This window comes from Nuphar pumila, chromosome 12 (genome assembly GCF_984573655.1).
Source record: "Nuphar pumila chromosome 12, dmNupPumi1.hap1.1, whole genome shotgun sequence".
In the NCBI taxonomy this organism is placed as follows: Eukaryota; Viridiplantae; Streptophyta; class Magnoliopsida; order Nymphaeales; family Nymphaeaceae; genus Nuphar; species Nuphar pumila.
The window spans coordinates 107760635-107904813 of NC_143260.1; the positions used below are offsets into that span (position 1 = coordinate 107760635).

At 38.4% G+C, this 144179-nt stretch overlaps 1 protein-coding gene across 1 annotated transcript; it reads left to right on the forward strand.

The window, feature by feature from the left end:
* Positions 1-25554: 25554 nt before the first annotated feature.
* Positions 25555-113023, forward strand: RUS5 (root UVB sensitive protein (Protein of unknown function, DUF647)). Its single transcript, XM_089982077.1, has 15 exons — positions 25555-26051; positions 27680-27730; positions 43733-43884; positions 46989-47089; positions 48205-48263; positions 88853-88899; positions 88982-89060; positions 89147-89219; positions 93989-94078; positions 109419-109478; positions 109581-109694; positions 111361-111421; positions 111553-111671; positions 112240-112338; positions 112699-113023. Exons 1-15 carry the CDS (start codon positions 25807-25809, stop codon positions 112927-112929), a joined length of 1581 nt encoding a protein of 526 aa, XP_089838203.1. The 5' UTR covers positions 25555-25806; the 3' UTR covers positions 112930-113023.
* Positions 113024-144179: the final 31156 nt, after the last annotated feature.

A 144179-nucleotide genomic window follows, 5' to 3' on the forward strand; every position in this document is an offset into this window, starting at 1 on the left:
CTTCTGAGTATCAAAAAATAGTTAGCACGATTTGTTCTTATGAAGGCCTAACATTTCAACGATATGTACTTATGAAGGCTAAATTTCTACAACGACTTGTACATTTGAAGCATGAACGATTTATACATTTAAATCAGTAGTGATTTGTACATTCGATGCAGCAACTATTTATATATTTGAAACATTACCGATTTAATGAAACTACCATGATTTGTACTTAAGTTTGATAAATCGTACAACAATGTTTATGTATGAAGCCAAACGTTACAACAATATGTACTTATGAAGGTTGTGATTTATACAACGATTTGTAAGTTTGAAGGAACAACGATTTATACATTTAAAGCACTAGCAATGTGTATTTATGAAGTTACCTCGATTTGTACTTAAATTTGCTAAATCTTATAACGATGTTTACTTATGAAGCCAAATATTGCAACAATTTGTAATGTTGGTGATTGTTTAACGAGTGAGATAATTTGTTTTATTATATACTTGGGGAGACAGTTGTAACATATAATGATGCGGTTAAATTTATGTGTTGCGCAGGTTAGCAATGTCTAAAGCTCGTCAGACAAGAAATCTCCTGTCGTTCTATGGGATGATTATTAGAGAAGTTATCCGCAAATCCATCTATATGAGCGTTATGAAAGGTACCAAAATATAATAAAGATTGAGAATGATAAAGATTGGGACAAAGCATTGGAATTATATTATGATGATGATTATCCATCAGATATTGAGGCTAAAGAGCAAAGGAAGAATGAGGAAGAACTAAAGATGATGAAGAAGAAGGATAACGAAGAGAAGGAAAAGCAAAGAAAGAAGGAGGAGGAGAATGAAAAGGCAAATGAAGGAGGAGGAGAGGGAAAGGCAAAAAAAAAGAATAAGGGAGAGGAGGAGGAGAGGGAAAGTCAATTAAAGAAGAAGGAGGAGGAGGAAGGGAAGGAAAGGCAAAGGAAGGAGAAAGAGGACAAGGAAGATAAGGAAAGAGAAAGGAAGAAGCATGAGGAGGAAGAGAAGGAAAGGGAAAGGAAAAAGTAGGAGGAGGAAGAGAAGAAAAGGAAAAGGAAAAAGCAAGAGGAGGATGAGAAGGAGATAGAAAGGAAGGAAGGAAGAAATTGAAAAGCAGAGGAGGGAGACGAATGAGCGAAGGAGGAAAGAAGTAGAAAAGCAGAGGAAGGCAACAGAGCAACAAGAAAGGCAGAAGATGGAGGGAGGGGATGAAGAGAAGAAAAGTGTGACCAAGGTACGCAAATCGATCATGTCTGTCATGATTTACTGTGATAGGTATTAATGTGATAGCGATTACTATGTATAACGATTAATGTGATAGCGATTACTGTGAATGATTTACTGTAATAGGTATTATTATGTATAGCGATTATTGTGATAGCGATTACTATGTATAGCGATTATTGTGATAACGATTATTGTGAACGATTTACTGTTATAGGTATGATTTTGTATAGCGATTAATATGATAACGATTACTATGTATAGTGATTATTGTGATAGCGTGTGTGCAACAATTATTATTTATAGCGATTACTATGTACAGTGACGTGTAAAAGTACAAATGAGACTAATTTACAATTGATACGAATAATATGACATTTTGTGTTATAGGGAGGTCAGAAGAGAAGTAGACCACCAGATGAAAAGTTCAGAGGGCGATGTCAATGACCTGTAGTTCTACCGTGGTATGGATAGTTGAGTGAATATCAGACGGATCGATTACAAAATATGTATTTCGGCAGCCATTTGGACCAGAATTATTTTGAAATATGCAGAAACACCATGACCCACCTAGTAAATAAGTGGAATCATAAGACAAACACATTCCAGTTTGATTCTTTTGAGATCACCATGACCCTAGAAGATGTGGCACGGATTACGGGTCTTAAGTACCATGAAAGTGTTGTCCTATTACGGGATTCAAACTATAATGCAAGGTACAAGTGCACGACCCTTCTAGGAATGTCGATGGAGGACTGGGTTAATGTATTTCTGGTGGAAGCAATTCCACATCGATGAAAGTTTCGTCTTTTCGTAATAAATGGGAAGGTCGATCCGCTATATGTGCATCTAAAAGAGCTGACCAAGAGTAGTGCAACTTCTTTATTTTTTTGGACTTACTTTATTTTCTGATTTGTCTGGTTTGAGAATAAGTTACCTGTGGCTGCAATTCTTAGAAGACTTTGATGAAGTCGACAACTATACATGGGGTGTTGTTATGTCCTCACACTTGTACAATCAACTTTACTGTGCGACTAAGGGTACAAAAACCATCGTAGGATTTTGGCCATTTGTCTAGGTAATTATTTATTACATATTTAGTAGTTGTAGACTAAGATCGTTGAAGGTTATAGTCTTACTAATATATTGATTTTATAGGTGTGAGAGCATATTGCCACGTTGTGGCCTCAGTGTGGCTCTGCGATTTGTGGTTTTCCAAAGATCGGTCAGTGGGCTAGAATAAATGTCAAGAAGGATAATTCTAAGTTCATTTTAGATGGTCTGTAATTAAATGAGGTAAATGGTTTAAAATCATTTACAATCGTTTCAACATTTATCATTCATTAGTATAAATCGTTGAAATGTTTAGCATTCTTAAGTAATCATCACTGCAGAATTTTGTCTTCGTTAGTATAAATAGTTATCGCTTTAGCATTTAACTTTCAGTATTGTAAATCGTTGTAATCGTTTGCATTCTTAAATAATGATCATTGCAGGATTTTATATTTCTTAGTACAAATCCTTATCGCTTAAGCATTTAACTTTTAGTACTGTAAATCGTTATAATCGTTTGCATTTTTAAGCAATAATCGTTGCAGGATTTTGTATTTTTTAGTACAAATTGTTATCGCTTTAGTATTTAACTTTTAGTACTGTAAATCGTTGTAATCATTTACATTCTTAAGTAATGATCATTGCAGGATTTTATATTCCTTAGTACAAATCGTTATCCCTTAAGCATTTAACTTTCATTAGTGTAAGTCGTTGTAATAGTTAGCATTCTTAAGTAATGATCATTGCAGGGTTTTGTATTTCTTAGTACAAATCGTTATCGCTTTAGCATTTAACTTTTATTAGTGTAAATCATTGTAATTGTTTACATTCTGAAGTAATGATCGTTACAAATTTTTGTATTCCTTAGTACAAATCGTTATCCTTTGAGCATTTAACTTTCGTTAGTGTAAGTCGTTGTAATTGTTAGCATTCTTAGTAATAGTTAGCACTCGTTATTATAAATAATTTTAATATTTAGCATCCATTAGCATGAATAATTGTCTATGCCTAAACTATAATCTCCAATGTAAAGGTTGTGTGGAAACCGTATAGAGATGAGGAGGACGATGACCAAGAGGTTGTTGCTGAGGTTGCGAGACAGTATGTCTGCGATATTTGGCTGTTTAGCAATTATGAAGTCGAGTTGCAGCATGGTAGTCGAGTTCTCCTACATTCTGGCTTGGGACAGTCTACCCCAAAAAAACCTATGTAAGTGAGAAGGAAGATGAATAGTAGTGGGGCCAAGAATGTGAATTGGCATGAACGTTACAGGGAACAATTGGATAGCTGGAACAAAGAAGGTATTCATGCCATAGCGTATGATTATAAAGAACGATAATATGATCTCAACTATTTATAAAAATTTTGGGAACCATGCGTCAAAATCTTCACATTGAGAATATTGGGAACCTATGCCCCACTCATGTCCCCAATCATGTCGCATCCCAGCATAGAAAACATGTTCATCGTCTCCCTCCGACTACAACAACGATTACCTCAGTTGCAGTACACGTTGAGGAGCGAACACAATTCACAAAAAAGAAGGTAGTCTCCACCATAAGGTTAGAGATGTTGGAGAGGAAGAATAAGTACTTACGAAAGCAGATGAGGAATTTGGGAAGACAAATGCGGTCACAATATGATACATTGGTACGGATGATGACAAATGTTTATAATAAGATCGAGGGAACCAAGAGGCCACCGAGGATAAAGAGTTCACCAAGAAAAAGAAAGAGATGATTTGTATGTCATAGTCCATCTAAGTCGTCAAGTGCTACTGAATAAACAATAGCAATTCTTTTTATCCCGATAATTATTTATTGTAATTCTATATTTTTTGTTGTAATTCTATAATTCTTTTTTGTAGCGTGACATTCTTTAATTGTTTAATTCTTTTTTTAATAAGTGTAACACACAAGTGCCACTAAACAGATCGTTGTAATGTTCGGCCTTCATAAATAAAAGTGATCGTGATTTATTTTTTATAAGAGATCGTGATTGGCTTGCAACTAGTTATATAAGAGATCTCGATTTGTGTTTTCTAGAAGGTGTTCTATCACGATCTGTATAGCCATCCCACCTAAGCCCATCAAATAATCGAACCAAATCTGTTTGAATATCCTATTGCGATTTTCCTTTATGAGCTTTATCCTAGTGAACAATACGTTTCATCGCAATTTACATAATGACATTTAAAAATGGCAGAAAAAATTAAAGAAGTTGACATGATGTTTATACTTAGTAAAGAACAAATCAAGTTAACTTCAATGATACAAACGTCATTTTGTAAATCGCTCTGGGACAATATCTGGTATAATGATTCAGATACAATATATGTATAATGATTTATCTTATCGAGATTTACACAATGACTGATAAAAAGCGAAAAGTAGAATGAAAAAATAAATTGACACGATGTTTATTGGTGAAGTCCAAATCTAGGTAACTTGATAAATACAAAATTGAGTTAACTTCAACGATACATTACAACCACATTCATTTACATGAGTATTTAGTTACAATACATCATGACCAATGGTTTGGCTTAGATACAATACATGACCATCATCATTAAAGAAAACAGACATCATCATCATCATCATCATCATCATCAACCCCTTGTCCAAATAGTGATGTGCGTCAAAACAGACATCATCAACATCAGCATCAGCATCAGCACCTTCAGTTTACTGAGTGGCCTTCGCTAGTCACTAGGAACGATAGAAGGAAAATATATCTACCAATGGAGGTCATTATCTCTTTGCAAGTTTTTTTCGTCATGAAGTATATCGAAGATTAGACAGATATTTTTCCAACTACAAAGTGTGGTTTGCGAATAATGGAGGGTCTGACAGTAGGAATAGATCAAATAGATGGTCATCAACATCCTCCTGTCTATCATGCAGAATATTTGTGCTTGCTCTGCTATGATAGCAAAGATTGAGGATGATTATGGTCGTTATATTTTGTGTAAGCTTTGATATACTTCACGACAAATATGCCACAATCATATGTGTCATGAATATATCAATGTATCCACAGAAGATAACCACTATAATCATCATCAAAGATTATACAGATTTTTCCTCATGACATGAAACAACTACAGTATCAACATCAAACCCCATCCATCAAGCACAAGTAGAAGGAACACAGAAGAACAAAGAAAAAATAAATATAGAAGAAAGAAAAAGAAGGAAAAGAAGAAGAAGAAGACAAAGGCAGATGAGAAAAAAGAAGAAGAAGAAGTTGCGTTGCTGCAGAAAAGAGGGAGATAGGTTAAATAGATTAGGGTTTTAGACCTGAACAATGGGTCGGGTCACTCCCCCACCTAAACTCATCACACAAATTGAGACATTGTTCAGACTAGATAAAGTAAAAATAGAGGTAACTTCATAAATACAAATAGATTTACAAATTGCCACGATGTTTATTGGTAAACTACAAATCTAGGTAACTTAATAAATACAAATCGACTTACAATCAAAATACTTTAAGTTTCATAATTTAACACTATGTGTCTTATTGTGATTTGTTGTTACGAGCTTTGTCAATGTGAACAATATGTCCTATCACGATTTACACAATGACTGATTCATATATGGTAGAAAAGAAAAATAATAAACAAATCGAGATGATGTTCAGACTAGATAAAGTAAAATCAAGGTAACTTCATAAATACAAATTGTTTTATAACTTGATACTGATTTAAGTAATAGTTGTGAATCGATTTATGCTATCGTGATTTACGTTGATGAGCTTTGTCTATGTGAACGATTTATCCTATCGCGATTTACACAATTACAGATTCATAAAATGCAGGAAAGAAAAATAATAAACAAATCGATATGATGTTTAGACTTAGTAAACTACAAATTGAGACTTAGTTGCAAATCAATTTCACTATAATGATAAGTGCTATGGCGATTTGCTTGATACGTCCTATCGCGTTAACTAGTTATGTAAACGGCAGATGAAATGACATTTTTTCATTTAATTAATGCGCAATGCAATTAATTTGTGCACGGTTTTTTAAAACAGGCGGTAGGTGAAATGACGGTTCCTTTATATATGACATGTTCGTGAATCGAACATATAACTTGTTTCGTCGTAAAGGGGGTATCGATGTCGAGGAAGGAGACGACGATAGCTACACAACAAGCGATGGCGATGAAAGAGACAACGACAACTACACGACAAGTGATAGTGATGAAGGAGACAACCACAGCTACACGACCAGTGATAGCGATTCAGGCGTATATTGTCTAAATCTCGTAATGAGTTTCTTCAATATTTGCCTCTTTTATGGCGTATATTCGATTTATGTTGTGTACTATAGAAAGGAATTTCAATATCGTTTATTAAATATTCTACTCATGTCAGTGGAACATCTACAAAAAAAGGTGCCCAAAAACTTTGCAAAGAGCTCTAAGAGAACATCAATCGGTTGCAAGATGAATTTTCAGAAGAGAACACTATCAGTAATTTTGTACGTATGAAACTACTATTAGTTATATATTTATGTATGCCATAGGTATGTATGTTTACAAGTTCATATTTGTTGCAAACAAACTATATCCGATTTCGCCATGTATATTAAAAGCAATGCAACAAGCAATACTAGACGCATCGTCACCCCTTATTTCGTGGTATATTGATTCTCTTATTTTTTTATTTTCTTTTTTGATTTACTCTTGTTGCTTCGTGTTTTAACCTTACTATTATCATTGTTTCGTTCAACAGACTTACATTCGTCGAAAGCCATACTCTATTGGATTTCAAGATGCACTACCATGTTGGGGTAACAATGATCACTGCAAAGACTTTTGGTCAAGTGAAAAGGTAAGTGAAGAAACTTCTTGTCCAAGGTTTAGGCCTAACAGTCCTAAGACGATTTATACTATCGATTTGTAAGATATTGTATCAATTTGCATATATTGATTCCTACACTCTGGCAAACTGTTGAGCATTGGGTCTTATACATGATGGATTTACGGGAAAAATAACTATGGTGCTACAACTCATTGCAATTTCACACTGGTGTACAACGCAACATTATGCATTTGATAACTTTCTATCTATAAGTGTATTGTATCTTGTAACGGTGGCCCAGAATTTACTTGATTCTGCATTAACCACTAGTGGGATTCGTCAAAGACATTTTGGGTGTCGATATTGGCAATTGAAGCTTGTGTTGTGCACAATATGCTCCTTTACAAAATAATGGCATCGATTGTGGCGTATTTGTAATGAAGTATATTGAAGCAATATACAATAAACAAGAACCTAATTTCGACGTTGTATGCTCTACACTTAAACATGTTTTATTATCCTCTATTATTGGGGACTCAATTTATATATTGGTGTGACATTACCTTTTTGTTGCAGAATGATATACCTAGATTCTGCACAGAACTATGCCAAAAATTGATGGAGTTTCTAATTACGGATGAGAAAAAAACTCAACTGACAAGATTACTTGCAAGGCAACGAATGACGCGACCCCCCAGGAGTAATATGATGTACAAAGATTTCTAACAGATTTTATAGACTGTGTATACAAAATTTGGTAAGACTGTATACAAATTATGTAAATCTTTCTGGGTTGAACTAAAATTTCAATTTTACTAAACACGCTAATAAGTTGGACTCTTATTTATAGCAAAGGCAAATCATTGTCTCTGACATAGACATCATTTTGCAAATAGTATTTCTCCTATCGTGATTTGCTTTTGTGGACTTTGTCTATATGAACAAATCGATGTAATGTTCGCCTTTCGTTAATGAAAAATGTAAAAGCGATTAGCGTTGTGTACTATTAACAAATCACCGTAATATTCACCATTCATAAATGAAAATCATAAAAGTGATTATTGTTGTGTACAATGAACAAAACATTTTAAAATTCACCCTTCGTAAATGAAAATCCTAAAAGTGATTAGCGTTGTGTACAATGAACAAATTGTTGTAATGTTTGCCCTTTGCAAATGAAAATCTTAAAAGTGATTATCGTTGTGTATAGTGAACAAAGCGTTGTAATGTTCGCCCTTCGTAAATAAAAATCCTAAAAGCGATTAGCGTTGTGTATAGTGAACAAATCGTTGTAATGTTCACCCTTCGCAAATAAAAATCCTAAAAGCGAATAGGATTAGCGATGTGTACAATGAACAAATTGGTGTACTCTTTGCCATTTGTTAATGAAAATCATAAAAGCGATTAACGTTGTGTATTGTTAACAAATCATTGTAATGTTCACCCCTCGTAAATGAAAATCGTAAAAGTGATTACCGTTGTGAACAAAGTGATTGCTTTTACGGTCTTCCCGTCGCGATTTGCATAAATATTATGTCGTATCTTTTTCTTATATTAGGCACGTGTACCTCTTCTTTTTCTTATGTCGTTCTGTTTTTTTATCTTACTTATTTATTATTCTTCTTATGTGTGAAACGATTTGTACCATCGCGATTTACACAATGACTGATAAAAAGCTGAAATGATTTGCACAAACATTGTTAAAAGGCTAGAAAACTTTTGTCTTGTCGCGATTTGCTTTTACGAGATTTGTCTATGTCAACGATATGTTATATAGCGATTTACATAATGACTGATAAAAGATGAAAAAGAGGAAGAAAAAATGAATCGCCATGATGTTTATTGGTAAACTATAAATCAATTTACAACTTGATACCAGTTTAAGTAACCGTTGCAAATCAATTTCACTATAACAATTTGTACAGCCATGGATATAAAGCGAAAAAGATTTGTATCACGATTTACACAATGACTGATAAACGTCTTAAAAGAGGAAGAAAAATGAATCGACACGATGTTTATTGGTAAACTACAAATCGATTTACAACTTGACACTGTTTTAATAACAGTTGCAAATCGATTTCATTGTTATTAGGCCACAACGTTGGAGGTCGCAGTAACTTCATAACTATAAATCGACGTGATTTAGGTTTTAGGGTTTAGGGTTTAGGGTTTAGGTTTTAGGGTTTAGGGTTCAGGGTTTTGGGTATAGGGTTTAGGGTTTAGGGTTTAGGATTTAGGTTTAGCGTTTTAGGGTTTAGGGTTTAGGTTGTAGGGTTTAGGGTTTAGGGTTTAGGGTTTAGGGTTTTAGGGTTTAGGATTTAGTTTGTAGGGTTTAGGGTTTGCGTTTTAGGGTTTAGGATTTAGGTTGTAGGGTTTAGGATTTAGGGCTTAGGGTTTAGTGTTTAGGTTTAGGGTTTAGATAACAATAGATTTGTATTTATAATAATATTTTTGGTAAATGAATATGGTTGTAAATAACGTCGATTTGTATTTAAGAAGCTACTGCGACAACAATATATCTTTGTTTGTCTCTGTGAATGATATTGATATATAATATCGTGATTGACGTGCTTTGTGTTTTAGGTTGATGGGTTTTTGGTTTAGGGATTGGGGTTTAGGGTTTATGTCGATGAGCTTTGTCAATGTGAATGATATATCCTATTGTAATTTACACAATGACTCAATAATAAAAGGCGGAAAACTAAAACAATAAAAAAATCAAGACGATGTTTATAATAGATAAAGTAAAAATCACGATTACTTCTTAAATACAAATTGATTTATAACTTGATACAGATTTAAGTCACAGTTGTAAATCAATTTTGCTGCAACGATTTGTCCTATCGCGATTTGCTTTAACGAGCTTTGTCTAAGTTAATGATTTTCATATCGTGATTTACACAATGACTGCTAAAAGACGAAAAAAAGAATGAAAAAATAAATCGACATGATACGTGCTATCGCGATTTGATTGACACATCCTATTGCGTTGACTAGTTTTATAAAAGACGGTATGAAATGACATTTTTTTATTTAATTGGCAGTATATGAAATGATTGATATGTCCTATCGGTATTTTTTGAAAATTGGCGGTATGCGAAACGATGTTTCCTTTATATATGAATGACACATTACACAAGTTCGAGACGGTGTCGCTTCGCTTTGCTTTGTGAACAAGAAACAAACAAACTGACGGTTCCTTTATAAATGATGTGTTCGTGAATCAAACATATAACATGCTTCGTCGCAAAGGAGGTATTGATATCGAGGAAGTAGACGAAGAAGGAGAAGACGACAACTACACGACCAGCGATGGCGAATTAGGCATATATTGTCTAAACCACGTGTCAATTTTTTTCAAAATTTGTCTCTTTTATGGCGTATATTTGATTTGTGTTGTGTACTGTAGAACGAAAATTCAATATCGTTTCTTGAATATTCTGCTAATGTCAGTGGAATATCCAAAAAAATTGGTGCCCAAAAACTCAGCAAAGAGCTCCAAGATAACATGAAACGGCTACAAAACGAATTCGCAAAAGGAAACACTATCAATAATTTTGTACATATGAAACCGCTATCAGTTATATATTATGTATGGCACGGGTATGTATGTTTACAAGTTCATATTTGTTGCAAACAGACTATATTCGATTTTGTCATGTATATTCAAAGCAATGTAACAACCAATACTAGACACATCGTCACCCCTTATTTCATGGTATATCGTTTCTCTTATATATTTATTTTCTTTTTTGATTTACTCTTTTAGCTTTGTGTTTTAACCTTACTATTATCACTATTTCGTTCAACAGAGTTTCATCCGCCGATTGTCATACTTCATTGGATTTCAAGATGAACTAACATACTAGGGTAACGATGATCATTGCGGAGACTTTTGGTCAAGTAAAAAGGTAAGTGAAGAAACCTCTTGTCCAAGGTTTAGGCATAACGGTCCTAACATGATTTGCACTATCGATTTGCAGATATTTATTCCTACACTCTGACAAATTGCTCAACATTGGGTCTTATACATGATGGATTTACGGGAAAAACAACTATGGTGCTACAACTCATTGGACTTACACACTGGTGTACATCGTGACAATTTGCATTTGGTAAGTTTCCATCTATAAGGGTATCATATCATGTACGGTGACCATGAATTTACTTTCTTCTGCATTAACCACAGGTGGGATTTGTCAAAGACATTTTGGGCTTCGACATTGGCGAGTGGACGTTTCGCTCAGCACATGATGCTCCTTTACAAAATAATGGCATCGATTGTGGACTCAATTTATATATTGGTGTCACATTATATTTTTGTTGCAGGATGATATACCTGAATTCTGCATAGAACTATGCAAAAAAATTGGCAGAGTTTCTAATTACGAAAGAGAAAAAAACTCAACCAACAAGAATACCTAGAAGGCAACGAACGACGCGACCCCCCTAGGAGTAATATGACGTGCATCGACTTCTAACAGATTTTATAGATTGTACAACCAAATTTTGTATAAAAATTTTGTAAGACTATGCATACAAATTATGTAAATCTCTCTTGGTTGAAATAAATAAAAAATCAATTTTACTAAACACGCTAATAAGTTGAACTGTTATGTGTAGTAAAGGCAAATCGTTGTTATGTTTGCCTTTTATAAATGAAAATCATAAAAACGATTATCGTTGTGTACAGTAAAAATGAGATATTTTCTTTAACGTGACATTCTATAAGGGTATAAATCTATTTTAATTAGTGTAGCACACAAATGTCACTGAACAAATCATTGTAATAAACGGCCTTTATAAATTAAAATCGAACAAGCGTTTATAAAAGGCTGAAACGATTTGCACAAACATTCATAAACGGTGATCACGATTTGCATAAACATCGACTGTGCACTTTTACCATGATTTGTACTCATGCACAGTGCAATTTTCATCCAGTTATGGCTGACATAGACGTTATTGTGTAAATCATTATACCATCGTGATTTACACAATGACGTCTGTCTTTTAGAGAATGAGCTTTGTCTAAGTGAATGATACATACCGTCGTGATTTATACAATAACGTATGAAGGTTGTGTGCTATCACGATTTGCTTTTATGGGCTATGTCTATGTCAACGATATTTCCTAATCGCTTTTACGGGTGATTGGGGTTGATGGTATAAGGATTTTGGGTTTTACTTCAATGATACAAAACAAGTTAAATTTTTAAATACAAATCGATTTCGTTCGCAAATACAAACAAAGACATATCGTTATTGTTGTAACTTTGTAACTACAAATCCACATAATTTACATGATTTACAACTACATTCATATACAAAAAATATTAGTATTTAGTTATAATATCTATGAGAGAACATTTTCATCAAACGCATATCTATCTTTTAGAGACTCCCATTTTTACAGAAGAGATCACCAAAACATCTGTATTGTTCATCGTCGCGTCCTTCTATGCTGCAAAGTGATTCTATGTGCACCTTAGGATACATCCTCTCCAAGAAAATGAGATCATTAGTAATGGCAGCCCACTGTACCATTTTTCTCAGACTGAGGCTGATTCTTAAAAAGTCTAGCACTGGTGCACTCTTGACAATATGCTTCACAACTTAAGCTCGGGCACTGTCCCCTTGAAGGAGCCGAGGGGCTACATGATAAATCGCTTTTACGTATTTATCATAAAGTATATCGAAGATTAGGTAGATATTTTTTCAACTATGAAGTATGATTTGCAAACAATGTTGGGTTTGGTAGAAGGAATAGATCAAATAGATGAACATCAATATCACCCCCATGTCTATCATGCAGATAACCACCATAATCATCATCAAAGATTATACAAATCTTTCTTCATGGCATGAAACAACTACATTATCAGCATCAAACCCCATCTATCAAGCACAGGTAGAAGGAACACAGAAGAAAAAAATACAAGAAGAAGAAGAAGAAAGAGAAGAAGAAGATGAAGGAGAAAAAAGAAGAATAAGTTGTGCTGCCGCAGAAAAGAAAGAGGAAGAGAGGTTAAATAGATTAGGGTTTTAGACCTGGACAACGGGTTGGGTAGGGTTTTATATATAGATCTATATTAGGATTTTACATTTTGCAAGGTTTTACGCACGTGTACAAAAATTGACATGATGTTTAGACTTAGTAAAGTACAAATCGATTTAAGTAACAGTTGCAAAAACATTATGAGTAAATCACTATATTACATATCGATATTGTTCACATAGACAAACAAAGACATATCGCTGTCACGGTTACTTCATAAATACAATTAGACGTCCCGTTAATTACCTATTGGCGATGATATCAGTTTTTTTTATAATGTTGGTCATGTATTTTATCTAAGCCAAACCATTGTGGCCAGGTAAAAAAGACTAGGTTTTTTCGTAAATGATTGTGGTTGTAAATCACATCGATTTGTAGTTTTAAAGTTACCGCGACAATGATATGTCTTTGTTAGTCTTTGTGAAAAAAATTTATTTGTATTTATGAAGTTACCGTGAGAACAATATGTCTTTGTTAGAGTTTGTGAAAAAATTGATTTATATTTATAAAGTTACCTTGATTTGTATCGTTGAATTATTCTCGATTTGTTCTTTACTAAGTCTATACATCGTGTGACTTTTTTTATTGTTTTTCTTTTCGGCCATTTATTAATCAGTCATTTCGGTCATTGGTCATGATGTATTGTAAATAGATAATAATATGTAAGAAGCTACCGCGACAACGATATATCTTTGTTTGTCTGTGAATGATATCAATATATAATATAACAATTTACTCATAAATTTGCAATTGTTATTAAAATATTGTTTCTGTATAAAATGTAAATCGGTATTACGTTGTAAATCACTTCAAATTTACCTTGATTTTTTCTGTTGAATTTCACGTTGATTTGTAGATAAGACAACGATTTGTCTGTGCATCTTTATCGCGATTTGTACTCATGCACATTGTGATTTCCATCCAGTTGTACAAATTGTTATACACATGACAAAATATATTACAAAAATCGATACAGAAATGCCACATAATAACTTAAAAAATGATATTAACAAACAAAACAATATCTCACAAATCGGTATTATGTTACTACAACAGTGATTTGCGATTTACGATACATTGCATATACTGAGTGAATGGACAATACTGGATGGTGTAGACGCTCTCCCATACAATATGGACGATACAATATATGTATAACGATTTGTATATGTGAAGGCTAGATAAGACAACGATTTTCACTAATTGTATAAGCACTGAGCAACGACAATTTACCTACGGTATCAAAATTATAACTTTGTAGGCTAGATGAGATAACGATTTATACATGTGAATGATACATATTGCAACGATTTATACATATGAAAGATATATTATTAAAGAGAGTTCACATGTGATTCTTTTGTTCCATAGCTTTTTGGATGAAGCCATTTTCATGAACGGTGATCCACAAAATTATTAACAATTCAATTTTTGTGGCTCATGATTCATGAAAATGGCTTCATCCAAAAACTCTTTCTTAATAAAACCATTCAGTGTATAAGCATATTCACCTCCCGTTTTGATAAACTCTTAACAAATCTTACAATGTAGAAATTGGATCATGCAAAGAGGCATGATAACTAACTTTATGGTAAGACTTAAATAGAATTCACATGAGATTTCTGTGTTCCATAGCTCGCTTTCAAATTGATCTGAGCCTATCATGAAACAGAATAATATAAGACACTATATTAAGTTTCACAAGAAATGCAAACATTCTCTCAACATTGATTATATACCAAAAGACTTGTAAAACTAAAGTTATCATTCCAGAAAAACCTGATCGAGAGGACTGAAGGTTACAACGATGGAAATTACGTCTGCAGGGTATTACTGTATGTTGGAAATTACACAAGTTAGATATTGATAAGTTGCACGTAATACAATTTACATGGGAAGCAATATAATGTATTACATACATGTTCATTGAATGACTTGGTTGCTTTTACTTAGAGGTTAGTTGTTTCTTAGACCTTTTCTTGTCAACCAATTCTAGTGCACCCTTTGTCCTTCGGCGGCTGCGATCAGATACAGGTTTTCTTTTGATACCCTTGGCTAGGTGAGTTTTTTTATCATAATCTACAACGTTCACTCTTGACTTATTGAAGATGATGTTTATGCTTTGGCGCAACTTCTCATGAGTGTCAAGGAAAGCTTTATTTTTACCTCCGTTGTTCACTCTCATTTTCTTGGATTGGTCTTCATGAGCTGCAATGAACTGATGGTGAATTAACTACACGTTTTCAAGTAATTCTCTTGACGCTTTTCTCATGCATACAAAGGTTTTTTCACTTTTCGATGCCAAATCTACAACATGCATAAATGACCTACACAATTGTTGGTAATTGGAGGCTATGTGTAACTTCTCATAAACACCAGATGAACTGACATTATCTGTATCCAGCAGTTCAATCTTTGCTTGTCTCTTTCATCTTCACATTAAATATGACTCATGTATTTCTTATATCTTCTCTTGATTAAGTGCCTTTAATGCATGACGACATAAAATACCTTTGAATTCATACTTTTTGCACGTACATTCAACTGCTTAGTTGTCAACATTGTACGTGACATGTGCTTCTTGCCTTTTCTGATGCTCTTCGCCGTCCCATATAATATGGTATTTGTACATATTCTCAGTTTGAATGCATCCTTCTATGTTGTAATTCATGACCTGTATAACCTCCTTCTTAATACATTCAAATACAGTTAGTGTATAACATGCACTTGAGTTACTTTACGATGTGACTGTGAACACACAAATTTGTTCAAAATATTATAAAAATTCATTTTTGCCCCTGGCCCCCATTTCTGAATAATTGAGTCAATTTTAATCAAAATTTCAGTTTATTTCTCGAATTTTACTGGAATCAAATCCATTTTCTATATCTAACTCAATTTCAGATCCGGATCCAGTATCAAAATCCAATTCTGAGCCCTGTTATCCAATTTTCAAAACAAAATTATAAAAATACAAAAATAATGTTTGAATGGCTCAGACAGTCCATCCGATATCCATTTGGATCCATTGTTCTATATTCCTCAATTCGAGTTCCAAAACTTGAATATTTCATTAAAACCTTGAATCCAAACCCGTTTTTTAAAGAAATTTCCAAAGTTTAACCCCGAATTCTCATAAAATCCCTTTCTTGTAAATATTTTAAAATTTTATAAAAATAGTTTAAAATCCCTTATTTTCCCATAGTTTTAGAGTTTTTATTTCAAAAACACAAAAAATATAAGAAAAAGGAACAAAAAAATAAAAATAGAAAAGAAAAATACGAAAAGAATGGTGCAAAAGCCCCTTTTGAGAATTGTCTTTTTATTAAAACCACTTTTCAGAAAACTTTTGAAAGGAGCCTTTCTTTTAAAAATTTTTAAAACCTCGTAGACCCGATTTGCAAAATTCCTAGCGGCCTCTTGTTATAAAAGAGAGACCGCAAAGAGGGTATCGATCATCTGTCTTCACCCCTCCCCTTTCGCGCTTCCTCTAATCCATTTCCACCCCTCTATTTGCATATTCTTGATTCTTCTTCTCCTCTTCTTCTTCTTCCTATTTCTTTTTTTTTTTTTGGGGGGGGGGGGGGGTCTTCCCCATCAACTGAAGAAGGTCGATCCTACAGTTGAAGCCCCCACTCGATTGCCTTCAAACTTCAGAGCTCTAGCAGAATCGCAAGCTTCATCCGATCTTCCTCTTTGGTTTCCCGTTTTCTCCCCATCGCCTGCTCTTCCTCTTTCGGGTCCTCTATGATCGACCAAAGGATCTTTAGTTCCAGCAACACAAGTGAGCCAGGTAAGAAGTGCTCCCTCTGATCCTGATTTTCCTTTTGATCCTCTCGCTTTGTCCCAACAGACGCACACCCTGTAAATCCAATTTGCATATAGTAAATCGGTTTACACAGTGAAATAGCAATGGAACATGCGTGTTCCAACATTTTCTCTTCCTTTTTCTTTACAATCTAATTTTGGATTTTTTGTTTTGTTTTAAGCACTTGTTATACCATCTCCTGCTAAATCCAATAATATTTCATCATTTTTCTCTTATTTGTAATGCATTTTATCATCTGATGGACGATGTTAGCCTCCGTTCTTCATTGATTTTGTTCATACCTAGTTGATAGCTTTACAATCTTATGTGTTTCACTGTGAATGTAAGCCTGATGGGGGTATCTCATTAGAACAATCTGCTTTCTTATTTGTTTTTCTCGTCACATTCTCCCATTAATCTGTTTTATAGGTTGATTTTATTTGTCGATCTTGATTGTTATATTTCTCCCATTATCTGGCTTCAGTTATGTGATTATTTATATCTCATTTTCTATCTCATTTATTTTGGGCCCAATCGTTATCGCAAGAGTCATTTATTTTGATGGATGCCCTCCTATAATGGGCTTGTTACCATTTTATCAATGATCACATTACAGCTTCATACAACATTAGTTCTCTTATTTTGGCAATCATATTGTTTTCCTGCCTCAATGTATATTGATTTTGAAGTGCACATCGGATCTCGAATTTCCTGTAAAAGGAGAAGAGATCAGTATGAACTCCTGTTCATTACTGCATTCTATTCATTTGGTTCCATGTTTATTGATGGATTTAGTCATCTATGTTATGTTATTAGAATTATTCACTCTTGCCTAGCATTAGAGATCTTTTGTTTCATCGATTGATCCCATTCACTAATTTCTTTGTTTAGCATTGGCGTGATCATCTGCAATATCTTGCTTCCTCTGTTTGCCATCATGTTGTTATTTCTCCTTGAATTCTTGTTTGAATCAATTACATTCACCCCTCTTTGTGATTGTGGAAGCAATGTTGTCACCACAAAGTCACCATGGAACGTACCTGAATTTTCTTGAATATCCCTGTTATTGAGGGGGAAATACATTGAGAATGGTCATTCTCTGATAAACCTAGGAAGGCTTTTTAGGAAGCTCTGGTTATTGCCATATTACAGTGGCCATGGTCGACACAAATCAAGGAAGCAAGTGATGAAGAAATTTAAGAGGCTTGAAAAGGTCATACTGTATGAATCCTCATGCTATGGATTCAAAGTAAGGGATGTATTTAATCTATTGCGAAATTCTTTATTTCCACTGGAAAGTTTCTTCTTTGGTGGCCTGCTATGGATTAGATATGCCATGAAAAAAGTTATGGCCCCATATGTGTCATCTGGGGTCTATTAGGCAGTTGAAGGCACCACGATCAGTGGTGACGGCAAATCTGAACATCCAATGCATTGAACCTCTGTTGCCAATGTCAGCTGATGGTTGTTGATGAAGCCATTTTGCAGAGACTGGTCTGCTATTGATAAGAGCACATGTCCTCACTGCATTCATATACCAGGTTATAAATGTTATATCTGTATATTCAGTTCATCATAGATGTTTTCCTGGTAAGATCTGTAATGGCTTCTACTGTATTTATTGGCGCATTAGATATCATGCCTTTAATTAGTATGCTCATAGTTACTTCTCATTTCAGCACCCTGTTCACATATGCATACCCACCTACCATTGCGACTCCCTCCATTCACCTACCGCAATGCTTAGCATTGCTGTAATGTTCATTCATTTACAGCAATGCTTAAGCATTGTTGTAACATTTCATTAAACTACAACAATGCCTAGCATTGTTGTAGCACTCCATGCACGTCTTTTTCCATTTTCATTACCTTTCAAATAGCAGCATTGTGATATCATTACAATCACATTCTTTTTTTTTTTGCAGCACATTACACCATCACTCACTGAACTCTCCACTGTTACACTTCCTTTATCATTGTCATACCATTAGCCACACCTCACCTATATACCACATATAGGATTCTCCCTGTGTTACAACCCATAGCAGCTAGAACCCATTTCCTGTGTAAATTTACCCACTCCCACAGCACTCACTTGCCCTCTTACATACAACACTAGCACTTTCATTGCACATCTCCACTTTCAACTCCTACAGACCTGTTAGTGTGTATTGCATTTTATTTCTTACCCATTTACCCCTCTCCTTGCACAATGTTGTACCTACAGCAGGATCACTCCATCCATATACACTGACCGACAAACCCTTCATAGTCATACCCACACATACCTCACATCCAGCACACACCCCTGTTGTATCACCTATTACTTACATTCAAGCACTTCATTATTGCATCTACAGTAGTAGCACCCGGTCCCAACTCCATCTTCAAATTTCTCTCAGCTGCAACCATGTGCACGCTAGCAGCCACACCCCCAGCACCATCCTCACCATCTCCTGTGCTTGCTGCCAGCGACTCCAATCTTCATAGCCACACTCTGCATCTTCACTGGTCCTTGCTGCCAACACTCTTCACAACATGTTGCATGTTGTCCACTTGATTTGCACTCACTTATTTTATGCAAGAGTCATTATTCACCTGCACCTAAACTCATTTATATACCATTTGTTGTATCCAATCACAACACCATCCTCTAGCCCATCTACCTTCATTTCCCAACATAACATTGAACACTGCATCTTCAGTACCCATATGCATTTAGCCCCTGCACTCATGTATCCCATGTTGCTGTATATTTTTCATCATGACTCAAATCTATATACATGTTAATGCATTCCATGTTCACACAGATCTGTGTCTTTTGTATCTTCATGCACATTTTCAACAATATAAATATGACACTTAATGCATTATCTAGGCATGATCATATACATTCTTCACTTAGATTAGGCCCAACATATATCAGCATCTTTCCACCAAACTTATGCATAGTATCATGCATGCATTCTCTCATTAGTTTATATATGACACATAGGTGTCATATTTGCATTTTGCAATCGATTTATGCATAAAGCTTAGGTATTACCTGTGCATTTTTTTTAGCTCATGTATTGTAGTTAGGTAATATAGATGCATCTCCTCATTGGTTCGTGCATTATACTTAGACACCATCATATGCACTATAATTCTAATGAAATCTCTTAGTTTCTTTTCCCATTTTGTATTTTGCTTCTTGATAACTCTGTTTTTGCAAGAAATGTATGGAAAATGTTATTTCCTTTCTTAGCTTAGAAATTGTAATTTCAATTTCAGAATTGTAATAACTAAATATTAATGAGAACCTTACATTTCCAGTTTTAGATTAGAATGTATGAGCATGTAGATATCACAAATTGCTTGTTTCATATTATTTTCTTCCTATTTCTCAAAAGTCCACAATGGTGAAACACGAATGACACGTGCACCATTCTAATAAAAGGTAATTAATCTTAAGCAAATGATTCACATTGATGCCCATAGTCAAAATGTGGACAATGCTTAGGATTTTTATCTTTTATGAAATAACATTGGATCCACACTTGGGTGCCTTTCAAAAATCATCATATTTTCTAGAAATTTTCTTTCTTTATCAGAGTTTGACTTGTAAATTAACTTTAAATATATTTTCATGGCCATAATCAGAATATATTGAAAGTTAATTTCATTTCAAACTCTATAAAGGCACCACAATGTATTTTATTCTTTATTTGAATTTAAATACAAATTATTTTATAATACATTTATGACCAGTCATGAATGTATTGTATCTTCAATCTTATTTCAATTCTTCTAAAGAATGAAATATGTTTTTCAAAATTCTTTTAAAGCATTCGTCATTTATGACAGAATTGCATTTTTTTCATATTATTTAAAAAATTCAAGTGATTTTGAGATAAATCTTCAAATATTTTTCTCATTTCTCAAATCAATTTTCAATTCTTATCTCTAAATTCAAATTCATCTTTCTATTTCCAATCTTATCTTATTTTCAAAGTTCGGATTTCAAAATCCCAATTTCCAAGTTCAATCCAACTTTGAAATTTCAAATTCATTTCTAGATTCAAAATTCAATTTCCAATTCAAATCATTTTTCAAAGTTCAATTCAACTTTGAAAATTCAAATTCATTTTTAGATTCAAAATTCAATTTCTAATTCAAAATCAAATTTCAAAGTTCAATTCAACTTTAAAATTCTAAATTCATTTTAAGGATTCAAATTCAATTCAATATTTTAGATCAAATTTCAAAGCTCAATTCAACTTTGGAATTCCAAGTTCATCTCCTGATTTCAAAAATCAAGTTTTATTCTCTGTTCTTCACTTCAAATTCCCAAATCTCCAAGTTCTATCTAAGATTGAGTCTTGATTCTCAATCCAATTCATTCATCCAAAATCAAAGTTTTGAGATTGATTCTGAATTTCAAAAATTTAGTTTTCTCTAAATTCAAGGTAGATTTCAGGATTAATTCAAGATTTCTCAAATCTAATTCTAAATTCAATTCCCCTTTCTATTTCTATTTCTTAAATCCATTCCTATTTTCAAATTGTCATATGGATTCTTTAAATCCAGTTCTATTTTCGAATTCCATTTTGGATTTTTTAAGTCCAATTCTATTTTCAAATCCCATTTGAATTTCTTAAATCCAATTCTATTTTCAAATTCTATCTGGATTTCTCAAATCCAATTCCATCTTCTAAATCCCATCTGGATTTCTCAGATCCGATCCATCTTTAAAATCCCATATGGATTTCCAAGATCTATTTTTCAAATTCCATCTGGATTTCTCAAATCTGATTCCATCTTCTAATTCCATCCAGATTTCTCAGATCCAATTCCATTTTCAGATTGCATTTGGATTTCTCAAATCTAGTTCAATCTCTAAATCTCACCTTGATCTTTAATTCCAAATTCAAATCCCAAACTCTATTTTTGAAATTCACTTTTCAAATCTAGTTCCCAAGTCTAAATTCAATTCCTGTTTCAGATTCTGAATTCGAAACTCAATATCAAAGATCCCTTTTTAAAATCAATTTTTGAGAATCAAAATTCAAAGTTCATTTTGACTTTGGAGTTTCGTTTTTACTTCAAATTCTATCTCAGTTACAATTCTCCTTTTCTCTTCGTTTCTTTAATTCAAGATCTATTTTTTTCAAATCTCTGATTATTCAAAGACTTAGAACTTCAAGTCTGTTCTTCCAGATCTATTTCAAGTTCTAAGTTAGAGTCAAAATCTAACTTTTCCAAATCAATTTTCAAAACCACTTCTTCAAAATATTTCTAAACTTATTTCAAAATCACTTGGATAATCCCAAAAGTTCTAAAATTATTCTTCTCGAAAGCATACATCTTTGCATTTGCATTGCACAAGCACGATTCTTTGTGTATTTTAGACTTAGAATAAATTCTTAGATATTTTTTAGGCAAAGCAAAATGCATAAGTTCGATCCTTGGTTCGGTTACCCCTAGTAAAGGCGCGAGGAATGGTCAAACCTCGTACCGACGAGCGAATCCCGTCTCTCCATTTTCCCACAAATTTTAAAAAATGGAGGCGAGTAATTTCAAAATATTCTCAAAATTAAGGTCAAGTGAGACCTTTGCAAAAGAGTTTCCCTCTTCTTTCTTTTTTTTTCTCTTATCTCTTCTTTTCTATCTTTTATCCTCTTTAAAAAGAGAATAAAGGCTAGAAAGGAAAATAGAAGAAAAAGATAAAAAAGAATCGAAAGGAAAATTTTTGCAATGATCACAGCGACCTTAACATACGAGTCATACAACAACAACAACAATAACTACGCATTCATCCAAAAACAATTGGGGTCGGCGATATGAACCAAAAAAGAAAATCATTCTGAGTCCTCCACTTGAATCCTTCTCCTCCAATCATTTTTATCCAATGCCATTTCCTCGGTGAGGTTCAAAGCATTCATATCCTTTCCTATCATCTCCATCCAAGTCTTCTTAGGCCTACACGTGTCATTATAAAATGAAAATATTTAACTTTTTTTTTAAAATTAAATCTTAGAAATATAAAAAAATACTAATTGTATCGACGTCCCTTTTGAATTGCCTTTGGGCCGATACGATCTGATTGACCAATTCAGGTCGATTCTGACAGCATTGATCCGGCCTTATTCTAGACACGCTTGTTACCCAATCAGATGTCGGAGTTGGAGTTGGATTTGTATAAAAATACCAATACCGAAACTGGATCCTATTCAATGTTGTCAGTATCGGTATCATCCCTGAATCGTTTGACCAATGATTCAGCTATATCGGCTGATACTGATGCTCAAGTGAGCCGTTCTATATCGACCAAAAAACACATTATGTGACAATCAGAATGTGACACGTGATAATACCATTAAAATAATATTAAAAAAAAATAATGTTTAGTATTCTTTACATTTATTAAAAAATGGCAATCTCGAGTCATAAACGAAGTCATAAATCATGGTTATGGTCACTGATTAAAGTACAAACTACATATTTTTCATTCGGAAGTCTTCTTAACACTATTCTCGTTGGACATCCACATCTTGAATCTGACTTGCTCCTTATTGAATTTTCACTTGACTTCTTCCAACCTTCCTTAGAATAAACATGTTTTTCTCACCACGACACCCTGCGCATTTTTTGACCAAGAATACATTATAACACTGAAGCCAAATTTTAAGGCATAATCATTGTAAAATTTATATGTAGCTTTCTCATTATTAAACTGCATTCCTTCTACGGAAACAGAGTCAAGTGTACTATTATGTGCATTCATAGTGCCTACACCTTTATCAAGTGTAGTGTTACGATCGTCTACCTTATTATCGAATTCCATTTCTTCAGCTGGAATATTTAAGTCAAGAGTGAATCCAATGCCTTCACCCTTCTTATCATGTGTATCATTAGTGCACATGTTCAATTCTTCAGGTGTGTCACTAGTATAAATGTTCACTTCTCCATAGCTTTCCAATGAATGAGATAGATCATCTTCATTACAACCAGATGATTATATGCTCACCATTGTTATAAGCAAGATATCAATTTGTGTTAGCCAGCGCACACGTTTACTACGATTTATTCAAGATGCATATAACAACAGATACTGATAAAGTTAAGCAAGTCAAAGAAATGATTGAATGAATCACAATATAAAAGCAACAATGATTCGTTATTTGCTTATATTATGCATTGAGTTATTATTTACCATGCCAATAAAAGAAATGATTTGTCGTATATGTGTGTTGATGATAGCGATTCACATGACAACGATTTAATTATATCTACGACATTATGAAGCGATTTTAATAGAAATCGCTAAACGAGCAACAATTTGAATATGAAAATCGCCACCGCAAGTGCACAACATTGTATTTTCGCACACACATGTTTTAAAATTCTTTCTACAAATATATTACAAATCGATACTAGAAAATGCATACTATATTACAAATCGATATACATATCGCATAATATATTACAAATCAATATGGCAATTCAACATAATAGCTTATAAATCGACACTATAAAACATATAATATCTTACACATTCATATACATATCGCAAAATATATTACAAATCGATATGAAAATTCAACATAATATCTTACAAATCGATATTAACAAATAAAACAATATCTCACAAATCGGTAGTATGTTACTACAACTGTGATTTGCGATACATTGTATATACTGAGTGAATGAACGATACCAAATGGGATAGAAGCTCTTCCTCACATTTGTAAACAAGCATTCTTGTCAACAGGTCCCAACATCTTACAAATATCGTTAAGTTTTCAACAATTGAAAGGACAAGATCCACCTAAAATAACAAAACAACACTTTAATGACACTCATGATGACATATGTTCTTCAACAATAGCATGATGACATGGAAATGTACTCACGATGCCTTAATGACACTTGTTGAAATGTTTGCACGTCATTGCTTTATTTCATACTGCCTAACGACAACGAAAAAGAAGAGAAGACTGCAAAAATAGATGGCCGACAAATGCCCCTATGACGCCCACCAATGATCAAACCTGTCGATCGCGAACCCGACAATGTTTTGTATCACATGGCAGGAACGAGAATGCATCAATGTGTTGTAACACAAGCTAAAAAACAAGGCAGAAACCTAAACTCCATACAACGACAAAGGCTGCTCCGGTGGCAACAAACGATGACAAAGGGTGCGCCGTCAAAGGGAGATCCTGTTACAGCAGATGGTGCAAAAGTTTACTGCTTAGGGTAAAAATGAAACATTTAGACTTTGAAGAGTTAACATCATTCTCGACTTTTTGGATGAAAGGCATTTTTGTCCTTTTTTTTGAACAGTCATTTTCCTTTTTTTTGAATAGAGGACAATTTTTTTTTTTTGAACCATCGTTTCATGGCGAGAATAGCAAGAAAAGGTACTTAAGTCTTTGCAACTGCCGACACACGGGAATACGAGCCCCACGTGCTTATATAAGTGGTGCTCATTCGGACCCCAAACACACTCCAATCTTTCGGGGAGAACACACAACACCCTCTCGCATCCAAGGCGCTACCTGATCCTCTCTCTTTGTTATTGGGATACCTATCCAATCTTGGGCGGATGAGGATGAGGGCGCGGGCTAGGCCCAGGCCGACGCATGTGATCCCCCATTGGCACGGAAGAGGGCCGGGTCGGTCAGTGAGCCTGGGCGCGGCCGGACTCGAACGCGATATAAGGAAGAGGAGGAGGAGGGGGAAGAAGCAGAGGAGAGGAATAAGATAATGGGAAGAAGCTGCATGTGGTGAATATCGGTGGGTGGCTGCTGGCGCGCCTCTCATCTTTTGCACTAGTTAGCAATTGGCAATGTTTCTTAACGTTAGGCATTGGGCGGTTCCTTCAACCTTTTCTCGGGATTGTTGCTGCACCACCACTGGCTCTGCCGCTTCAACAAATCCAATATGTCCGGCAGTGTTCTGTGTGGACCGCAGAGCCAACGGCGGCAAGAAGAAGGAGAAGAAGAAGCACCTGTCGTCAATTTGCTCCCGTCGAGGACACTCAGAACATCGTACGGAGGACAATGAAGATATGGACGGAGGGCAAAGTCCGAGGTATCAATTTTCATGCTCACTCCCTTCCCATGATTATGGTTTCGTGCTTTCTTCTTCTTCTTCTTCTTGTTAGTGGCCTTTCTCGTCCGCATTGCTAAAAACCGCTCAGAGTTTGATCTTTTTATGCAATGGTATCCTCACGGTTTTCTCTTTTATGTTTTTTGGGGTGGAACCATTTATTTTGCTGGTTTGTGACGTGATTCTTGTTGAGCCATGCGTAGCCCTGCGCCTGTGCCTTGAGATTCTTCCCCTGAGAACATACATTTGCTCGTACTCTACTTTTATGAAACTTTCCCTTTCGTCGTAGCTCGTGAGGATTGGTCGTCCTCCTTATTAACCATTTAAAGATGCTCAGCAGGTGGAGAAATGGTGGAACGAAATGTTGCTTCTAAGACGAATTACACTGTGTGCAGCATTAAAATAAGTAGAAAAATCGTAAAAGCGGCACTTTCATCTGCTAATACCAGCAAAAGTTCGAGGCGGATGGATTTTCAGTGCAATGGGCGGTATTGTCAGTTCTCTATTACAAACAGAACAAACTTCGTTTTTTTTTCCTTAATCGTGTATCTAGCATAAAAATTTGTATGCCAAGTCCTCCCTATTTTTTTCGCTATCCCATCATTTCAATGGTGTTGGCCTGGTATGAGGAGTTACGGGAAAAAATATCACGCTTGTTGAAGATCATCAAGAAAGTAATTGCACCACCTCGTCAAGTGAAGCTATGTGGGGGACTTCGTTTGTTGCTTAAGAAAACTGAGCTTACCAATCTATTCGGCTATTGGGAACGCATGCTGAGGAAAAGAAAACAGGAGATAGAGAGTCAAGAAATTTTAGGAATACCTTGGGGTTTCAGTATATATATGTTATAATACAGCAGAACAACCCCTTTTTAGATAAAAATTTCAGGCCAAAGTGGTCAAAGTCCAAACATGAAACAGAAGGGAACCCGTGATATGTGGTGATCTCATCAATTTCTTGAATCATATAATTCATGCATACCTAGCTTGATTCACAGCTACATCATGTGGTTCAGTTATGGTGTACCGCTTGATTGTGCCCTTATGAAAATGTACACTACCATACCAGAAAATACGATACACCACTCCAGCTTATCACTGCCACCATAGTTACAGAATTTGTTGTTTCCTACAAAGACAGCAGATCCATTTTTGGTAAGAAATTGATGCTAGATTGTTAGTGGTGGTGAGGCATTTAGAAAGACAAATTTTCATATAATATGAAATGATTTTTGCCAACACTTTTTCCTTTTATAGTTAGACAATTGTTTAAAAAAAAGGAAGCCCATCTTTTTTTGTCTTTGTACACCTTCTCCTCCATTCTTGCTTTTGTTGCTATTGCTTCTTACAGTCAGAATTTGAGAAGCTTGTTCCAGAATGTTAACTTAGGAGTCCATGCAAAATGATCTGCTCTGTTTGTTATACTAAAGATTCTAACAAGATACAGAACTATGGACAACTCTTATGTATTTCTTTTGATTTCTTCTGGTATTGTACATGTATCCATTATATCTTTTTTATTGCTGGTGTTCTACACACTTTCCGTTTTTCTATGCTAAATTTGATTTGTTATTTCAAATTATGATGGTGCTTTATCCTGTTTCATTCCAGGTCAAAGGGCATTTTGGTAGTGGAAAGATGTAGCAATGGTATCATAAAAAGGTACAAAATTATGCTCTAGCAGCTCTACTTCCATTCTAGATGAAAATGGCTGTTACGAACCCCATGGAGGATGGCTCATGTGAAGGAGGAGCCTTGTAACGCCCCAAAATTTCAAACTTATAAACCTTTCTTAAAAGTTCAAAAGACTGAAAATTTCTTTTTATTTTCAAAAGAGTTTTGTTTGACAAATCAGCGAAAACGATTTTCTTTGAATAAGAAAGATGAAAGGCAAGTTGACAACCTGTAAAAATTAAAGTGTATACAAATACCTGACAAGGGTATTTTTGTCCTTTTATTTAGAATAGTCCACTAGGGACTAAAATGTAATTTTTATTTTTCTGTTCACTCTTTACTTTTTCTATTTTTTTTTGTCTGTACATGTCAGCCTTTTTTACTGTTGGGAGACAATCCAACTAAACGTTGGACTGCCTCCCAACGGTCATAAAAATGACTGTTGGAAGGCAGTCCAACGTCTGCTGGACTGCCTCCCATTCATTTCAAAAGCATTTTTGTGTGTTTATAAAACTCTCCTTTGGCTTTAAGCCTTGTGCTATTTTTGTGAGTGATTTTTCGGTATCACCTTCGTGAGATTGTTATTGGTCCATTAGTGACCATTTTATATTCGTGCACTTGTGTAGCCTTTCATTGGCGTTGTAATAGTGCACTCTTGTTTGATTACATGGTATCAAAGCGAGGTCTTTGAAAAGGCTTCCTTAGTAATCCTTTATGTTGTTGTGCCCTTCACGCTTGTGCTAGCCGCTCCTCTATTCAAATTTTTGCAATTCATTATGGGAGAAAGAGATGTCACCTCCGTCATCACATACAAGCTAAACGAGAACAACTATCTAATGTGTGCGACGACAATGGAGAATCACATCAAAGGCAAAAAGCTACGTGGCTTTGTTAGTGGTTCTACGAGTGAACCCCAACTCAAGTTGACTAGAAGGGAAGGAGATCAAGTCAAATTGTTGTCTGAAGAAGAAAAGGAAAAGGCTTTACAAGAATATCAAGATAAGTTGGAAGATTGGGAAGCAACACTCAAATTCTCTCATGGTTCATGAATACCATGGAATTTAAGATTGCCACCAACATTATCAAGTTCAAGAAAGCATGTAATGCATGGATCTTCTTAAAGAACTCCTTCATTCAAAAGGATATGGCTAGACTATATTACCTCCAAGACAAGGTACATAATGCTAAACAAGGAGACAAAAGTGTGAGAGATTTTTATGGGATTTTATCTCCCATTTGGGATGAATTAGCTATGGTAGAACCTAAATGGGAAGGTTCGGCTATTGAAATGAGAAAAGCTCAAATAGAAAGAGAAAATCTTTTTTTCTTTCCTTTATGGCCTTCAGCCGGAATTTGAACAAGTTAGGTCCTCTTTACTTCATAGGACCTCAATTCCTTCTATAAGTGATGCTCTTGCGCAAATTTGCCAAGAGGAAACAAGACTTTGCATGCACAAGTCAAATGATGAGGTTCTTGCCATGGCAAGACCTGAAAACTTTGTAAAAACATATAAACCCTCTCATTTTGAACGAAAAATCAATGGACAAGGACATCATGGGGGATATAAGGGAGGATACAAGGGCAAAATCATATGTCATCATTGTAAGGAACCGGGACACATAAGATCGGATTGCCCCAAATTCAACAAAGTAGTCGCTCTAAGTGAAGAAACTCAAGATATCAAGAAAGAAGGCAATTTCAATGATTTGACAATTGCCCAAATAGTGGAGGCCGTTTCAAATATCCTTAAGGCTACTACTTCCACATCGGGTGCCGCCATCTCTTCATCTTCTTCTTCAGGTAAGTCCAATTGAATTTTGAATTCGGGAGCATCTTTTCATATGACATATAATGAATCCCTTTTATCCGATTGCACCAATTCATACTTTTCATGTGTGTCAACCGCCGATGGCACTTCTTTAAAAGTCAAAAGCATCGGAAATCTTAAAGACACTTCAATTTTTTTTTGTTCCAAACGTAAGGGTCATTCCAAAATTAGATTTAAACGTTTTTTCAATTTCTTAAATTTCCGATGATGGGTGTAAAGTCTTCTTCTCATCTAAGACATGTTGGGTGCAGGAACTCCAGTCAGGGAAGCTGATTGGGTAAGACCATAGAAGAGGAGATCTCTATTATATGGACTTTTTATGTTTACTAAAAAACTTTGTTTGTAATCATGTCAAAGACATGGATTTAGATCTTTGGCATAAAAGATTAGGACATTCAAGTATATCCAAATTATCTCAGTTTCCATTTTTGGGAAAATTTTGTAAAGATAAAGATTTTGTATGTGAAGATTGCATACTTGGTAAAATGAAAATGATACCTTTTGGATCAAGAACTTCCTCATCTAGTGAAATCTTTGAATTGGTGCGCTTGGATGTGTAGGGTCCCGCTCCTGTTATGTCAAAAGGGGGGTATTCATATTATGTTACATTCATAGATGATTTCAGTAGACATACTTGGATTTTCTTCCTTAAACTCAAATCAAAAGCTTTTTTGTGTTTTAAAAATTTTCATAACCTTGTTATAAACCAATTTAAAACAAATATTAAAGTCTTTCGCTCTGACTCAGGGGAAGAGTTTCTCTCAAATGAATTTTAATCATATCTAAAAACTCATGGAATTTTACACCAACGATCTTGTCCAAGGACTCCTCAACAAAATGAAATTTCCGAAAGAAAGCATAGTCACATTATTGAGACTGCTAGAACTCTTCTTATCTCAAAGAATATTCCAAAACAATTTTGGGCCGAAGTTGCGCTTACCGCAGTATACCTAATAAATAAAATGCCTTCTCAAGTTTTGGAAAATAACTCTCCAATTGAAAAACTTTTAAAATCTCTCTTGATTTGAAAAGGCTAAGAGTATTTAGATGCAAGTGTTTTGTGCTTCTTGAAAAATATAACAAACTCTCTCCCAAAGCCATAAAATGTGTCTTTCTTGGATATGCCGAGAATAAAAAAGGCTATCGAGCTATGATCAAACAAATGATAAACTTTATGTGTCCAGAAATGTCACTTTTCTTGAAAAAGAAAACAAATTTGATTTTGAAAAACCCAAGGAAGAAACTGAGTATGCCTTTTCATTTGATTTACTACCTAAATCAAATAATTAAATTGTTAATGACGTTGAAAATGTCGAATCTATTAATAACTCTAGTGAAGATAGAGAACCATGCCAAAATCTCTTACAATATTCTAGACATAGTATTGGGGAGCATCCGTGTGCCTTAGAAAGATATAATCAATTAACAAATATCGAGGAAACTAGTGTTAGGAGATCTGAACGAATCCATAGGCCTCCAAATAGATTTGTATAATATGAATCTTTTACTCCAAATTATAGAGCTTATCTTCTAGTTGTCCATGCATATCATGAACCATCTAACTACAATGAAGCTAAAAACATAGATGAGTGGGTAGAAGCCATGCAGATAGAGTTAGATGCTCTACATAAAGCCCATACCTGGACTATTCAACCTCTTCTCATGGGTAAGAAGACTATAGGGTGTAGATGGGTCTTTAAAATCAAAACAAAAAGTGATGGGTCCCTAGAAAGGTATAAAGTACGATTAGTTGAAAAATGATACTTCCAAGAATATGAAATAGATTATGAGGAGACATTTGCTCCAGTAGCTCGTATGACCACAGTTAGGACTTTAGTTGCAGTAGCGTCCATTAGAAAATAACCCATTTATCAATTAGATGTTAAAAATGCATTCCTGAATGAAAATTTAACTGAAGAAGTGTACATGGATCCTTCTCTCGGTTTGACTATTGAAAAGGGCATGGTTCTTCGACTTCAAAAGGCTTTGTATGAGCTTAAGCAAGCTCCTAAAGCATGGTATGATCAGTTTAGTAATACCATATTGAAATTTGGTTTTAAATCCTGCTACACTGACACTGCTTTGTTTATAAGATCTACAGGTACCTCTCTTATTCTTCTTCTTTTGTATGTTGATGACATGATCATTACTGACAATGATCAAAAGGAAATTGAAGAAATTAAAGTTATGCTTAAAAAATCTTTTGATATGACTGATCTTGGTTTTTTGAGATATTTCCTAGGCATTGAAGTGGCTTACTCGCCAAGGGGATACATTTTATCTCAAATCAAGTTTGCAGCAGACATTGTTGCACGTTCGGGAATCACCGATACAAAGTGTGCGAATACACCTGAGATGATAAATGCAAAAATGAGCGCTGAAGATGGAGTACTATTAGATGATCTAACACCTTATAGACAACTTATCGGATCACTAATGTACCTTTCTATTTCTAGACTTGATATTGTGCATGCTGTACACAATGTCAGCTAGTTTCAACATGCGCCCACATCAGTTCACATGAGTGTCGTGTTAAGAATAGTTTGATACATCCAGAAAACTATTTATGAAGGGCTATTCCTATCATCTTCCTCATCTTTAAATCTTATTGCTTATACTGATTCTGACTGGGTAGGAGATCCCAATAACCGTTATTCAACAACTGGTTTTTGTGTTTTTTTAGGTGATTCTCTCATTTCTTGGCGATACAAGAAACAACAAAAGGTGTCTTTATCCTCCACTGAAGCTGAGTATAGGGCAATGGATATAACAACCACTGAAGTTGTGTGGATGCGAGCATTACTCTTAGATATGAGAGTTGATATTTCAGAGCCTTCAAAATTATGCTGCGACAATAAAAGTTCCATATACATTGCCAACAATCATACCTTTCATGAGCGAACAAAACACATATTGAGATGGATTGTCACTATGTTCATGAAGAATATTTGAAGGGGGACTATTACATTGTCGTATGTTCAATCTGAATTTCAGATTGCAGACTTCTTCACCAAAGCTCTTCCTTTGCCTAGATTTTTGTATCTTCTTAGCAAACTTTCAGTGATTTCACCGTAAGTTTGAGGGGAAGTGTAAAAATTAAAGTGTATACAAATACCTGACAAGGGTATTTTTGTCCTTTTATTTAGAACAGTCCACTAGGGACTAAAATGTAATTTTTATTTTCTGTTCACTTTTTACTTTTTCTATTTTTTGTTTTGTTTTTGTCTGTACATGTCAGCCTTTTTGACTGTTGGGAGACGGTCCAACTAGACGTTGGACCGCCTCCCAACGGTCATAAAAATGACTGTTGGAAGGCAGTCCAACGTCTGCTGGACTGCCTCCCATTCATTAGGTGAGGCTCTATAAATAGAGCCTTACCTCTACCTCTCTCTTGTATGCTATGCTTTTCAAAAGCATTTTTGTGTGTTTATAAAACTCTCCTTTGGCTTTAAGCCTTGTGCTATTTTGTGAGGTATCACCTTCGTCAAATTGTTATTGGTTCATTAGTGACCATTTTATATTTGTGCTCTTGTGTAGCCTTTCATTGGCGCTGTAATAGTGCACTCTTGTTTGATTACACAACCTTGGGCGCGTTAGCGTAAAAATCCACATTTTCACATAGAAGTAACTTGCAAACATTTTAATAAGCCATTGCATTCAAAATAAGATCTGATTGTACAAAATTTGGTTTTCTTGAGGAAAACCCTTGCCAAAAACCCAAAAGTACAGGATGCGAGTTGACAGTAAAACAGTGGGATCTCGAACCATCTTGCAATCGCAACATTGTCTGTCTCACAACCTATTCGTCACCTGTGCTCATAAAATCAGTTAGTTTTATGAAAAATTGGTAGGTGCACAAAAAAGGACAATATGGAACAAAATTAAGTGTATGCATTTAATTATATCATGTTCAACTGTTTATACAAGTGAGAAACTATATAAGCAGTTCATCAACATAAGTAAAACACAACAATTAGCATAAGCAACAATTAACACATAGTAAACAACAAACGAGAAGTGAACAGGATAATTTTTGTTTTTATACTTAGCTGGTCTGTGGGTACTTGCAAAACATGAATCGTAGAAACAACTGCGACTAGTTCGGGGGTCCATTATGCCATGTATTTTCAAATACCCCGAATAGCTGTTAAAGATGGCATGTTATGGTTCTGGATTTACATTCGGTCCAGATCCATAAGTTTCTATTTTGCACATGTGAATATACTTGTATTTTGTATTTACAATCAGGGACATTATCGTCCATAGTATTTTTGTAAAACACTGTATATTAACACTGCTTCTCTAGGTCACGATATTGACCTATTCTGTGCAGCAACCGCCAGTCTTTCTCTTCCCCTTTCTCTGTTGAAGGTTGATGTGGCTGGAAATACAAAGTCTGTCATGGTATCAGAGCAAGGTTGAATCGATCCACGCTCACTAAGGTTGGCTTCGTATGACTTCTCTCCCTTCTTCTGTTCATCCTTTTCATTTTCCTCTTTTCCCTTCTGGTTCACGTCAGATCTGAATTTCAGATCTGGGCTTTTTCATATTCTCTCGTATTCAGATCTGTATTTAAGACCTGCATCCAGTCTAAGACAAATCTGATCATATCAGATCTCATATTGTCTTCTTTTCTGATCTATACTTAAATCACATCAAACCTCTAATCGTTTTTCCTACCCTAATCCTTTTCTTGTTCACACAAAACCAGATCACGTCAAACTGATCTGTTCTCTCTTCTACCCTCTAATCGTTCTTCTATTCTCTGATCTTTCTTAATCGGCCAAATACCATATCTGTATTTTTTTCTTGTTCTTCTTGTTCTCTCTTCTATTGCCTTAATAGACCAAATACCTTTCTTCTAAAAATAGTTTCGTTAAGTATACCTTTCTTCTAACACTATTTTTGTTATTCTCCTAATCTCTTAATTTTTTTTCAGACTACTGTATTTCACAACAGAAGTCCTGCATCTCATTGCTGTTGTGTTGATAATTTTATTTTATTTTTTTTACAAAATACGTCATATCTTTGGAATCTTGTAATCCATTGTTCTGAAATACCGGGTGTCATAAAGACCTGTGCTGTGGTTCTGGTACATAACCAGAACTGATTTTCCAAAAAAAAAAGGCACGGGATCCACCCTCCAACCACATCGAAAAGTTTGCAATCCAAAATCGAAAAATATGGATTTGTCCTCTACTTATTCTGGTCTTTCCTCTAGCTTTCTGAGTCAACTTGTATTTGAAAAACTCAACCATTCAAATTTTTTGACTTGGAAAAGACAAATAATTCCCTTCATACGAAGCTAAGATCTTTTTGGGCATCTAGATGGATCAACTCCAACCCCGCTTCAATTTATCACGCAGGAAATACAGGATGATAAAGGGGTTGTTTCATCTCGGATTATTCAAAATCCTGACTTCACAGCTTGGATGAAAAGAGACCAAGAACTAGTGACATGCATCACTTCTACTTTGTCACAGGAAATACTGATTGCAATTCTAGATGATTGTTCAGCCGCTGAACTATGAAATATGTTGGCTCAAACTTATTCTCAAATGTCAAAAGCAAAAGTTTTATATCTCAAGCGAGAATTTTAGTCATTAAAGAAGGGAACCTTGTTTGTTATGGAATATCTGAACAAGGTAAAAAGCATCACAGATCAATTGGCTCTTGTTGGATGTGCGATCTCAGAGAGAGATAAGGTACAAGTTTTAAGTGGATTGGGAGCAGACTATTATGTTCTTGTCACATCCCTCACATGCTTGCCTGTTTTACCCAGTTTTGAAGATTTACAGGCTAAACTTTTACATTATGAGATTAGTTTGAAGAACCTTTCTGATGATGGTGGTGGGCAACTTGACTCACAAAATGTTTTGGCTACTGGGCTGGTTTATGGACAAGGTCGTGGTGGAGGAAATAAGTTATAACCATCGCGGAGGTAGAGCTCGAGGACGATATGGTGGACAAGGGGGACGTGGATTGCTTCCTACCCCAAACCTGCCTCTTAATTCTCATGCAGGAAATCCAAGAAATATTCCCACATGCTTCATCTATCAAAAAAGGGGGCACATTAAAGCAGATTGTTTGTTCAACCCTCAGAACAAAGGCAAGAATTCTATTATTCAGTAAAAAAGGCAGCCTGATGGAAGTAAATCTAGTGGAGATGATGTGCAACAACTTTTATTGGCAGCTCTTTCAAAGATGACAATAACACAAAATGACCAGGGAGTATGGTATATAGACTCTGGGGCAACCACCCATGATGCAGGTAAACTCTTGAACTTATCTCCTTATTTCGATAATGGCAGTATTGTCACTGGAGAAGGAACTCATCATTCTATTTCTCACACTGGGAATGCCATAATACCCTTCTTAAATTCATCCATTAAATTGTCCAATGTTCTACTTGCTCCTAATATAAAAAAGAACATTATTTCTGTTTCCAAACTTGTTGATGATACATATTTCGAATTTACTCCCTCTTCTGTGTATGTCAAGGACCTTCAAACGAAGGAGACGTTCGTTAAAGGGGAGTGACGAGGAAATATGTATATCTTCAAGGAAGATCTTTTTGTTCGTATTTCTGTTCCTGTCGTCTTGAAGCCTTCGTTGGAGTCCGATGAATCCTCTACTAAATGTCTTCTTAGTATGTCTAAATGTAATAAGTCAAATATTTGGCATAGTCGACTTGGTCACTATAGTTCCTCCTTTATTGAAAAGCTTATAAGAGATGATCTTGTCTCCTCATCTAGTTTGAGTCCTATTTTTGATAATAAGAAATATACAAGTTGTCAGTTGTGCAAGAGTTATGTTCTTCCTTTCAATTCAATTAATAAAAGAGCTTCAAAACCTTTTGAGATTATCTATTCTGATGTATGGGGTCCTGCACCTACCTGCTCTTTTTTGGGTAGTCGATACTATGTTGTTTTAATTGATAGTTATTCTCGTTATACCTGGATATACTTCATGAAACATAAATCTGAAGTTCTTCAATTGTTCAGAACGTTTCATGCCTTTGTCAAAACTCAATTTTCATCAAATATTATGAATTTTCAGTGTGATGGGGGAGGTGAGTACACTTGAAATGACTTTATTGCTTTTCTTCGAAACAATGGAATAAGTCGCAGAGTTTCCTGTTCGCACATACTGCAACAGAACGGTGTGGCTGAACGGAAACACCGCCACATTGTTGAGAGTGCGATGAGCATATTGCATGACAGTCATATTCCTATTGAGTTATGGACAAAAGCTTTTCACTATGCGGTTTATATTATAAATCGTTTGCCGATGGTCATTTTAGCAAATAAATCACCTTATTATACTCTTTTTGGAGAACACCCAGATTATGATAATTTACGAGTTTTTGGCTGTGTTTGCTATGTGCATATCGACAAATCATTAAGAAATAAGTTTCAGGATAAAGCCTCAAAGTGTAGAATTGTAGGATATGCGGATGATTATACGGGATATCGTTGCTACGAGCCTCTGTCCAAGCGTGTTAAGATCTCTAGAAATGTGGTTTTTGATGAGCAAAATTTTGAAGATGGGCATTCTTTAAAAAATACGTGTCATGATGTTGAAGTTTATTCTCCATGGTTGAATATTGAGTTGTTCGCTAACATCAACGGAGAGTGTTCATTTGCTTGCAGTGTTGCTCCCATGCCTATTCTTGCACCAGATGAAACCTCTTGCACAACTCAAATCGAGGTTGACAATTTGCCACCCAAGGAGGTTGAGAAGTTTTCAGGACCAGTCTATACGAGAAGAGCAACAAAAAATGTTTTCACCATTTCTGATGTGATTGTTGATGAACTTGAAAATCATTCCTCTATTAGGAGATCAGAAAGAATTTGACACCCAATTCAGAGATGGGTCAGTTATGATAATTTCATTCTGGATTTTCAGTTATTTTTGTCACAGGTTGAAAAGGAAGATGAACCTACTACCTTCTATCAGGCAGTCAAGTCACACAAGTGGATAGAGGCAATGAATGATGAAATGGAAGCGTTACATGAATGTCAAACATGAGAAGTTGTTCCCAGACCCAATGATAGAAACATTGTGGGATCTAAGTGGGTTTATAAGATCAAGTATAAACCTAATGGGAGCATTAAACGACATAAAGCAAGACTTGTTGCACGTGGTTTCACTCAAGAATATGGACAAGTTTATGATGAGACTTTTAGTCCTGTGGTCAAGATGAGGACAATTCGTATCATACTATCTCTAGCCGTCCATCACAAATGGACATTGAGCCAGATGGATGTAAAAAATGCTTTCCTTCATGGGGCTCTTAAAGAAGTTTATATGGAACAACCACCTGGATATGCAGAAGGAGATCCTAAGACGTATGTCTGCAAATTAAAGAGAGTCCTTTATGGTTTAAAACAAGCATCACGATCGAGGTTTGATAGCTTTTCTCTCAAAGTTCAAATCTTGGTTTTCGCAGATGCACTCTTGATCACTCACTCTTTATCTTCAGGGACGAGCATGCAATCACATTCTTATTGATTTATGTAGATGACATCATTATCACGGGCAACTCTTGCAGTCATATCTAGGAAGTCAAGGAATTCTTGAGTCAGAATTTTAAAATGAAGGATCTTGGAGAACTGAGGTACTTCCTTGGTATAGAAGTTGACAGGAAAGACAATGTGTTGACCCTAACACAACATAAATATACTCTTGACTTGTTAAGTAGAGTAGGGCTGAAAGATTGCAAGCCTTTAGCTACTCCGAGCATTTTACAACAAAAGTTGAGTTCTCATGATGGAGACTTATATGATGATCCCACCAGATACCGAAGTATAGTTGGAATGCTCCAGTACCTTACCTTCACTAGACCTGACATTGTCTATTCTGTAAATCAAGTGTCTCAATTTATGCATGAACCTCGAACTGGGCACATGGATGCAGTTAAACGAATATTGAGATACTTAAAGGGTACGGTAGGAGATGAACTTGTTTACAAGAGGAATCTTATGGATAATGGGGCTCATAAAATCTTTATCTATACATATGCGGATTGGGCAGGAGATCCAGATGAGAGAAGGTCAGTTTCAGGCTATTGTATATTTCTTGGCAGCAACATTGTGTCTTGGAGTAGTAGAAAAGAGAAGGTTGTTGCCAGATCTGGTACTAAGGCTGAATATCGCTCCATGGCAACAGCTACAACAGAAGCTACGTGGGTTAGACATTTGCTAACAGAACTGGGAGAACCTATCTCGACATCATTATTATTGTGTGACAATCAAAGTGCGATAAATATTTCTTTTAATCCCATTGATCACAATCGTACTAAACATATTGAGATAGATCAACATTTTGTCAGGCAAAAGGTTGAAGAGAAAGAAATTGAGCCATACTATGTTGGCACTGAAGATAAGTGGCTGATATGTTTACAAAAGGGCTGACCAAATATAATTTTTGGTTTTTAAAAGGCAAGTTGTCTATGATTCAAGATCATGCACAACTTGAGGGAGGCTGTTAAAGATGGCGTGTTATGTTAAAGATGGCGTGTTGTGGTTCTGGATTTACATTCGGTCCGGATCCATACTTTAGTTTCTATTTTGCACATGTGAATATACTTGTATTTTGTATTTACAATCAGGGACATTATCGTCCATAGTATTTTTGTAAAACACTGTATATTAACACAACTCTAGGTTACGATATTGACCTATTCTGTGCAGCAACCGCCTGTCTTTCTCTTCACCTTTCTCTGCTGAAGGTTGACATGGCTGGAAATACAAAATCTTTCAATAGCTAGTTGAATCCGCTCTTAAAGTGACGGTCAGTGACCGAAAGAGGATTCTCCAAAGGCATACGTAGACAACGGATGCATCCTACTTCTACAGAAGTCTGTGGGATCTACCACCTAAGATAGTCTCTAGTAGTCCCGTCCCCTAACTTCGATAACTGTGGATACCGACTCATTGCCCGAGGGAACAACCTGTCCATCAGAGTTTTTGTACCGTCCCATCCTCTCTCTTGACAGGAAACATGTCAAATGAATACTTCAGGTTTTATTTAACTGAAGACTCATTCTGCAATCTCTTGTCTGTTCAACCTAACTCGAGCATCTTGTCGGTGAAGACGAGTTATCACTATTTATGTGATTACAACATTGTGCCATTAGCACGATTCGAGGTCACATGACCGTCTTATCCGGTCATCGTAGTATTGACATGGCCCGCATGTCTATGAGTACGTTACGACGAAAGGGGTATAAGTTTCACAAAAAAGAAACCCCAATACAGAGTTTCGCAAAGATACAATGTAATGCAGAAACTCCTTTGACAAGTTTCATCATTCGAAATTGATATACAACACTTGTGCTATTTGCACGCTATGAGATTGCCAATAATCTCTCGTTCGTTTATCATAGTATCCGTATGTAGCCCATGACTTGATACTAGTTTCAATAAACAGGATATGGGTTTTCTCAAAAGAATCCCGCCCAAACATATGTTCGTACCAATAAACCGGGGTTATCCAAGTCGTATCGGATACACAAACAGAGGTAGTAAAAACCTCTCGCCCAAATACGTCATTTCGGGAGACTGGGTTGCAAATTTGCAACGGCAGAGACTTCCAAAATCCAACTCATCATGGCTACGCATTTGGAACACGAATTCGCTTTAGGAATCCCTTTTTTATAAAAACCAGAATGCATAAGTGCAGTTTGTGTTATTTTGTAACGAACGAGCGAAATAGATTACACTCAAATCTTAAACTTACACATGTGTAAGTTAGCATGAAGATGCGAGCCCGAGCACGAAGCAGTGCGACAACAAGGTGCCAACAATCCTTAAAGTGGGAAGATGCGCATTGGGTGCAAGAATGTGTAAGCGGTGCGTGAAGTATAAAACTGTACCTCGGCTAAATAAAATGTGCCAGCAATAGAGGCATAAGCAAGTAAATGCACAAAGCAATGCATGAGGTACGAAATCGTACTTTGGCTAAACAAATGCGTAAGCAGGTAAATACAGAAAAGCAAAAAAAAGCTTATGACTAAAGCGCGATGACGAAAGTAAATGACAAACAACGATGCTTGATACGTGAAACCACATATCAAGCCAAATAAATGCTTAAAGGAAATCAACCTGTGCAGTAAAGCGTGATGACGAAAAGTAAATGATAGAAAATGATGCTTGATACGTGAAACTGTGTATCAAGCCAAATAAATACGCAAAGGAAATCAGCCTGGGCACTATAGGATGATGGCAAAAAGTAAATGACAGAAAGCGATGCTTGATACGCAAAACCGCGTATCAAGCCAAATAAAAGCATGAGGAAAATCAGCCTGTGCACTAAAGCACAACGGCGAAAAGTAAATGACAGAAAATAATGCGAACAAGGATCGTAAAACTACGCCTTTGAGTTTAAAAGTGTACTACTGTATATATACATATATATTTAATTGTTTAATTTGCATTTTAACTGTTTTAACTTACTTCGGTTCGTCCAAAGTCCATTGTGCAACTTTCCCCTACCTTGGGGAGTCTCGGAGTTGCGTTTGCCTTCGTGTGTAACTAACGAAGGGCTCGGGCCGCGGGGCATGAGCATGATTTGTCATGCAAGCTGCGAAAGAGCAAAGCATGAATATATATAACACGCTCGAAAGATAAAACAAGAGAGGCAGGTGGGCTCGACAGTCGAACAGGGTCCAACCCTGCCGCCAATGGCCAAAGGTGAAGGGTGGGCTCGACTGATGAGCCGAACCCGACCTCGGGCCCAAACAAGAGTAGGGAGGGGCTCAACCCCTCCCTTTTCGTAAAAAGGGAAGCAGAGAGACAAGGAGAGGGCTCAACCCCTCCCTTGCGAAAAGGAGAAATAGGGAGGGGGCCGAGCCCCTTCCCCGTAACCCATATAAGGAGACAGGGAGGGGGCTCAACCCCTCTCTGGCGAAATAGGAAAACAGGGAGGGGGCTCGGCCCCTCCCTGGCGAAAAAGGAAAAAGGGAGGGGGTTGAGCCCCTCCCTTGCATTCTCGTTTAACAGGGAGACAGGGAGGGGGCTGAGCCCCTCCCTCGCATTTTGAGAAGTCTGGGAGAGGGCTCGGCCCCTCCACTGCAAAAGGAGAAAGGACCGGGGCAGGGGCTTTGCCCCTGCTGACCAACCTGTTGCAGACGGCAGGGGGGCGTCGCCCATGCCGTCTTACTGGAAAAGAGAAAAGGGGAACAAAGAAGAAAAAGAAGAAAAAGAAGAAAAAGAAGAAAAAGAAGAAGAAGAAAACAATGAGGAAAGAGAGGGTGTTTCCTGGAAAAAGGGGTCGCCGGACGGGGGGCTGAGGTTGCCGGCGTCAGCGTCGACAGACGAGCGAGAGAGGGGGTCGGGCGAGGGTGAGAGGGGAGCAGAGAGAGAGAATGAGGGAGAGAGCACGGGGAGAGAGGGTCGTGAGGTCAGAGGGGAGATGAGAGAGGCTGAGAGGGAGAGCTGTGGAAGAGGGGGCTTTTCCAATGAAAAGCCCTACCTCCCCTTCACGCTTTAAATAAGCACGGGGGGAGGGGTTTAACGAGTTTGGATCCGGATCCAACCCGGACCAGCTCTTTTTTTAATGGGTTTTACAAGCCTACTGTGCTAGCTTGCTCACCTAGGCTCAATGGGGGTTGATTAGGCCTTGTGTTGAGATTGGGTCAAATACTTGCAATGGGATTGGGTCATATCTACATGGGAGACATTAGCCTAAGTAGGGAAGGATATAATTGTCATTATATGTGAGTCATGGAATGCCCCCTAATTTGTATAATCTATTGTTGAATCCAGAGTCACTAGTCAAGGAAGCGGGAGCGGGAAGCGATACGGGAAGCAAGGCACTTTCAAAAATTTAGGAAGCGGGGAAGCGTGGGACCACTTAGAAGAAAATTCCGAACCGTCTCGGAAGCGAACCGGAAGCGACCTAGGAAGCGAACCGGAAGCGAGGGGGAAGCGAAAAAATGGAAAAAATGGGAAAGCGAGGGGAAGCGCGCTTCCCATAAAAGGAAAGTGCGCTTCCCAAAAAAGGGGGACGCTTCCCCTCACGCTTCGGAAGCGCGACGTTTCGCGCTTCTGAAGCGCGCTTCCCCTTTTACCTAGGCGCTTCCGGTAACCCTGGTTGAATTTAAGAAGACTCTTGAGTCTCTTTGGCCTCTCTCCAGTCCTTGGGGATAGTATTGGCTCTAGTTAGGCAACTAGCTAGAGATTGGCTCATACACTAGTTAGTCATCCTAGTGTGTGAGATTTCCATCCTTCACCATCACTTTCCCACTTCTTCCTCTTCATTTTCCCTACCTAAGGATGGTCTGGTATCAATGACATTTTTTATGTAGCAATAGAGAAAACGATGTTTTTAAGGTTTAGATGATCCCTATGTGTTAATTCATTTCCATAACCAGTTGAAACATTTTGCTTCATTTCTATAATTTATTGAATAGTTGGTAATATATTTGTTATGTGGGTTTTATTGCTCTTAATTGTATCATGGATGGGTTGGATGTGACAGCTCGATTAATGGAGACACCATCTTAATTAAAGTGTCTTGGCTTCAAATCACATTAGGAGGGATCCTCGAGTGTGTGTGTGTGTGTGTGTGTGTGTGGGGGGGGGGGGGTTGGCCGGTGCATGTGTGTGTGTGTGTGTGAGTGCATGCATGCGTGTAAGGATATCAATGTATCTTATTTTATCAGATATCTGACCAATTAGTCGGATTCTATTTTGAGTTTCGCTTCCAAATCCGATGGATATCTGAATCTGGTTACACATAAAAAATTGGATTATGAGCTTTTCTCTATCTAAATCTGACTTTGGTTAGCCAATATCCGGATAGTTGGATCTAGTATTGGCCACATCCGACCTAAATCTTACATCCCTAAATGTGTGTGTGTGTGTGTGAGAGAGAGAGAGAGAGAGAGAGAGGGAGAGAGAGAGAGAGAGAGAGAGAGAGAGAGAGAGAGAGAGAGAGAGAGAGAGAGAGAGAGATGCGCCACATGTATGTGTGCATGTGTGATGCATGGATGTATTCAAAATGGAGATGACCCAGTGTGCCACTTTATTATTTATTGCTATGTTCAGCCTTTTTTTCTTAAGAAAGCGTTAAAATATGTAAGTGATTAATGTGTACATGATTGGTTTTCATTTTTCTGTTCTTTCTCCATCTCTTTTAAATGTGAAGATTGGCAGATATGTGCTGGATGATTGCTCGCTGTCACTTGCTGTGGTGGAGGAACGTTCACCAATAGTAGTTGCTAGGTCAGTGAAAGCATACTCTGAAGTTAAAGTATCTTGGTTACCAAGAACTCTGAAGGATTTTATCCTTCCTGCTGGTTTTCCAGGTGGCCAGAATCCAACCTTTTCTTTTACTTCACTTTTCCTACCTTCATTTCTCTCATGGCATTTCATGTTCTTCTTCATGTCTTTTATGGTTATAAAATTACTAACTCAATGCAACATTATCTTTATTAATATTGTACTAAAAAAAGATTGAGCCGCTTAGTTTTGTTATTAACAATTTAAAACCTTTGAGAAAAGCTTTATATTTTATTTGAAATTGATCAAGATGTGCAATACTTCAACCATTTGAGCATCAATGGCTAATGAAATCTATTTGTCAAAAGATCTTTTTTGAGAAGCCTATTCTATGTTTGGATAACTTCTTCCTAGTGCTTAGGTAAAAATATATGCGCAGGGGGTCAATTGATACCAAGATTGGTCCAACTTGAGTGGGAAAATTATCCTTATATGTTTAAACCATAGTTGCCAGTCGAAGACGCGGTACTGAGAAGCGAGAGACTTCTAAAATTTTAGAAAGCTGGAAGCGTGAAATGACTTAAAAGCGAACCATGAATTGTCTTGGAACCAAGAAGAAAAGCGATCCAGAAGCGACCTAGGAATCAAACCGGAAGCAAACCATGATTTGAAGGAGAACCAAAGAGGGAAGCGACCTAGGATTCAAGTGGGAAGCGAATAGGAATCGAAAGGGAAGCAAAAATGTAATTATATTTTTTATAATTTACCAAAATAAGATTTATGTTATCATTAACAAAATAAAACATGAGTAGATAACAATAAGGCTGATCTATTAATTTCAAAACTGAATCATATATGCAAGTGCAACCATTTAACAAATGCATCTTGTTGCAAGCATTTAATAAATAATACATAAAAAATCCTGTTGCAAGCATTTAATAAATAATGCATAAAAAAAAATCATAATTCATATTCTTGTTGCAACTATTTAACAAATGCATCATGTTGCAAGCATTTAATAAATAATACATCAAGAAAAAGTCATAATTCATATTTCTGTTGCAACCATTTAACAAATGCATCTAAGCATTTAATAAATAATACATCAAGAAAACTAATAAATTTGATTAAGAATCATACTTTTTTCAAAAAATGAATCAAATGACTTGTTATTTTAGGTTATGATCTCTGCAAAATAGAAAAATCGATAAACTAAAAGATTACATGGAGATGTCGTTAAATTTTTAAATGCACAAAACAAATTATGCATTTAAGCACTAAAAAACATAATTTAATTTCAAGCATTTCAATGTTTAAAGTACAAACTGTAAAATTTCATAAAGAAAGAGCACAAAGTTTGTTGCAACAGACAATTAGCAAAAACCCTGAGCAACAGACATGAAGAAATCGTCATAAAAAGGCTTCGGTAGTGCTAAAAGCAAACCATCATAGGGAGATAACTATAGCACACCACAGTAAACAAATAAGATTTACGAAAAGTGGAAATGCTTGGTGAAAGATACAAACAACATTTAGTCGCTCAAACACAATATCTAAGCATGATATTCGGTTATACAAATACAACAATAATAACACTCAGAAACAACCTGCATTCATGAAGAGTGGTCCAAAAAGGGGACAAATGACCCAATTGGACCTCATAGATGGATTCAACATGTCAAATGCTAGGGATTGGCTTTTGGATCGTGTTTTTTTATGAAAAACATGATTTTATAAGCTAAGAAGTTATCTCACAATGTGAGCTATTTATTTTTTAAGACTGATAAAATCAATACCTATGTGTCATAATCGGACAAACCAAGAGCCAATTCCTACTAACCAAACCATGTAAATCACATTTGTTAGGTTACTTTCATGAAAACCACAGAAAACTTTAAAAAATGGAACAAACTACTCATTCTGACCTCATGGCAACACACACACATATAATCAATTCTTAACCTAAATCAATAAAACATGAATATCATCTCAAATGCAAACCTTTGAGATGCTATTGTAAATTACTATAATTAAAAACATCAAATCTATGTCACACGGACTCGGCTAGGGAGGCGCCGCACCCGAGTCGACACGCCCCGACACGGGTGCGGCTTCGGACACAACCCAGATTCGGTCAACACCGAGTCGGACTCGGTCAACGAGTCGAGGCCGAGTCCATCCTTGTTTTGGACTCGGTCAACGTTGACCGAGTCCAAAAATGTCCATTTTTAGGGGAAAAAACAAAAAAAAGGATCTTTTTATATATTTAAAAAATATATATATATATATATATAGGGGAGCCCCCGACCCCCCTTTTTGCAAGGGCAAAAGTACAATTTGCAAAGTTTGTAAAAACACTCATGCTGGTGCCAAACTTTAGAGGACAATATCCACATATATGCACACACTGGATATGTATATATATATAGCCGAGTCCCTGTGTCCAAAATTTTTAAAATTGCGCCGCACCCGCACCTGCACCCGCACCCATGTGACATAGCATCGAATAATAAAACCAAGTTGAAATTGAAATGTAATATAATAGATGACAAATTCTAAAAGAAAATGAAGTCAAGTGAATACAAAATAAGTAATCAAGATCATAAAGAAAATACATAGAATTAATGACATTGTTGAATGTGTCCATGAAGCAACCTAGTGTTTCCAAGTATCGTGTCATGTCCGACAAACTAAGAGAGAGAGAGAGAGAGAGAGAGAGAGAGAGAGAGAGAGAGAGAGATTTGGGAAAGTCAAAACCTTATTTGACTTTCCCTTTTATAGTTGCATAATGACCATTATACCCTTAAAAAGGGTATTTCACTACTAGTTCTTTTATTTTTTTGGTAAAAAATATAATGTTAAGGGTATAATGGTCCATTACTAGGAAGCATGCTTTCGAAATGTTAGGGGAAGTGCAACGGTGTTTCGTGCTTCCAAAGCGTGTTTCTCTTGCATAGTGTACATGGGCGCTTCCGGTAACCCTGGTAAACAGATAGTCTATACATCATCATTGCAGGTTATTCGGTCGTTTGTGATCTTCCATATTACAAAGTACAAACTGCTATCATGAATATGTAAAAGTGGTTTAAATATATTCATCACACACACACACTTGTTTTCTTTAATAACTTTTCTTTGTTGGGTTTTGATGGTCTATGCTTGAATTTCCTTGGCAACTCATACAATTCAGGGTCAGTTTCGGAAGATTACTTGGAATATATGCTTTGGCAGATTCCTACCAATGTGACTGGATGGATCTGTCACACAATTGTGACATCAAGTCTCTTAAAGGTGCTCTCATAACTAGTCAACTTAATTTTGCCCAGAGTTTTCCTGATAAACCTTTTTCCTTTGAGAGAACTGCTGATTTTAGTACAAGTGCTATAATGCATTTAAATTTTATGTGATGTTGATAACTTTTATTAGTATCTGTAAGAAATAACAGAGTGAATAACTGCATTTTTTTTAAAATGTAGAAGTACAAGTAAAAATGAAGAATGGTATCTCATGAAGCCTATTTAGATGAGATCTTAATTTGCTCAATGATCGGAATAGTTTCAAGATCTTGGTATTGTTTTTGTCTTAAAAAGAGTCTTATTTTATAATAGATGAAAACAGCAACAAGAACCCCATTTGTTTCTATTTATTATTTATTTCACATTGGTTTAATTCCGATATTATTGTTATGAGTATTTTGTTAATTGATTATTCTTTTAATTGTTGAAACTTCTCTCTCTCTCTCTCTTAATTTGGAAAGAGTGAACCATTTAAATTCATTGTTTGACCAAAATGTAACATATACATCAAAGATTAAGAAAAGAAGAGAACATTAACTAAGCGATCTTACTTTAATGGAAACGTGAAAAATGGCCAAATTCACTCTTTATATACTTGTTATATATCCACAGTGATACAATAACATACTTTCATTCACACCCTAAAACTCAAAGATAGATCATTGCCTATTCCTTATTTATCTGTCATGATTGATGTCCCAAAATGCACCAAGCCAGTGGTCAACATGAAAATTCAGTGATAAGCAAAAATACTTTCACACCCTAAAACTAAAGATAGATCATTGCCTATTCCTTATTTACCTGTCATGATTAGTGTTCCAAAATGCACCAAGCGAGTGGTTAAGAAGAAAATTTACAGTTGCCAAATACTTATTTCTGATGATGCTAAAACTCCTGAAGCAAAGAGTTGCATTCAAATTTGTTCCATCCATGCACTAGTTGTATTATAGCTCGGACTTTAGATGCTCTAGGTAATGGCACATATTTATATTAGTATCTGATTCTTCGCTTATTGTCAAAGAGGTGTTTGTTTTTCCTTTCTGGATAGGTTTTGATGTTTCCTTTTTCTGCTTTTCTTTCTGATGTCTTATTTTTACCTGACTATTCCAGGCTGTAGGTGTAAGCTCTATTTCAGGAACTACAGCTGCTGCTTCTACTGCTGCGATCAGGTTTGAAGTTTTATGAGAGAAATATCATTAAAAGAAACATTTGTATTTTATTCATATAATTTCTAGTTGACATGCACAATGTGTTATTTAATCATGTTCAATTTGATAGGGTTATTCTTTTGCAGCATTGCATAACTATACCAATTGTCACAAGAATTCATATAAGCATTTTCCTTTTTTTCTCGAGAGAAAGTAAAGTCAAATTTTATTATCAAGTGACAAGAAGTCAGCAGCAAAAGTATACATATCCATATTGTAAATAGAAGCTTAGCTACCAATTAGAGTAGGCATTTCTGGAATTGTTTTATCTTTCTCACTCCATGCTTCCTTCACCACCATGATAGAAGATAAAGATGAATACCTAAAAGTTTTAGGCCATTCATTATTGAGCAACCCATTGGGTCCTTTAAATCAGTACTCAGGGTGTGAGAGATCTTCACAAATTTCATAGGGCTTTGAGCAATCTGGTGCAAGCTACACTTCTTAGCAGAATCATTGCTCAACACGTGGTAATTTTGGCAGGTTGGAATGAGGGGAAGCATTGTTATATCTAGCTATTAGTGTAAGGCCGTGCTAAGCTTTAACACCATTGGGAGTTAAATCATATATGAGGGACCAAAATCACTTCCTTTCTATTGCAGCATGACCATCTGTAAAGTGTCCAAAAATGATCCACCACGTCTTGTTTCCTGATGCCCTAAAATCAGCCATTTGCATGTCCTCCCTCTAATTGCTTACTGCCATTGCCTCTCATCTAGTCGAGCATCCACAAGACCATAGCTAACATGTATAGATTTTGACTGCCTTTGTTTTGATACCGACCTTCTTACCAATCCCCTCGGAATGACATCCACTTCATCAACAAAAAATGGAAATGTAAATAGGTAGGGGTTTAGGATAATCATGGCCCATGCGATGAAGGTGTACAGTCTATAGACTAGGGATGGCAGTGGGGCGGGGGACAAGGTCTCCACCCCCGCCCCGCCTCAAGATTTTATCCTCCACCCCCGCCTCCATCCCTGGCGGGGAATGGATTTTATCCTCCATCCCCGCCTTCATCCCCGTTTCATGTCCTCCATCCCCGGTTCAAACGGGGATGAGGCGGGGCGGGGAAAAGTGCACGTCCATCCCCGCCTCCACCCCCAGACGGGGATGGATTTTAACCTTCGTCCCCGCCTCCATCCCCGTTTCATACCCTTCATCCCCGGTCCAAACGGGGCGAGGCGGGGCCCCGCTTTCCCCCGGTCCACTGCCATCCCTACTATAGACCCATTGAGTCTTAGCATGAATGACATATAACCATTGTATTAACTACCTTTGATAAAGAATAATCAAAGCACATGGTTCTAGGTTTGATATAGCATGACTTGATAAATTGGCCTAATTAACTTGATTCAACCCCCTTGTTAGGTCTGGGTCCAAATATGGTTCCTGCAGTTGGAACTAGATTGCATGACCCATATGCCTTTCCTTTAAAGTATGTGTCGAGCTTTCATGTAGAGCAGCCTCTGCCACTCTACCTTGGGACTGTACAAATATCACATTGTTGCTCTTTGTGCTAATTTTTTAAAGAGTCCCCCAGCTATGGGTGCTCCATGCAGCTTTGAAAAATTTATCTGGCAACCTCATGTCAAATGTAGTGTGTTTTTGTATTGCCTTCTTTTGAGATCCTCCTTTGTACATTCAAACTAGCAATAAGGCAATCGATGTTGGCCGATGGATTATGGAATTTTTATGGATATTAAACCTATAAATATCATGCTGTTTCCCCACTTCTGGAACCACCTGACATTTGTCTTCATATTTTGCAGATTTACAGGCATCATCACCTCTTCTTTTACCTCTGGTGCAACATTTGTTCGTGTAGAGTTATAAGTCTTCCAAGCGAATAGATTAGGGTTGTATGATTTCTATGAAATCTGCAAATGATGGATGACACTCTGAATATGAAATTCAGGGAAATGCACCTCTCACACCACCAATGCCCCTTCTCTCCTGGATTTTATGGACTCTTCTCAATATCACTTTTATTCACTTAAATCTTCTTGTTTCAACCAGCAACCAATGTCCTGATTATTGCTTCTTGGCACCTCTCTTATTGCCTTTCTCCTTTAACCCCCTTCCCAATTTATGGAGAAAAATGGTGGAGAAAAGGATATTAACAGTCCCAGCGTTATCACAATTTCTCATGTGATACTTCAATATTCCTTGTATCATACATGGTTAAGGATCCTAGTGATAAGCATCTCAACAAAACCACTGCCAGTCTCAACTAAAATTCTGCATCTAATTGGTCAAATTGCAACCCCCATCTACGTGTTGTTTATTGATTAGGTGGGTCTCCCAGCAGAATAAGGATCTCCTGGGAAATTTGGCACTTTTTTTTGTAAATCTGACCCTGCAGATGTATTCGGCGTGGTCCTTGTGTTAGGAATCAACACTTGTTCATTTTGTCCCTAATGAAAGCTACGATTTTTGAGGCTTGAATATTTTTGAAAATTTTATGCCGTTGATTTTCAAACCTTATAAAAACCTACCAACATGTCGTAATCAGACGATCCAAGAGCTGGTTCCTATGAAATCAAGCATATAGAATACATCTGTATGGTCAGATTTCCAAAAAAAAGAAAAAAGCACAAAAACTCATTTCATACGGGAGAAAGGAGGATTCCATTCATCTCTATGCATATTTGTGTGTATGTTCAAATTTCAGAATCTGAAGTAGCAAGGCATCATTGTCATCTTAAAAGTGTAAATTCTAGAACAATAATTTCACACATTAAATGCTAAATTCATGTTGAAAATTGACACAAAAATAATGAGAAACTAAGAAGAAAGAAATTACACACTAGCGATCAAAATCACAAATAACATAGTTGATGTTACTATGTAAGTGGGATATTGATGCAGTGCAGGAACAGGGAGAAGCTCGAATTCTACCTGATCCAGGATCGACAACGCATGTCCCATGCTCCACTGGGATAGACGGACGGATTGTGGCGGTGGATGCGACATCGAGCATGGCACTGAGACAAGGGGAAGCACCTCTGCGTATGTACTCAAGACGAGCGAAAGTCTGAGGGAGGTGAGACACGGGATTAGTGAACTTGCTTGCACTACTATTTGTTTTTTTTTCGAACTTTGATATTTGGATCTTGTCCTGGATCTGGGATCCAGATCCAACATGCTGTGTATAAATAATAGACTAGGGTTACGTAGGGGAGATAGAGATGATTGAGAACAGAGGATTCATTTCGTTCTTTATTATTTTTCTTTCCTTTTAATAAACTTCTGAGCACATTTTCCTTTCAATAGCTTGTTCTGTACACACCATCATTCACGTCTTTCAGCATCTCTCTGTTGTGCATCTTCGTTGCTGCATCAAAGTGGTATCAGAGCCGAAGACATGTTCTCCTTGTTTGGTGACATGGCACAGTAAGCAAGGGACGATCTTGCGAGCGAAAATGAACGAGACGGGCTAGAAACGAGCAACGATGATCACATGACGCATATGTTCGACATGATGACGAAGATCCAAGAAAACATGTTGCGCATGAGCAAGGACATGACTGGTATGTCAAAGCGACTGGATGGGATAGAGGGAAGAATATCGACCCTTGAGTCGTCGGTGGAGGCACACGAGGCGACAATGCAAAAAAAGAACACCGGGTTGGACAACAACCACGATTCAGGTTCAACTGCCTTCAACCAGGCGAGATCTGTGCCGTCGCCGGATGCTATCGGCCTCACGGGCACTGTGGTGGTCGACCCCTTCCAAGCGACTCTCAGCCTTCTGGCCACGTACCTGGAACACCCTGGAATGGGTCTGCGCAGGGATGCCAGCCAACCTGTCTTTCCAAAACCGGTAGCCTCCACGACGAGCAGTCAACACTACTTTCCGACACCAGATCTTTCCGGTGGTGGCCGCCAATCGCAAGGAACAACTGGCGATGGAATTTTCATCGTCGGTCGGGGTTTTCTGATGGGCCAAGTCCCGCGGAGGGCTCAGTTCTCTGTAGGGCCACCCACGGGTCTCCAACAAGTGGGGAAGGCCCGCCGGCCAAAGATGGTGTAATGAAAAAGGGAGGAGCGGCGGAAGCACCAATAAAGCAAATCACTCTTCAAGAGTGATTCCAAGAGCCAAGAACACAAACACTAAAAGTGTATACACAAACCCACAAAAGGGCAAAATGACCAAAAGTCATAAGTTGGATATTATTGAAGAAGGAAAAAAGAGGGTAAACAACCCTTGCAATACAAGAGGAAAACCTCCTCTATTTATAGAGGAGGGAGCCATGTAGAAGGGACCACAAGGGGCTCCCATGTAGTCGTTGGGAGCCCCAACGACTACATGTGTGGGGCCCTTGTGGTCTTACAAAAAGGTAAAAAATAAAAAAGAAAAAAGAGAAAAAAGAGAAAAAGAAGAAAGGGAAAAATAGAAAAAGGGAAAAAAGGGGTTACATGGGGTTTTACCAAAATACTCCTATCGGGTATTTTGAGAAACAAAAAAGAAAAAAACTGTATATATATACATATATGTATATATATATACTTATATATACGTATGTATATATATATACATAATTTAACACGCCCCCTCAAACTTTACGGGGAGAAGACCGAAAGTTTGCCAAGAAGAAACATAAATCGTGGAGTTGGGAGCACCTTGGTGAAGAAGTCAGCCAGTTGATATTCTGAAGTGAAGTATGGTAATGTGATGGTTCCTCTGAGGTATTCATCTCGAACATAGTGGCAATCCATCTCGATATGCTTGGTCCGTTCGTGAAATGTATGGTTGCTTGCAATGTAGATTGCACTTTCGTTATCACAGCAGAGCTTGGTGGGTGAGGAAATGAGGACACCCATGTCACCAAGGAGCCCTCTGAGCCACACGATTTCCATTGTTGTCATTGCCATAGCCCGATATTCAGCTTCAGTGGATGATAGAGAGACCTTTTGCTGCTTTTTGCACCTCCACGAGATGAGAGATTCACCTAAAAAAATGCAAAGACCAGTAGTTGAGATACGATCATTGGGATTTCCTCCCCAGTCAACATCAGTAAAAGCAGTTAATTCAAGAGATGAGGAAGAGGATAAGAAGAGTCCCTTGGAGATGGTATTTTTGATGTATCGCACAATTCTCATTACAGCTGCCATATGAACTGTAGTAGGTGCATGCTGAAACTGGCTTGCAGCATGAACCGCATGAGCTATGTCTGGACGGGTGATGGATAAGTAGGTGAGAGATCCAATTAATTGACGATAGGGAGTTGGATCCTCAAGAAGAACACCATCCTCAAGTCTGAGTTTTGAATTGATAACTTCGGGAGCCTCAACTTTCTTTTCATCAGATATTGCAGATTTGGTACAAATGTCTGCGGCCAATTTCATCTGAGATAAAATGTATCGCGGGGAGTAAGCCACTTCAATTCCTAAAAAATATCTCAAGAATCCAAGGTCAGACATATCAAAAGTTTCTTTTAACATAGACTTCACATCATTTACCCCATTTTTGTCATCCCCAGTGATGATCATATCATCAACATATAACAGAAGAATAACAATGAAATCACTTGTTTTCTTAACAAAAAGAGCATTGTCAGTATAGCAAGAAGTAAATCCTAAATTGATTAATACATTACTAAACTTATCATACCAAGTTTTAGGAGTTTGCTTAAGTCCATATAAGGCCTTTTTTAATTTCAAAATTTTACCATTTAAATTCATACCCGGAGGTGGTTCTATGTAAACTTCTTCATTTAAATTTTCATTTAAAAAGGCATTTTTGACATCTAGTTGAAAAATTTGCCATTTTTTAGCAGAGGCTATTGCAATAAGAGCTCAAACACTAGTCATTCGAGCAACAGAGGCAAAAGTTTCATCATAATCTACCCCATACTCTTGGGCATATCCCTTGGCCACTAACCTGTCCTTATATCTTTCTAAAGATCCATCGCACTTAGTTTTAACTTTAAAAATCCATCGACATCCAATGGGTTTCTTACCATTGGGTGGATCAACGATTTCCCAAGTTTGAGCCCTCTTAAGTGCATTAAGTTCCAGTTCCATTGCTTCATTCCAATGAGCATATTGTCTGGCATCATTATAATGAGTTTGTTCATGAATTGAGTGAAGAGCAAGCAGACATGCCCGAAAATTTGGAGAAAAAGAATCATAAGATACAAATCTATTTGGTATTTTTGAAATACGATTTGATCTTCTTTGAGAGGTTTCTTCGGTTGACTCATTTTGAGAGAATTTTTCAAGGGCACAAGGAGGATTTCTTTCATTTCTTCTAGAGTAGACTTGTATTTGCCTTTATACATTTTCTTGTAAATTTTGGTCATCATTTGGAGGTTCAAACTCGTCTATGAGTGGTTCACTAGATTCAACATTATCATAAATGACCTTTTCTTGAGGCAATAAGTCAAATAAAAAGGAATAATCAATATCTTCATTTAGTTTATGTGAAAAACCATTTTCTTCTTCTAAGAATGTGACATCTTTTGAGATATAAAGTTTATTATTTGATATGTCAAAGCATCGATAACCTTTTTGTTTTTCGCCATATCCTAAGAAAATGCATTCAATAGCTCTAGAGGAAAGTTTATCATTTTTGTGAGTTAAAACAAAGCATTTACATCAGAAAATTCTTAGTGTTTTATAATCGGGAAACATATTGTAAAGTTTCTCAAATGGAGAAAGATTTTTTAAAGAAGATGAAGGAGTTCTATTGATAAGATACGTTGAGGTTAGAATCGCTTCGGCCCGAAAAGTTTTTGGAATATTTTTTGAGATTAATAAGGTTCTTGTGGTTTCTATTATGTGTCTATGCTTTCTTTCCGCAAGTCCATTTTGTTGCGGAGTGTTTGAACAAGAACGTTGATGGCAAATTCCGTTTTCTTTTAAATAGTTTTGAAATTCATTGGACATGTATTCACCTCCCGAGTCGGACCTAAGAATTGATAGATTTCCTAAAAATTGATTTTTAACCATCGCATGAAATTCTTTAAAGAAGGAGAAAACTTCGGATTTGCGACTTAAGAAGTAAATCCATGTAAATCGAGTGAAGTCATCAATAAAGACCACATAGTACGAAAATCCTCCTTTGGACAAAATAGGGGAAGGTCCCCATACATCGGAATTAACAAGTTCAAAAGGCCGAGTGGTGAAATAGTTTCTTTGAGGAAATGGAGTAGCTTTAGATTTCCCAAAAATGCAATCTTTACAAGTGTGATTGTCTTTACAAGTATTGTTCAAAAAGGGGAAAAGAGACATTTTTACAAAATTTGGATGACCACGTCTCTTATGCCAAATTCCAATACTTTTGTCCTTTACAAGATTGCAAGATGACTTAGATGGAAGAGTCAAAAAATCCATAAAATAGAGATCACCCCTTGCCCAATCAGCTTCCCTGATTGGAGATCCTGCACGGTGCAATCTTTAGGTGAGAAAGAAACTTGACATCCATGATCGGTGATTTGGGAAACGGAAAAAAGATTTAAATTAATTTTTGGAACGACTCTTACTTTAGGAACAAAGAAGGATTGAGAAGTTTTAAAATCAAGTGTTCCAATACTTTCAATTTTTAAAGATGTCCCATCGGCCGTTGAAACATAAGAAGATATGGGTTCGGAAAAAACATTAGAAAGCGAGTTTTTATGAGACGTCATGTGAAAAGAAGCACCAGAGTCTAGTATCCACGTACCTGGAGGTGATGAAGAGTAGGCGATGGCGACTCTGGATGTTGAAGATGAAGAAGTCTTGAGAAGATGTTGGAGAACTTCAGAGATATGATTAAGAGTTTCTTTGATATCTCCCTCTTTGACACTTTCTTCTTCCTTCTTTGGAGATTTTTCTCCAACCGCGGCCACTTTTCCTTTAAGCTTTGGGCAAACCGGTTTAATGTGACCCGGTTCATTACAATAGTGGCAAATCACCCCCTTTCTATATCCATTATTTTTGTTAAAGTGGGGAGGTCTATATGCTTTTACTTTAGATCCGGGCCTAGAAACGACTAAAACTTCATCACTCTTGATACTTAAGCCAAGTCGAGTTTCTTCTTGGCATACTTCGGCAATGACGTCTTCAATGGGTAAGGCTTTACTTTTATGGAGAAGGGATGCCCTCACTTGTTCATATTTTGGTCATATACCATGAAGAAATTGGAAAAAATGCTCATTTTCAATTTGTTCTCTTCTTAACTCAATATCTTTCGGAGCCACCCATTTAGGCTCAAGAAGAACAAGCTCATCCCAAAGAGGGGTTAAAGAGCTAAAGTAGTCACGGACACTCATATCCGCTTGTCTAGTGGAACAAATTTTCTCTTGACAAAAAAATTGTCTAGCAAGATCCTTTTGGGTATACATACCCTTAAGGAAGAACCATGCCTCATTGGCTCTTCTAAATTTTGAAATATTTGCACAATTTTTGAGGTCCACATTGTTCATAAAGTATGCCAAAATTTTGGCATGATACTTTCCCAATCCTCAATTTTGGATTGATGATCATTTATAGCTTTGATGCGTTCATCGCCATCTAAAGCTTTTTCAACATCATTTTCAATTTTAGTGAGTACAAGAGAGGGTTCGGGAGTAGTTCCCATAACAAAACCCCAAAGTTTCTTACCTCTTAGATGGTTTTCCATAGCGGAGGCCCACATAAGATAATTAGATCCATTGTGCTTGAAAGAAAGCTCAACTTTAGAATCACGTTCCATGGGAGTCGAAAGGTCTTTTTTTTCTTCAAAAGCTTGAGAGGCATGCGTTCCAAGGCACCAAAAAGGTTGAAGCCGGATCACCAACCTTGCTCTGATACCATGTAATGAAAAAGGGAGGAGCGGCGGAAGCACCAATAATGTAAAACCCGAAAATTTTGATTATAAAATATTCCAAATTATGCAATTTGGGCCTAGATCCACATTACGGATCTAGGACCCATAAAGGTGATAATTAGGATTAATTGTTTTAAACCTCGATTTAATAATAATAAAAACAATAAATAAATAAAATTTTAAGTTTTAAAATAAAAAAATTAATCCGAGGATCCACAGTTGGATCCATTTGGATCCAACTTGTGGTTCCATTTTGACTTGGGGTCGGGTTGCGGGTCTTGGGTTCGGACCCGAGCCCCACCCCATATTTCTGCCCTGTTAAATGAAAAGGGCAACCCAATAAGGGTTGCCCGATAAAACTCTTGCAGAAAACAGAAAGGGGGGGGGGGGCAGGGGGTTACGCAGAGTGTAACGACCCCGCGCCCATCTCGGCAGAGGAGGGGGAATCTGGGTCGATAAAAGGAGGTGGAGAGGGAGCCCTCTCCACTCGTCTCTCCCTCTCCACTCAGTCCTTTCCTTCTCCCATCTCTTTTCCCTCATTTCTCTCTCTCTCCCTGTCTGCGTGCGCGCACCGGAGGAAGAAGGGGTCGCCGAAAAAAAAAAGCTGAGGCAACCCACAGCCACCAAAGTCTTCCAGCAAGCTCCCTTCTTCACGGCAGCAGCGGGGAGCGACACCAGCCGTCCGTGCCTGCACGTCTCCAGCCTCCGATCGCCGGAAAAGTCTTCTCGAGGTACAATGCTTCTTGGGTTTTGGGTGAGGGATCGAACATAGGTTCGATTCCATGTGGGGGTTTGAGGGTAGGATTTGGGGTTACAACAACCCTAAACCTAAAGCCCCAAATCGGTGAATTTGGGGGTTGCGGATCTTTCCGTGTGAGGGGTCATAGGGGAAGCCCTAACTCGGACATCAATAAGGGTTTAATTTGTCAGTGTAAATCCTTGATTTTACATGCGTGCTCTACACCGATTTTGGTTTGGCGTGTATTAATTTAGGAAATCAGTATGGAAGCACCTGATTAGCCTAATCTAGGGTTTGATCTATCGATTTTGGGGTAAACACGATTCTCTTAAAGCAAATTTGATTCTCCTGTACATGGATGTTGATAGAATTAAAACCATGAACTTTAAGTTATTTTCTGTGTAGTATCTTTTTACAGTATTCATTTGACTACAGTAGTCTTGATCATGGGCTTTATACTAAGTTGCAACAGTGGGGTTAAATTTTGTTTATGTATGATGAAGTTTCATATCAGTAGCTCGGTTCACCATAACTTCAGGGCTGTGAAGTGTCATTTTATCATGGGTCTGTTGAAGTCTATGATTTTTTCTGAGTTGTGTTAGGATATTGAGGGTTGGACTCAACCAGTTATGAGTTGTATCAAAATAACTCTTAATTTCAATTGCAGCTCATGGGAGCAATGGTGATAGTTGGGGATCTTTCCTGATGAGGGGTGCGGGTCATCCGAAACCCCAAATCAGTGGATTTGGGGGTTTTCAGTTTTTGTTAAAGGCATTTACCCTGATAACCGTGACCCCCAATTTTTTCCCTAATTGATTCCTGAATTAGTGTAAATTCGGAAATTTTATTACTTAGGATGTATTAATGTGGTGATTTGTTTGATTATCCTGGATTTTGCTGTATTAGAGTATTGCTTGGAGCCAACTATATGAAAATTGAGTGCATCAGCTGTCCTATTAATTAGAGTGTATCCATGTGGCAGTGTGCACTTTATTGGTTCTTTTAGGCATGAACTGCTTTAGCAATCATCATGAGTAAAACTGCACATAGCTGTAATCTCGAGTTGGATATTCTTTTAGTCAATTAATGATTTCAGACTTTTGAAGGTTGTTTGGTTACAAAGTACTTTTTGTGATTCCTTATCCACATCAGTTTCATTCAGGGTTTACCTTTACATAAAATTAAATTATCATCTGTTATATTAAGCTTGAATCTCGGGGTGAGAGCATACAGAACTGATAATTATAGTCTGGACCTTTGCTGGAATGAAGTTTCAAGTTGAGTGAAGCTTGATTAGGGTGGAACGACAACCCTGATTATAATAAGATTGCTTTATACTTCACCCATGTGGAACAACGTCCTTGCATACATTTCAGAGATTTTGATCCATTATCCTTTGGTGTGTTTGTTTTCCTGTTAAGGGTTTATCTATATGTAAGGAATCTTGAAGGAGTGGTCTTATAGTTACTGTTTTTGAACAAAAATTTCTGAGCCTAATATTAGCATCCAATACCTCTGTCAACTTAGACAGAATAATCGATATGAATGAGTAGTCTCAAAGCTTTTAAATATCATCCAAATTGACTGATTTTAAAGTTAATGGTAATTGACATTAAGGCTGGGATTGAACTTATGTATTGGATTGTATGAAAACACTTGCCGTGGAGGTTTATGCTTTCACTTGACGGTTATGATTATGGTACGCATGAGTGTGAGCATGATTCAATCATTAGTAATTCTTCTTGAATATGCATGCTTGATTATTGTGTGTAATGGTACATGTACACTCACACACTTAGAGAAACCATGGATTGGGTTAATACCCATATGTGATGTAGGTAACACACACATATTGAAAATGCATATGAATCTATTATGACATGCATATGTTTGGGTTTATGATTTCATGAATGCACAGGCTTTTGGCACTTTGGTTTAGTGTTATAAATAAAACACTACTTTTGTTTTGTGAGGTGATGCCTCGAGGGCCTAAATGGACCATCATCGGCCTGGAGAGTCGTGGGTTGGGTTTTCTTTTATATATGTTTTTAACTGCATCACTGAAACCACATAAGATGGTTTGGCACTTTACTACACTGTTCTAGTGGTTTATACGGGCTGAAGTCCCGAATGGGTCCCTGCAAGGGAGGATGCGGGGTTTTCACTTTACTTTGCATATGCGTGGCAAACTTAAAGAAATGGACTTAATTGAAAATATAATGAATAAGAACAGTGTAATATACATTCTGGTATATCTCATCTGGAGTATGAGAATCTTGGATATTCGGTCTTGGGGAGACTGTGAGGATCCCTGAACCCGATATTGAGGTTCTTCTACTGGTCACGGTTTTAAGGAGAGCCCGCCACTTTACCCGGGAGTGGTGTGTTAGTCACAGCTGTGAGTTTATGGTACCAAGGAAGTGGCACTTGTAGGCGTGGGGTGTCCCTTGTGTCCCCGACATTAGATGTGGAGGTCTAATGTTCCGATGGATGGTGTTGTTTCCTGATATCGATCGAGGGCTAAGTTGGAACCCAGTAATAAAATACAAATTGTGTGTTAAGCTACCCTGGGAACCTACTTGACCTCGGGGTTTGTACCCGTTTGGTGTATCCGCGGGCAACTGTAATTAAAAAGAGGAACTTAAGGATGTGTGCATCTAATAGGGCATGCATATGGAAAGATGAAACTTAAATGAAAGATAACAGAAGAAATCATGCATTGCACATAATCATGCATTTTTCTGTTATGCATTAGATCATGCATGTTTGAATCACTCTTGATATCATGACATGATTTGGTATTAGCATATGATTTACTTCTTGAAATCATGCTGCAAGGTTTAATTATTTAGTTCCTGATATATGTACTGTTTTACTATTCTTGACTGGTGAGCTCATGCAATTGTTGGTAGTTATAGATATTTGAATGTTGCAAAATTTTATATCTGCACTCACTCAAATCACTGCATGAAATCTTATCCATGTTCTTTCTCTCACCTGGTTTCTTTAGAAGTAGTTGTGCTCAGAATTTCGGTTCTAACACCCTACTTTGTTGGTTTTTCACAGGAAATGGTGAACAGTGAAGTTGGACATGCATCTGGGAATGGATGAGTTATACTTGGGCTTGTCAGCTTCAGTAGAGGACTTAGTGGTTATTTCTTTTGTCTTTTAGTTCTTTTAATTTCTGCAATTGTTTACTTTCAGTTGAAGAAAACCTTGTCTTTGAAATTTTCTTACTCATTAATAAAAGAGTTTTAGTTGGTTGATATGGATGATAATTGCAACTTCGTTTGTGGTGGTTGGGCTATCCAATGGAAAGTGGAACTGTGAGGAACCCAGATCTCTGGGAAGGTTTCCGCAATTCTTAGAAAAAAAAAATATTCTGCATTTTTAAATGGTATGGATTGGGGTCGTTACAAATAAAGCAAATCACTCTTCAAGAGTGATTCCAAGAGCCAAGAACACAAACACTAAAAGTGTATACACAAACCCACAAAAGGGAAAAATGGCCAAAAGTCATAAGTTGGATATTATTGAAGAAGGAAAAAAGAGGGTAAACAACCCTTGCAATACAAGAGGAAAACCTCCTCTATTTATAGAGGAGGGAGCCATGTAGAAGGGACCACAAGGGGCTCCCATGTAGTCGTTGGGGCCCCAACGACTACATGTGTGGGGCCCTTGTGGTCTTACAAAAAGGTAAAAAATAAAAAAGAAAAAAGAAAAGAAAAAGGAGAAAAAGAAGAAAGGGAAAAATAGAAAAAGGGAAAAAAGCGGTTACATGGGGTTTTACCAAAATACCCCTATTAGGTATTTTGAGAAACAAAAAAGAAAAAAACTGTATATATATACATATATGTATATATATACATATGTATATATATAAGTATATGTATATATATATATATATATTTATATATACATAATTTAACAGATGGCCGGCGGGAGCTGCCCCAGATGGTGGGCCGAACCCCCACCGTCGTCCCCGTAAGGGATGGCGGCGTTGGCCCCTCCCCCTTTCTGGAACCCGTCCAGAAGGGGTTCCCCACCGCGGGTCAGTGGGCAGGAGAACCCGCACCACCTTGGGCTGACCCAGATCCAATTAGATCCGAACCGGTCCATGGGGTTTATGGGGCTGGATTCAGACCCCAAGGACCAATTTTTGGGTCCCTGAGGTCGGATCCAGGGTCTGAGACCCTTTTCCCAGCTAACCCAGTTGGATTTGATTTGGGGCCGCACCTGAATCAGGTCCGACAAAGTGTTTTTGGTCCAAATTCGCGATCTAAAACCAAACCAGACCTAAATCGGACCTGGACGGAACCTCCGTTTCATTTTGGGCCGGGTCAAAACCAGACCCATAATAATATGGATCGTGGATCGAGTTCAAACCAAGCCTTTTACCCCCACAACTCGATCCAAGATCCAACCTATCCAAATCTGGGTTCGACGATTAATTTAGGTTCAAACCCGATCCAAATCCAATCGTGTTCAAATTCAGATTACAATCAAAACCAAATCTAAACCCCTACCTAAACCCAAATCCAACTCAAATCCGAACCCATTATTCTACCCAAATCCAGACCCCTTATCCAACCCAAAATCCAATCCAAATACCTTATCCAAATCCAACCCCAAACTATTATCCAAACCCGAATCCTAACCCAAACCAAACCCATTATCCAAATCCAAACCCTAACTCTATTACACATCCAGTCCCTCTACCTTTGTTGGGACCACCTCCTCCACCAGATCCTCAACGGCGATTTCAGCTAGTTCCTCCTCTTGCTCGGGACCGACTGAGATCGCCTCCAACAGCACCAGTACAGCTACAACATGAGCAGGCGTGCCCTGAGCGCCTGCCACAAGGTGACAGAGATCAACGCCCTCAGCAGCGCGTCGATCGAGACAACGATGAAGAGGGTTTTCTTGACTTGGAAGATGACACCTTCTGGCATGAGCACCCTCCAGGGATTGTAAATCATTGTCAGCACAGGGCACATGAGCACTCCACCACTTATGGAGTGAAGTTGGACCTTCCGGAGTTCGTGGGCAAATTTGACGCGGAGCAGTTCTTTGATTGGGCCTACGCAGTATAGTTCTTTTTTTCACTATCACTCTGTGGCAGAGCATCGACGCGTCTCCTTGGCGTCCACACGACTGAGGGGCTTAGCACAAACTTGGTGGGTTGAGTTCCAGAGATCGAGGGAGAGACAGGGACAAGGACGAGTGCAGACTTGGGATGAGATGCAAAGGCTGATGCAGGCTAAGTTCGTGCCTTCAAACCACACAGAGAGAGCCTACAAGGAGTGCTTGACCCTGTGTCAAGGGACCCGTACCGTGGCGGAATACATTGCTGAGTTTCATCGTCTATCCCTACGAGTGCAGATTGTGGACACCGCCCGACAACAGGTTACACAGTATATTTTTGGCTTTCGCCCTGTTATTTCTGACGATTTTAGTTGTGTCACAGTAGAGTCACTAGATCAGGCAAGCAGTTATGCCATGAATGTGGAGGAGAAATTGAAAAGGAGACAAGAGTACAGGGTTTCCAAGAGTGACCAGTTCGGTCAGCCTAAGTCGAGCTTCCCAACCAGGGGAGCAAGCTCCCCAAGGAATGAGGACTCAAAGCTGATCCCCACAAGGCTGACCAGTTCGGACTAGTCTACCATACTTGGTCCAAGTCCAAGCCTATTGAACCCACCATTCGTTGTTTTAGGTGTCAAGAGTTAGGACATGTGGCCTCAAAGTGTCTCGCCGTGACCAAGGGCACCCATTTTACCGAGCCTGCAGCTGAGATCGAGTCATCCAGTGAGAGCAGGAGTGAGTCACCTTTTGAGGGAGAGGACGAAGGGGAGGTCATCGAGTTTGATGGTAACATCGAAAACCTGCTATCCATTCACCATGTTTTAATGACACCCCGTGAGTCAACCCCATCCAAGTGGTTGCGAAACAATATTTTTAGAACCAGGTGTAACTATGAGGGTCATGTGTGTGATGTCGTTATTGATACTGGAGCTTGTGAAAATATGGTTTCTGAAAGTGTTGTGTCAACCCTCAATTTAAAAACGGAAAAACTTGTTGATCCCTACAAGATGACTTGGTTTAAAAGGGGCAATGAAGTTCCCATCACCCAACGTTGTCTAGTCAAGTTTTCAATGGGGAAGCATTACCAAGATGAGGTTTTGTGTGATGTGGCTCCTATGAGTGCATGCCATATTCTTTTAGGGCGACCTTGGCAGTTCGATCGTAAGACTACGCATGATGGTCGTAAAAACACATACTCTTTTACATTCAGGGGACATAAAATAATCTTACTCCCTATAAAAGAAACATGTTTTCCTACTGTAGATAAACTTGAGTGAGTCCCTAGACTTGCAGGCCTATCCTACAGAACCTTTTTGAATCAATGTAGGGATGAGGGTTATTGTTATGCCCTGGTGGCGAAACCTGTTTTGAGTGCTTCGTTGTCCATCCCTGCTGAGGTTGCCCCTCTTGTGGAAGAGTTTAAGGATATCATGCCTGAAGACCTTCCTATGGGTTACCTCCAATGAGGATTGGGCAACATGCAATTGATTTTATCCCTGGGTGCGGTCTGCCTAACCTACCAGCTTATCGCATGAATCCGTCTTAGCATGCTGAATTGCAGAAACAAGTAGGGGAGTTACTACAAAAGGGATTCATTCGTGAGAGTGTTAGTCCTTGCGCAGTGCCTGCCCTACTCACTCCAAAAAAGGATGGGTCCATGCGAATGTGTGTTGATAGTAGGGTCATCAATCGCATCACTGTTAAATGTCGTTTCCCTATTCCTCGGTTGGATGACATGTTTGACATGTTGGCGGGTGCCACTGTCTTTTCAAAAATTGATTTAAAAAGTGGGTACCACCAAATTCGTATTCGAAAAGGGGATGAATGGAAAACGACATTCAAGACACGTGATGGGTTGTATGAGTGGTTAGTTATGCCTTTTGGTTTGTCGAATGCCCTAGTACCTTTATGAACATGATGACCCAAGTGTTATGCCCTTGTTTAGGACAGTTTGTAGTTGTGTACTTTGATGATATTTTGATTTACAGTTCTTCTGTGTCTGACCATTTAATGCATTTGTGTCGAGTTTTGGAAATTTTGAGAAGAGAAGCTTTTTATAAATGCCAAAAAGTGTGATTTTTTTTCTTCTAGTGTGGTTTTCTTGGGCTTTATAGTATCATCTGATGGTGTTAAAGTCAATCCGGCCAAAATCCAAGCGATTGTAGAGTGGCCGACCCTTCAGACTATGGGTGAGATTCGTAGTTTTCATGTGTTGGCTACCTTCTATCGTCGTTTCATTAGGAATTTTAGCACCATTATGGCCCCCATCATAGAGTGCCTTAAGGGAGCTAATTTCTAGTGGACCTCGGTGGCCGATATGGCTTTCATTCTCATTAAGAACAAAATGACTAGCGCCCCTATTCTAGCACTTCCAGATTTTAACTTGGTTTTTGAAGTGGAATGTGATGCCTCTAAAGCAGGGATTGGCGTTGTCCTGAGTCAAAAATGTAAACCTGTTGCTTTTTTTTAGTGAAAAATTGACTCAGGCAAAACGACAATATTCTACTTATGATGTTGAATTTTATGCCGTTGTACAAGCCCTTCGTTACTGAAGGCATTATCTTATTTATAAAGAATTTGTTTTTTACACGGATCACGAGGCACTAAAATATTTAAACAGTCAAAATAAGTTAAGTACTAGACATGCTAAGTGAGTCAGTTTCTTGCAAGAGTACACTTTTACTATTCATCATCAGTTTGGTACTCTCAACAAGGTAGCTGACGCCCTTAGTCGGAAGAACGGTCTTTTGATGACTATGTCAGTGCAAGTGATTGGTTTTGAATAATGTAAAGAGTTGTATCCGACTGATCCTGATTTTCAACAAGTCTGGGAAGAATGCCTCTCTTCAAAAGGATTATCAAATTCGCAATTTTCGATATATAATGGTTACCTTTTTCGTGGCAATAAGTTGTGTATTCCGGCATTCTCTCTTAGGCTACAGTTGATTTCAGAATTGCATGAAGGGGGATTAGCTGGGCATTTTGGACATGACAAGACTTTTGCATTATTGGACGAGCGCTATTTTTGGCCCAAAATGCGTAAGGATGTCGTCAAATTTGTTCAGTGTTGTCGTGTGTGTCAAGTGTCTAAAGGTCATCGCCAGAATAGTGGTTTGTACACATTGCTGCCCATTCCTGGACATCCTTGGGAGCACGTTTCTATGGATTTCATCATCGGCCTTCCCAAAACCACGCGGGGGTTTGACTCTATTTTGGTTGTGGTTGATCAGTTTTCCAAAATGGCTATTTTTGTCCCGTGTAAGCGCACTACAAATGCCTCTCTAGTAGCCTCTTACTACTTTAAGGATGTTGCACGTTTCCATGGGCTGCCACACTCTGTCACGGCAGATCATGATACTCGCTTCATGAGTCACTTTTGGAAATCATTATGGGCTTTATTGAAAACCAAGCTTCAATTCAGTAATGCAATCACCCGCAAACGGATGGACAAACTGAAGTCGTGAATCGTATCCTAGGGAACTTACTTCAGAGTCTTGTTGGGGAAAATGTCAAAACTTGGGACTTCATCTTGCCTCAAGCCGAGTTTGCCTACAATAATTCAGTTAATAGGTCTATAGGCAAAACCCCTTTCCAAGTTGTCTATGGCCGTTCACCTACACATGTGGTTGACCTAGCACCCATAATGAGTGTTCGTGACCCCGCCCCAGATGCTCTTGATGCAGTTGAATACATGCGCGATATTCATCGGCAGGTTCGGGCAAAATTGGTTGAGAGCTACGAGCCTTACAAGGCTTTCGTGGACCAAGGTCGTCATGATGTCTAGTTCGAAGTTGGTCAATTAGTATGGGTCTACCTTCGTCCCGAGCGTTTCCCAGTCGGTACCTATGGTAAGTTGAGCCCCAAGAAACATGGTCCTTTCAAAATCCTCCAACGATTGGGTACAAATGCCTATTTGCTTGATTTGCATGAAGATTGGCGCATTTCGCCCGTCTTCAATGTGTCTGATCTGTACACCTACTGTGATGACAATAAGTCGTCAGAGGCGACTTCTTCCCAACCAGAGGAGAATGATTCAGTGCAGGAACAGGGAGAAGCCCGAATTCTACCGAATCCAGGATCGGCAACGCAGGTCCCATGCTCCACTAGGATAGACGGACGGATTATGGCAGTGGATGCGACATCGAGCATGGCACCGAGACAAGGGGAAGCACCTCTGTGTACGTACTCAAGACAGGCGAAAGTCTGAGGGAGGCGAGACGCGGGATTAGTGAACTTGCTTGCACTACTATTTGGGTTTTTTTTTTCGAACTTTGATATTTGGATCTTGTCCTGGATCTGGGATCCAGATCCAACATGCTGTGTATAAATAATAGACTAGGGTTACGTAGGGGCAGTTTTATTAAAAGCGCTCCTCAAGGCGCAAAAAGCGTGCCTCGCCTTAAGGCAAGGGCCTTTGTGCCTTGAGGCACAAGCATAAAGCGCAAATGCCCCAAGGCGTGCCCCTCATACGCCTTGAGGCGCACACCTTGGGGTGAGGCGCGCCTCAAGGTGAGGCGTATACGCCTCTCACTTTTAATCTTATTTATTCATCCATTCATTCAGAGAGAAAGAGAAAGACCTGCTGGAGCATGCCGCAGACGGTGGGGGTGTTCCATCGCACGAGGCAGAGGGCCTCGCGGGTCTGCTGGTGGAGCTTTCGGGTCCCTGGCAGCCCTCTCACCAGCGTTATGTACAGGTGGGGGCTCCACTCGATACCCACCCTCGCCTTGAACGCATTGAACGTGTTGTTCATCTCTCTCTCTCTCTCTGTGAAAATAGCCAAGGTGAAGAGGGAAAGGGGTTGAGGTTGAGGGGTCGTGCCAAAATGATTAAAAGTGGGATGTGAAAATGAAAGAACACAAAGGTCAAAACGTGACACATGTTAAATTTATTAAATTAATATTAAAATAATAATTTTAAGTATTTTTTATATTTATTAAAAAATAACTGATTCAGGGTAAAAGGTATCTATTTTCTGTCGATACGATACGACAACCTTCTTTGAAGAGAGTTGGCAAACCAACTGCTAAGTGAGCTCGGCAAACAAGACTGAGCAGCTCATGTAGTACGAGCCTAGTCGAACACCCACTGTTCGGCTTGACTCAAACTTATTTAGGATTGTCTAAATGAGCATACGTGATACAAAAAATAATATGTTGGCTCAATTAGTTGGTCGGTGTTCTTGTAGCCAATGGGTCATGGTTCCATTCTCATCATGGACCTTTAAAAAATCCAGTTATTTAAACCAGTGTTATTAAAAACGCGCCTTAAGGCACAAAAAGCGTGCCTCGCCTCGAGGCGAGGGCCTTTTCGCCTTGAGGCGCACTTAAAAAGCGTAAAACCCTCAAGGCGTACTCCTCATGCACCTTGAGGCGAGGCGTGCCTCACTGTGAGGCGAGGCGTGCCTCACTGTGAGGCGAGGCGTGCCTCACTGTGAGGCGCGCAATTGAAAATCGGATGGGCCCGGACCCGAGTCAGACCCGGACCCATATACTCGAAGGTTCGAGAGAACCTGTGTCTTTAAAAAAGACATAGGCGTCTCTCTCGAACCTTCTCTCCACTCCGTCCCCTCTCTTGAACCTTCTCTCTCCACTCCGTCCCCTCTCGACTCCCGCTACCGCCGGCCACCACCTGCCGTCGGCCACCACCTGCCGTCGAACACCACCCACCGCCGGCCACCACCCGCCTTCGGTCATTGCCTCTTCCACCTTCTTTCCTCTGCTGAGAAGGCGTCGACGACCCGCCTACCACTCTGCCTCTTGTGACTGGGCCTCACCTTCTCCGACGAGAACGACAACCTCCCCACCCACCCCCACACCGGCCAGACTCTGCCTCTTGCGACTGGGCCTCACCTTCTCTGACGAGAACGACAACCTCCCCACCCACCCCCACACCGGCCAGACTCTGCCTCTTGCGACTAGGCCTCACCTTCTCCGACGAGAACGACAACCTCCCCACCCACCCCCACACCGGCCAGACTCTGCCTCTTGCGACTAGGCCTCACCTTCTCCGACGAGAACGACAACCTCCCCACCCACCCCCACACCGGCCAGACTCTGCCTCTTGCGACTGGGCCTCACCTTCTCCGACGAGAACGGCAACCTCCCCACCCACCCCCCCACTGGCCAGAAGTTAGTCTGGGAGTTCCACGTCAAGGTCGCCAACTCCCCAAACGAGATCAACGCTGACTTACTGCAGTATCTGACAGAGCGTGGCATCAACGTCAACGTTAACCTGCAGAACAATATCGACCTAAACGTCCTCAGCCCCCAGTTCAGGTGGTCGGGCTTGTTCATGAAGGACCACATCACGTGGGTGGTGTTAGGGACGACCTTCAACTTTTGCTGGATGGTGAAGGTCGTCTAGGGGCACGTGTGTAACACGCTGCAAGAGTTCCTAAGGTATGTGAGATTCTTCTTCCCAAGGTTCACTAAAACATTTCTTATTTATTTATAATTTTAGATAATTTTTACAGTTTTTTTATATAAATTTTTTTTGAGGCGTACGTTTTGCGCCTCGAGGCTTACGCCTTGCCTCAGATTTTGGTGGAGCGCCTCACTACACCTCAACGCTTTTCACAACACTGATTTAAACTAAATGAGCTAGCACGAGCTGAGCTCAAACTCAACTTGAATCATCTGAGCCAGGATTAAGGGTGTCAAGAGGTCGGGTTTCGTTGGATTCAAGTGTGTTCAAACCCAAATTTGGTTTATGATACTGGTACCGGGTCCGGATTCTGGTTCAATGAGACCTACCACGAGAATTCATAGTCGAACCATATAGGAATTGCATAACCAAACTCTAACCATAACCAGTAAAATAATATCATTTATATTTTTTACATTGAAAAGTTGTGGATCTTAGTCAAAACTGGGGTCGGGCCCCATGAAATTTTATAAACCATACCTAGCTCCATATATTAGTCAGTGCTTTTGAATTTGACCCAGGTTCTAATCGGACCTCCTTGTTTATCACCATACCTTGACCCTATAGGGTTTGTCACGGGTGTTGGTGTAGGAAAGATGCATCATGTTTTTCATGTATATTATTTTGTCACCAGTGAAATTACTGATTTTACTATGGTTGTTGCTTTATCAATAAAACAATTTTTATTTATTTATAATTTTAAATATTTTTTATAGTTTTTTCTAATTTAAAAAAAAATTGAGGCTTACGCTTTACGCCTCGAGGCTTACACCTCGCCTCAGATTTTGGTGGAGCGCCTCGCTACGCCTCAACGCTTTTCACAACAGTGCGTAGGGGAGATAGAGATGATTGAGAACAGAGGATTCATTTCGTTCTTTATTGTTTTTCTTTCCTTTTAATAAACTTCTGAGCGCATTTTCCTTTCAGTAGCTTGGTCTGTACACACCATCATTCACGTCTTTCAGCATCTTCCCGTTGTGCGTTTCCGGTGCTGCATCAGATATGTTTGATTGTGGTGATGAAGTCTCGTGTTGTATCAGGTGCTGGTGTCAGTGCCATGTTGTGTCGACATGTAAAACACAAATTAGGTGAAATACTTATGACATAGATTCAAACCCAACCCTGGTTTTTGCAACTAGGTGTTGGATTTTGAATAATAATATTCTGAATCTTTCTACCTTTAATTTGTATTTAGTAAAAAAAATCTACTAGTGGCATAGACCCATCAATGTGATTCAGGTGTTTCATGTTTCATGTATCATGGATCACGTCTTTATGTGCTAGGTTTACCACAAGATAAGCAAGAAGAGAAGAAGAGGGAAGACATGTTTTTTTCTGTAACTAAGTTCCTCAATGAAGAGAGGAAAACATGAAATTCAATCCTTTTATAATAACACACTATCAATTTTATAATATTGACCCCAACTTTATAACTCTAAGGTAAAACAAATAAGGGATAAAATGAAGATTGCAACATGAGGGTAACAAAAGGGCTTTAACGTGATTTGGGTTTGGACTTGATCCAGTCCAGATCTTGGGTCTCATCATGTTCCAATATCCCTCCTCATGGTATTTACCATGAACAACTTGTTCTTTAAGTACCAAAATCTCTAAATAGTCAACCCCTTTGTGAAGATGTCTGCAATCTGATCTTCAGTTCCAATGAATTTAGTCTCCAACTGCAATATGAAGATGTCTGCAATCTGATCTGCAGCTAATAACACGTTTTTATCCAACATTGCATTGCTTGTCTCACTGAATTGTGCCTGCTTGTGCTGTCTTGAATTTCCACCTTCTGGCTTGTTTTGAACTGTATTCAGTTATTATACCTGGGATCATCCTTGTACCAACAATTTGCTTTTATGTGCTCGGGTTTCTTGCACACGTAGCAAGTAGGGATACCTCTTCCTCGATTGTTTAGAAAATGTATATTTAGAGTCGGCAACAAACCTTGCCTTGCTGTATTATTTATGCCATGTCCTCTGTTAAAATGGAGCATGCGTATGGATCTGGATCCAGATCCATACGCACATCAATAAAATAGAGCATGCGTATGGATCTGGATCCAGATCCATACACACGATGTTGTTGACGTGCATTTTTCATTAATGGCATTTCTATAATATAGTCCCCACTGTAAAATTGCTTTAATACATAACTATTAGGGCTTGGTGGCTGTGTAAGTCTTTTGCCGCCCCAGCCATTGTGCATCTCTCTCTCTCTCCCTCTTCTCTATTTTCTGTTTTCTGTGCAGCTTGAACTGCGGTGAAGACCTCTCACCACATCTCATATGGTATCAGAGCTACGATTGCGGAATCCTACCAGACGAATGCTCAACGAGATCTAAAGAAGGTTTTTCTTTTTATTCATCTTCGTTTTCTGTCGGTAAAATTTCTGGCACTTCTTTTCTTAAATCTCTGTCGTGAATCATAATATATCTGTCCTCTTTGATCCTTTTTCTTTCTGCCTTGTTCTCTCTAAGCCTTAGTCATAATATATCTGTCCCCTGTTTTTTTTTTTAAAACCCATATTCATCCTCGTTCAGAAGAGATCTCCTAATCTGGGAAGCAAAAAAAAAAACATATGCAAGCGTCCCAAAAACTGCACCACCTATAAGAAAACCAGCAAGAAGTTCTCTTGTCATTCCTCTATTCTGCTTTACGTCATTGACGTTCCTCTATTCTGTTTTTGTTAACTGATTCTTTTCCCTAAATCAATAAGCCGTAATCTGTGCAAGAAGTTATCTTGTCGTTCCTCTATTCTGCTGTCCGTCATTGATGTTCCTCTATTCTGCTTTTGTTAACTGATCCTTTTCCCTAAATCTGTGCAATAAGCCGTAATCCACATCCCTTCTGAACCGTTTCCTTTGTTCCCCATATTGCTGTTTTCTTTTATGTATTGCTGGATGTTCATATCAGATTCTTTTATATATTGCTGTCCTTTATATAATAGTGATTTTCACATTCACTATTATAAATCTTCCTTCCTTTTTCAATCAGCAGTAAAATCAGTTTTGTGCTTCTGTGCGCAACGTCTATAGGCAGACTAGAAGGTATTGGCTGCGCAAGTACGTGTTTTATTGAAGCGCTCACCTTGTTTGCTTATTCGTTATTTCATTGATATGGATTCCTTCTTGTCTTCCGATCCCTCTGCGGATTTCTTAAATCAGCTCGTTACTGAGAAACTTACTCATTCTAATTTCTTGACATGGAAGAGACAAATACTTTCGTTCATACGGAGTCAGGATCTCGATGAACATCTGGATGGTTCTGTTCCTGTACCACTAGAACTTATTTTGCAGGAAACCAAGAATGAGAAGGGTGGCACAATTACCAAATCTGTTCAAAATCCCGAGTATACAACGTTGAGAAAGCGGGATCAGTCTTTGGTTGCTTATATTACACGTCAACACTTTCTCAAAAAGTGTTGGCTACTCTTTCAGATGATTGCACTGCGGCAGATCTATGGAGTAAGCTCTCTTAGACATACTCTCAGATATCAGAAGCTCGAATTATGTACTTGAAAAATGAGTTTCAATGTTTGAAGAAAGGCTCAATGATAATTATGGAATACATAGGCCGCATGAAGAGTATTACTGACCAATTAGCTATTATTGGAAGTGCTATTTCAGATAAAGATAAAGTACAACAACTTCTTAATGGATTGGGTCCTGATTTTGACATATTTACCACAAATTTGTCATGTCTTCCCCACTTGCTCAACTTTGACGATCTTCATGCAAAACTTCTCCAACATGAGATGATTATGAAACAAAGGGCGGAAGGACATGAATCAGCTCGCTCTCACTCAGTTTTGACCATGGACACTTCCGTAGGTTTTGGACGAGGGAATGGAGGAAATCAAGGAGGTAGAGGCAGATGACGTTTTGGGTAGGGAGGGCGTGGTATCTTGCCTACACCTAATATTTCGGGTGCTTTTAATGCAGGGAATTAGAGGAGAGTGTCCACTTGCTTCTTATGTAACAAAAGAGGACATGTGAAAGCTGATTGTTGGTTTAATCTGCAGAACATAGGGAAAATAAACAAAATTGAAAATAAGTTAGCCACTATTGTGGACACGAAAGCGCCATCTGCAGATGTGCGATAACTTTTACTATCAGCATTGCCACAGATGACGATCAAGCAAAATGAACAAGGAGAATGATATGTTGACTCTGATGCTGCCACACATGTCATGGGTAATGCGGGCAAGTTATCTCACTTATTGTCTTATCTTGAAAAAGGTAGTATAGTTACGGGAGATGAAACTTCTCACTCCATTAGTCATATCGGCAGTTCACATATTCCTATGTCAGAGTCCTCACTTCACTTGTCCAATGTCCTTACTCCTAATATTAAAAGGAACATTGTCTATGTGGCTAAACTTGTTGACGATATGAATTCTTCAGTCGAATTTACTCCCTCCTTTGTTTATATTAAGGATCTACGAACGAAGGCGACGTTCGCTAAGGAGGAGCGACGAGGAAACATGTACGTCTTCAAGGAGATTCCCTGAGTTTCAGTTCTCCAGTTGGAGCCATCCAAACATTCTTTAGTATCTTCGTCTTCAGAGTCTTTGTCTTTCATTCCATTGGAAGTTTTTTATTCATCTCTGTTGATGTTCTGAAAATAAACACAGAAATCGAGGTAGAGAGAGAGAGAGAGAGAGAGAGAGAGAGAGACGACTGCTTAGAGAAAAGAAAACTTGTTATTTTGGATTAGGGCTAATCTCTATATTAAATAGAGATAGTCCAAGGAACAAAATTACACCCAGGTTCCTCATTAAATATTAAGATTCAAATAACCTCTAGTTTAGAAAAACTTATTTACTAAAAGCCTCTTAGTCTCAACACTCCCCCTCAAGCTGGAGCATAGATATCAATCATGCTCAGCTTGTCACAACATTTTGAGAAATTTGGTCTTGCCAGGGCTTTGGTAAAAATATCAGCTACTTGATCTTCGGAAGATACATGATCGGTGCAGATATACCCAGCCTGAACCAAGTCGCGAACATAGTGACAGTCAACTTCAATATGTTTAGTCCTTTCATGAAACACTGGATTGTTGGCAATATATGTAGCAGCCCTATTGTCACACATCATCAACATAGGTAGGGATACTTTATCCTGAAGCTCGGTCAAGACTGATTTTACCCACATAATCTTAGCTGCAGTCTGGGCCATTGCTTGGTATTCGGATTCAGCACTCGACCTGGCTACAACGGTTTGTTTCTTACTCCCCCAGGTAACAAGATTTCCTCCCACAAACACACAAAATCCAAATGTTGACTTCCTATCTTCAACAGATCCTGCATAATCTGCGTCAGTGTAAGCAACAACGTCCAAAGATGGATTTCGTTTAAACAACAGACCTTTACCAGGAGATGCCTTTAAGTACTAAAGAACCATCATAGCTGCATCCCAGTGAACTTTTGTAGGTTTGTCCATGAACTGACTGATTTTACTCACAGCTAATGAAATGTCAGGTCTAGTAACAGTCATATATAGCAACTTACCCACCAAGGATCTAAAGTTGGCACTATCCACATAGTCAGGCTTCTCATCGAACATGTGAGTTTTGGGATCCATTGGAATATTAGCTGGCTTAGCTCCTAGCATTCCCGTCTCTTTTAATAAGTCCAACACATACTTTCTTTGAGACAACACTAAGCCCTCTCTGTTTCTTGCAACCTCAATACCCAGAAAATATCGAAGGTGACCAAGATCTTTAATAACAAAGTGCTTCTGAAGATGATCTTTTGTTGCAGAAATATCTTGGGCACTGCTCCCTGTTAATATGATGTTATCGACATATACCACCATAACAACAATTCCAGCACTGGTTTTCTTGATAAACAAGGAGTGATCTGAAGCTGACCTGACAAATCCAAAACTCGACATACCTCAAATAATTTGTGAAACCATGCCCGCAGACTCTGCTTCAGGCCATAAATAGCCTTCTTCAACTTGCATACCTTCTGACACTCCCCCTGAACCTCGAAGCCTGGGGGTTGTTGCATGTAGATAGTTTCATGCAAATCTCCATACAAAAAGGCATTCTTGACATCCAACTGAAACAGGGGCCATCCATGGTGCACAACAACAGAAAGAACGAGACGAATAGTGCCAAGACAAGCAACTGGGGAGAAAGTTTCAAAAAAGTCAACACCATAAGTCTGAGTGTAGCCTTTTGCAACCAACCGGGCTTTGTACCGTTCAATCGACCCATCTGAGTTATATTTAATGCTATATACCCATTTGCAGCCTACAATATCTGCATCTGTGGGAGGATCAACCAAGTCCCAAGTGCCTCGAGACCATAGGGCATCCATCTCATCACGCATAGCCTGCATCCAGTTGGAGTCGACTAGAGCTTGACTGTGATGAAGCGGAATAGAGGAGGCAGACAAAGCAGAAATAAAATTCTTCATAGATGCCCCAAGATTAACTTCTGATACAAATTGCGAGATGGGATAAAGAGTGCACTGTCTCTTTCCTTTGCGCAAAGCAATGGGAAGATCAACATCAGACGTAGGGACAACAGTTTGCTCAGAAATACTTACCTGAGGAGAAGGAGGTGATGGCGGCATGGAGGTAGGAGGTACCCTGTGAGTGTATACTATGGGAGGGTTTCGGAAGCGAGACACACCCGACGCTGGAACCAAGGACTGAGGAGGAAGCGACTAACGGAAAGGGAGGAATCGACAGAGGGAGGATATCACCAAGGCTCTCCTGTAGTCTTGGAGTAGTACTTGAAAAATAAGGAATAGACTCAAAGAAGGTAACGTCCGCACTAACATACTCTTTATGAGATATAGGGTCGTAGCAACGATATCCTTTTTGGTTCTTAGGATACCCAAGGAAAACACATTTAATATAGACTGCGCAACAAGTTTATCTCGATCCGGACCCAGCTTATGCACAAAACACACATCCAAAAACTTTAGGGGGGATAGGAAAGAGAGGAGGCTCTGGATAGAGAATTTGAATAGGGATCTGGTCTTCTACAGAGCTTGACGGCATGCGATTTATAAGAAAACCGGCTATCAAAACCGCATCGCCCCAGTATGAAGCAGGCATATTGGATTGAATCATAAGGCACCGAGCAACATTAAAGATTTGTCTATGTTTCCTCTCAGCCACCCCATTTTGCTGGGAGGTATGGGGGCATGTAAATTGGGGTTGAATCCCATTAACAAAATAGAATTGAAGTAAGTCTTTAGATTTGAACTCAAGAGCATTATCAGTGCGAACAATTTTAACACATACATCAAATTGAGTTTTTATCTCTGCAATTAAAGATTTAAGAATGACAGGACCTTGAGACCGATCTTTTAACAGGAACACCCACGATAACCTTGAGAAGTCATCAACAATAACTAGATAATAACGACACTGAGACCTATTCGGAATCCTACTCGGAATCCTACTCGGACCCCACACATCGACATGAAGAAGATCAAACAATCCTTGACTTGACGGACTCTGACTAGAGGGGAAAGAGCTTCGACAATGTTTTCCCAATTGACATGTTTCACACTGAAAAGAAACTGAGGGAGGTATATGAGGAATCGCACGACGAAGTTTTGTCACTGGAAGGTGACCCAAACGATGATGCCACTATAGAGGACTTAAGGATGATGTAACAACAGAATAGGTCGAAACTTCTGGTTGGTGTAGGTAATACAAATCACCTTCCTCATAGCCGTCACCAATCCTTCTCCCCGTCAGCAAGTCCTGAAAGGTGCACCCCATAGGATCAAAAATCACTCTACAATTCAAATCTTTTGTCATTCGACTGACGGATAATAAATTTTGTGGAAACGAAGGAGCATGAAGAACATGTGACAATTGAAGAGTAGGGATAATAGACATGTTTCCCTGCCCTACAATTGGGGAAGAGCTACCATCAACAAGACGTACCCCTTTTTGACCAGTCACAGGTTTTAAACTCAAAAAATTACTCGAATTTCCGCACAATTGACCAGAGGCTCCAGAATCAATGATCCACCTACCACCTTGACCAGATAGGCCATCACCTGCCGAGCACACAACCTCCGCAACAGAAGACTTCGAAGTGGATGATCGTAAAGCAAGGAGCTCGTCATATTCAGCCCTGTTAAGAGTTACATAATCATTGGAGGAATCTGCATTTGATTTAACCACTTGAGCCATAATATAAACTAAGTGGCTTGATTCACAAAATGCAGGAGCAACCACACGCGCACACCCACAATCAACTACGAACCCGACTATATCAAGTTTTGACTTCACCAATGAAATCTGAGAAACACGACCTTCGACTATTCAGATCCAAACTTCAAAAATAGTTTTAAAGAAGCTTGACCAAAACCTTCCACCTCAACCACGGATGGCTATAGGTTGCAAATCAAGATCACACATCCAACATGATATAGCGTATGTTATAACCCCACGTCAGGCAAGTCCGCGACTACACAAGCTGTCACACCAGAAATGAAGTCTTGACAGCAGTACTAATTGAAATGAATGTTTCCACACAACAGTAGTACTAATTGAAACAAAACTTTCCACAAGCCAATACTACGACTAGCAGCAGTACCAACAAAATTTCACAACACAGCAACATATGTTTCCACACAGCAGGAATCACGCCTGCGGCTTTTAAAAAAAACTGTTGTTAACAATTTGTTTTTCACAGCACTCCTGCTACAACTGAAAAGAAATATTTCACGACACAGCCTGCTGCTTCCACGAACAGAAATTGCTGTTAACATTCTGTTTTCACAACACTCATGCTACGACTGAATTTTTTTTTATCCATAACACAGTCCACGAACAGAGAACTGATATTAACATTCAGTTCTGATCACATCTGAAATCAAACAACTCGGTTCCACGAACACAGCCTGCTGTTTCCACGAACAGAAAACAAAAAAAATCCACGACACAGCAGGAATCACGATTGCTGATATTTATGTTCTGAGAAATGAACAACCAAATAAGATCTGAGAGGAACTCGACACTTAGATTCACTAGCAACGACAGCATGTTACAAAAAAAAATATTTCACGATATAGCAGGGAATCACGTCTGAAATCAAACACCCAAATGGATTTTAAGGAGAACTCGACACCTAGATTCACGACCCACGATAACATGCGCACACAGATGCATAGAGATCACGACCGCTGCTCCCATATGGATCACGACATCCAGAACTTTCATTTTTTTTGTTGGAAGAAGATTGATCACACTCCCAAGATCAACTGCTCTGATACCATGTTGATGTTCTGAAAATAAACACAGAAATCGGGGTAGAGAGAGGGAGAGAGAGAGAGAGACGACTGCTTAGAGAAAAGAAAACTTGTTGTTATTTTGGATTAGGGCTAATCTCTATATTAAATAGAGATAGTCCAAGGAACAAAATTACACCCAAGTCCCTCATTAAATATTAAGATTCAAATAACCTCTAGTTTAGAAAAACTTATTTATTAAAAGCCTCTTAGTCTCAACAATCTCATTGTAATAAGCTAGACATCTGGCACAATCGCTTGGGACATTGTAGTCGGGGTTTTATTGAAAATCTTGTATCTGATGGTCTTCTTCCATAGTCTAGTTTATGTTTCTTTTTTAGAGAATAAAAAATGTTCATCTTGTGAACTCTGCAAAAGCCATGTTTTTCCTTTTCATATTATTAATAAAAGAGCTTTAAAGCCATTTGAGATTGTTTATTTTGATGTTTGGGGACCCGCCCCTATTCCTTCTCTCTCTGACAGTCGTTACTATGTTATATTTATTGATTCTTATTCCCGCTATACTTGGATATATTTCTTGAAACATAAGCATGAAGTTTTCCAAATATTTCGGGAATTCCATTCGATGGTCAAAACAAAGTTTTCCTGTGATATTGTGCATTTACAATGTGATGGTGGAGAGTATTCATTGAACAAGTTTATTGCCTTTCTTCGGGATAAAGTAATAAGTCGACATGTTTCTTGCCCCCATACCCCTCAACAAAATGGGGTTGCGGAGAAGAAACACCGACATATTGTTGAAAGTGCGATAAGCATGTTACATGACAGCAAGGTGCCCATTAGTCTCTGGACAGAAGTTTTTCACACATCTGTTCATGTCATAAATCGTCTTCCTATGGCACTTCTGGATCAGAAATCCCCTTATTATACTTTATTTGGGCAACATCCCTCTTATGATGAGCTGCGTGTTTTTTGTTGTGTATGTTATATGCATATTGATTCATCTTTGCGAAATAAGTTTAAGGACAAGGCCACTAAGTGCAGATTTGTTGGGTATGCAGATGAATACAAAGGCTATCGATGCTATGACTATTATAAAACATATTAGGACCTCTAGGAATGTTGTTTTTGATGAGCAGAATTTTCAGATCAATGACTCCGAACAGTTGCCATGTCGAGTAGAGGTATATGATCCATGGATTAGCGCAGATCTTTTTGCCAATACAGGAGAGATATGTCAGGCGGCTTGTCCTTCCTTCGACTTGAGTAGGGAGTTGGGTGACTCACAGATGCATGCCGAGCCATCTTTAGTTGAGCCACCTCCAGTTGAACGCTTCTCTGGACAAATTTACACTAGAAGGGACAAAAATACAGGGCTGGATGTGGAAATCATCTTTAGTGATCCGGCTCAAAGGCCGTTATGCATCAGGCATCCTATTCAGCGATGGGTGAGTTATGAGACCTTTTCCCTTGATTTTCAGTTGTTTATGTCTCAGTTCACAAAGCAGAATGAACCCACTTGTTTTAATCAAGCTCTTCAATCCCGTCATTGGATTGGGGTTATGAATGAAGAAATGAAAGCTCTTCATGAGTGCCAGACTTGAGAAATAGTACCTCGGCCAGAAGGAAAGAATGTAGTTGGCTCAAAATGGGTTTATAAAACAAAATATAAGCTCAAAGGAAGTATTGAGAGATATAAGGCACGACTTGTTGCTCAGGGATTCACGCAACAATATGGTGAAGATTACGATGAAGCATTTAGTCTGGTAGTCAAAATGGGCACAATTCGTGTCATCATATCCTTAGCCGTCGACCGAGGATGGAAGCTTAGCCAGATGGATGTTAAAAATGCACTCTTGCATGGGGTTCTAAAGGAGGAAGTATATATGGGGCAACCTCCTGGGTATGCCGAGAAGGATCCTACTGTCTGGGTGTGCAAGCTAAGGAAATCTCTATATGGGTTGAAACATGCGTCTCACTCTTGGTTTGAAAGTTTCTCCATGCAAATTCAAGGCTATGGTTTTAGAAGATGCTCTCTGGACCACTCACTCTTTATTTACCAGAAGACAGACATGTTACACTTCTTCTTATATATGTTGATGATATTGTGATCATTGGGAGTTCAGATAATCATATGCAATAAGTGAAGCATTTTTTGATGAAAACTTTCAAGATGAAAGATTTAGGGGAGTTGAGGTACTTCCTTGGTGTGGAGGTTGACAGACAAAAAGACACGTTGACACTCATGCAACAAAAGTACACTCCTGATCTTCTGGAAAGAGTCGGGATGACGAATTGCAAACTAGTCAAAACTTTGAGTGTATTACATCAAAGGCTGAGCTCTGAAGATGGCCACCTTTGTGTCAACCCTACAACGTATAGAAGTCTTGTAGGGTTGCTGCAGTATTTGACTTTTACCAGACCTGATATAGTTTATGCTGTCAATCAGGTATCCCATTTTTTGCATGCTTCAACGGAAGGTTATATGGAAGCTGTGAAGCGTATTCTACGCTATTTAAAAGGAACTATAGGAGACAAACTTGTTTATCGCAAGAACGATAACCTACATAAAGGACATGAACTCATCACTTATACAGACGCAGATTGGGCAGGGGATCCCGATGAGAGACGATCCGTCTCTGGATATTGTGTATACATTGGACACAATTTAGTGTCTTGGAACAGTAGAAACAAAAGGCAGTGGCACGATCGAGTACAGAGGCAGAATACAGGTTGATGGCTGCAGGCACGACAGAAATTACATGGATTAGACCCTTATTGAGTGATCTTGGGGAGACAATTATTCGATCATCTCTTCTATGCAACAATCAAAGCGCAATAAATATTGTATGTAACCGTATTCATCATAGCAGAATGAAGTATATTGAGATTGATCAACATTTTATACGACAGAAAGTCGAGATGAAAGAGATAGAACTATGTCATGTTCGAACAAAAGATCAAGTGGCAGACTTGTTTACCAAGGGGTTAACATGACGTCAATTTTGGCTATTGAAGAGCAAGTTGTACATGCTCCAAAACCATGTACAACTTGAGGAAGGGTGTTAAAATAGAGAATGGGTATGGATCTGGATCTGGATCTGGATCCATACGCACGATGCTGTTGACATGTGTTTTTCATTAATGGCATTTCTGTAATATAGTCCCCACTGTAAAATTGCTTTAATAAATAACGATTAGGGTTTGGTGGCTGTGTAAGTCTTTTGCCGCCCCAACCATTGTGCATCTCTCTCTCTCTTCTCTATTTTCTGTTTTCTGTGCAGCTTGAACTGTGGTGAAGACCTCTCACCACATCTCATATCCTCTACCTCCACAAAACCCATAGCCTCTCCCACGGAAAGATCCGGTATAAAGAACATCTTGTGAATCTCCCTGTCCTTTGTTCACATTGTCGGATAGGCCTTTAAGAGACATTTTATAAGTGAGTAGCTTAGGCCTTAGATGTTCAAAAGTAGGAAGGGCTCCAAGACACTCCAGAGTGGTGCAAAACACATAGTACTCTGGCCCTAAACCATTTAAGGTCCGCTGCACTTTGTCCTTGTCAAATACCTCTTGGTCAATTAGATCTAACTGGTCAGTTATGCTCTTAATCTTATTTAAGATAGTCCATAATAAAAGTGTTGCTGTTTTTCTTCAAATTTTGAAATTCACGTTTCAAAAACATTACCTTGGACTCTGATATTTGAGAGTAAGTCCCTGCCAAATACATCCATAATTGCCTAGCCGGGCAATCATCTGGGATTCCGATCAAAACTTCTTATGAAAAGGTCGAAGTAATATAGGCTACTAGGGCCTGATCCCTTTTCATCCAATTAATGAACTCTGGATTCCTGATCTGAGATTAAGAAATGACTTGTCCCTTCTCATCCTTTTTATCCTGCAAAATAAACTCTGGCGGAACCAGGATAGATCCTAACTCCTTATGAAGGGAGTAATTTGCCTTTTCCAAATCAGGAAATTAGAGGAGTTGAGTTTTTCAGAAGAAAGTCGGAGGACAGATTTGGAGAGGAGGAACCCAACTCCATTGCAAATGACCTTTTAAACAATAAGATAGGACAAAAGCAATAATAATGAAAATATAATGCAAAGAGAATCAGATAAATGACCTACTTCAAACACATATCAAGGCATACATGAATTCAATCCTTTTTTTTTTGGATCGAGAAAAGCAGAATGCGTAAAAACGCAAGAACCAATATCTTTTGCTGTCAACAGGAGCCTTGAACAGAATAAATATATATCTAAAAAGGTCAAAATTGAGCCTTAAACAGATCCAGAGTATATATATATATATATATATATATATATATATATATACATATAACAGACTTATAAAAGAAGCACAAAAGATAACTCCAGATTTAATGAAAACCGATATCCAAATCAATCAAGAAAGGCTTTTAGAATCTTGGGAAAGACAGATTGTGCCCAGCTAAACTCACGATATTCAGATCTGGTCAGATCTGATATCAAGACCAGTATAATAAAAGAAGTATTAGAAACAGACTTAACGTCAGATATGAATCAGGGAGAAGAGAGGGGTTAATGTCAGATCTGATTTAGAGAGGGACATAGATTTGATTCATCAAAGAAGGAATCAAATATGACAACCATATGCAAAGGAGACAGAAAATAAGGTTCAAGAAGAGACTCAGAATGTAACGACCCCAATCCATACCCTTTAAAAATGCGGAATATTTTTTTTCTAAGAGTTGTGGAAACCTTCCCAGAGATCTGGGGTCCTCACAGTTCCACTTTCCATTGGATAGCCCAACCACCACAAACGAAGTTGCAATTATCATCCATATCAACCAACTAAAACTCTTTTATTAATGAGTAAGAAAATTTCAAAGACAAGGTTTTCTTCAACTGAAAGTAAAGTAACAATTGCAGAAATTAAAAGAACTAAAAGACAAAAGAAATAACCACTAAGTCCTCTACTGAAGCTGACAAGCCCAAGTATAACTCATCCATTCTCAGATGCATGTCCAACTTCACTGTTCACCATTTCCTGTGAAAAACCAACAAAGTAGGGTGTTAGAACCGAAATTCTAAGCACAACTACTTCTAAAGAAACCAGGTGAGAAAGAACATGGATAAGATTTCATGCAGTGATTTGAGTGAGTGCAGATATAAAATTTTGCAACATTCAAATATCTATAACTACCAACAATTGCATGAGCTCACCAGTCAAGAATAGTAAAACAGTACATATATCAGGAACTAAATAATTAAACCTTGCAGCATGATTTCAAGAAGTAAATCATATGCTAATACCAAATCATGTCATGATATCAAGAGTGATTCAAACATGCATGATCTAATGCATAACAGAAAAATGCATGATTATGTGCAATGCATGATTTCTTCTGTTATCTTTCATTTAAGTTTCATCTTTCCATATGCATGCCCTATTAGATGCACACATCCTTAAGTTCCTCTTTTTAATTACAGTTGCCCGCGGATACACCAAACGGGTACAAACCCCGAGGTCAAGTAGGTTCCCAGGGTAGCTTAACATACAATTTGTATTTTATTACTGGGTTCCAACTTAGCCCTCGATCGATATCAGGAAACAACACCATCCATCGGAACATTAGACCTCCACATCTAATGTCGGGGACACAAGGGACACCCCACGCCCACAAGTGCCACTTCCTTGGTACCATAAACTCACAGCTGTGACTAACACACCACTCCCGGGTAAAGTGGCGGGCTCTCCTTAAAACCGTGACCAATAGAAGAACCTCAATATCGGGTTCATGGGCAACAACGCACACGGAGTTTTTGTATCCTCATAGTCTCCCCAAGACCGGATATCTAAGATTCTCATACTCCAAATGAGATATCCCAGAATGTATATTACACTGTTCTTATTCATTATATTTTTAATTAAGTCCATTTCTTTAAGTTTGCCACACATATGCAAAAGTAAAGTGAAAACCCCGCATCCTCCCTTGCAGGGACCCATTAGGGACTCCAGCCCGTATAAACCATTAGAACAGTGTAGTAATGTGCCAAACCATCTTATGTGGTTTAAGTGATGCAGTTAAAAACATATGTGAAAGAAAACCAAACCCACGGCTCTCCAGGCCGATGATGGTCCATCTAGGCCATCGATGCATCGTATGTAAAAATCATAACAACTTGCAATGTATGCAATAATACCAACATAATTCCAAATGCACATTCATTCATACCATTTTAACAATGTGCATGAGCTTCCACAGACCTATGCATGTGTGACCATTCATGTGTAAGTGCTTTTATGTAATCACTTAACACACATGCATTCATCCATAGTTTCATAAGTATATGAGAATATTTATGCATGATAATTAAACATGTCCCATCATGTAGATACATGAAACCTTTCATTCATAGCATGAGTTATCATGCACATAAATCGGACCTAGAAATTTATAATTAAGGGATGCACGCATTCCTATCATGTATGCCCCTCCACCAACCAATTTTGCAATAACAGAACGATACATTCAAGAGAAGGTATCTTAAATATTCATAATTAGGGAAAAGTAAATGATCGGTGTAACCTAATACAAAAACCAATAGTCAGTATTACTTTAATCAATTGAAGTCAATCCCTACTGTTTCAAGAAAATAAGAGTTGTGAAAGAAAGTCATAAGGGTGAAATAAAAATCATTTTGACCCAGCCAACTACGAATCCACCGATCATGCTGAAACCACACGGTCAATGTCATCAATGACTTCCCAAATGTTGCAGATCAGAGATACAAAGATGATCCCAACGACAATAGTGTTGGGGATAACACCACTACTTATAACCCTCAAGCTACAGGATATTAGATTGAGGTGAAACATTCTGTCAATGTGAAAATGAAAAGCACAGTGAAGAAATTCCAATTTCTATCAATAGATTGCCTGACAGAAATACAATACTAATGAACCCATTCACGATTTCGTTAATGAATAACCTGAAATATCAGTGTGAATAACCAAGACTTCTGTAAATGGATAACTTAGAACACATTACTGAAACAGTCGAACTTTCAATAAGATCTTGCAACAAACAAAAATTCAGTGAACTAATGATAACAAATGTGCCCTGTTTACATGATATGCCGAGTATGGATGGGGGACTGTACAAAAGAGTGGGGGTCGGCTATGTGTATCTAATAATTCTGTTCTTGTATTTGGCGCATCACAGTATGACATGGCAAGACAAAAATTGAAATAGATTTCTGAGGCTTGATGACCCCAAATGGAAACAGCAGGAACAAAAGCCAATCAAATGTACAGATTTCAACATGAGCAAAACTAGGTTGGGCTCATTAACTTGCACAGAAAATTTCTTTCTTTCCAAAAGAATGGATCGGGCCATAGAGTTTTCATTTAAAGTCCCAATTAGCAAACAATCAGTTTTTTTTTTCTTTTAAGCAGAGTAGCATAGTGACAAAATATGCAGTAAGGTCTTACTGCTATTCTGGGTTTGGGATTTCACCCAAAACGATATCCCCAAACAGAATTAACATGTATCATGCCTCAATTCCAAATCAAGAAAAGGAATCGTAGGTTCAAATATTGACATCCACCCAAATAAAATAACTATCTTGAATCTGAACTAAGTTTAGGAGATAACTTATATACAATCCAGCCAAAAACAAAGGAAAAACACCCCTCACCTGGAAAGATCCGGAACCCCCAAATCACCGATTTGGGGTTTTAGGTTTAGGGTTGATGTAAACCCCAAATACTACCCTCAAACCCCCACATGGAATCGAACCTATGTTCGATCCCTCACCCGAAATCCAAGAAGCACCGTACCTGTTTCGCTGGTTTTCCGGCGATCTTTCCGGCGATCGGAGGCTGGAGGCACGTATGCACGGTCGGCTGGGGCTGCTCCTTGCTGCTGCCGTGACGGGGAGCTCGCTGGAGGTCGGCGATGGCTGCTAGTTGCCGCAGCTCGCCGGCGACCTCTTCTTCTTCCGGCACACCGAACTCGACAGAGAGAGGGATAGAGGGAGAGAGAGATGAGGGAGCGAGATGGGGGACTGAGTGGAGAGAGAGAGACGAGTGGAGAGGGCTCCCTCTCCACTTCCTTTTATCGGCCAAGACCCCCCCCCCCCTTCTTCCATGCCGAGATGGGGGGAAGGTCGGTTACGCCCTGCGTAACCCCCCCCTTCCCCCCCCCCCTTTTCCTATTAGGTTTTATCGGGCAACCCTTATCGGGCAACCCTTATCGGGTTGCCCTTTTTATTTAAAAGGCTGTAACATGGGGCGCGGCTCGGGTCCGAACCCGGGACCCGTAACCCGGCCCCAAAAATCAAAATGGATCCATTAAGTTGGATCCAAATGGGTCCAACTGTGGATCCTCGGATAAATATTTAAAAACTTAAAAATTTAATTTATTTATTTATTAAATCGAGGTTTAAATCGATTAATCCTAATTACCCCCTTTATGGGTCCTAGATCCGAAATATGGATCTAGGCCCAATTTGAATTATTTTATAAAATTGTCGGGTTTTACACAGAATTCAGAGAGAGAGAGAGAGAGAGAGAGAGAGAGAGAGAGAGAGGAACAGATTTGGAAAAAGCCCACCCAAAAGGCAGATCAAAATCTATGGGAACATACCTGGAAGGAATCTGATCAACCGGCCCTTCTCTGATACCATATTAGAATATGGATCATGTCTCTATGTGCCAGGTTTACCGCAGGATAAGCAAGAAGAGAAGAAGAGGGAAGACAGGTTTCTTTCTGTAACTACGTTCCTTAATCAAGAGAGGAAAACGTGAAATTCAATCCTTTTATAATAACATACTATTGATTTTACAATATTGACCCCAACCTTATAACTCCAAGGCAAAACAAATAAGGGGTAAAATGAAGATTACAACATGAGGGTAACAAAAGGGCTTTAACGTGGTTTGGGTCTGGACTGGATCCAGTTCCAGATCTTAGGTCTCATCACGTTCCAATAATATGTAGGGTACCATACTGAAAAGGAAAAAGGTTGGGTCAGTTCAATGCTAACCTGTTTTGATCCAGCGTGATGATCCTTCTCTCACATTTTTGCTTGTTAGTGGTCGAAAGAGCAAAGGGCAGAGGTATAGATTTTTTGGCTCTTGGTGGAAATAGAAGGAGAATTTTGAAAACATAGCGGAAGATGACCTTGAGAATAACTGAATAATAGGCTTGCTCAAAGCCATAAACTGTGATGATGATTATGGTAAAAAATTGGGGAGCATAGGAGAAGAGCCAATTAGGGGGTAATTTCTGTCTGCTTGTTTTGTTTTGTTTTTTCTTGAAATGGATCGATGCCCTTAGGCTCATCATTGTGGATGTTCTTGTGCTCTTCGACATTTGAACCTCATTACCATTTACCATGCTATTCTGGGTAGAGATATGAAATTTTGTGTCTTTGATGTTTGGCTGTTTTTTATGGAATGCATATGATTGATTCTTTCTTCTTAGTTTACCATGCTATTTTTTATTCATATAACATATGAAGACAACCAAACAACATATTCATAATTATTTAAAAAAAAACCCATATTTCTATTCTTGTTCTTAATTGTTAAATTCAATTTTGCACTTTCCAGCAATGCCTAGGTTTGTCTGGATGAGCCAGGTGCTACCCTAGGCTTGATGCCTAGACATTGCCTAGACGCCTTTACCATCAAGCCACTTTGCCAGCTCACATGAACTGAACCTCAGGAGTGGGATCTGTAGTTTCTCTTCTACATTCTGCTAGATCTTGGAGTAATGCCCTGCAGCTATGTCACATGGGTGTGGGTGCGGAGATGCGGCAAAAGTATAAAAAATTATATATATATATATATATAAAGTCCAAAAGCTGGACATAAATGATCCTGGGTGCGTTGACTGCACCCAGGGTCAGGTTGACCGCATCGGGTGCGGGTGCGGCACCTAGTTGGAGAATCCCTGTGACGTATAGGGCAAAAAAAATTTTCTTGGCAATTTTTTTTGAAGTCCGAAAAATTGGACCAAAATGACCCTGGGTGCGTTGACCACACCCAGGGTTGGGTTGACCGCACCCGCGTTGCGTCGACGCGGGTGCGGCACCCTGCTAGCCGAATCCCTGTGACCCTGCAGTGACATTGACTCTTGACTTGTAGAAAGCTTGAATTTATATATATGAAACTCAATTCTATATATGTTATGTATTTTAAAGTTCAAAGTTCTGAAAATCTCTAGATGTTTCTCTGTGCCATATTCAGTGAAGAAATGAACTAGTCTGTGCTGTCTGCAGATGGGTGTCAAAGGATGGCCTAGGAGCTCTTGGGCGTCTTTTCATTGGTTTGTTGAACATCGATCATGCTACATTGAACTTGTTATCCACACAACTTTCCGTTTTTAAAGTCTTTATAATTGTCTCTAGGTGGACGATTTGGCGCTCTCTTTGATGATGATCCAAAGCAATGGAGAATGTATGCAGATTTCATTGGAAGTGCTGGAAGGTTTCCTATCCTATCCTTTTCAAAATTGTTGTGATCTAAATTGTAATCAGCCAGAATCATGTTACACTGATGGATCCGTTCTGCAGTATATTCGAGCTAGCAACTCAACTCTACCCAGCATATTTTCTTCCACTTGCATCAGTTGGGAACCTTGCAAAGGTATCCAAAAGTTAGGTGTATGCTTCCTGGTAGGGCTGGTAAACGAACCGAGTAGCTCGTGATTTGGCTCGGTTTGGCATGAACTCGGTTGTGATTGGTTCGTATAGCTGGTGGGCCAAGCCACGAGCAGCTCGTTTATCTTAAACGAGTAGAGTCTGAACACAAGGTGTTCAGCTCGGGTCAGCTCAAGAGAGCTCGTATAGATTAATTTTTTTTTATGTATAGTATATGTTTTGAGTATAATATATAAAATAAATAATGCATAAAATATATATAAAAAGAGAAGGATGAATGAAAAATTATACATAAAATATCAACTATTAAGTGTAATATATAAAAAATAATATATTTTAAGTGTAATATATAAAATATATATTCCATGTATAAAAAATATGAAATGTTTTTACACGAGCCAGCTCGTGTTCGGCTCGTCTCATTCAGGGGGGGAGCCGATTTTGAGCTCAGCTTGGCTAAAAACAAACATGAGCCGAGCCACGATCTCTATCCATTAGTAAACGAGTCAAGCCCGAACATGCCTTTTTCGGTTTGTTCAGCTCGCTTACCAGCCCTACTTCCTGGTTATAGCTTGTTTTTTATATTGTCCTTTTCTAGAGTGCACTTTACTTTACATCTTATGTCTCCTTTTTCTCCCATTTGTTGTATCTTTGAGTAATATTCATGTGTTTAGCCTTTTTTGACTGTCGTTGATGGATTATTATTGTTTATGAGAAAATATCTATTCCCACATGCTTTGATACCATTTTATTATGCCTTTTGAATGATTTTCCTGTATAATTTATGAACCATGACCTTTATATTAGAAGGAATAAAATTTTGTTAATACATAGCTGATATGCTAGGAAGGATTTTACAAATGCCAAATAGAAGTCAAAACTAGCAATAGGAAGGCCTATCCGAGGATCAGGACAAGACAGTGTTTGTACTTTGTACCCCATTCAGCATTTACTGTTACAAGGACATGCCATTCAGACTCAAAAATGTAGGTGTCTGCTACTAAAGGGCTATGTCTGTCATGCTTGTTTTTAGTTTGATTGCACACGGATGATAAAAATTCTTGTCTGTGTTGTAGTTTCATTTCAAGTTGTTGGCCAGTTTTCAAATGGTTATTTCAATGATAACGAAGGTTGTGTTGCTGGAAGCTGATTTAATAATTATGGTGTGGTATGGAAATCTTGGTCATAGATATGAAACAACTACTGTTACCCACCCCAAGGAGTACTTATAGTTGAAGGAATGCTGGTAGTTTTGTCAAGGTTTGGATCAATCATAGTCACCAATATTGTGCTCAGCAATTTCTCGATGAGATTTCTCTCAGGAGTTTCTTTCAAAAAGTTGTTTTCTCGAAAAAATCTTGGGAAAATATCAGAAGTTTTAAATTTTGAAAAATATATAGAATAATAGGAAAGATAAGAAATAGTAGGTTTTATAATATTTTTCTTTCAAAAACATAAATAAACAATTATAAAAGATTTTAAAATATAAATAAACAAAAAAAGATACTTAAAAGATATAAAAAAGATGTTTTTTGAAAATATCGTGATATTGTATGTTCTGGCGATATTTTGAAAATATTGGAAAAATCTCAGGAAAATATCGGCTGACCTTGAGATAGCAATAATATTGCAATATTTTCAAAATATCAGCGATATTGGTGACTATGGGATCAATGCATGAAAACTAGATTTTTTAGTAACATGTAGCTTTTAATTCTGTAAATAATGAGGGTACTGGTAATGTTGGACCTAACCTTCAAGAATATGTTGCACTTGACACATCTATGGAAGAATGGACAATAACATCTCCCTTAGAGCGATATATCTGCAATGTTGCAGTCAATCACAGTACTAGGAATTTAACTGTACTGAGTGTACTCTCATCTGTTTTCCCTTTATTACCATGGTAGTTTCTATTATTACTTGTGATCATAGTCACCAATCTTATTTTATTCTCATCCCATACAATGTTGCAGAAAGCCATGAAATTGATGATGCCCCAAGTAATCCAAGGAAAGAATTTCTGAGGATTTTTTATGATGAATGCAAGTATCCTGATGTAAACGAAGATGATTGTGCAAATGTATCAATAATGAATGACGGACGCTAAAGAAAGACATGAATCAGCAATTCACGATAATAAAACACATGCTGCTGAAGTTGATTCAAAATGCCATCGAGATTGTGGATGCTACCAAAGACAATTCAGATATTGCCAATGCTGAAAACACTATAAAGTCATAATTGAAAGTTTATAAAAGAACTAAGTTTGATGCTGGTGAATCCTATGAGAATGAAGCAAATAAAGATGTGATGGAAGCTCCCAGTCAGCCAAAGCAATTCAAGTATCGAGAAGGGTAACTAGAGTGTCATGATATTAATTGCTCAATTTCTTACAAAGGATTCTCACATCACTCCATAAAGTCTGTAGTAAGGTTCATAAAGATGAGCTTTATTCTTATTTGAAAGAAGCAAAGGATAAAAGATGGGTTAGTTTATGAATGAAGAAACTAAATCAATGCATTATAATGTGATAGGAGAGATAGCTTGGAGACCAAAATATAAGAGTTTGGTTGAATGCAAATGGGTATGCACGATTAAATATAGAAATGCATAAAACAAGGCAAGATTATAAACAGTAGCATAGGTTAGATACTTAGATTTGTAATGAAGTATGCAAAATTACAAGCTTAAGATGCAAAAGCATCAACCAAGTCCAATAATGGACAAATACAAACGCACAATAAGCACATAAAGCAAGAAGTCCACGAAGGGACAATACAAAAAGCCTCAAAAGGCAAAGCAAACAAGTAAAGAATAAATATTATTGGAGACTTGTGAAAATACATGAGGAGAACAAAGGGGAACACCCCCTATTTATGCACAAAAAAGAGAGGAGGAGACCATTGGGAGCTCCCCTCATAGAGTCGTTGGGGAGCTCCTAATGGTCATATTTATGACCGTTGGGGTCCCAACGACTCCATGAGTGGGGCCCCAAATGCTATAAACAAAAAAGAAAAAGAAAAGGTAAAAAATACATAAAAAGGAATACAAAAAATAAATAAGAAAATATTTGTTTCTAGAAAACAACTATGAGTACATGCGAAAAGATGAAAATGCCCTTATCGGGCAAACTAGAACTATATATATATATATATATATATTAACAAGATTATGGAGAGACTTTGAGCCGTAGGGTGAAAATTGTTACAATAAGGATTGCTCTTTTCTTTTCTCATGGATGGATTCTACATCAATTAGATGTGAAGGGTGTTTGTTTACATGGTTGAATTGAGAGAAGAAATATTGGTGAAACAACTTTTGGGTTTCAAATAAAGCCAACACTGACAGACATGTTTGCAAACTTAATTAAATGATTTACGGTTTGGAACAACATGCTTTAAGAACTTCAAATTCAAAGTTTTTGCAATGCTTAAAACTAAAAGAATTCATAGGAGCAGAAGTATATCATTCATATGTAAGGGAGATAAAACTATGGTGGTAATTTTTCTGCATTGCGATGACATCATTATTGTTGGAAATTCCAATTCCATTATGAATGATACAAACATTATTCTATGAGAACTTTTTACTGAAAGATTTTTGTGATTTAAAGTACTTTTTAGGGAGATAAGTAATAGAAGTGATGATAAAATTTAAACATGGAAAATATGCAGTGCATGTTTTGAAAAGGTTCAATATAAAAAGCTATAAATCAATAGATACTTTTCATTCCATGAACAAGACATTGTCATGAGGTGAAGTGAAGGAGTACTATTGGTGGACCCATAAAATGTATCATGGTGCCTTGGATGCTTGACCGTTTTCATCTTGGCACTTCACATGCTAACTGGGTATGTCAGTTCATGCACTCTTCTGCCAAAATACATATGGAAACACTTCAAAGAATTGTAGGATATGTGAAAGGCACTAATATTCGTAGTTTAGTTTATTATAAAAATGATTCAACTATATAATATACTGTTAAAATTGGGAATTTGCATGATAAAATAAGTGTTTTAACATTTTCCATAAATGTAGTGTTTCATGATAGATCTGAACATTTCCAAATTCATTACAACTTTGTTAGAAAAAGAATAAAGTTAGAAGAATTAGTGGTATGTGTTGGTTTTAAAAATTAGGTAGCAGGTATCTTTACAAAAATTCTGTCAAAGGCGAGACATTAGTTTCTGAAGGACAGGTTGTATGTTTTCAAGCATGGTGTACAACTCGAAGGAGAGATGTGCGAAGTACTGCTAGGGGCAAAATTGCAGTTATGCCATAGTTCATTTCTGCATGACTACCTTGTAATATTTTGTTTTTTTTTCAGTATCACTTGTTAGTGTGGCATATGCTGTAATATTTTGTGTTTTTAAATCTGTTTGCAATCAACCCTAATTAGGCTGTTTATTATTTAATGAACCCAATAGAACAAGATTCTTTAGTGTTCATGACCTGCTGTAGCTCCTTTCTCCTCTATTTATGTCTGTGATTCTGTGGGTGCAAAGATTGATTATGAGAGAATAACCACAAGTTTTCATGAAGGTTATTAGATTGGTCAGTAGAATTTGTTTGTCTGAGGACTAACATGTTCTTTCATGAGGCAAAATCTCCATTCATTACCAGCTACACATAATTTTGTTAGCCTAAACTGTCGCCCTGGGCAGTCTCTGGTCTGCCATGTTTGTGTTTTCACTTTGTTCTTGATTTTGTGTTAAATTTGGTGAAGATTTTAACTTATTATGGTTATTGTAGGCTCTTGCAAGAGGATTCAAGGACCCTTCATTTCGTGTGATTCAAAATCATTTTGCTATGTCTGGAAATCTTGGAGAAGTTGCAGCAAAGGTGTTATTCCTAATCTTGACAATAATAAAATGTACAAAAGAAGAGGGGTAGCACACTAATTCTGATACATGTATTACATTTTTCAACACTTATCACCATGAATATTTTTGTTTCTCACATGAGCATATGAAGATATACAAATGGAGTGATGTGGTAGATCTAACAACTATAGTTCTTTGTTGGTAACTACATATTTATTTTTGAGGTTTGCAAGGAAAGATGTTTGTGGGTAGCATCACTCTAGACCCTCACGAGACCTTACTCGTCAATTGGGGTAACCCAGGGGTTAAAAGGGTTTGTTGCATAAGCTAAATGCAACCGTGATTCCTACGAAAGTGAGTTAGGCTTGTGATTTCTACAACCGTGAATAAATTATTGTCTTTTATCAGAGTTTTCTTTTATATGCATGTTCCTATTAAATGCACACAACTTTAGTTTCTCTTTTTATTACTGTTGCCCGCAGATACTAAAAAATGGGTAAACAATTCTCAAGGTAAAGTTAGGTCCTCAGTTGTACCTTAACATACAATTTGTATTTTATTACTGGGTTCCACACTTAGCCCTCGAGCGACATCAGGAATCATCACCATCCATCGAAATATTAAAAATCAACATCTAATGCCGGGACACTATATAAATCAACAACCGTAATGCCATTTTCTTGGTATATCAAAACTACAGTTGTATCTATACATCATCTCCAGCCAAAGTGGCGAAATATCTAAAATCGTGGCTGGAAGATGAACCTCAATATCGGGTTTAAGGGCACAACAACGCACACTGAGTTTTAGTATCCTCACGGTTCGCTAAAACCGCAAGTCCAAGATTCCCATACTAAAGAACAGACATCGAGGAAACGTAGATTACACTCTTCTCTTCTTTTATTTTGTTATTAATTCACTTCTTTATTTTGCAATTGAACATGCAAAATTAATAACACTGGTTCACAAATCAACATGCGAAGCTCATCACGGGACCATAGCCCGCGGCAACATAGAACAGTGCAATTAGAACAATAACATCAAGTTTGATTTTTCTTATGCATAAATAACTAAATAAGGAACAATATATGCTCAAGGCTCACTCGGCCTACGATGACCCACTTTTGATCATCGATGCATCCATTTGCAAAAATCATAAAGAACATGCCACTTATGCATTCTTTTCACATGCTTATCAATGTACATTCACATATACTACGCAAGAATGTGCATGAACAACAAAGCTATTATAATATGTTCACATAATCATGTCATTTACATGCTTTCATTCATGAATCATTTTGAACTAACATATGTGAACACACATAAAATGATATACTTGCACAACCACATGAATTCTTTTGAGTTACACATGCGCATGAAGTAGCTTTATATAAAAACATTGACCGGGCATAAGAAATCCATTCTAAGCATGCGAAAACCTCATTCTTAACATGCATTCATGCCATATTTAATATGATAAGCAAATCTAGAAATTTTACATACATATTGGAATTTCTATTCAAGCTCAATAGGCCTAAGCAATGTGCATGTACTTGAAGGAATTAATCACATATCAAGTCTGCACATATGGTGACAATTAAGAACAACATACTAAGTATTTCTTTTTTAGTTTTTTGAATACCTTGCCCAGCCGACAAGTGGCTGGGTCTGCACAAGATCACCGAGGCCTGGCAGGCCAGTCGGTTGGGTTTAAAAATGTTTTAATAAAATATTTACTTCTTTTTTTTTTTTGAAAGCACCCTGCCCAATCAGCTGGTTCTGAGCTTGCTGAATCCACTCAGCTGACTCAGTTGGCTGGGTCAGTTTCCCTGCCCAGCCAACTCAGTTGACTGGGCCCTGTTAGGGCCAGATGCCTAGCCAATAGGTCGGCTATGGCTTTTATCAAAGCAAGATTTTATATAATATAATATATATTTTCAAGTGCCTGCCCAGCCGATTGCTCGGTTGGGTTAGGTGGCTTGGCAGGTCAGGCCAACCGAACAGACGCATGTTAAATACATAGCAGATTGGTCCAGCTCCATGGATTTACGACACATTATATATATACTCATATGTATTTTTATTCCAAAATAGACTTCGAAAAAGGGGGAAAACATTAATTTCAACCATGAATCTTAGAGTAAATATTCAGATTTACTTTTTTCACATGGGTTTTTGCTAAAATTTTGCATAGAATTCAAATCTACGCTATTTTTCTCGTTCAAAACAAGAGAAAGACCCGTACCTTAACCGTATATTGAAAGAAAACAAAAAAAATGATGGTTGCTTGGAGAAGAAGCCTTCTTCTTCCTCCTTCTTCTCTTTTCCTCTCTTTGTTTCTTTCTTTTTCCTTTGTGTTTGGGTTTGGCCCAGGTCTCATCGACAAGGCCTAAATGAGCCAATGAAAAGGTCAGAAAAAGTTTTATTTTTGACTTTTAAATTGAACCGAAATTCGAGCGAAATTCAGGTGAATTTTAGAGTCAAAATTTGAGTTATATATCGTTAGATGCGTCTCAAAATTCTGAGTATAGTGGTATTTTATTTTTTTGAATTTGGGCTACGGTTAACTCGAAAATCATTTTTTTCTAAAAAGGACCGTCTCGACGGGCTGGGTCCGGATTTGGATCGGACTGGATCCAATTTAATATGGATTTGGACTCAATCCAAGACCCATATTAATTAAGAATTGATCCAGTCTAGGATCCAAATGGATTTTGAATATGGATTTGGATCTTGAATCTGGATCTACATCCAAAATCCATATCCAACAAAAATACAACTTTAAATTCAATATTTATGTTTAAATTGAAGTTAACTGGAGTTAGAAAGACTCCCAGAGGGGTAAGGTACCCTCTAGAAGTTTTTAGATATTTAATTATTAATAATTAATAAATAAATAAATAAATAATTATTAATGTAACGCCCCAAAATTTTGAACTTTATAATTCCTTTGAAATAATTGAAAAATTCCTTTTCTTTACAGAGTAATTTTTTAAAATCAGCAGAAACAAATTTTTTTTTTAAAAAAAGGACAAATTTGACAACTTTGGGCACGTTAGCGAGAGAACAAAGATTTACCATGGACGATCTGCAATAATACTTAGGAAACCATTTCTTCTATTAAAAGAGAGTGTAAGGTTTGTACAAAATTTGGATTTTCTTCAGGGAAACTATAACAATAACCAAAATGTCTAGGAGAAGAACTACGATCAGAAACATTGGATCCTGAAGTCATCTCGCAGTCGCGTCATCGCCTGTGATGCACCTATTCGTCATCTGTACCCATGAAATGGGTTAGTTTTGCGAAAAACTAGTAGGTGAGCACAAAAACCGAAAGAACTAAATTAGGCATAAATAATTTATGCACCAGGTAGTAACAAGCAAATTAAGCGAATAAGCTAATCAAGAAGGCTTAAACAAGCAATTTACGCAAGCAAGCTAAACAGATAAACTGGAGAAACAAACTAAGTGCAACAAACAGAAAGGTGAGCATGCTCAATTTAGTTATTACTTGTTAACCGGCCATGCAGGTACATACATGGCACGTGAGTCAAAACAGTCGAGACCAAGCCGAGTGTTCATTATGTTAAGTATTTTAAGATACCTCGGTTGTCTGACTGAATCCTATTCCTATAGAGACGACCGATGGTCGATGGAGTAAGTCCCCAAGGCCTGATAGGGATGCATCCAACTTCTGCAGAAGTGTTAGGCTAACTTATGTAGCCCCTATCCCCCCTAACCTCCGATGACTAGGGAAGACAGGTCATTTGCCCGTAAAAAGCCATAAATGGTCTGTCCATCGGAGTTGGTACCCTTCGTCCTCTCTCTTGACGAAGCCAGGTTGAATAGAGCGCGATGGGGTTTCTTAGCCGTTGCCTCATTCTTCATGCTCTGGTCCATTAGACCAAAACAAGCATCTTGCCTATGAAGGCGATCCCATTTTTTTTATATGTGTTTTCAACAACGTGCACAAAGCACTAATCGAGGTCATAAGACCATCTCATCCAATCGTCGTAGTACTAACATGCCTCACATGTTCAAGAGTACACTTCGAGGAAAGGGGTATAGGTCCTCAATAGGTGCCTCAGGAGTGTGTTTCGCAAAGATATAATGTTTTATTCTAACATTCTAAATCTTTCGAAACGATCAACAACTTGCTTACATATGGCATGTGATTTTCTCGAATCTCGCATCCGGTGATGCAGTGTTTGGGTGCTACACAAGTCTCGACACTGGTCTTGGTAAATGGGCTTCGCAAAAGAACCCATCGCCCAACAACTTGATCTTGTCCCAGATCAAGGATTTTCCCAAAACATATCGGATAAAATAGTGGAAAAGGTATCCCTTCCGAATACGCTGAATCGGTGGCAAGGCAAAAAATGAAAGACAATAATGCGAAAAACAAGAACCTGGGCGCGAAGCGCGACGACAAACAGAAACAGGAAATGCGAAAGCAAAGGACAAGGATCGCGAAACCGCGTCCTTGAATCCAAAGACAGTAAGTAGTAAATATGAAAGCAAAAGCCTGGGTGCAAAGTGCGACGGCAAACAAAAACAAGAAATGCGAAAGCAAAGGACAAGGATCGTGAAACCGCGTCTTTGAATTAAAAGACAATAAGTAGTAAATACGAAAACAAAAGCCTGGGCGTAAAGCGCGACGGCAAACAAAAATAGGAAATGCGAAAGCAAAAGACAAGGATCACGAAACCACGTCCTTAAATTAAAAGACAGTAAGTAGTAAATACGAAAACAAAAGCCTGAGCGCAAAGCGCGACGGCAAACAGAAATAGGAAATGCGAAAGCAAAGGACAAGGAAAACGAAACCGCGTCCTTGAATTAAAAGCGTACTTATATACGTATATGTATATAAATATATAATTAAGTCCTTTCAATCTTTAATTATTTAAGCTCGATTTAATTATTTAAGTCCTTGTGCAACTTCTCCTACCTTGGGGTATTGCGAGGAAGAAGTCGTCTACGAGCGTAGGTGATCGTTGGTTTAGTTCGCGGGGCGCGAACGAGCTCCGTTGCGTAACATTGCAAAAGTACGTTGTTTAGCATGCATAAAACGAATAAGGATAGGGAGAAGACTCAATTTCTCCACAACTCAATGCAGGGGTCATCGGTCCCTACAGTTATGAAAAAGAACGGGGTAGTGTCCAATGACCCATGCCGCCAAAGGAGACAGGTGCAGGGGCCATCGGCCCCTGCTGGATATTTAAAGAAGGGCAGGGGCCATCGGCCCCTGCCGTGATAAAAGTAAGAGGGGCAGGGGCCTTCGGCCCCTGTTGGGTCTTCAAAAAGAGGGGCAAGGGCCTTAGGAGGCCCTTGCTGGGTTTTAAAGAAAGGAGGGGTAGGAGCCTTCGGCTCCTACCAGATTTTTAAAAAGAAAGGGGCAGGGGCCGATGGCCTCTGCCAAGAAAACGAGTAGAGAGAGGGAGTGCACGGGCCAAAGGCCCCCTGCGGCTTAACAGGAGAGGAGGCAGGGGCCAATGTCCCCTGTCGAGCTTTTGCTCGACAGAAAAAACGAGACAGGGGCCAGAGGCCCCTGTCGGTCAAGAGAGGGGCAGGGGCCATCGGCCCCTGTTGGGTTTCCAAGAAAGGAAGCAGGAGCCGAAGGCTCCTGCTTCCTTTCTTAAGGGAAGGGCAGGGGCCATCGGCCCCTACATGAAAGAGAAGGGCAGGGGCCATGGCTTCTGCCGGAATAGAAAAAAGGGCAGGGGGCGGAGCCCCCTGCTTGCTAAAAAAAATGAAGGCAAGGGGGGTGGAGCCTCTTGCCTGACGGAAAAGGGAAGAGGAAGGCACGACAGGGGCCGTCGGCCACCTGCAAGCCTTCTAGCGAACCCAGAGGAAGAAAAGAGGGGGGAAAGCAAGAGGAGAAGGGGGGTTACCTGGGCTGCCGAGCGGAAGGGAGGTCGCCGGGGAGTGGTTTTCGTGAAGGGAGCTCGCCGGAGAGTGGTTGTCGAGGAGGGGCTCGCCGGCGTCGGCAATGAGAGAGAGAGATGGAGTCGGGGAGATGAGAGACAGGGACAGAGGAGGAGAGACGAGAGATGAGAGAGAGTCGGGGGATCGGGGGAGAGGCTCGTAAACCCTCCCCTCTCCCCTCTCGCCCTTTTAAAAGGAGGGGCGCACACAAGGCCCCCCCCTCTGAGGGCTGCCAGCCCCTCGAAAAAACCCTTTTTCGAGGGGCTGGGCACGGGTAGGATCCGGGTCGGGTCTGATCTCTTTTTTTTTAACTGGGTTTTATAATTAAATTATAATTAATTCTGAATTTTAACATTTGTTAACTAATTTGAGACTCCCTATAAAGTCAACATTTATGTCACATGGGTGCGGGTGCGGGGATTCGACACTTCCAAAAAACCCGGGTGTGGGGGTGCGACAGGGGCAAAAATGTAAATATATATATATTCCCCGGCGCGGGTCGGGGTTCAGTTGTTTTTGCTGGTGTGTTTGTTTGAAGACTTGTTACCCATGTTCTGCTTGTTGTGTACTTTAGCTCAACGGGACAAAATTGATGAACCCAAAGGATTGGCAATCTGATCGACCCAGTCTGCTGCGTTCTGCTGACTGTCATGATTCAATCATGTCTGAAACTCCCTGGTCTTCACAAAAAAATATAAGCGAAAGGTTTGACGTGGTTTGTTGGAGAGAGAGTCTTCACGAGGCCTACGGCGCCACTGCCTAGGGTTCTTCAAATTTCATTTTATATACAGTTGCACACAGATGACAGCTAAAAGAAATTTATTGGATTTGACATGTGGAAAAGAGAGGTCTACACAAGGCTACGGCTAGATCACCCATCTCGTCAGGAGAAAAGTGAATACTAATAGCCACCAAGGCTCTACTCTACCACCACCATTATCATTTATTATGGAGAGAGAAAATCCTTGACGAAAAAGGATTTTGTTGGTTGAAGCATAAAGACTTCAAAAGGCTCTTGAATTTTGGTTTTAATTTTTGAGGTAGATGGATCATCATTTCCAAGTTAACAATATGTTTTCCAACGCTGTGAATTAATTGTTTGGAGGCAGGAATATCATGGGATGCCAACAAAGCTCGTCAGATGTTGTGGAAACAAATGCCCCTTTATAAAACAAGAGCAGCAACAACAAGCAGTTTTTCAGATTTTTTTTTTAAATTCTGCAGCCCATTTCGTAGGGCAATTTTTTTGAAAAAAAAATCCAATAAAAAATGGACCGAAATGACCCTGGGTGCGGTCAACGCACCCAGGATCGGGTTGACCGCACCCGCGTCGAGTCGCGTCGACGCGGGTGCGGCACCCTGCTAGCCGAATCCCTGTGACATAGGTCAACATATACAGAATTTTAAAATTTTTGAAAAGTGGGTGAGAGTGACTCTCAAATGGGGAAGTCCTCTCTCTAGCCCACATTAGAAACGGCCGGAAGGATAAGGGCTTATTTTTTTATATAAACTCAAAAAAAAAAAAAAAAGAGAAAGGAAGAAGGAGATCCTCTTCTCCAATCATCCGTCGGTTCTTCCGGTCGTTTTTCAAACTCCAAACAAGGTACGACTTTCTCTCTTGTTTTGGATAAGGAGAGAGAGCTTAAATAAGCTTTTGGGCAAGATTTTGTAAGGAAGACCATAGATTTTATTTTAGCTTCACGGTTCTGATCCATGGAAAATGATGTGTGCATGCTTAGAATATGTAGTACATGCCTATTCTTGTACATTTATACATATATATATATATATATATATAGATATATTTTTTGACTGATATGGACCGTTCTATCCCACGTGATAGGCGGACAGATCTTGATAGATCTGGCCATCGTGATGATGGGCAGATCTGGCCAGATCTGAACCCCTGTCCGTTCTGTCTGTCCTGGACAGATCTGTCTGTTGGACAGTGTACGTATCCGGACAGATGGATAAGGGGTTGTGGTTCTTGGAATCGAACCTGAACCATGGAAGAAAGAAAAATACATATTTATATTTCTTTAAAAAAAGAAATTTTGGATTTTTATGCTTTTTGTCCGGGATGGAACGAACAACTGTCCGGTCCCAGTCTGAACAGTCAGCTGGGACAGGACAGTCTGCTGTCCGGTCCCAGCTGACTGTCCAGACTGGGAAAAAATGTGTTTATATATCTATCTATCTATCTATCTATCTATCTATATATATATATATATATATATATATATATATATATATATATATATATATATATATATATATATATATATATATATATAACCGGGGGTCTTAAAAAAAGTATGGCAGTGGGCCCGACCAGGTTCGGCTAGGCTCTGTCAGGGCGGGGTCTGAGCCCCAGCCGACTGGGGCGGCTGGGCTGAGATCTGAACCTAGTTTTATAAAAAAGAAAGAATTTTTATGCTTAAAGTCTATAGCTGACTCTATTGGCTGGACTGAACTGGGAGTTCAGTCCCCGCCAACTTGGTTTGGCTGGGCTGGACCATGTTCAACAGAACACAGACCCAACCGACCTGGTTTGGCTGGGCCATGTGCCTGATTACCTAGAAATAAAAAAAAAAATACACAATTAATAGTTTTGGGCTGGCATGCAGTCCAGGTGCAAGGCCTGCCTGGCTGGGCAGGTAGGCAGTCTATTTAAAAAAAAAGGGACCTTGAGTTGAGTGAGAATATGCTCGTATATTTAATACAAGACTGATTTTATTGTGATCATGTATATTCAGATTTGCTCATGTATGAATGTTCAGATGCACATTAAAAAAATACCTGTGTGATCGGATTTACATGTACACGTGAATGATTGTAAATGCTCATGATTTGGTTCATGTCAGTTTTACATGTTCCAAATGCTCATATTCATGGATAGAATTACATGTGCTAAGATTACAAATTTTATACATGTTAAAGGGTGGATTAGTACATGTGTAAAAATGCAGATTTTCATGCTGGTACATGTGCAGATTGTTGTATAGTTGTTATTGGACTGCCAGGTATGATTGGATGTACAAAATGATGTTTACATACATATACCTAAAATAAACATGTAAATCCTGAGATTTGGGTTTTTGTTGTGCACTCGCATGAACACATGAATGTTTGCTTATTGAGCATGAGGAGAATCATGTAAAGAAACACATATTTTTGTAATAACATGTGCATGTGCAAACTTGGAATTTATGTTGTTCTGCACATGAATATTTGCATGAATGATTGCATATGAAACAAAAGATGATTCATGAAAAGAAACATGTATTTCGTATAATCATATAAGCACGTGCAGATGAAAATTTGTTATTCATGTACATTCTTGTTTAGCATGTGCGAATGTGCATTTGAAAGCATGTCAAATGAATGCATAAGTGACATGCTCACTATGGTTTTTGCATTAGATGCATCAGTGGTCAAAAGTGGATCATCGTAGGCCATGTGGGCCTTGAGTAGGTATTGCTCCATGTTTAGTTTTTGTATGCATTGCAAAAATAAACTTAATGTTTATTGGACTAATTGCACTGTTTCATGTTGCCACGGGCTGTGGTCCCTTAATGAATTTCGTATGTTGATTTGTGAAACATATGATGTTGGTTTTGTATGTTGAATTGCAAAGTAAAGAAAAAAAAATAATAAAAAGATAAAAAGAAAAGAACAATATAATTCACGTTTTCCTAAATGTTCCTTCTTTAGTGTGAAAATCTTGGATCTGCGCTTTTGGAGAATCGTGAGGATACTAAAACTCCATGTGTATTTTGTGCTTCTGAACCCAACTAGGTGGTTCACCTCCCGGCTACGATTTTAAGAAGATTCTGCCACTTTGCCTGGGGGTGTTGTGTAGATACAATTGTTGTTTTTACTATATTAGGAAAACGACATTAGTAGATATTGATTTCCATAATCTTCCGGCATTAGATGTTGATTTCAAATGTTCCGATGAATGATGTTGATTCCTGATATCGGTCGAGGGCTAAGTGTGAAACACAGTAATAAAATACAAGTATGTGTTAAGCTACAACTGGGGACCTAACTTGACCTCGAAAAAATTTTAACCGTTTTGAGTATTTGCGGGCAATGGTAAAAAAAAGAGGAACTAAAGTTTGTATGCATTACATAAGGACATGCATATAAAAGAAAACTCTGATAAAAGATAATAATTTATTCATGCATATTCCTGTTATGTATTAGATCATGCATATTTACTTGTTTTCTTGTGCTAAATTAATGATTGCATGATATTTGCTCCATAATATATGATAAATGTTCTTTATTGCTTAATAGTGATTCATATTATTTAATAATTGTTCCCTCTTGCTTAATAATTAGTATCTATTGCATGAATGATTATTTGAATAATAATTTTGTTGTAATTGTAGCCCTATAAAATATTGCATAAATCTTATTTATGTTTTTTTTATTTATTTGATTCATTAGACTCGTGCACATGATATATGACTCTGACACCCTTATTTATATGTTTTTCACAGCCTCTAAGATCCAGTGAGGGGACTTGCTAGTACGAGGAGCTACGAAGGCTACACGACTGCTTGACAACTTTACTTAGGGACAACGCGACTCCACTTTTTGACTCATTTATATTCCTTTATATCTTGTTCCCAGACTTTATGCTTTTGATTAATAAAGTTGGTTTGGTTTTGATGATGGCAGTGTAAGATCCCTTGTGGTTGTGGATTGATTATGACGGTAAAGACTCAAATGAGTGCCTTAGAAAAATACTCTCAAGGTTTCAACATAGAAGAAACCTCTTTAAGGAGATCCGACCGAATCTCCAATCCTCCTAATAGGTTTGTTTCCTATGAGTCTCTAACTCCAAGGTATAGAGCATGCCTAATTGTGTTACACTCATTTCATGAACCTTCACATTATAATGAAGCCAGAAACATTCCCCAATGGGTTGAAGCCATGAACTTAGAGCTTAGTGCCCTTGAAAAGGCAAAAACTTGGGAAATAACTTCATTACCCACTGGAAAGAGATCGATTGGGTGTAGATGGGTCTTCAAAATTAAAACTAAAAGTGATGGTTCATTAGAACGCTATAAAGCCCGATTAGTAGCAAAAGAATACGCTCAAGAATACGGTATAGACTATGAAGAAACTTTCGCACCCGTAGCTAGGATGACTAGTGTTAGGACTCTTATCGCCGTTGCGTCAGTTAAAAAATGACCTATCTATCAATTAGATGTTAAGAATGCATTTCTAAATGGTGAATTAAATGAAGAGGTTTACATGGATCCCCCACCAGGGTATGCATTGGTAAAAATAAAATTTTCAAACTTAAAAAGGCATTATATGGTTTAAAGCAAGCCCCAAAGGCTTGGCATGATAGATTTAGTAATGTAATGACAAGTTTGAATTTTCGTTCATGCTATACTGACACTGCTTTGTTTGTAAAAAGTGCATGGTCTTCAGTAGTTATTCTACTACTTTATGTTGATGATATGATCATCACTGGAAGTGATGAGCAAGGAATTAATGATATTAAGAAAGTTTTAAAAGAAAATTTTGACATGTCTGACCTTGGTTTCTTAAGATATTTTTTAGGAATTGAAGTAGCGTACTCTCCTCGAGGGTACATTCTCTCTCAGATGAAACTTGCCGCTGACATTTGTTCCAAGTCTGGTATCTCCAATGATAAGAAGACAGAAACCCCTGAAGTCATCAATGCAAAGTTAAGGTTGGAAGATGAAACACTTCTCGAGGATCCTACTCCCTACTGTCAACTTGTTGGGTCTCTAACCTACTTATCCATCACTCGGCCAGACATAGCTCATGTCGTCCACTCTGCCAATAAATTTCAACATGCTCCTACAACTGTGCATATGAGTGCAGTCTTAAGGATCATCAGATACATCAAAAACTCCATAACTAAGGGAGTTTTTCTTTCCTTTTCTTCATCATTTGATTTAATTGCTTATACTGATGCTGATTGGGGAGAAAATCCCAATGACAGAGTCTCAACTACGGGGTTTTGTGTTTTCTTAGGTGACTCTATGATTTCTTGGAGATGCAAGAAGCAACATAAAGTATCATTGTCCTCAATAGAAGCGGAATATCGTGCTTTGGCCACTACAACCATGGAGCTTGTATAGTTATGAAGTCTCCTCAGTGATATGGGCATTGTCATCTCTACTCCTTCGAAGATGTGCTCTGACAACAAAAGCGCAATTTATATTGCAAGCAATCATACCTTCCATGAGCATACTAAGCACATCGAGATGGACTGCCATTACGTACGTGATGAATACCTAAGAGGAACCATAGCACTACCTTACGTCACATCCGAGTACCAGTTGGCGGACTTCTTCACTAAAGCCCTTGCCGCTCCTCGTTTTATGTTTCTCCTTAACAAGCTTTCGGTTATATCTCCGTAAAGCTTGAGGGAGGGTGTTAAAATACATGTAATCCATATATATATATATATAGTCTAATATACCCAATAGGGGTATTTTAGTCATTTCACAAGTACCCGATAGGGGTACTTGTTATTTTCCTCTTTTTTGTATTTATTTTTGCACTTTATTTTTTTCTTTTTTCTTTTGTTTTTTTACCCACATAAGGGGCCTCACCATTGAGTCGATGGGCCCCCCAACGGTCACATTTGTGACCGTTGGGGGCTCCCAACGACTCCATGGGAAGCCCCCTATGTGGCTCTTCTTTTAAGGCCATAAGGCCACCCTTCACTCTCTTTCTTTGTGTATATATAGGGGTGAACCTCTCTTGTATTTTCACTCTTGAGAGCTCTCTCTCTTTTCAATAAGAGACATTTATATTTTTATGTTGTGTTGTCCCTTTGTGGATTTGGGTGTCATCTCTTTTGTTTGTTCATTGGTGGACATTGTAAGTGCTTATAACACTCTTTGTTTTTCCGCATATCTCATTACATCTCTCTCATCAATATAAGCTGAATATAGGGCAATGGCTACAACTACTATGGAATTGGTCTGTCTTCGACGTCTACTTTCCGATATGGGAGTTGAAAGTCTAAAAGCATCAAATTTGTGTTGTGATAATAACAACTCTATCTATATTGCCAACAATCAGACATTCCACGAACGCACCAAGTATATAGAGATGGATTGTCACTACGTATGAGAGAAATTTTTGTGCAGCACCATCAATCTTCCCTATGTCTCCTCAGAGTATCAGTTGGCCGATTTCTTCACCAAGCCTCTCGCTGCTCTTAGATTTCACTTTCTCTTAGGCAAACTTTCGGTTATCCAATCGTAAGTTTGAAGAGTGTTAAAATATGTAATCTCATATAATATCTCATGTAATCTCATAGGCTTGTAGTACCTTTCTCTTTTTCCTAGTTAGTTTTTAGTTTAGTTAATCTTAGTTAGAACATAACTAGAATTAGGCTAGTTTTTTTGTTTTTGGACCTTTTTAAGCCTTCACCTTTTTTATTAGTCAAAATGGTGCTTTTTGACTAAAGTCAAAAAACATCTTTCAAGGGAGCCGTTAGACTCCCAACAGCTCTAATAGAGCCGTTGGGAGTCCAACGACTCCCTTGAAGGCTTCTCATTCTCCTCTATAAATATGGGGACTATTTCTCCTTGTATTTCATGGTTTTTGTGGGATTGTATCCCAAGTTAATAAAATTATTTTTCTTTTGAATGCCCTTTTCGGGTAGTGTGTGTTCTTATGCTTGTATGATCCCTTGTGGTTCTTGTAACCTCTTCGTGAGTGTGTGGTGAAGAGATAGTTTGGTTGTGAGTTTCATTTTCTTTCAAGGAGCGGTTGGGATCTCTCCAACGACTATAAATAGAGTCGTTAGGGAGATCCCAAGGACTCTTTAGATATTTTGACCAAACTGCCCATAACAAAAAATATAAAACAAAATACAAAAAAATAAAAAACAAAAAAGGGTAAGACTTTTGTGCCTCTAATGGGCACAACCTATTATAATACTGTGAAAAGACAAAAATACCCCTAATGGGTATTACCTATTACAACATTATAAATAAATATATATTATGTATGTGTGTGTGTATATATACATATACATGTACAACAATGTCATCAGCAGTTGCCCCCCAAGAATGGTCCGATTCGCCAAGAGGTACCTCTTCAGTTGTCATTTCATGCATTCATGTGCATCTCATGCATTGCATTTTGCATTTTCTAACCTGTTTTCTTGTAGGAACCCAATTAACCCATTACTAAAAAGTCTACCCAGTCCTATCTTAGGATCATCACATAGATAGATGAACATTAGGTCCTTAGGATGTCCCATAGACTGATGGAGCAGTCAACGAGCATGTAAACCAGTCCTGTCCACCTTTCTCTCCAAAAAGTGTACCTTCTAACGACACATCATGTGTCGTTAGCATTTTTTATGGATTGTCGTTAGCAGTTGGCCTTTTTTTTTATGCGTCGTTAGTATTCCTCTAACGGCATACGGTTCGTTGTTAGCAGTTGGTCTTTCCCTTGATGTGCCATTAGTACTTTTTCTAACGACACATGAATTGTCGTTAACAATCGGTCGGATCAATGATGTATCATCATCATCACTTTTTCTAACATCATATTGATTGCCGTTAGCAGTTTTTGTTGTCAGATGCCTTTTTTGAATTAAAAAATATGGGCCATTTGGAGAGAAACCACTCTATTTCTATCTTTATCTCACAAAAAACTGAAAATAGGACCTACCCTAATCCCAAACCACCTAAATCCTATCTAATCTACCTAATCCCTAAATTTAGGCTAAAAGGACCCTTGGCCAATCAAAAGAGCCTATTCAAACCTAAGCCAATAGGATCCAGCCATGTCACCCTTGGACATATCGCAGATTTACGATAATTGTGTCCAGATCTGCCAGAAAAACCTATAAATGGGGGTCTACCCTCTCCCCCATTCCATCATCTGGAGCCTAAGATCTTTCCTTTCCTATACTCTGCTGAATTCTCTACATAACTAGACCTAGTCCCTCTAGCCTAGCTAAGTCCACTTAGCTTAGCCTAGGGTCTAGATCCCTTATCTCACCCACCTTCGGAGCCCGTGCCTAGCCGGAGTGCTGCTACCTATCCTGTGTAATATTTCTCAAAGATGGAAGTCGTATTGAATCTTATGTGCTTTGAGTCTAGGCTACTTCTCAGTTCCTACAGTTCTGTTCCTAAGCCTACTTCTCTCTCTCTCTCTCTCTCTCTCTCTCTCTCTCACACACACACACACACACACACACACACACCTATTCCATTTCCCCACATAGGTGGATCAATCCAAGCACACTGTAGAACCAAGTTGATTCAAATGTTTCCGTGATGTATATTTTGTCATTTCGTCTCTTCCCTCTGTCCAGGCCATGTTATTAAGTTTTTTAATTTCCATGACTGATGTATTGTGTTATGAGTTTCTATTAGTATCCAATATTTTCTTATTGCATGTTGTAGGAGGAAGTATGGGAAGTAGCTGCTCAGCTTCTTGGTCTCACTATCGGCATATTGATTCTGGTATAAGTTTTTTTTTCAATTTCATCAATGAAAACACTGGTTCAATCTTGCTAAGTTCCAATTGCTGTCAACAACTAATGAACTGTGAGCACCTTAATGCAGGGCACTCCTGGATTAGTGACATCATATCCAGTGCTGGTGGTGACATGGTTGAGTGTGCGGCTGTTGCACCTCTGGTTACGATATCGGTCACTTGTGACCTTGAGATTTCCTACGGTAAGGAGACCAATTTATTCCTTTGACTTGTGATTTCACAACTTCAGCTTATGTACCTTGTGAACATGATAATTGATCAGTAGTCATGAGTCCATTAGGGTATTCCCCAAGCATAGTGACCAATTTATTCCTTTGACTTGTGATTTCACAACTCTCAGCTTATGTACCTTATGAGCGTGATAGTTGATCAGTAATCATGAGTTCATTATGGTATTCTCCAAGCTTAGTCATTAACTACTTGTGAGCTTAGCTTAGCCATTAACTGCTAGTGAGCTTTAACTTTTCAATGCCCCACACTTTCTTTCTAGGTTCTTCTATTGTAAATAATTTGAATAGACTCCTAGATGTCCCAGCTCCTATCTAGTCTTGCTTTCATGGTATTTCACTTTGGCCATAACTGCACCATATTAGCAGGAATTGTTGTAGTGCACTGTGTTAAAATGTAATGATCCTTATATATATATATATATATATATATATATATATATATATATATATATATATGGAGAGATACATTTACATATATATATATATTATATATGTATATGTATCTATCTAAGTATATATATATTAATATATTTTCAAAACCCCATAAAGGGTATTTCAGTCATTTCTCATTTTGCGCATATTCTCATTTGAGAATATGACTGTATTTTTCTTTCTTTTAATTCTTTTTAGTTTTTCTTTTTTTACTTTTTATTTTTTGTATTTTGTGTCACATGGGGGGGGCCTCAACATAGACGATGGAGCCCCCCCACTCCTCCAACATTGTATAAATAGGGGTGCTCCCCTTCTCTTTTTTCTCATGCTTTTGTTAAGCCCCTCTTGGGACCCAATATATTGAAGTTGATATTTTTTATGCTCTTGTGCATTTGTATCCGTGCCTTTGTGCACTTGTGAGAGTTCTCCTTTGTGCCTTTGTGCACACTTCGTGTTTTTAGCATTGTGTTCATACACAAAATCTCTTTTTATAGAGATTTTCACACAATGGTCTTTTGGTATTTCTATCAAGTGAATTAACATCATACATTCATAAAGTTTTCGAGATGAGTGGAAAGACAATAAATAAATATATATATATATATATATATATATATATATATATATATATATATATATATATATATATATATATATGAGAAGCAGGAAGATCCAATATATGCAGTATATCTGTTAGAATTTCTTTAAAATCATAGTGGAACTTGAACCCGGGGATAGTGAGAAATATATTATTATGGAAAAATCCCTCTTTTTTATTCAATTCTCGTCAAAGTTATTTTTCTTTGTTTCTCCCCTTTTTCAGTAATCTTGGTTTCCTAATTAACAGAAAATTATCCTCTCTCTCAACAAAATTTCTTTCGGATAACCACCACAAATAAATTTACAATGTGAATAGTTGAAATGAGAGAGGAATGATATGTATTTCATGACTCAATATGAAGAAATTTAGTCAAAGGGAAACATGAAAACTACAAGTACGCTACTTGGATTGAATGTCCTATGTTTTGTGCTGACCTGCTAGTTACTTCATGACAGCTTAGTTGCTCTTTGATTCTTCTATCTTTTATTCTTGCTAAATTAATTCCATGTGCTTGTAAATGTCTTTTCCTTTTTTGTTTATTATTATTATTATTTAACTTATGCTTAGAGGAAATTGCCTTCACAGATCAACCTCAAGCGTGCACGTATTCTTGTGCAGTCACATGTCTTAGGCTCTGTTGTACCTGGTAAGGCGTCCACATCATTGCACCAACCAGATCTGGTTTTCAGATGAACCAATTTCAACGAGTTTATGCATCAAATGCTGAATGTAACAGATCTGTTGTCTAGATGAACCTATTTGAATGAATTTATGCAGGATGTGCTGAGTGTAACAAAGAAGAAAATATCTTGATCCCTCAAAGTTTTTTAAGGCCCCAAATTCTTTTCGGCACCTCCCTAAGTAAAATACTAGGGATGAAGTGTTCAGCTGATGAGGTATGTCATTGTTTAAAATAGTTGGTAACTGTATGCTTGAAGTTGGTTAATGCGTATTTTGTTTGTATGTTTTCGGAACAATTTACTTGTTCAAAGCAGTGTTCTTGAGCTGGTATTTTACTTTGCACCATAGTGTTTCAATATACCCCAAGCCTATGCAACAAATATCAGTGGTATTCTAAAATAGTGTGATCTTATGCCGATATCTTGAAGAGCCAATAAATTCTTGAAAAAACATGATGTTTTTAAAATATCATCATGGAAGTACTGCTTTGTTATCATGATGCTAATGCAATAATGACACCTTTTATATTTTCATGTTTTTATGTTTTTCTTTACATGTTTATATAATTTTTTATTTTTAGTTTTTTATATATCCAGTATTTTTTTGAGATTTTCCAAAAATAACTTTTTTTCTTGCCGAGATTTTCCCATAACGAGGTTTGTGTTGTTGCTGGTTGCCAAGAAATTAAAGAAAACCAGATGTAGTGACATGACATAACTGTATGACTTAGTCAGTTAGAATGCTTCCAAGTTTAACTCAAGCATCTTGCATGTCTATGGACAGCTAAAGGCTCTCTTGAAGCTGTACAAAGGAGAGGATTACATTCTTGCTGTGAACCCTTGCCAACCAATTGGAGATCTCGAAGTATTAATTTCTTTCAAGGTACTTATCCATTCTAGTTTTAGATTTGGATTGGATCACATTCTTGCTGTGAACCCTTGCCAGTCAATTGGGGTTTTTTCAAAGGTGATCTGTGTGTGTGTGTGTGTGTGTGTGTTGACAACTTGGGGCCTGTTTGTACATTTTCCCATCAATGGTCTTCAATTAGCTCATTCTGTTGACAGACCATTTCTGTCATGATAAACCTACAGAGTGACATCCTTTTGCACAAATTGTATAACTTGTGTACTTTTTGCTTATAGTTTAATACACTGGTAGGGGTCTGCCCAAACCCAGCTTGCTTATCGAAAAAAAGAAAGTTTCTAGTAACTTAAAGGATTGGCTCATTGTTAAATGATTCAGGTGGGAGCAACTAGTATGACTGTATTACGTAGTTTTTGGCAAGCTTATTGGCTTTACGAGCATTGGGAAGGTTCCAGTAATGTATTTCTTCAACTTGTTGAAAGTCTTTCGAAACTAGAAGAAAGATTTGATGATTTTCTTAAAAAGTTGGAGGACGTTGGATGGGATATCGAGCAGATTAATATGAAAGTACCGACAGAATTTATTCTTTCTGTACCAAGCTCCATTTAATTTCCATCAAGTGGTCGTCATAACATTTGGCTCGTTTGATTAGTTTGTAACATTGACAGTTTTTGGAGCTTAGCAATTCCGTTGATAGTTTTTCTTACTGTTTTTCCATAAAGCACTTTTTCTTTTTCCCCCACTTTTAAGTGATCCTAATTCGAAGGAGTACGTTTTATCTGGTTGCTGTGTGTCATACTAATTAACAGGAACTATTCATGTTGAATATGATTTTTTGCTTTTTTGAAGCGAGGGAAAACCCTGGGTGGGGCCCCACGACCACCCTGCCTTACGTGGCCTACCTCTGAAAGATGCAGACACATTCCTTTCTTGTCCCCCTAACGTGCTACCCTCTGGAAAGTAGTTACACTGTTTAGCATCCCCATCTCTAGATTTTATAAGTGTTCGTCAGTCTTCCATTGCGTGCAGAGTGCAGTTTTTCTTTGTCTTGACGGATTCTGCGTGTTCACTGCTAATAATTTGGTGAAAGGAAATAACATAGAAGGTGGTGCAAGTGCCCGTTTTAACTGTTTTCACCCAAAAGGTGAACGTGCATCCACCCTAACCTTCCTACCCTTCTCTATACCTGTACCCATGCAGTCAGTCATGCACCCAAACCTAATGGAATCAGATCTATGCCAATTGAAGTTGGTTTATGGATTGAAAATCATCCAATCAAACTGAAATCTGAATAAGAATCTAGACTGAATCCACTCATGTGCATGCATTCGGGTTCAATAATTAACTTGCATGTGTGAACAGATCTAAGCCTTATGCAGCTTTTCTTTTTTACAACGTTAAAAATGGAGTTGGGATTCTTACGGCTATGCTTTTTCATGCCTGAGGTGAGCTTTAAGAATTGAATTTGATGTCTGATACAAGGTTTCAATAGCTCGGATCAGATGTAAGTCGTGTCAACCTAACTTTAAGTGGCAAAATTGTCATGGGGCATGCCATTCTTATTTTCTATGTAATATTTCCTATTAGGAATAGTAAGGGGATATGGAGTGCCCCTGTGACATAAGAAGTGGCCGATACCCAAATTGATTATGACATACTAATACACTAGAATGAGTCTTTGTGACCTACTTTGTACAGTTGTGTCTAGAGTTTGTTTTGCTTTGGTTGAGTCTTGATATCAAGTGTCGAGTCACTTGTAACTTTCTTCGGGCCATCCTTGTACTTTAGTTCAGGTTGATCAATACTTTGAAGGGTTAGCCCGTAGATCTGAACTGTAATGAGCCTGCAGGTAAAATTGTGAATGAATGTAAATGCGAAGAGCTTTTTTTTGTTCATTCTCATTGTAATTGCGTTTGAGTGATTGCAATTTCTCTCCCTCTCTATTCTATCGCTTTCTTGCATTCTCAACTATCAAAGCTTTTGCAACGACAAGAAGGCTTACGGCGGTGAAAAAGGACTGTTGCGTTGTACTGGTTTATTAAAAAAATATGTCTGTGACAAGTGGTACTAGAGTTCGTTCTTGAGTTGGAGAAGGGACTCAGGAGTCAGTGTCGAGAGATGCATCGATAAGCCGTGATTTGTGAGCAAGACATTATGGCGCCTTGATACAACTTATGTAGCACCAAAGGAAAGGCAGTTGTCGAGGTCGAGAATATGGGGTTTACCTCGGGGCCATGAGCATATGGTCGTGACCGTCAATAGACTGATGGTCAATGTGATTTCACACAAGAAAGCGATTTCATGCACAGTTGAGTCATTCAGACGATTGGATGATGATGATGTGACAAGCTTGCGAAAGCAGATAAACTTGTTGATGAGACATGTTACTTTGCTGACTACGGCATTGACCACCCTGCAGACTGAAGTAGGGGAGTTTTAGTTGAAGAACCACACTTTACAGCGGACAGTTATCCTTAATGGCAAAAATAACGATAGGTCATCAAAGATAGATATGTCGAGGCCAGTCAAATTTAATGGCTCCAGAGATAGCAAGGCCATAAAAAACTTTATGTTCTAAGTGAAAGACTACTTGGACATTCAGAATGTATTGGTCGAAGACCTCAAGGTGAAGGCAACAACATCTCTACTTGACATGGATGCTATGACCTGGTGGAGACAGAAATGTAGCATCATGGAAAGAGGGCACTACGTAATTATTATCTTTGAAGCCTTCAAAACTGAGCTACGAAACTACTTTATGCCAAGGAATGTACAACACCAAGCTTATCGGATGGTGGCAAAACTCAAACACACTGGAGCCTTGATAGACTACATTAAGACATTCTAGAAGCTCATGCTAGACATACGTAATATGCTAGATAAAGACAGACTCAACTGGTTTATTGTGGGACTATAGCTTTGGGCACAATCCGAAGTGGAAAGGAGAGACTTTGGAAGATGTGCATGTGATGGTCAAGCGACTAGTAGATACACAACGTAAGTCCTTCACTCCACTGACTAAGATTAGGAAGAAGTCGAACCACGGGGGCAAGAAGGAGGATTGATGCGATAATAAAGGTGAGTCGTCGACCTTGCATCATTCTGACAGGAGGCAGAATTATAGAAAGCACAATAATAATGGCAATAAAGGGTCGATTGTGACTTATTGGTTCTGTGGCGATAGACATATCGCCAGGCAATGTTCAAAGTGCCTTGTGAGGGACGACAAGCAGGCCAATGCAATGTATGCGGAGAGTAGTGACATCGAGGTCATATAACCAAGGATGAGAGTCATGCAGACGATAAACACAATTAGAAGTTGCGCAGCGAAGAGCATACCGGTTAGCAAAGAACTCATGGATCTGAAAGTCATTGCGAATGGAAAGTCTACTACGCTAATGGTAGACTTCGGGGCCACGCATAACTTTGTCTCGCGAGAAGAGACAAAGCGATTGAGCTTGATGCCTGGGCCAAAGTATATGACCATCAAGACGATGAACTCTGAGGCCAAGCCAATCCTTGGTAAAGGGATGTGGCCATCCAAATTGGGAGTTAGGTCGACAAAGCCAACTTTTCAGTGGTGTCCCTAGACGACTTCTGAATGATTTTGGGCATGGAGTTTCTTCGCAGCCAAAATGTGATGATATTGTCGAAGTTTAACTCATTGACAATCATGGGGATAAACTCTTCACATGGTGCAATGCCTTACTCTTTGAGGTAAGTCTTCAATGCTATTTGCTATGCAATTGAAGAAGGGTGTCAAGCAGAGAGAGCAGACATTCCTAATTATCGTGCACGCCAAAGAAGGAAAGGTGAAAACATTAGTGTCATAGACTTTTGCCCCACTATTGGCTGAGTTTCAGGGAGTGATGCCCCCAGAACTATCGGAGCGTCTTCTATCGAGACACACGGTCGATCACAAGATAGAGTTGACCCCTGGAGCAAAGCCCTCTGCCATAGTCCCTTATCGCATGGGACCAACTAAATTGAGGAAGCTGCCCAGGTAGCTAGACGGGATGTTAAAGGCAGGCATTATTCATCCTTCTAAAGCACCCTTTGGAGCCTCAATGCTCTTTCAAGTGAAGCATGATGGTTTCAAATGGTTATGTGTGTATTATTGTGCGTTAAACAAGGTCACAATGAAAAATAAGTATTTATTGCTACTGATAGCTGACTTATTTGATCAACCAGGCAGTGTCCGTATATTTTTAAAGCTAGATCTGCGATCGAGTTATTGAAAAGTGAGGATTGTTGACAGTGATAAGCCCAAGATGACTTATGTCACTCGCTATGGTGCCTATGAATTTCTAGTGATATCATTCAAGTTGACTAATGCTTCGGCCACATTCACGATGTTGATGAGCAAGATCTTCTACCCTTACTTAAACAAGTTTGTGGTAGTCTATCTCGACGATATCGTAATTTACAACAACAGTACGGAAGAACATGTCGGGCACTTGCAAGCAGTGTTTCAAGTGTTGAAGGAGAATAACCTCTATGTCAAGCGAGATAAGTGTCTCTTTAGCTAAGAGGAGATCAACTTCCTTGACCACGTCGTGGGACGTGGTTTGCTGCGCATGGATGAACATAAGATAAGAGCCATTCATGAATAGAATCAGCCGACCTAGGTACCAGACTTTTGATCATTCTTTTGTTTGATCAACTATTATCAGTGATTCATCGAATGCTACTCCCACATTGGTGCACTTCTCACAGATTTGCTAAAGAATAATCGAATATGGCTCTAGACAGGAGCCTGTCAAGACGCCTTTGACGGCTTGAACAAGACCCTGGTGAGGAAACCGGTGTTGCAGTTGTTGGACCACTCAAGACCCTTTGAAGTCCACACCGACACCTCAGACTTCACCATCGACAAAGTTATTATGTAGGAGGGCTATCCAATTTGATACAATCTCGCTAGGATCATTCCCAAGATCTATGTCGTTGGATGCCTTATTGACTTAATCACAAACCGGTAACATGTGATAATGCCTTGTTATAACATTTTAGACTCATTTGCAGAGATTTACAGCAGAAGACATTGCTAACAGAACTGAATCTTTAATCTGATGCATGAGCTTGAATGATTCAGCCATTGATCATGTCTTTGATCATCGTAGATATTGAATTATAGTATAAACCTGTCATACAACAACTGCAACACTAATTCAATGTCTTGAACTAAATCAAGCTCCAATTCTTCATTAGTTATGCTATGCACAATTTGTACAAGCCTAGAACAGATCTAGAATTCCAGCAATGGCTCGAATCCAACTCTAAACCAGGAGAAAGATAGAAGAAGCTGATAGAAGATATGAAAAAGGAGAAATGCGTGAAATCCTCAAGGGAAGAGCTAACTCCTCTCCAAAGGTTTAATCCCCACTCAATGAGGTCTTCTCTCAAATAGAGCCAAGAGACCTATCTCTAATTGCCAAACCAACTTTATAAAATATTTTCCAGATTCATAAATGTCAAAAGATACAAATTGTGAGGCTTTGGGTCTTATTTATAGGCCCATCCAGTGAACACAAGTGAAGGCGTTGGTTTGGGTCAACTGCTGACATGTTCGGTCAAACTTGGCTCCTATTATCATCTAATCAGGACACACCACTTCTGCATGCCACCTCACTTATGTTGACTCCAGTTCACACGTGTAGCCACCCCTAATGCGTAATGCGTACATGTCTCCATAGTCTTATGCATTGCGCGCTCGCGTACTGCACCCTTGTGCGCCTCTGCTGTCGCATCACACACCTTTCCACCTTCGCTAATGCGCTTGCGCATAGCACTCCTGCCTGCACGTTGTGCGCTCGTGCACACCCGCATGAGCATCACACGTCTGTGCACTTTCGCCCACTTGTCATGCGCCTGCACACTTCTGCTCGCGCGATGCATGCTTGTGCACCACTGCATACCTATGTGTGCTTCGGTTCGTCTCTGTTGTGCACCATGCGTATGTACACGTCTGGTTAGTGTGTTGCATGCGCAAGTGCTGGGCACTTGTAATTGGGTTCGTAATAGCTTATGAGAGTCGAAAGCTAAAGGATGTAGAGATGCATTACACAGTGCATGAGCATGAAATGAGCACTGCCGCAGGACCTGACATCACTATCTTCTGGGTACCTAGTTCATCGTCAAAATGGATAACGCCGTCATGAGCTATTTTTATATGCAAAAGAAGCTGACACTCAAGTAAGCTCGATGACAAATGTTTTTAGTTGAGTTCGGCTTTGCTTTGGAGTATAAGGTGGGAAAAATCAATGTTGTTGTTGACGCCCTGAGTCGCAAGGCAAAACTGGCGGTTGTACGGGCGAAGCCTTCTAAAGTTCGCTTGGAAAGCACATTGCTGGACCGTATCCGCGAAGGAATGCAACATGACACAACAACACAACACGTTGTCTCTCTAGCGCAGACAGGAAAGATTCGACGATTCTGGCTATGGGATGACCTCCTTGTGACTAAACGGGAACACATTTTTGTGCCACGGTGGGGAAGCCTTCATTATAAATTGCTTAAGGAGTGTCATGATACTTTATAGGTCGATCATTCAGGTCAGGAGCGGACCTTAACACTCCTCGAGTGTGGTTACTATTGGCTGCAGATGAGAGATGATGTTGATGGGTATATGCGAACATGTCTCGGTTGTCAGTAAGACAATAGAACCAACTAGAAGACTGTTGATCTCCTTGAGCCTCTACCTATCCCAGAACGTCATTGGAAAAACATTTTCATGGACTTCATTGTTAGCTCGCTGAAGGTAGATGATTTCAGCTCCATCTTGGTGGTGGTGGACCGTTTATCTAAATATGCCATTGTTACCATTGCAAAATTTTGCTTTTGTAAGTCAAACTCACATTTGAAAAAGATTTTGAAAATAACTCGCCTCCGTTTTAAAATGCAGGATAATTCTGAAGAATGAGACTCGCATGTCGGTACGAGATTCAACCGTTCCTGGCACCATTACCAGGGGTAATTGAACCAATGATCAGTCTAGTGTTTTTGCTTTGCTCAACTTGTCTAAATCGATGTTCTATTTCCTATGACTTAGAGAATTTTTTATTGAAAAACATGATGTATGCTTGAAATATTTTGAAATATTTGGAAAAGTAGAAGCTTTGAAAATCATGAATCAGGATTTGAGAAGTAATTTGAAGAAAGAAAATTTAATTTATGAAGAAAATGAATGCTTTCTGAGAAAATTGAATTCTGGAGAAATTCAAATGATTTTTGAGGAAATTGATTTTATGAGATAGAATTGGAAAATACATCAAAAGGATGGGCGTGTGGCCCTATGAAAGCTTTTCATGATGTAATCTAACCTAGATGAATGAATAAATGCAATTCGAGAAAATATTTTTTGAAGAACTTTTGAGAAAATTATTTAAAAAAGAAAGTTTATGTGCCTTATAAAATTTTAATAAAATAGTCTTTCCTCATATCCCTGACTATGGCCATAGATATGGATTGAATCTAATCCATTTGATTCAAGAAGGAGAAAAATATTTAGAAAACTTTGAAATATGCAATGGTTTTTAATATAGCCTAAGAGTGTAGGCCGATTGTGGCTTAGAAAAAGATGATAAATCTGAATTTCGTTCGTATTCTGATTATGACCACAAATATGAAACCCACCGAGTTTATCAACTCTTTAGAAGCTGGTGCACGTATCATTCGTGTAGACCATGGTGGATTCGAATATGCATGAATCATCATCCATCACACATTAATAATATTAAAAAATAAAACTATATGCAATGCAATCTTATTCTAAGCAGAAAAAGTAAATTCTTATTCCAAAGTTTATAATTAATTTACATCACTAATTGAATTTAAATAAATAAAAATAAAAATAAATACATCCTTAAATATCTCTGCAAAACTAGAAAACTTGTTAGTTAAGATATGTCGGCTTTTTCAGATTTATCCAATAATATTTGAAAATTACTGGATTTATCCGGATATAAGCATTTTTCATGTTTTCCTGAGATAAACATAATAAAATATAATGTAAAATTGAAGAAATAATAAGGACAAAGAACTTTAAAATTCGGAATTTAAAGAAAAATAACAAAAATATCCCTGAAAACAAGACTATGGCCTTGAAATCAGGGTTTTCAGAAAAGATTTTGGTAAAACTTTGGATTTAGAGCTCAAATGGATTCAAATCAAAACCAAATCGGGTAGGAGGTACCATAGCATGAATACAAACATGATCAAACATTAAAAACATGAAACTTTATATAAAAAATAAAATATTACAAAAATAGTGATTTTCACTAGTGTTTTACTTGAACCTGGACTCCACGGGCATCCTGTTTTCATGATTTAATCAAATAATATATCAAATGAACTAAAAAAACTTCAAAAATTGACATGGATACTTATGATAACCCTAAAATTAAATTGCATTAAAATTTTATATATTTGACATTATTTTAATATAAAAATTGAATAAAACCCTAAAATACGCGATTTTGCCCGCGTGCATATACTTGTCACAGTGTCAGACCTGAATAAGGTATCAAATCACCATATAAATTTACAAAAATTTACATAGAGGTACTAGACAGAAAAATAGAGATTTTCTTTTTTACAGATCAGAAAAATCATCTTCGGTTAGGGAGATATCGTTTCGACAATATATGCTCAATTCTGATGAATATATAACGAGTTGAAATAAGTACATCCGATTTCGGGTACAAGAAAATATAGCAAATCGTATTAAAAAATTATAAAATTTTAGTAGTGAATAGCAGATACATAGAGGGAGGTTTTTCTTTTTACGGATCATCGATCAGATCTTTGGTTAGGGAGATACGATCGACACAAGTCGATCTAGGGTTTGAACAAGGTATAACAAGCTCTAAAAAATTGAATCTATTTTCTAACAGAAGAAAAATAGCAAAAAGATGCATAAAATATAAAAAATTTACAGTAAATACTAGACATCAAGACAAAACCACTACAACTTACGGATTGTCAATCAGATTTCTGACGAAGGAGATATCACCTCAGCAAGTTGTTCTCGAATCCACGTAGCGATTTCACGGTTTAAAAAACAAGTTTCGGTTTTCTATTTTTTTGATAGGGTTTCAAAACCCAAAATAATTTTATTTTTTTATGGGAAGTCACTGACAAACTCGTGAACCAACTCTAAAAAAATTATATTTTTTTGACAGAAACTGAAATATGAAATAACATGATTTCTGCGTGCCCGGGATTGAAAATTGTGTATTATCGATAAAACGTGCAAAACCCTAATCTAAACATGAAAAATAATAAGAAAAATATGTAAATAATATCACAAATTTGGATTTAATGCTGGAATAAGTAAAATAAACTCTAATATGATAGGAAAATAAAAAAAATCAAGGAATACACAATTGGATTTGATTTGGCCTTCAAAAAGAGAGATTCAACCCATTAAATGGGTGAATCTCATCTTTTAATGGGCTTAAATATAAAAAATTGTATTTCCAACGATTTGAATGGATTAGAATCATGGAAAACGCCCTTAAACAATGTTAGATTGCTTTCTTGAATCGATTTTATGGCTCTTGATTGAAAACTAAGCTTGAATCCAACAAATAAGGGGCGACTACGGTGAAAACCACAAAAAAAGCATGAATAACTAATAAAATAAATTAAGTAAAACTCACCTTGGAGGTTGCTGTAATGGAGGAGGGATTGAAGGTTGTTGGAGGAGAGAGAGGGAGAAAGAAAAGGAGAGAGAAAAGCCTAGGGGTTGACTCACCTTTTTGCTTTTTTTTATAGAAAATTTTCAAAACTATTAATTAGGGCTAATTAATGCCCTTTTGATTTTCAAAGTTTTATCTAAATCCACTAAGGGGGGGGGGGGGCGATTTTTATGAAAATCCTAACCTAGGTGGGACTCTAACTAGCCTAACCTAATTAACCTAATCAACTAAGAAAGACTCCAAATGTGATGCCACTTGAGTTTTTTTCAAAAACCCTAATTTTTAAAACTTTAAAATCAAGGTTAAAATCTAAAGTAAAAAAATGTAACTTTTAAAATCAAGTTTGGACTCTACTAGACTCCTAAACTAACTAGGATATTGACTAACCCTAAGCTAACCCCAACTTCTTCAAATGTGGCGCCACCCAGAGTGGGTCGTACTTGATTTTTCAAAAATGATTTTAAATTTTGAAAATACAGGTTTTCAAAAAGGTGTTTAGAATGAGGTTGGTTTTGAAATCGGAGGTTTTGAGTCCATCAGAGTTCTGAATGGATCAGGACTCCTCCAGATGTGCGCCAACTGAGTGGGCCCCACACCAGATTTTTGAAAAAGTTAGAATAAAGACTAGAAATGGTTTCAAAACAGAATTAAAATCACCGAATGAAAATCAGAGGTTTTGAAAATAGAGTTCTAAGCGAACTGAAACTCTAGACGAGAGTCCTAAACCAACTGAAACTCTAAAATTTAGGTTTTTGAAAGCCAAACAAAGAAGTTTTTAAAGGATTTTCTCAAACCAGTAAAAATAAGTTAGAAAATGCAGTTAGGATTAGAGTCCTAACTCGACAGAAACTCTGAAATAGAGTCCTGAATCAACCGAGACTCTGCAAAATGGACTAATTTTTGAAAAACAAGTTAATAGAATAAAAATAAAAGTAAAAATAGAAATTAGAATGGAGACCTAACCGGATTAGGACTCTGGGACAGAGTTCTGATTAGACTAAAACACTAGATTTTTGGCATTTTTGAAAGATAAAGAAATTTTAAAAGGTTTTCTCAGAATTTGATAAAATGAACTAAAAAACGAAGTTAGAGTCAGAGTCCTAGTTCAACTGAAACTCTTGAAATAGAGTCCTAAGTTGTCTGAAACTCTACAAAATTGGACTTTTTCAAAAAATAGGCGAAAATGTTTTAAAAATGAGTGAAAATGGGGGTTAAAACAAAAGTCAGAACAGAGTCCTGATCCGATCAGGACTCTAAGACAAAGTCCTAATTCGTCTAGAACTCTATAAATTTTAATTTTTCTGAAAACAGACAAGAAGATTTTGAGAGCTTTTCGCGAAAACAATATGAAAACTGAAATCAGAACTAGAGTCCTTATCCAAGTGGGACTCTGGGACAGAATCCTAATTCGACTAAAACTCTTAGAACTTTGAACAAACAAGGAGGTTTCAGAAGCTTTTTTGCAAAAACAGAAAACAAGGTGAAAACTGAAATCAAAATTAGAGTCTTGATCTAACTGGGACTCTGGGACAGAGCTCTAATTCGACTAGAACTCTTAAAATTTAGGGTTTTCTAGAAAACAAATGAGAGGATTTTAGAAAACAGGTGAACATATGATAGAAATTGAAGTCAGGTTCAGAGTCCTGATCTGACTAGGACTCTGGAGAAGAGTCCTAATTCGACTAGAACTCTGAGAACTTTTGGTTTTCTGATAAGCAAATGACGAGATTTTAAAAAGGACTTTTAAAGACAAGTGAAAATGAAATAAGAAAATGAAATCAAGATAGAGTTCTGATTCGATTAGGACTCTGGGGCAGAGTCCTAATTCAACTAGAACTCTAGAATTTTGGTTAGAATGAAAGGTTTTGAAGGGTTTTCTCGAAAAGCGATAAAAATAGAGGTGAAAAGTAGAGTCCTGATCTGACTGAAACTCTGGAAAAGAGTATTAATCTGGCTGAAACTCTAAGATTTTGGCCAAAATGACAGAAATGAATAAGGGATAAGCCTACCTCTGACTTAAAACAAAAATAGAATTTTGAAAAAGGTTTAAAAGGTAAAAAGATAGAGTCCTGATCCGACTAAGACTCTGAAAATTTGAGAAATTTGAAGAATGAAAGAATCCAGAAGTGACACCACCTAGATGGGTCTCGTCTGAGAACTGAGATCGGTTAAAAATTGATTTTAAAATGAATTCAGATCATTTTGTAAATAAAATATTTTGAAATACAAGAGTATAAGATCCTAGGGGTTAACAAATGACAAAATGTGAATTTAAAACCCAGGTATTTGGAATTGATTTTAAAAGAAAAGTTTTAAAATAGAATGTGGATTGAATATTTTGAAAGACTAGAGTACTGGATCTCGAGAATGAGATGCAATGCAATAAAATTACATATAATGACATACAATTATGTGAGATGATATGAAATGATATGCAATGAGATACAAAAGGCAAACCCTGGATGAGGGATTTGAAATCCCGGACCCCTGGCAGAGATAAAGATTTGAATATTTCTGTTCGCAAGGCAAGAATTGATGATTGAAATTGAGCCAAAATACATATTAAATCTTGATTGTAAGATGAAGTATTAAAATTTATTGTAAAATTTGGGCTATGAACAACCCTGACTCAGATATTCGACCAGTTGGTTCCCTGAAGAATGCATAGAATGGGTCTCAGTGACAAAGGAAAGGGCTTGTAAATGAAGGTGGAAAATTTGGGGTGTTTACAGCCACCTTCATCCTAGCTTCCAAAGAGTGCCCTACAGAGAAGACTGTGAAGTTGTTCGCCAAGCATATTATGAAGTATTGAGGTATACCAAGAAGCATTATGAGCGATCGTGATGTTCACTTCATGGGCAAATTCTGGTGTAAAGTGTTTTGGCTACTCAATTTCAATTTGTTATTTTCAACAAGTTTTCACCCACAGACCGATGGTTAGAGGAAGCGCATCAACAGACTATTAAAAAAGTACTTTAGACACTTTATTAGTGCCAATCAGAAGGACTGGGTGAAGCTCCTGGATGTAGCCTAATTCTGCTACAATCTTCAAAAGAGCGAGCCTTCAGGCTACAACCCGTTCGAGATAGCTACGGGACAACAACCGCTGACCCCTCACACTCTAGCCGCACAGGAGAAGGGAAGGTCATCATTTACCTATTAGTTTGTTCAAGATTAGCACAAGCAGACCGAGCTGACAAAGACGTTTCTGCACAATGCGGCCAAGAGGATGAAGAAGTGGGCGGACAAGCATCGTCGCCCTGTTGGGTTTTGTATTAGGGACCAAGTGTTGGTGAAACTTTACCCGGATCGTACATGCATCTTTTATGGATGGTACCACAGACTGATTAGGAAGTAAGAGAGACCATTTACCATCACCAAGAAAGTGGGTAACCTAACGTACAAGTTGACCCTGGCCCCGGACTTCAAGGTGCACCTGGTGTTTCACGTGTTCAACCTGAAATCGTTCTATGTGGATGAGGAAGATCTGAAACATTGTGTGTCATAACACAGTTCTATCCTACGGAGGGCCTGACAACACAACGAGTCGAGAAGCGTCTCAACAAGATCTTTCACCACAAGGTCAACTACTTGGGCAAAACGAAGAAGTATCTGATGCATTGAGAGGAGACAACGAAGCCGATGTGGGAGCTAACATTCTGGATGAAGAGCCGCTATCCAATCGAAGTCAGGGCCTACCACAAAGCAGATGGGACCGAGGCCGGCACATGATTTAAAGGGGGAGCATGTTCTCCTTATGTTTTGCTTTGATTGAGTCTTGATGTAACTTTCTTCAGGCCACTCTTGCACTTTGGTTTAGGTTAATCAATACCCTGAAGGGTTAGCCCATAAATTTGAACTGTAATGAGCCTGCAGGCAAAATTGTGAATGAATGCAAATGCGAAGAGCTTTTTTTTGTTCACCTTCATTGTGATTGCTTACAAGTGATTGCAATTTCTCTTCCTCTCTATTCTATCGCTTTCTTGCATTCTCAACTATCAAAGTTTTTGCAGCAACAAGTAAGCGACTAAAAAGCTTGTGATGATAAAAAAGGATCGTCGTGCCGTACTGGCCGTGACAGAGTTAGTAGTTTCATAAATTTTCGATGATTGGTTGTAACTTGCCAATAGACTTCCTAAGTTCTTATGGAAGTCTCATAGTGATTAATTACAAGTCGCTGATTAACTAAGATCTTGAGGACTTGGTGAGAGCAAGGCACAATGTTATGGTTCATATTGGTTCCACACTTCGCCTTGTTGCAGGTCGGCCCCAAGCCCCCGACATTGGTTGCTCGTTGGGATGTGTGCATTGCTCAGGTTCAGGTGGATTAACTTTGTTCCAAATCTGATAGATTATTTTTGGATAGGGGCCTTAAAGGCTTAAACTAAGATCTGAATGTATTCACGTCAGATTTCAATATATCATTAGACTTCATCTGGATTCAAAATCAGTTTCGGATTGATTATTGAACGAGCCAGCTATCAGCTCGTACAAGCTCAAGCTCGACTTGTCTCGCATGAGCCAGACGAGACAAGCTGAGCGGTGGCTTGCTGTAAACGAGCCGAGCCCTGCCACGATCACCCTAACCCTAACCCAAACCACACGACCAAAATTTTCACTCGCATCATTACCCCTATTTAAGGGAAACACGTTCAATCGAGGGTGCGATATGAAACCGGTTATGATCCAATCCTTCGTTGCCCACCTTTTCTTACCAGGCTCAGTATTGAAATAAAGTTTTCCGATCCTTATCGAACTGCATTATGTCGGATATACTTGGGACTTTGATCCAGATAGGGGCTGGTTTCTTAGAGTCGGATGCATATACACCACCTTTTGGGCCGTATCTGACTGGAAGCAGATCAGGTCATGCTGAACATGAGCGTTTTTGCTCATGCCGACATCGTGGCCGTCTGTTTGCATTTTGGATAATGCCACGTGGTTTTGTTGACTTTTGAGTTTTTTTTTTTAAATGCAAATTGGATGGCCACGATGTTGGCATGAGCAAAAACGCTCATGTTCAACATCACCTGATCTGCTTCCTATCAAAGCAGGTTATATATCCCCCCCCCCCCGAACAGGGCAGTTAGCTACATCTCATGTTCGGGGGTCCCAAAGAGCACCACGTATGTAAGCATGTGTGTCTCGTATCCCCATGTTTGTCAGCATTAATTAGCGTTGGAGTTTGATGCGATTGCAAAGACTTAAGTACCCTCTCCTCCATTGGTTCAAAAAAAATGACGATACTTGAAAAGGAGTGGTTGTAAAGACTTAAGTGCCCCAAAGATGATTATTTAAGACCCAGTCTCTGCACGGCAGGATTATCCGAGAAAGAAATCTCCCCTGGAGGAGGCCATGAACATCAACCCTCTCACTCACTCTCTCTCCCTTCTATTTCTGCTTCTGTGCACATCCATTAGAAGATCATACATTGCTCCATCAAGCACCGACTGACCTGCACATTGACTGTTGTGGAGCCTGATTTAGAGTTTTTACCCTTACAGGAGGAGGGTTTGGGGGCTCATCCCAGCGTGGGTAGCATCATTCAACTAAATGAGTTATAAATCTTGATTCAGAGTTTTTACCCTTACAGGAGAGGGGTCTGGGGGCTCCTCCCAGCGTGGGTAGCATCATTTAACTTGAAGAGTTGTGGAGTCTGATTTAGAGTTTTTACCCTTACAGAAAGGGGGGTCTGAGAGCTCCTCCCAGTGTGGGTAGCATCATTCAACTTGAAGAGTTATGGAGTATGATTCAGAGCTTTTACCCTTACAGAAGGGGGGTCTGAGGGCTCCTCCCAGCGTGTTCATGGCCTTTTGCCCTTACAGGAGGTGGGTCTGGGGGCTCATCAACACTCTCACTCTCTCTCTCCCTTCTATTTCTGCTTCTGTGCACATCCATCCGAAGATCCTACATTGCTCCATCAAGCACCGACTGACCTGCATATTGACTGTTGTGGGTCCTTACTGATGAGCTGCCTCTAAATTTATTCGACTCTGGGTCCTTACTGCACTTGAAGTTGAGTCGTTGTATTTTTTTTTGTTCGGTGGGTGGTGAGGCCCTCCTCTACTCTCTCAAGACTCTTAGCTTGGGCAATCTTTCTTTTGATGATTGTGGTTGTAATGTATCGTTGAAGTTAAAATGGGGAATGAAATGACAATAGAAATCGCTGAAAATTTACAGAAATAAACTAGACTCAATAACGAAGACACCACTTTTTACGGATTTGGAATATGACCTCCGGTTAGGGAGATATGACCCTGACAAGTTGGTCCTAATTCGGGTAGCGATTTACAACGATTTGCTTACTGAATAACACTACAAATCGCTATAGCGATTTGCGGAAGACACTACAAATTGCTATAGCCCTGTTCGGGGGGGAACGTATAAGATGTAGACCGGCATGTATCCCCATGTGTGTCCGCATCATATTGCATCGTAATTTGGTGCCGCAGCAAAGACTTAAGTATCCTTTACCGCCATTCGCTTTCTCTTCCTCGAACGGACATAAATGCCCTCCTTCTAGAAAACTGAATCGTTGGTTCGTGAAAAAGGACAAAACTGCCCTCCATCGTTATCGCGCCAAAACGTTCTGCAAAGTTTGCGTCTGTAGCAAGCCTTATGTTGTAGGATTTAAATAGTTCAAAACAATCCATTCTCGCTCTAAGCAGAAAACTCTACCGGAGCATACTCTGCTTTCATCAGTTGTCGCCGGAGCATCCTTTCCTTTGTTCCAGAGCATCCATTTCTGTCTTACGCGCAGTCGCAGCATCGTTGCCACCTTCTGTTGCGTATTAGTTGTTACTGTTGCTTAATCTACAGTTGGAATATCCAAAATCTCATCGTTTCAGTGAGTTTCGTGTAAGGTTTCGTTATTCAATCTGTAGGTTTCTTCTTATACAACGACTTATAAGTTTGAGAAATCTTACAAAGATGTGTACTTATGAACCCAAATGTTGCGATGATTTGTAATCATGATGATCATTTAATTTGTTGTGCAGGTTAACAATGTCTGCTCCTCATCAGAGAAGAGATGCCCCGTCGTTCTATGGTTTGTGTATTAGAGAAGTGATCCGCCAGTCTCATCTATCCAAGGTTCTTGAGAGGTACCAAAATATACTTAACATTGAGAACGCCGAAGACAGGGAGAAAGCCTTGGAATTGTATTATGCGGAGGATTATCCCTCAGATATCGAGGCTGCGGACCAAAGGAATAATGCTGAAGAACGAAAGATGAAGAAGAAGGATGACAAAGAGAAGGCAAAGCAAAGAAATACGAAGGAGAATGAAAAGAGAAGGCAGAGGAAGATGGCAGAGCTTAGGGAAAGGCAAAGAAAGAATGAGGAGGAGAGGGAAAGGTATTTTAACCAGGTAATGATGGAGGATAGGGCAGAATTAGATAAGGGGATCTTGGAGAATAAAGCAAGGCGAAACAAGGCAAAGCTACTAAAGGCGGCGGAAGAGAGGCAAAGACAAATGAATAAGGAGGAATTGCAACAGAAGGATAAGGAGGATGAGGAGAAGAAGGAAACGCAACAGAAGGAGAAGGAGGAGGAGGTTCAAAAGGAAAGAGAAAGGAAGAAGCAGGAGGAGGAAGTGCTGGAAAGAAGAAAACACTATTTGGAAGCGGAAGAAAGGCGGTTGAAGGAGAAGAAGAAGGAGGAACAGAAGGAAAGGGAAAGGAAAAAGCAGGAGGAAGAAAGGCGGCAGGTGGAAGAAAGACGGCGGAAGGAGAAGGAGGAGAAGGAGGAGAAGGAAGAAAGGCAGCGGAAGAAGAAGGAGGAGGAGGAAGAAAAGGAAAGTGAAAGGAAGAAGCAGTTGGAAGAAATGCGACAGGTGGAAGAAAGGCGCTGAAAGGAGAAGGAGGAGGAGGAAGAAAGGCGGCGGAAGGAGAAGGAGGAGGAGGAAGAAAAGGAAAGAGAAAGGAAGAAGCAGAAGGAAGTGCGACGTAAGGAGGCGGACGAGAAAAAGGAGAGAGAAAGGAAGGAGAAGGCGCAGAAGGTGAGAGAAAAGAAGGAGAAGGAGGCGAGAAAGGCGAGAGAAAGGAAGGAGAAGGAGGAGGAGAGAAAGCAGAGAGAAAAGAAGGAGAGGGAGGAGGAGCGAAAGCAGAGATAAAGGAAGGAGAGGGAGCACGAGAAAAGGAATGAGAGAATAAGGAAGGAGAATGAGGACGAGGAAAGGAAGGAGGGAGAAAGGAAGGAGAAGGAGCTGGAGAAAAGGAAGGAGAGAATAATTAAGGAGAAGAAGGACGAGGAAAGGAAGGAGAGAGAAATGAAGGCGATGGTGGAGCCGGTAGTGAAGGAAAGGGAAAGGCAGTTGGAGGCAGTGGACCCACCAGAAAGGCCTAGGTTGGAGAGAGAACAGGAGAACAAAGTGACCAAGGTAAATAAATCCGGCCTGTCTTTGAAGATTTAATAATATGTTTAGCGATTTTGGTACAGCGATTACTATGTTAGGTATTAATATCTATAGCGATTACTGCGATAGTCTGTGTGCAACCAATATTATTTATAGCAGTTAGTAGAATAGTATTTATAAGTACAAATGGAACTAATTGACAATTGGTATGAATAATATGTTATTTTTTGTTACAGGGAGGTCACAGGAGAAGGAGAGCACCAGGTGAAAAGCTCGGAGGCCGGTGTCAATGGCCTGTAGTTCTGTCATGGTATGGTCAGCTGAGTGCATATCAGAAGGACCGATTACGAAATATGCACTTCGGTGCCCTTTTGGACCAGCAATATTTTGAAACTTGCTGGAATACCATGACCCACCTGGTAAATAAGTGGAATGATAAGACTAACACATTCCAGTTTGATTCTTTTGAGATGACCATGACTCTAAAAGATGTGGCGAGGATCACTGGCCTTAAGTGCGATGGCAGTGTTGTCCTATTACGGCATTCAAACTATAACGCAAGGGAAGAATGCACGACCCTTTTGGGAATGTCGACGGACGAATGTAGTCAATATATTTCTGGTGGAATGAAGTCCACATCAATGAAAGTGTCATTTATCCGTAATAAATGGGAAGGTCGCTCCGCTACTTGTGCATCTGAAACAGTTGACCAAGAGTTGCGCGACTTTCTTCTTTATTTTTTTGCTCTTACATTATTTTCTGATTGTTCTGGTTCGAGAATAAGTTCCATGTGGCTGCAGTACCTGGCAGACTTAGACGAAGTCGACAACTATGCCTGGGGTGCCACTATGCTCGCACACTTGTACAGTCAACTCTACCGTGCGAGTAATGGTACGAAAATAGTTGGGGGATTTTGGTCATTTGTTCAGGTATTTGTTGATTGCATAGTTAGTAATTGTAGACTAATTTCATTGAAGGTTGTAGTATTACTAATAATATTATTTTTGTTAGGCTTGGGCGTGGGAACATATTATCCCATTGCGTCCACGTGCTGCCTCTGCGAGTTGTGGTTTTCCAAAGATCAGTCAGTGGGCTAGAATAAACGTCACAGTGCATAATGCTAAGTCCATTTTAGATGGGCTGCAACTGAATGAGGTAGACGTTCTAAAATTGTGTATTTATCATTGAGTATTATAAATCGTTGTAATGTTTAGCTTTCTTAAGTAATCATCATTGCAGGAATATTTTTCGTAGTACATATTGTTGTCGCCATATCATGCTTAAGTAAATTGTAATATATTTGTCACTCGTTATTGAAAAGAATTAGCAATGTACAGGTTTTGTGGAGACCTTATAGAGATGGGGAGGTCGATGACCAAGACGTTGTTGCAGAGGCTGCTAGATTGTCTGACCGCGATTTGTGGTTGTTTTGCAATTATGAAGCCGAGTTGCAGCATGGTAGTCAAGTTCTCCTACAATCTGGCTTAGGGCAGTCCATACCAAATATGCCTTTGGAAGTGAGAAGGAAGTTGAATAGTGATGGGTGCAGGAACGTGGATTGGCGCGAACTCTACAGGGATGAATTATTCATTTGGAACTTGGGTGGTGTCTCTGCCGTATCTATGATTCTAACGGACGACAATTTGATCCCTTCTATTTCGAACGCTATTGGGAACCAATGCGCCAAAATCTGTCCATTGATAAAATTGGGAACCCATGCATCCCAATTGCCCCCTCTCATGTTCCAGCCCAGCCTCTACAACGAAAACGTCGTCTCTCTTCTGTTACAACAACGATGCCCTCACCAACAAAGCGCGATGAGGAGCGAACAATTTCTACAAAAGAACACATTGTCTCTCCCTCAAGGTTCGATCTTATGGAGAGGGAGAATAAGAAATTAAGGACAGAAGTTAGCGATATGGGGATACAATTGAACTCAGTTGTGGAGATGATGACCAGCTTTTTTAGTATGATGCACGCAACCCAGAGGCCACCCAGGATAGAGGGTCCACCAATAAAAACAGAGAGACAAGTGTATGATATTTCATCTGATTCGTCAAGTGCTTAGTAATAAACCGTGGGCATTCTTTTTTATCACGATAGCTATTTGTTGTAATTGTATAATTAATTGTCGTAACTTGACATTCTTTTATTGTTTAATTCTTTATTATTACATGTAACAGACACATTTCGTCTGTGGCTCTCGTAAATAAATAAATTTTAATCGAAGATAGATGTCTGTCTGACGAAATCGCGTGGCATTGAATTGAATAAGGTCGCCATCGTTATGATAGAGCATTTCTGCCCAGCAATCGTTGTATTTGTCTGAACAATAATTTAACGAGTTCTGATGTTGTAATTGACATCAATGAATAGCGATCAGAGAAGATCGATGCGACGAAATCGCTACTGATGATCATAAGTAAACTGTAAGTAGATTGCAATCGCGCAATAGTATGTCGGCCAGCCAAAATCGGTACGATATTGATCTCTGCCAGAAGTCGCTCATTTGCGAGGATTTCAACTCATGAGGTCAACGACGCAAACGGCAATGGCTTGACCCTTTGTAAATGTTGTAAGTCAACAAGGATTTGCGGTGTTAAATGATACTAGTATAAAGCGACAATGAACGTTTTTAAAAAACCGACAACGGATACAATATTTGGCATGAATATATCACTGTATCCATGTTTGATAATCAATTGAGTAATCGTCAAAGATTATTCATACCTGGAAAATGGGTTTGTTCGGGTCGGGTCAATCTCCCATTGAACCATTGTTATAATATGAAGTCGAAACGACGGTTTTTTAAATATTTAAAACCCAATCATTTAAGTTGCGGGTTGTCTTCGATAAATTTTGGATTTGTCGTACATTATTCATTGATCATGTTGGTTGAGTAGTAGAACTTTTTGGTCATAAATAATTGCACAAGTACTCGACGGTGTGATTATCTTCAACTTCGTGAATCAGCAACAATCAAACCGATGGTTCCTTCATAAACCTAGACTCCCCCCCTCCCCCCTCCCCCCTCCCCCCCCCCCGAACATAGAAAATTGTGGTTGGTGAGGCAGACGAAGACAACTACACGACCAACAATGGCGAATCATGCGTATATTGTCTTCACATCGTCTCCATTTTCAACAAAATCCGTGTCTTTGAAGCCGTTATTTGCGGTTTGTGTTGTGTACTATGTAATGTAATTTTCATATCGTTCATTGCAATGTCCGTATTCATTTCAGTAGTACATCCACCGACGAAGTTGAGCGAAAACTTAGTCAATCACTCGCGGAGGACATCAAACGAATGCGCAAAGAATTCTTAGAATGCAACATGATCAGTAATTTTGTTCGTATGAAACTTGTAGGAGTTGTCTATATACGTAAGCCATGTGTACGTGCGTTAACAACACCATATTTGCTTCAAACAGACTATATTCGATTTCGTCAGTTATATTAAAAGCAACGCACCAAGCCAGACTATAAGCATCGTCAGCCCGTATTTCATGGTATATCAGTTGTATTTTACGTTGCTTTTGGTTATTGATTAAGTCTGATTGATTCGTATGTTAACCTTGTTGTTAGCAATGTTTCGATATGCAGACGATCTTACGCCGTTTGCCATATTCCAGTGGATTTAAAGGCGGCCTACCTTATTGGGTTAACGGTAATCATTGCAGAGACCTTTTGTCAAGTGAAAATGTAAGCAAACAAACCTAGAATGCAAGGTTACATCATGACAGTGCTAACATCATTTTTTTGATTCATTTGCAGATATGGATTCCTACACTCTGGCAATCAGAAAAGCATTGGGTCTTATACATGATGAATTTACACGAAAAACAACTCTGGTGTTACAATTCTTTGGAAGTTGACAGTGGTTTACGGCTAGACATTTCCCATCTCATAAGATTCTATCTTTATGAGTACCGTGTCATGTACTGGGGTCATGAATTTACTTTATGTCGCATTATTCTTAGATCGGTTTCGTCAAAGCCATTTTGGGAGTCGATGTTAGCGAGTGGATCTATCGCACGACATACCATGCTCCATTACAAGATAATAGTGTTGATTGTGGCGTATTTGTAATGAAGTACATTGAAGCGATATACAATGGTGCAGAACCCCGTTTCGACGTTGTATGCCATTTCTTGTCCTATGTTATTAGTCATTAAATGCATGTCTATTGATTCCACATTACAAATTTTTTTTTGCAGGTTGATATACCTGGATTCCGTGAAGAACTCTGCCAAATATTGACGTCCTTCCTAATTGCGGAGGCAAAACTAGTAGAGCCGCCACGAGGATGTAAAAGGCAGCGACCAGCAGTGCCCAACACGCATGATTGACAGTCGCAGAAATAGATAGCGATGTATGCAATGAACGAAGCCTTGTAATGTTCGAAATGATAATAGTCAACATCGTTATGAAATGTTTGATGTGTAAACATGGCTTTATTGCTGACACGCACAGAATGAAAATCGCAGAAGAGACTCAAGATGAATGCGGTGAAGCCAAAAATGTCGATTTGTTGTTCACAAATGGTGGTCTAACGTCAGCTACACTACTACTACCATGAAATGTTGTGTAAGAATTTGTAAATATTTTTAATTTCAAACAACTATTTACTTTAATTATGATATTGCATACATATGAAAAAAGTCTACATCGATACAACAACCGCGTCGAAGCGCCTATACACTCGATTCAAGAACAAGTTGCTTTTGCAGGAATTGTCGGTTTGTCGGTTCCTTATTCGCGAAGCAAAATGGAACACATCCTTAACCTGTGCGATGTGTCATTCATATATTAATGAAACGTCCTATCACCCTACGTCAGTTTTCAAATTAATACGACTGTTTTAATAAACAAAGACCAAATCTCACATAAAATACCCTCTGCATTAATGAATTTTAACAATGGCATGTCAGAGAGCTATTCTCAAAACTAATCAATGCGATGGGACCTGGTAGTTCAAATCACGGTAGCACGTAGCGGGTGGGTTATATTGTAGAAATATTTTTTGGTCGTACGGTTACTAGAAATCGCGGTAATCCATTTCCACACATTTCGTTCACGGGTTGCGAGCTATACAACGATTTCGGAACAACAACAAAATATCTTTCGTTGTACATTATTTTTAATTACCGAAGAAAAACATTACATTTAGGAATCGCGGTAATCCATTTCCACACAATTAAGTGCCCGCGACTGCACCGCTGGCAGCTCCACGTCAACCAACTTCACCTACGCCGACCGCTCCTCACCATGTTGCGACTGCACAGCCGTAGTTGGGCGACAACGGTGATGGCGGAGCTCGTTAGGTTGTACAGAGAGAGCAATCGATAGGTTTCACATTACATATTTTGTCTCCCGTTCTTTTTGAACTCAATCAAATTTCCGCATATTTCCTAGCGTAAATCTGGTATATCTTCCTGCAACAAAAATATGTAATGTGAAACCAATATATAACAGGAATCCCCAATATCAGCGGATGCAAAGTTCATATAGCGATGAAAACAACTTCTTCTCCTTTGTATATTGCTTCAATGTGCTTCATTACGAATATGCCATAATCGATTCCATTAGTTTGTACAGGAGCATCGTCAGCACAGAGCAACATCCACTCGGAAATATCGACACCCAAATAGTCCTTCAGGAATCCCGCCTGTGATAAAGGGAAAATATAGTACAGTCCGGTCCACCAGAAATAGCTACGCTTCACCTATGGGCAGAAGCTTACCAAATGCATAGCGTCACGTTCTACACTACTGTGGCAGTCCAATGAGTTGTAGCACCATAGTTGTTTTTCCACAAAATTCATCTCGTATAAGACCCAATGTTCTGGAGTTTGCCACAGCGTAGGAAGTAAAATCTGCGAATCGATACAATAATTTATAATTCTATAGACAAATCCTGATGGGGATGTAACGACTAAACCTTGGAGAAGAGGTTTGTTAACTTACCTTATCAAAATTCGCAAATTCTATGAACTCTTCACCGTTGTTCCAACAAGGTAGTGCATCTGCGAATCTACTGGTGTATGGTTTTCGCTGGACGTACATCTGTTGCACGGAATAGTAAGGTTTAACCAGCAAAAAAATTGAGTAAGTCATAAAAGCAAATAAAACAATGGCAGACCACACATACCATGAAATAAGGGGTGATGATGAGTACTGTATTGCTCGTTGCGTTGCTTTGAATATAATTGACAAAATCACACATTGTCTGGTTGCAAAAATTTACAAACTTCAAAACATACAAACCGAAGACCTAGTAAATGATAGTGGTTGCGTACGTACAAAATTACTGATAGTGTTCCCGTCTGCAAATTCATCTTGCATATGCTCGATGTCATCTAGGACCTCGTTAGGGAGTTGCCGCCCACCTTTATCTATGGATGTTGCACTGAGTGCACCATTAGCGTAGTATTTAGAATTCGCTGTTCAAATTATTTTCTACAGTAAACAACAAAAGACGAAATACGACATGAAAAGGCAAAATTATACGTCTTAAGCGGTGAAGCTGGTACTGTGGGAGTGGTTGTCTTCTTCGTCAGCGCCGTGGCTAGTCGTATTGCTCCCATCGTGCTCTCCTTTGGCGCCATGATTGGTCGTATTGCTCCAATCGTCCTCTCCTTTGGCGCCATGACTGGTCGTACTGCTCCCATCGTCCTCTTCTTCGGCGCCATGCCTGGTCGTATTGTTGTCATAGTCCTCTTCTTCGGCGCCATGCCTAGACGACGATATCAATGCCACATTTGCAACGCTGATACGGAATCGACGTCGTTAGTCAAATATAAAGGAAACGTCCTTTAACATGCCGCCCTTTTGCAAACTAGATGATTGCGTTTTAAATAATTAATAATATGTCATTTCACATGCTGTCGTTGCTCGATAAACGTTTGCAAATTAAATGATTGCGTTTTAAATAATAAAAAATTCGTCTTTCACCATGCCGCCCTTTTTCGAAAAAAACCCGTTAATTATATGATTGTGTTTTAAATAATTAAAAATCGTCGTTTCGAATACCGCCCTTTATCGAAGACAACCCACAACTTAAATGATTGGGTTTTAAATAATTAAAAAATCGTTGTTTCGACTACATATTATAACAATGGTTCAATGGGAGATTGACCCGACACGAACAAACCCGTTTTCCAGGTATGAATAATCTTTGACGATTACTTAATTGATTATCAAACATGGATACAGCGATATATTCATGCCAAATATCGTAGTCGTTGTCATTTTTTTAAAAACGTTCATTGTCGCTTTATACTAGTATCATTTAACACCGCAAATCCTTGTTGACTTACAACGTTTACAAAGGGACAAGCCATTGCCGTTTGCGTTGTTGACCTCATGAATTGAAATCCTCGCAAATGAGCGACTTCTGGCAGAGAACAATATCGTAGCGATTTTGGTTGGCCGGCATACTATTGCGCGATTGCAATCTACTTACAGTTTACTTATGATCATCAATAGTGATTTTGTCGCATCGATCTTCTCTGATGGCGGTAGCTTTTCTACTTACGCTATTCACTGATGTCAATTATGACGTCAGAACTCATTAAATTATTGTTCACGGCCTACATCGCGGTAGCACGTAGCGGTGTTAGTTAACATCGAGTTGCGGTGTTAAACGATACTAGTATAAAGCGATAATCAACGTTTATTGATAAAAACCAGAGGGATCTGAACGAACCCACGTTAAGAACTCCAAAGCGATTGTGACAAATTGTGGAGTACCCCTCACACTTGCACATCCACTGTTAAAGCGAACAAAGCTCACTCTGTAACAGACGAAGAGGTTTACTTACCAATTAAGAAATGAAGTGAGGAAGAGAAACGACACATTGATTAGCCTTTTATTTACAACATATGGCTAAAAGTTTTCACAAGATAACAATTGGAGGTGTTGGGAAAACGAAAGAATTGTTGCAGAAGAAGTTGAATCGACGCCTTTTATTTACAATCATAGCTTTACCAACTAACGTTGGTAAATTGACCAGATTTCAACATTGTCGGATTTGTTACGAGTTTATAGTGATCTGTCATCGACGACCTGCGGCCCGTGCTTGTATTTTTGCTTTAATCGCTAAATAGCGATTTTTTTGCTTTAATCGCTAAATAGCGATTTGTGGCTTCTGCTGGTTCATGACATAACTTAATGGCGATTTTTTGGTTATCGTCGAATAGCGATATTTGGCACCGCAACATAATGATTTGGGGTATTGTTCGACTGTCACTCTAAGCGTTATCTGAGGGGTTGTTCAAGTAAGCTCTTTTGGGGCATTGATCATGGTTGCGTTTCATTTCATGATCTAAATAAGATTTCATTTCCGTGGTGATAGCAAACTCAGATCATAAAATGAATCGCAACCTTGATCAATGCCCCATAAAAACTTACTTGAACAACCTTTCTCAGCCCGCTTAGATTGACATTCGAACAATACCCACACATCACTATGCTGCGATGACACAGATCGCTATTCAACGATAATCACAAATCGAAAAAACACAAGCACGGACCGCAAGTCGTCGATGAGAAATCACTATAAACTCGTAACAAATCCGACAATGTTGCAATCGGGTTATGCAAAGAGGCATGACAACTAAACTAATAGCCCACACGAGATTCCTGCGTCCCATACCCATCTGTCGAATGCATCAGAGTCTGTCATGATAGAGAAAATATAAGACAGTGCATTAAGTTTCACAAGAAATGCATACCTCCTCACCACATTGATTACATACCAATAGACTTGTAAAACTGAAGCGATCCTTTTCGGAAATCTGGTCGGGAGGAATGAAGGTTTCAACGTTTGCTGGTACTTCTGTAGGGTATTGCTGCATGTTGGACATTACACGAGTTAGATATTGACAAGCTTCACGTAATGGGAAGCAATATAATGTCAAAAATACATGTTCATTCGAAGGGCTTTATTGTTTTTTATTACAGGTTGGTTGTTTCTTAGTCCTTTTCTTGCCAACCAATTCTAGTGCACCCTTTGACCTCCGATGACTGCGATCAGAGGCAGGTTTTCTTTTGATACCCTTCGCTTCATGAATATGTCCATCATAATCAACAACGTTCACTACTGACTTGTTGAAGATAATGTTTACGCTTCGACGCAACTTCTTTGGAGTATCAAGCGAAACATGATTTTCACCTGCGGTGTTCGATCCCATTATCTTCGGCTGGTATTCATTCACTGCAACGGACTTAAGGTGAATTGACTCCACGTTTTCAAGTAACTCCATTGCAGCTTTTCTCACAGATATATAGCATTCTTCACTTCTCGATGCCAAATCAGCAACATGCATGAATGACCTACATAGTTGTTGGTAACGAGAGGCTATGTGGCGCTTCTGGTCAACACCAGATTTACTCGCATTGTCCATAACGAGCATTTCAATCTTTGCGCGTCTCTTCCATCTTCGCATTAGGTAAGACTTAGGTATTTCTTGTATCTTCTCTTGATTGAGTGCCTTTAATGCATGACAACATAGAATACCTTTGAATTCATACATTTTGCATGAACATTCTACCCTTTCGTTGTCAACATTGTACGTGACATGTGCTTCTTGCCTTTCCTGATGCTTTTCGCTCTGACAAAAAATATGGTATTTGTGCATATTCTCGGTTTGCACGAGTCTTTCTATTTTGCAATTCATGACATGCAACACCTCTTTCTTGATCTATTCAAATACAATTAGTGTATACAGAGTTACAGGTCGAATCAATATTTGCATGCCAAAAGTTAGAGGTCGTGTATTGAAGCATTTCACGTCTTCTTCAAGCTCATTCTGTCTTAGACCGTCTACAAATAATTCATATTGTTCCATGAAATGAAACATTGTTAAACATGAATACAGGGTTTTCTTCAGGGTGGCATGCATAGATTCGGCTCTTTGTGTGCTTATCATATCTGCACAAAAGTATTGTCTTTCATATGCCAATGCCCACTTCTCTTTTTCTGCATATAAATTTTGTAACCACAGACAATCAGTAAGGTCGTATGTCTTAATCATTTTGTCCCAATCTGACTTAAAAGTGACCTCATCTACGCTATGAAGTACACACCTTGTAAACGTTTTGTCAAACCCTGTATTCTGATTAAATATGTGTCCTATATTCTTTGCTGCATTTTGAAAGATATGCCACAAACATAGGCGATGATGTGCATCTGGCCACACATGAAGCACTGCAGCCGCAATTGCGTGATCACCATCTGTAAGTACAGTTTCAGGATGCTTCCCGTTCATTGCCTGTGTAAATACTCTGAACAACCACTCAAAGCTTTCCTTGGTCTGGTCATACACAAAAGCACCGCCTAATATACAACTCTGTGCGTGATGGTTCACTCCCACAAACTGCGCAAATGACCAATGTTCAGTATTAATCTTTACTGTAGTATCAAACACAAGCACATCATTGAAGCATTCATAATCTACTCTAGACTTTGAATCTGCCCAAAACATATTCACAGCATATCCATCTTCGTCCACTTGCATTGCACTAAAGAAACCATGTTCATTGCTTGATTTATTCTGTAAGTAACGAACCAAACAACATATTTCTCCGTTCTTCATGTTATCTGTCATCTTCCTTCTCAAGTGGTTTCTTAGATCCAAAGGTGTGAATGACACATTTTTGCGACCACCATCTATGCGGGTAAACAAATTGTATGTCTTCATTTGTGCAATGCCGGCGCTATCGGCTATTTCAGCCATTGCAGCATGCGCTACAGTTACTTTACGATGTGACCTTAGCATAGGAGTCATAAATGATGCAGATAAATCATGATTATGATCACTGATTAAAGTACGCACGACAAATTTCCCATTCGGATGTCTTCTCAAAACCAATCTCGCCTAACATTCACATCTTGATTCTGGCATGCTCCTTGTTGGGTTTCCCATTGATTTCTTCCAACCTTGCTTGGAACAGACATATGTCTTTCTAACCAAGACACCCTGGGCATTTTTTGACCAAGAAAACCTTCTCACACTGAAGCCAACTTTTAAGACATACTCATTGTAAAATTTATATGCATCTTCCTCGTTATTAAACTACATTCCTTCTACAGGAACATAGTCAAGTGTAATTCCATGTACATTCTCAGTTCCTACAGTTTTATTAAGTGTACTGACATCAAAATCTACCTCATTACTGAATTGCATTTCTTCTCTTGGAACATTCAAGTCAAGTGTACTTCCGTGTACATTCCCGGTGCCTACACCTTTATTATGTGCATTGTCATGGTAGTCTACCTCAACATTGAATTTCATTTCTTCCACTGGAACATTCAAGTCAAGAGTGGGTCTAATGCCTGCACCCTTCTTTTCATGTGCATCATTAGTGCAGATGTTCAATTCTTCAGTTGCGTCATAAGTATAGATATTCAATTCTCCAGATCTTTCGATTGATTGAGCTACATTATCTTTATTACAACCTGATGATAAGCTCAACAATGTTTTAAGCAATATATTAATTTGTGTTTGCAACAAAATAACAAACAAATCGATATTAACTAACAAAAATGTATCTCACAAAAACGGGAGTCTGTTACTAATACAGCGGTTTGAGATACAATGCATATGATGAGTTAATGTAGGATACCTGATGGGGTAGAGGCCCTTCCTAGCATTTGTAAACAAGCATTCTTGTCAACTGTTCCCAGCGTCTTACAAATATCGATAAGTTTCCAACCATCGTAAGGACATGATCTACCTGCAATAACCAAACAATGCCTTAATGGCACACAAGACGACATGCCTTCTTCATTGATAGCATGATGAGATGAAAAGCTACTCACGTTGCCTTAATGGCACTGGTTGGAATGTTTGTGCATCATTGCTTTCTTCCATAATGCCTAACAACAACGACAAATAAAAGAAGACAATGGAATGTTTTGTAAGCAATATATCAATTTGCGTTAGCAAGCGACATAGGTTTACTACAATTTAATCAGGATGCATATAACAACGGATACCACTAGGGTTAAGCAAGTCAAAGCAGCGATTTAATGAATGAAAGTATCAAAGCAAGTGCGGTTTGATGTTTGCTTATACTGAGCATCGACTTGTCGCTTACCATGCCAATAAAATACACATGTCCTACATGTGTGTTGACGATAATGCGAGGCTCTAAAGCGATTTCAATAGAAGTCGCTGAGATAGCAGCAATATGCATGCGAAAATCGCCCCGCCAGGCGTGTAACGATGTGTTTCTGCATCCACACATTTTCAAAGTCTGTGTACAAATATCTTACAAATACATATTACAAAACATATAATATCTTACAAAACGATATGTATAGCGATTTGTAAGATATTGAAAATCGATACGGAAGTTCAACATAATAACTTAAAACTCGATGATACAAAACCATACTATCTAAAAGGTCGATAAATATATCGCACAATAAATTACAAATCGATAAGAAAGAACTTGAGCATAATAGCAAACAAATCGATATTAACTAACAAAAATGTATCTCGCAAAAACGGGAGTCTGTTACTAATACAGCGGTTTGAGATACAATGCATATGATGAGTTAATGTAGGATACCTGATGGGGTAGAGGCTCTTCCTAGCATTTGTAAACAAGCATTCTTGTCAACTGTTCCCAGCGTCTTACAAATATCGATAAGTTTCCAACCATCGTAAGGACATGATCTACCTGCAATAACCAAACAATGCCTTAATGGCACACAAGACGACATGCCTTCTTCATCGATAGCATGATGAGATGAAAAGCTACTCACGCTGCCTTAATGGCACTGGTTGGAATGTTTGTGCATCATTGCTTTCTTCCATAATGCCTAACAACAACGACAAATAAAAGAAGACAGTGGAATGTTTTGTAAGCAATATATCAATTTGCGTTAGCAAGCGACATAGGTTTACTACGATTTAATCAGGATGCATATAACAACGGATACCACTAGGGTTAAGCAAGTCAAAGCAGCGATTTAATGAATGAAAGTATCAAAGCAAGTGCGGTTTGATGTTTGCTTATACTGAGCTTCGACTTGTCGCTTACCATGCCAATAAAATACACATGTCCTACATGTGTGTTGACGATAACGCGAGGCACTAAAGCGAGTTCAATAGAAGTCGCTGAGATAGCAGCGATATGCATGCGAAAATCGCCCCGCCAGGCGTGTAACGATGTGTTTCTGCATCCACACATTTTCAAAGTTTGTGTACAAATATCTTATAAATACATATTATAAAACATATAATATCTTACAAAACGATATGTATAGCGATTTGTAAGATATTGAAAATCGATACGAAAGTTCAACATAATAACTTAAAACTCGACGATACAAAACCATACTATCTAAAAGGTCGATAAATATATCGCACAATAAATTACAAATCGATAAGGAAGAACTTGAGCATAATAGCAAACAAATCGATATTAACTAACAAAAATGTATCTCGCAAAAACGAGAGTCTGTTACTAATACAGCGGTTTGAGATACAATGCATATGATGAGTTAATGTAGGATACCTGATGGGGTAGAGGCTCTTCCTAGCATTTGTAAACAAGCATTCTTGTCAACTATTCCCAGCGTCTTACAAATATCGATAAGTTTCCAACCATCGTAAGGACATGATCTACCTGCAATAACCAAACAATGCCTTAATGGCACATAAGACGACATGCCTTCTTGATCGATAGCATGATGAGATGAAAAGCTACTCACGCTGCCTTAATGGCACTGGTTGGAATGTTTGTGCATCATTGCTTTCTTCCATAATGCCTAACAACAACGACAAATAAAAGA

Excerpts from the sequence above, each read along its gene's own strand:
- RUS5 (XM_089982077.1), top strand. The coding sequence starts at position 25,807 with ATGTTTCTTAACGTTAGGCATTGGGCGGTTCCTTCAACCTTTTCTCGG. Across the intron at positions 89,061-89,146 it reads TTCATTGGAAGTGCTGGAAG|TATATTCGAGCTAGCAACTC; the intron begins GTTTCCTATCCT and ends TCCGTTCTGCAG. Across the intron at positions 112,339-112,698 it reads AAGTATTAATTTCTTTCAAG|GTGGGAGCAACTAGTATGAC; the intron begins GTACTTATCCAT and ends TAAATGATTCAG.